The sequence below is a fragment of the Marmota monax genome, unplaced genomic scaffold (genome assembly GCF_021218885.2).
Source record: "Marmota monax isolate L192 unplaced genomic scaffold, Marmota_monax_Labrador192_F-V1.1 WCK01_AAM20220418_F8-fsc00100, whole genome shotgun sequence".
NCBI lineage: Eukaryota > Metazoa > Chordata > Mammalia > Rodentia > Sciuridae > Marmota > Marmota monax.
In genome coordinates, this window is record NW_026693872.1 from 3,236,354 (window position 1) to 3,358,249 (window position 121,896).

General features: G+C 43.0%; 2 protein-coding genes, 2 long non-coding RNA genes and 1 pseudogene across 7 annotated transcripts; 3 read left to right on the plus strand and 2 right to left on the minus strand.

The window, feature by feature from the left end:
* Nucleotides 1-7,817: 7,817 nt before the first annotated feature.
* On the minus strand, nt 7,818-15,268 carry LOC124105381 (uncharacterized). Its single transcript, XR_006855712.2, has 2 exons — nt 14,267-15,268; nt 7,818-13,663 (listed from the first exon to the last, which is right to left on the minus strand). It is a non-coding gene; the product is annotated as an uncharacterized LOC124105381 (long non-coding RNA).
* Masp1 (MBL associated serine protease 1) lies at nt 13,837-75,326 on the plus strand. 4 transcript variants are annotated; one of them, XM_046462517.2, is made up of 17 exons: nt 13,838-14,174; nt 18,118-18,313; nt 19,513-19,744; nt 35,760-35,937; nt 37,483-37,614; nt 40,409-40,605; nt 43,322-43,469; nt 44,828-44,946; nt 45,978-46,056; nt 52,154-52,291; nt 53,961-54,035; nt 64,514-64,651; nt 67,235-67,348; nt 67,867-68,052; nt 69,839-69,906; nt 71,758-71,857; nt 72,191-75,326. In XM_046462517.2, the coding sequence occupies exons 2-17, from the start codon at nt 18,285-18,287 to the stop codon at nt 72,379-72,381; spliced, it is 2,124 nt and encodes a 707-aa protein (XP_046318473.1). In that variant the 5' UTR covers nt 13,838-14,174; nt 18,118-18,284; the 3' UTR covers nt 72,382-75,326. The 4 variants fall into 4 exon arrangements, with proteins under 4 accessions (XP_046318471.1, XP_046318473.1, XP_046318472.1 ...); XM_046462515.2 differs by lacking the exons at nt 64,514-64,651; nt 67,235-67,348; nt 67,867-68,052; ... (1 more) ...; nt 71,758-71,857; nt 72,191-75,326 and adding an exon at nt 58,612-61,075 and having other exon boundaries at nt 13,837-14,174; XM_046462516.2 differs by lacking the exons at nt 18,118-18,313; nt 64,514-64,651; nt 67,235-67,348; ... (2 more) ...; nt 71,758-71,857; nt 72,191-75,326 and adding an exon at nt 58,612-61,075.
* On the plus strand, nt 37,630-40,401 carry LOC124105380 (adapter SH3BGRL-like; annotated as a pseudogene).
* Nucleotides 75,327-89,759: 14,433 nt separating the features above from the next.
* Rtp1 (receptor transporter protein 1) lies at nt 89,760-92,329 on the minus strand. Its single transcript, XM_046462581.1, has 2 exons — nt 92,058-92,329; nt 89,760-90,279 (listed from the first exon to the last, which is right to left on the minus strand). The coding sequence occupies exons 1-2, from the start codon at nt 92,327-92,329 to the stop codon at nt 89,760-89,762; spliced, it is 792 nt and encodes a 263-aa protein (XP_046318537.1).
* Nucleotides 92,330-105,985: 13,656 nt separating this feature from the next.
* On the plus strand, nt 105,986-117,281 carry LOC124105390 (uncharacterized). Its single transcript, XR_006855715.1, has 3 exons — nt 105,986-106,091; nt 107,400-107,533; nt 117,030-117,281. It is a non-coding gene; the product is annotated as an uncharacterized LOC124105390 (long non-coding RNA).
* The last annotated feature ends 4,615 nt before the right edge of the window (nt 117,282-121,896 follow it).

The following is a 121,896-nucleotide window of genomic DNA, read 5'->3' on the forward strand; positions in this document are numbered from 1 at the left end:
TGACTTGCTCAAAGTCAAATACACTTGATTGTGACAAAGACATTATTAATAATATTTCAGTAATAAACCATGCACCAAGTATAGTGGTAAGAGAATCTCATATGATTCTCCCAACAAATGAGGAGCAGGGCTGAGTGAAGGGAGACTTCCCCTAGGTCAAACATCTAGGATACATAGAGTCTCCCTTCACCACTAGATATGTTAGGCTTCAAGCTCATGCTTCTGGCTCCATCCATTATTGCTTCTCAGTCTGTGTTTAAGAAGGATTGCTGGTGCACACAGTAAAAGATGAATTTGAAAAAGGGTCTTAGAAAAAGGAAAACCAGTTCAGTAGTGCTCAGAAATTTCCAAAAAGCACAGCTATAGCTTCAACTAGAACAGTAGCAGAGGGATGATAGGTAGAGCCATTTTAGCATTTGACCCATCCACTGCTGAGACCTGGCATGGCTATTAATAAGAAGATAAATGACACCACCCCCAGGAAAGTTCGCATGACGCATAATATACATTCTGCAGGAAGTCATACCAACTGTGAACAAAATGGTTAAGGGTGTTTTTTAACCCTTCTCTGACCATGATACATCAGACCTGGAGTACATTTCAGATACAGCTTTGAGCCAGACACACAGGAGCATGTCAATGTAAGTGGGCAACATTTTTTTAAATATCTCAAACCAATGAGGATGAAAATGATATAAATGTATCAGGGACATTTTCATAGAGATCTTCACCTAGTTTCAGCAGGCTCTTTCTGGAATGTCCAGTTCAATATCATTTCTGATTTTATTCATTTGGATACTCTTTTATCGATTCAACACATATTTATGGACTATAAAGCACTCCTAAACATGTGAAGCATTGTGCAAGTCACCTTGGGGGATTCAGCAAGGAGGTAGTTATAGGTACATTCTTCAAGGAGCTGAAAGTTTGATAGGAAATATAAGATACAGATATAAATAACCATAACACAAGTGGACAGAGATAGATAACTGAAATGGTACTTCTAGTTGGAGACATGTAAGAGAGAAAGCAGTTCAGAAGACTTCCTAGAGGAGATGCCAGATAAAAAAAAGTGATTTTGAAATTTTTCCAGAATGTTTACAGAATTTCTCTGCAGTTCTCGGGGAAACACTGGAGGATAGATTGAGAAGGTATTGGGATCATTATATCACAGAAGAGGGAGCTCCAGGAAGTGAGCTTATTTGTAAACATTCATACTACCAGAAAGAAAGGAGAAAGTAGTACTAAATCCCAGATCTTCTGTTCTCCATCCTATTACCATTTAAGTTATGTTTCAGGAGTATTTAGAGAAATCTCTTTCATATAGCATAGGTCCCCTTCCTAATTCCCAATGGGCTGCTTTGCTTTTCTCAGATGCTGGGAAATGACTGAACTGACTTGACCAATTAGCTATTTGATGGAACTTTTGCTGAACCTGTTCTCTGGGCAGCTGGGTGGATTCACAGAGCCCCAGGAGTTTCCTGTTGGAACTATTGTCTCAGAAAGAGTCTGGAATGACTATCAGAGTACTTGATTGTTTTTTTATCAGAAATACAAGCATGAGACATATTCTGGAGTGTCTGTTGACATATTCTCTATCTTTTTTATTTAATTGTTTTATTTTTTAAATGCATGAACAGCAGAATGAATCACAATTCTTATTACACATATAGAACACAATTTTTCATATCTCTGTTTGTATATGAAGTATGTTCACATCAATTCATGTCTTCATACATGTACTTTGGATAATGATGTCCCCCACCATCATTGCTAACACCCTGCTCCCTCCCTTCTTAATAGGCAATAGAACATTGTGGTTAAGATTACAGATTCTAATACCACACAAACATTGCCACTTGCTAGGTGTATGATATTAGACAACTTACTTAACCTAAGTCTCGGTCTTCAAGTCTGTGCATTGCAAATAATACTAAGGCTGAATCCGGAGTACTTTTAGCTTACACTAAGCACTTGGTATGTGTAAAACTCTTGTTTTAATTATGTCTTTCCTAACCTTCAAAATAACATACACTCTTCTGCTTCTAGTGAAAATAACTTTTAAAAATAGGAACAAATGAAAGACTTCTACATATTTACAAAATTTTGAAAATTCATCACCATCAGACCCACATTAAATGAAACATTCAAGGAAGTCCTTCAGACAAAAGAAAATAATACCCAATGGAAATATGCAACACAAAGGAATGAAGAGCACTAGAAATCATAACTACATGGGCAAATACATGAGGCTTTCTTAATTATCATTTAAATCTTTAAAAATTAATTTCCTTCTTAAATTAAATAATTCCAATGCATGTGAAGCTCATAACACTTAAAAAATTATTGTTACATTGGTATAATGATGCAGGGCAGGAAAATGAAAATATGTTATTGTAAGGTTCTTAGGGTACACATGAATTAGTGTACTATCATTCAAATTATACAGTGATAGTTAATTCACAAAGCAAACAAAATAAAGAATTATAATTCATAAACTAACAAAGGAAATTTAAAAAAAATAGTAAGTACATTATTTCTAATGTGCGTTAATATAAAAGAAGTCAAAAAATAAAAGTAAGAACAAAAGAACCAAGAGCAGATGGAACAAATAGAATACAAAAAGCAATATTATAGACTCAAACCCAACAATATTAATAATCACAATAAAGGTCATTTGTCTGGGTCAGCAAGATGGTAGAATAGGAAATCCACTGACTGTTTCCCCCACAACAACAGGAATTTGGTCTTCATACATGGACAAAAATGTCTTTATGGGAGCTTTGGGACCCAGGGTTCTAAAGGGAGAAATGACTCCATGTGCCCTAGAAGGTAGGTTTTCCAACCTTAGTCCCTCAGAAAATCCTGAAACTCACCTCTCAACCCTCTCATCTGGGTCTGAGAGCAGTCCTGCTTCAGATGAAGCACACTCATCCCAGCCCTCCAGAGCTCAGTCTCAACTGAAGGCCTTTAAGTCACTCTCTGACTTGGTCCCTCTCTCAGCCATAGTCCAAGAGCAGTTCTGATTGACTGGGGCCAACTCAGTGGCCCAGTGAGAAACTTCCCAGGGACCCAGAGAAACTCACAGCTGGTAACAGACCCACCATCTGTGGACCCAAAAGGCAAACCTGAAATAGAACCTTATTTCAATGCCAGTTCTATTGACCAAGATCCTAGAGGCTGTTCAGTCTTCCCAGGGACTAGATGATCCATGCCCACTCAGCCCCCTGGTAACAGGCCCAACAACTGCAGACACCTCTATAGTCTCAGAAAAAGCTATGTGACCCAACTTCACTCAATTAGAAGCCATCAGTCCAGAGACCCAATAGGAGAAGGTCTTTTATCTGCTGAAAGCAGTCTTTAAAAATGAGAAGAAATGTTAGCTCGTTTGTAAAATGACAGGAATAATGAAGAACAGGAGAACATGGCACCACCAAAGGAAACTCCAGCAATCATTCCTATAGAAATGTAGACCTATTTGTTGCCAATTAAAATACACAAAGATATCTCTTAAGCCAAATGAGATGAAAGAGAACATAGTCAAACAATTGAAATCAGGAAAATAATGCACAAACAAAACTAGAAGTTAAATAAGGGAACAGAAATCATAAAAAAGAATCAAATAGAAATCATAGAGTTGAAGAATACAATAGTAGGACTAAAAGTACAGAGTAAAGCTTAAACAATAGAATCAGACATATAGAAGAAAGAAACAGCAAACTTGAAGAGACAACATTTGTAATTAGTCAATTAGAGGCACACAAAATATAACAACTAACAAGAGTGAAAAAACTATAAGGAAACTATCAAGCAAATAAGTATATGAATAATTGGAGTTCAGGGAGAGAAAAGAGGGAGAGAAAGAAGCAGTAGGCTTATTTAAGGAAATAATGACTAAAAGCTTCTCATGTGTTGGGAGAAATATATTGAAATCCAGAGTCCTGAAACTTAAAGGACTCTCAGCAAGATCAAACCAAATCAGAACATCTCAAGACACATTACAATCAAATTGTAGAAAGGCAAAGGCAAAGGCAAAAAAAAAAAAGAAGAAGAAGAAGAAGAAGAAGAAAATTTGAAAGCAGAATGAAAAAAAAAAAAAAGAGAGACACATTAACATCAAGGAAAACTCACAAGGCACTGCAATTCCCATGGGGGGAAAATGCTAGATACGAAGGGTAGAAGACTACATTCTGGAGAAGGAATGAAGGCATTTTGGGTTGCACCAGGAAAGTTTCCAAACTATCCAATCTCTGCCCCTTTACACATAATCAGAGAATAAAGAGAATTTGACAAGCTCAGTAACCTTCCACCCCCAAAATACTTGGTGATGTGGAGGTTCCTCTAGTGTTACAAAACGTATTAAATGGTGAACTGGTTTGGTTAGGGATTTGTCTGTTGAAGAAGACAGACTTACACTATATCTAACATTAAAAAACCCTAGTGCCTTTTCATTTGGCTAAGTGATGGCACATTCAAAACTATCTCTTGCTATTTTTTAATCAAATATATATGAATTATGTCCTTTTCGGACCTGAAAACTCTAAAACTTATTCACTTGTTTCCATGTTAATGACTACAAAAAGTGAAGCACTTTATAGATGCTTATTTGAAGATTTTAAGAACTTTGAATCATTTTAATTGAATACCCAAATTGTAATGACACAGTTGGAATTGAATATGATCAAGACCTCCAAAGGTGGATTTCAATGTGTTACCAACAAAGTTTTATTTTTTTCTCTATTCATTCCAATGGATTTGGTAGGAAATTCAGATGAATGGACTGACCATGTGATAGAACAATGACAAAAAATCCTTCGTTTCAAAACGTGTCATTTGTCTGCTTTAGTGTTCCTTCCAGCTGATGAAATTCCAGGAGCTCTTAATGAATTAAAGCCATATTTGCCTGAATAATTCAGCAAAGTAATTGACTAGTTTGAAATTTATTATGTGGAGGGTAAGAAGCCACTTACGCAATGGTATTTGATTACCAGTACTGTTTCCACCAAATTTGCGGTCTCTATGAACAAATGAAGAATAGTTTTCTGTGCAGCCCACACAACTTAGAAATATGGAACAGAAGATGGGAAAATTCAAGAGGGAGTGTTCATGCCAGTGTATATCAAATCACGTCAGAGTTAAGAATGTGAATGTGTTCTCCAAGGTTCCAAGAAAAAAAAATAGCTATTCATCATGATGCAGCATTTCCAAATATAGTTAATGATTGTAAAAGATGACCAGTTCTTATGAATAACCTTTCTGCAGTTGTCCATAATGTATCCTGGTAACATACTTTTGGGGGGAGGGGCACTGGGGATTGAATTCAGGGGCACTCAACCACTGAGCCACATCCCCAGTCCTAGTTTGTATTTTACTTGGAGACAGGGTCTCACTAAGTTACTTAGCACCTCACTTTTGCTGAGACTAGCTTTGAACTTGCAATTCTCCTACTTCAGCCTCCCGAGCCACTAGATTACAGGGATGCACCTTTTTTATATGATAAATTCTCTCTTTGGGTTTTTTGTTTTTTCTTTTTCATTTTTAGCATTTTTCTACTATTTTAAAGTGTTAGCATTAGTTTTATAATTCTCTATGCTATATATTTCATCTCTTCATTTCTAATACCAAAGATAAAAATTGTGTAAAGACTTTTAGTATACTAATTTTTTTATGCATTGTTTTGTGAATTTAACTCCACAAAAGTACATTATTACAAAGTTGGCTTTGTGTGTAAACATTCTACATGGATAGAAAAACATTAAAATTTCTCCAACAAATGAAAAGATGGCTTTTTTGTTGTTAATCTTCGGGTGTGAACACTAAAATTTCTCAAGATTTCTGCATTTGGTCTGATGGTGATCCACAGTGAATTAATGTTGGGGAATAAATGGTTCCTTTTATTGGCTTCAGATAATTTTGTGAAGGGAAAGGATAGAATCAACTGGGAATAGTTGGGCTCAGCCTCATGACCAAAGCATGACTGATGTCTCAAGCATCATCCAAGAGAAGACCAGAGGTCATGCTATCACTGGGAGATGTTGCAAACCTCAACACTATACCAGGTGGAGGCAAGGGGTGCTAGATGGTTGGTGGGGAATAGAAGTCACTGGTTGTAAGCCCTTGCTGGTCCCACCAGCCTTGGAGGATGCTGGTGCCTGTCCAGTCATGGCTTTGATCAGTGCCACTATCTCCTGACCCAACCACCAATTCCTCCAACCTCCAAAGAGGCTGAATCTACACCCTAACCTGGGGAAGGGTCTGAGTGGGGCTCAGTGGCTGCCTCTGCTGTCATCCCTATCTAAACATGTACCCAGCTAGCTCAGGGAGGAGATACCATATGTGTTTGGTACAGGGTCAGCTGTCTTTCTGCTTTTTTGGGGTACCTGGGGTGAATGCCACCTGGTACTGCCATGTGCTTGATCCAGTATCATGGTGTTTGATTGATCCCATCAAAAGATGTAGATTGTCCATTACTGAGTTTCAGATGTTATAAAGCTGGTGGACATGATTACCAACCAGAGTGATATACAGTTATATATCTTACTCTTTTACCTATTTTCTTTATGAATATGATTATTTATTCATAACTATTATAGCTGTGAGGCTACCACTATCATTAATATACTTGAGTGTTTCTGCTTGCAAAAATATTTTATTTTTGCCTATTTTGTTGTGTAAAGTGTTCTTTGAAGTATTGTGTTGTGTTTTTATGTGTTTCTCAAATCTCCTTTATCAAAAAAATTCAAAATGTTTTCTAAGGAATTTTTAAAATTATTTTTTTATGAGTTGTATTTTTGAGAGTTTTACCTTTTCAGATTTTAACATTCAGAATTATGCTGTTCAGAATTGTGTCTTTTGTGATTATGGCCCAAATCCAGATGTAAATGTGTAGTCAAATTCAGAATACTGATAGTCTCAACTTACAATGGTTCAACTTATGGTTTTTAAACTTTCGATAGTGCAAAAGTGACACAAATTCAATATAAAATGTACTTTAAATTATGAATTTTGATCTTCTCACTGGCTAGCAATATGTAATACAATACTCTCATGATGCTGAATAGAGGCACCAAACCCGCTTAGCCATGTGATCACAAGAGTAACTTGGCAGTCTACCATGTTTCTAAGCTGTGATGTCCAGTAGGTTAGGTGTATTAAATATATATTTGACTTATGATATTTTCAATTTACAATGGTTTTATAGAAATATATCTCCATCTTAAATCAAGAAACAGCTGTACTCATATGTAACGGTGGTGCATAAATGACTTTTAACTCCATGGTAAATTTTTTTAATATTTATTTTTTTAGTTGTAGTTAGACTCAATACCTTTATTTTATTTATTTATTTTTATGTGGTGCTGAGGATCGAACCCAGGGCCTCGCACGTGTTAGGCGAACACTCTACCGCTGATCCACAATCCCAGCCCTCTACAATAAAATTTAAAGGACAAAAATATCTTCCAAATTGTAATTATAATGATTTGCTAATAGACACACAAAATAAAAACATGCAAAACGTGGCAACAATATCATAAAACAGAGGCGTGGTGAAAGTGTAGTTTCTGTATGAGATGGCTGCTATGTCATTATCAGGTTAAAATAAAATTTTATAACTATAAGATGCTTTATGTAGGCCCCTTGGTAACCATAAAGTTAAAATCTCTTGGAAGTGCATAAATGGTGAAGACAAAAGAATATAAACCTACCACTCCGCCACAGATAAATCACCAAATCACAAGAGAAGACAGCAAGAGAAGAAAAAGAAACACTCAAACTGCACAACAAAAAACAGTTAACAAAACACAATAACAAAAGCCTTACCGTCAAAACTTTTATTAAATGTAAATAAAATTCTACAGTGGAAAGATAGAATGACAAGACAAGATTTTTTTGTAGAAAACAATATGAAATAATTTGCTGCCTATTAAAAGACTCATGTCACCTTTAAGGATACACATAAGGTGAAAATGAAAAGATAGTGAAAGATATCACACGTAATGGTAAACAGAGAGTAGGGGAGGGTACACTTCTATCACAAAAATAGACTGTCAGTCAAAATTGGTCACAAAAGACAAAGATGGTCACTGTATAATGTTAAAGTGATCAAGAATATATAAGATATATATATATATATATATATATATATATATGCTCCACATTGGAGCATCTAAATATAAAAAGTACATATTAACAAAACTAAATGGGTGAATGGACAGGAACACAATAATAGTAGTGGACTTAAGATATGTACATTACTCAACCTGCCCTTTTCACCCAACAAAAAGGGTTGGAGTCAAATCCATATTGATTCATATAGATCATTTTTGTTCTTTCTAATTAGTGTTTAATATTTCATGGTATGAATACAACATTTTATAACTAGCCACTCTTTGTTGAGGCCCAGTTTTCTCCTTGACAAATAATACTACAACAAAAATGTTTATATATTGTGAGGGTGTTTTTAAAGTAAAATTGCTGATTTTTAAGATAAGCACATTTTTATTTCACTAATAGAACCATATCACCCTTTAGAAAACTGTCACTTTATACACTCACATGCATTGTATGAATACACCCATTGGTGTTAGTTAGCTTCTTTGCTACTGTGATCAAAAGACCTGCCAAGAACAATTTTAGAGGAAGAAAAATTTATTTGGGGTTCATGGTTTCAGAGGTTTCATTTCATAGATTTCTAATTCCACTGCTCTGGACCTGAAATCAGGCAGAATATAATAGCAGAAGAGTGTGGTGGAGGAAAGTGGCTCAGACATGGCCACCAGGAAGCAGAAAGAGACTGTTCCCCTCCACGGGCATGCTCCAACAACTTGCCTCCTCCAGCCACAACCTGCCTTTCTATAGTTACCACCCAATTGATATCTATCAGGGGATTGATGTGCTGATTAGGTTAAGGCTGTCATAATCCAATCATTTTACCTCTAAGCTTTCTTGCAATGTCTCACACACAGACTTTTGGGGGATACCTCATGTCTTCTAAACCATAACACCATTTCTCCACAGTATTGTCAACACTAACAATTTTTGTCCCTCTTGGTGCACATTTTTCAGTAATTCTTTCTGAAAAGGTCTTTAATGGTAAATTTTAAAGTCTGAATATATCCTTGTTCCATCTTCAACTGTACATAGTATCTTTTGACTTGTGTACGATTATAAGTTTAAATGTCTTTTGCACATTAAACGATCCTCTATTTTCCCCTTATTTCTGGATGGCAATTTAGAAATCTGATGTTAATCTGATCTTCATTCTTTTGTAGACAATTTAACTTTTGTTCTCCAGTAATTTTTAAGATATTTTTTCCTTGATATACTGAAAGATTAGTAAATGCTCCTAGATATAACTCTTCTACTACATGTCCCAATTGTGGATTAGTAGATCCTTTCAGACTGAGGCTTAATGACATATTTTTCATTTCTTGAAAAACTGAAACAAATATTTCTTCAAAGATGGAGATGGAACTGGAGACTCTAGTGTCCCCAGGGTTTTTTGGTTGGAATTGGGAAGGAGAGTGAACAACAGTGCCACAAACCTAAGTTCTTCTGGAAAGAGTGAAGTAATGACAGAGGTGAGAAGGGTGTGGAACAGCCAGAGTGGAAAAAGAGCAGGAGAATTTGGAAGGAGGGTGGGAAAGTAATGTTCAGGAAATAGCTGTAGGGAGTTAGGGAAGCCAGGGTCCTAACTCCTCCCAGATCTGAGAGCTGTCCCCCAAAATGGTGGAACTCCCAGCTGATTGTTTGCTTTTTGTGGCTCCTGGCTCCTGGCCCGTGGTTGAGTCTGCTTGTTCCATGTGACCCTAATTCCTGGAGAACTTCCAGGGAGGGGAGACACAGGGAGTAGACAGGACCCTAATGGGTACAGGATGGATTTAGGTGAGAAAATTAGTGAGGTGTGAATGGTATGTTGATGTACTAATAATTATTAATTACTCATCATATTAATTAGTGCAATCACGAGTTAATTAATATATATGAATATATTCTTGCAGAATTCTGGAGGCTTGAAGTCCAGGATCAAGTCCTGCAGGTTTGGTTTCTTCTGAGACTTTTGTCCTGGGTGTGAAGAATGCTGTCTTCTTCCTGTGGTCTTCCCCTGCATAACTGTGTCTTCATCCCTTCAGAAGACACTAGTCATGTTGGACTGGAGCCTACTCCATAGACCCCATTGTAATTAATCACCTCTTTATAAGCCACCAAAGTCATGGTCCGAGGTACTGGGGTTTCGATGTCAACATATGAGTTCAAGGGGGGCTTAATTAGCCCCTATCAGAGCCTAAGAGTTCATCTTTTAAATGTAAGCTATTTTTTTTTCCTTCTCTGAAAAATTGTGTAATCCCATGACAGCATGACTCATGAATATTTAAATTCCACAGGAAGTACCAGAAGTCTGCAGATGAGGGGAAAAAACCTTGGATTTGGGATCAGGAGCCTGAACTCTAGACAATGATCATTCCTTTACAGACACACTCATTTTCTCTGAACAATGTGGTCTTCATCTGTAAAAAGATGTGACTATTACATGCAAAAACATACATGAAAGAGTGTGGTATTACTAGGTATTATCTCATCAAATCTAAGACACCATCAATTATAAGATGTACCATTATGTTACATTACCAAAAATGGCAAAATCACACCAGGGGAGATTCTAAAATTGCAGATTCAGATGCCCTACAAAGATTCATTGAATTTAAATCTCCTGGGACGTAGCTCCAGGATTGGCATTTTTTAAATTACTTTCAACACAGTTAGTCAATATGTTGAACCACCCAAAGTTTAACTCTAGCTACGGTCTTTGGATCTATTTATCAGTTACTTAGCTTGTTCTATAGGGAGCCCTGGATCTCGGGCTTTTCCAAAAAACCTATCACCCAAATTCTTTGCATTGTCGGACACATTCATGGAATTCCAGAAACTTGCACTCAGGAGTTACACAAAATAAATACTTTGGTAGAACATGTAAACCAAAATCCTCCAGTGGTGGGAATGCTGCAGCAGTATTCCACAGGGGTAAGCTCTCTGAAACCCCCCTCTGACCGTAACCCAAGAGCAGCCAGGCCACCTCCAACACCATACACTTGTATGATTCTAAATAAACTATTAGTTCCTCATATTCATTTTTAAACCATTTTTGTCAAACTTAAAAAAAAAAAAACTCATTGAAACCCTTTAAGGGCTATTTCTCCCCCCTCCCCTGAATATCTATGAAGGAATTCTGAGTAACGAATGGTGACCACAGAAAAAGCAAGTGCCAAGATGACGAAGACTACTCTAGATACCTTGAGTACTCAAGATACAAGGTACTCAAGTTACCTTGACTCTTCAGTGGTCTCACGATCCACTGAGCCTCCTTCACACTTGCACGACCTTCAAGTTCACATTAGTGTGCTCCGTAAGTTCAGCCGAGTCCAATGCATGGATTTGATGGCTGAGCAAACTGATGTCCTCCCCCAAGAAAGAAAATGACTCTCCTAAGGTCACACACAGCTCACAGACACTGAGTCCACTTCTCCTAGTCCCGGTCCCTTACATACCTCCCCTGCCCCACCCACAATCTGATAATGACATCCAGGAGTTCACATCAAAAGCACCGGACACTGTCGCAAATGCCGTCTGACTCAATGTGGATCTGCGCTGGTTCTCCCGAGATCCCTCACTGAGCCAGTTACAGTTCTCATGCAGATTTCCTCTGAGTCTTGGCTAAATCCCAGGGAAGCACACATATCAGATCTGCTGTATATTGGCAGAACTTTGGCTTCAAACATATTTCAAATGCCTGCCATTGAACACTGGCAGCCTTGGAAAAACACTGCCAGGAAATTATTCTGGGAGGCCTAATTGTTCTATGACACTTGAGAACAAGAGGGAACGGTGACTTTCTCTTCCAAGCTCTTCCCTCTGTGCCCAGAACCAGAACAGATGATTGCATTTCCCAGTGTGTCCCCTAAAATCGGGGAGGGCGAGCTCAGAGGCAGCATGAATCCAGGGAGTCTTTCCTGGGCAGGGCCCTCTGCGCAGCACTGTGTGCATTTTGCCAAGTTCTTTCTCCTTTGGTTTTAAAACCTTTGTGTATTCCAAAAGAAATGCAGTCCATGTGTTTCTGATTCATTTACACTTAAATCATTAAAATGTTGTCTTGTGAGAGTTATTTGATGTCTGAGGAGCCTGAGAGTCTTTTTTAATGGGAATTTTAAAGGCGATTTCTCTTACCCTGCCTGCAACAGAAAGCAACATTTTGTGAAAACTGTGCCTGAGTTCAAACATATGTTCTCATCTGATATACTTGTACCTGTGTTCTTGACCACAGTCTCCTGATAACGCCAGGCTTGGCAAGACCGACATTCCCGAGTGGAATGAGATTGGAGCGAAAATGGGACATGACTTACAGTGAGAGCTCAAGTCATCCGTCCCCAAAATGTGCCAGAGGAATGGTGTCTTAGAGAGAGAGTGCACGCATTTGCCTCCTGGGTTTGAGTAGCAGGTAGCCCTCTGGACAACTAAGATAGCCCTTTCACAGGCATAATCTCATCTTAAGCCTCATGGCAACCTCCATTTTGCAAATGCAAAAATAAGATCAGAGATATTAAATTATTATGACCAAAGTATGTAATCAGCTTGGGTAAAAAGAAAAGATTATAGCTGAGTTCTGTCTCTGAGTCTAATGCTCTTCTCAAAATGAATCAAATTGGGGTTCTCGGTGAATGCTGTGTGTATGTGTGCTGTGTGTTTGAAATTCCTCATGCATTATAATATATTAGTAAGAAGCAATGATATACAATGCACAAGAGCTCAAATTCTTCCTCAAACACTATCTGTGTGACTCTGGGCAAGTTACTTAGCCTCTCTGGGCAGTTATCTCATATGGAAAATGGGAATAATATTACTATCCACCTTTTTTAAAATATAAAAATAACTGAAGACAATCTGTGTAGTAGTGGTGGGGAGTAATAAATATATTGCTAGGTAAACTTGGCAAATTAGATAATCTCTGAGCCTGTTTCCTCATTTGTTAAAACAAAAAAAGAAAAGAAAGAAAGGAAAAAGAAAGAAATATGTAATAGTAGGACCCTCACAAGTTTGTGAAAAGTAATTTAAGGAACACAGAGAAGATGCTCTAACACAGAAAGGATGCTCAATAAAACCTGTGTTTCACACCCAAACCTGCCTCTCCGTCCTCAATGTTGGTTGATATATTGTGGAGGAAGTTCTTATAGATGGACTTATCAGTGTGAGGGGACCAATACTATAGAGAAGGTGTTTCTTATTATTCAGCTCAGCTCTGATCCAGTGTTACATTTCTCCACAAACCATCGACACAGACACATACATGGGCCCAGGTCTTGCTATACCTCTGGGGCTCCTGGCCTCCTGGCACTGAGGGGTCCTTCCTAGGCTGGACTGGACCTCTGCATACTCTGAGTTGGTAAATGGCACCGAGTTGCTTTTAAGTGGGGAGAGACAAGTAACTAACTGCAGAACTTGGTGCTCCCACATGCTGTCTGCTAGGGGTTCGGCTCACAGGAAAACCTGTAGTCGTTTGCAGATAGTCCGAGGCTTTGGCATTTGCAACATGTTTTCTTCCTAGGGTCGATGCTAGCGTTGCCTTCTTAGTTGGCTCTTTCTGTGTAATTCATGTTCTTTTGCTGATGTCCTGAAGAAGAGCAAAAAAAAATTTAGACATCAGGCATGGGAAGCTGAAAAGAAATTAGACTTTGTCCCTCTCCCGCCCTCTTCCTACACACACACACACACACACACACACACACACACACACACACGGGGTGGGGGGGCGGGAATACCTATCTGAGCTCTGAGTTGTTTTCTCTCCAATGCTGGAGTCCGCCACACAGGATAAAGGAGGGGACTGGCAGAGCAGATCTCTTAAGGAAGAAGACAGATTCCGAGTGTGTAGAAGAGCAGTGAGAGCAAAGAGAGAGAGAGGAGAGAGGAAAAGCCAGAGGGAGAGAGGGGGAGAGGGGATCCGTTGCAGGCAGGGGAAGGCGTGACCTGAATGGAGAATGCCAGCCAATTCCAGAGACACACAGGGACCTCAGAACAAAGATAAGACATCGCTGACACCACACCGGGGACGATCTCACAGACTAGTCCGGCAGAGGGGACCCAGGCCAGGCAGTCAGGAGCGTGCAAGGCAGGAGAATGAGGTGAGTACCAGGGCAGGAGAGGGCTCCGTGCCCTTTGGGGAACCAAGTGTCAAGTGGCCCAGAGGGTCCGTCCTCTCTCTGGGCAGGCTCACCTGCATGTCCTGTGGGTGGCCGGGGTGGAGGTTCTCTTCCACTGAAGGGGAGGCTGGATGCACGGGAGACATGCCCCTAGGAAGCTGGAGTTTGTGCAAAGCCTGCTCTGGCGGGCACAGCTGAAGCTCGAATTTCTCCCTCTGCCAGCGCAGGGTGCTGCCTACTGGTCAATGTGACCTCCTCCCGTTGCCCACAAGGCTGATTTTTCCTTTTCCTCTTCTGCAAAGACCATTGAGTCCTCTCTCCCAACACTTTGAGAGTTAGATATGTATTTGTGTGTTTATTTGTTCTGACCGGAAAAGAAACCGGCTTCCCACAGCCCAGCTCTGTGGTTTCAGAAGTTTTCCTGTGAAACCCCAATTTAGAAAACTCAAAACCTGTCCCCATTTTACAGTTCCCTATAAATTTCTGCATTTCTCACTGAAATCAGAGGCAGCTGGTGACATGAATCAGGCTATGAATTGCACCAAATGGCTCTTAAAGGGATACCACAATTTCTTTAAGGATCATTTGGAGTTCCAAAGCCCAGGACTTTAAACTTTAAATTCCAATTGATTTGAAGCTCTTCAACCTTTCTTATTCCTCATCTTACTTAATGTTCCTTATCAGACATTCCTTACAAGTTTTTTTCTGCAGGTCTGGAAACTCAACCACTCTAATTAGTTTTGCTATTTATAAACGTTATTGCTGCTAGAAATATACAAAAAAGTGAAAAATATATATTAAAAAAAAAACCTCTCTCTCTATAAGTCCCTATGTAGCTCTTTTCCCTTTGATTTTTCTCTAAATCGGGGGGATGTTTCTGTCTGTTTCTCTTCTGCAAAGTCACCCAGCAACTTTGCTGAGTCCAGGCCAATGAAGGGCTTCGGCTGCATAACTCTGAATTCCAATTACTTGTAGTGCAGAGAGATACTCGAGTCCTTAATGTTAATTCAATCATTTCATTCTTTTTAAATCCATTGTAATTTTGAACTTGCCATCAAACTTCATTTTCCATTCTTTCCCCTAAAAACAAAATTGTATTTATGCCCATCTACTTTGAACCATATCTGATTCACCTGCCAAGGAAATGAACCCACCCTACCTACCACTAATGCCTCAGCTACACCAAAATACAGGACTCAGTGATAATCCTGTGTCTTTGCATATGCTTGTCCCTTAACCTAGAGCAATCCTCCTCCTTATTTTCCACCTAAAAGATCTGTTGGGTTTGATCCCTTTCAAATATCACTTGCTTTTCTCCGATTTCCATCCCCCAGAGCAAGCATCTCCTCCTTTGTTCTGTTCTGTGCTTTGGAGCGATGTCTCCTATTGTCTTTGGAGTACCTCCTTATTTAAATGCCGACTTCTGTGACAAGCAGGGAGATCAGTGTTTTCATCTCTGTAGGACCAGCACCTAACATAATGTCTGTTTCCTGCTAGGCATTCAATAAATATTTGTTGAATTGAACTCAATTGCTGAATAGCAAAGCAGCAACTAGAAAAGGGTTTCACTAGAAAAGTCTGTAAAGGGTCTTGCCTCACATGCTCGTAGCACTTCAGAGGTTGCAAGGCAGTTTCATGTGCATTGTGTCACCTAGTCTACAGATTGGGGATGACAAAGGGTTTATGGATAAGGGAGAATAAAAGCAGTTGAGCAAGTTTCTCAAAGCCACACTGATGATCTGGAAAAGGCCCAGTCTCAAACTTGGATCTTCTTTGGGCCCCGAGGACAGCATTTTTTTCCTACTATGTTCCTCTAGACTCTCAGTCCTGTGCACACTAGAATGACCTGTGGTGCTTTTAAATGCTCATGCCCAGGCTCCAGCCCAGGCCAATTAAACCAGAAGCTCCTGGGAGGAAGGCTCAGGCATTAGTAGTTTTTAAATTTCCCCAAAGCCATGGATTTTAAAATTATTTTTCACAGGGTTAATTGCTTTGGCCAGCTGCCTGGGCATGATATGGGCATGGACCCAACTTCTTCTGTGAGCCTTTGTTATTCCCTTCTTCGATGAAGCAAATTCACCATATGGTCTTGGGCATGATGTGACATCTCTTGGGGTATTCTTTTCATCACCTGTCAAATGAGGGTGGAGCGTAAGGAGCTCAACAGTCCCTTCCAACTCTTCAACTTAAAAAGGGAGGCCTGGTGTTGTGTACGTTGAAGTGAGATGAGTGAGTGGCAAGGCTAGAAAGTGCCACCTATTGCTCCGTCATATCCCCAAGGGGCATCTTCACACATCCCCAAGAGCTTGCACCCACAGAGGAGCCCATGAAATCCCAGCTCTGTATTACTTTTGACATTTCAAGCAAACGTAGCTCAACTCTTTGATGAGCCACAGGATAGATAACAGGTGTCAGGAATTGTACAGCTGGTGCCTGGTATATGAGAAGCCAAAACCATTCAGAAGGTGTGATGGGGAATGAAATCTGCCACTTAGATTCTTCGATTTATAGCCCCTAAAGCAAGCAAGCATATGCTCAGGCCCATTATGTGAAAGGAGATATTTGCTTTGTATGTTTGAAACTGTGTTAGATGCCAACAGGCCTTCCTCCCACACTGACCAATTGCCCACCATACATGGCACGGGGCTTCTAGGATAGATGGACCAGTCATCCACCAGCCCTTGACATATTTCGGCCTGAGGAATCTGAGACACTCCTCTATGTGGTCTGGAAAAAGCAGACATAGAGAAAGTTGACCTTTCAGCCTTACGTAATCAGTTGTCGCTATTGCAGGGAAGTCCAGTTTGGGAGCCAAAGCTTATGCCTAACACCTGCTTTTTGGGAAGCAGCATGATGGAGTAATCAGCAATAATGTTTGCCTAGGGCTGGACACTTAACCAAGTATGTTCCAAAGCTCCTGAGGACAGCAGGCCTGTGGGAAACCATTATTATCACCAGATAATAGACAAGAAAACAAATTCAGACGCTCCACCATTTCCTTAAAATGGGTAGGATAAATAAAAGCAGGGCCTCAAGTTGATCTACTCTCCCCTCCTTGGGATGGATGAGCAGAAACTCCCAACCCTGTTAATGACAGTACGTTTCCTCACTTGAAATCTCGAGTCCTAGGCCCTGCAAGTTGGAGTTTCTGGAATGGGCCTTCCTAATTCACTGTAGAACTTGGACCTGTGCCTTCCCTGATCACTGCCTCTGAGGTCCTTCCTTCACAGATTGGTGTAAAAAAAAAAAATATTGACAGTGGCAATTGGATTAAAATATTTTGTTTTCTTAATAGCATCCCACATGCTGCTATTGTAAGAGCCTTGGGAAAAAATATACTACTTTATTTTCTTTTTATTGAAAAAATAGCACATGGTTCTTCTAGACCAATGTGAATATTCTGCATACACAAAACTAAAAACACTCCTATTTCTATTCCACCGACAACCACTAATAATACCTTGGTGTCTATCCTTGCAGACCTTTTTATATTTATCTATTTATCTTTTATGTAAATAATACATGAAATAGCCAGATAATCTATGAATGTACTTCTCTTGCTGTGTGTATACACTCAAAAATTCATCTGTATGCATATATACAAATATACATCTGAATGCATGACTGGGAGTCCTGGCCGGGAAGCAACTTCCTGATTAGCAAAGATAAAACTACTAATCCAAAAATGCTGTCACAGTTTCCCAACGTTGACTTTTGTAATTCTTAGACTGGTCTGTCAGTCTCAGACTCTCTTTCCTCCCTTCCTTCTTTCATTTATAATCTACAATATAGCAGACTCTACACTGGATCCTTGACATATGTTATTGCTAATGTCCATACGAATCCTGTCAAGTAGGGATGATGATCCTCATTTACATATGTGGAAACTAGGACTCAGAGAAACTAGTTGCCCATGTTTTCACAGCCGTAAGTGGGAGAATTGGGAACTGAACCCAAGTACACTCAACTTCAAAGGCTGGGCCTGAAGCACTGCAGTGTGGCAGTCACTCCAATAGGGGGCTGTGGAATCTGGAGCGATGAAGAGATAATTCACAGCCCAGGAAGAAAAAATGGGACATCAGCAGATGAGCAATGAGCAAAGCATGTGCCATCGGGCTGAGGTATGGAAGGGGATGGCCTGACTGGCACTGAGAGAGGGCTGGACGGGCAGATCATCACCAGACCCAAAAGGGACTTTTCAGCCATTCCGAGGCAGGGGTTGTACCTGCAGACATAGTGCAGCACGATGGTGGCATCTATGTCATAGGAAACCAGCTTCAGCAGAAGATTGCTGAATGGTATAAGGGGGCCAAAAGACCAGTTAGGATGCTATAGAAATAGTCCAGATAAGAGGGTTTAAATTAAGGAATTGACTAGAGAGGAAGAGAGATGGGTCTCCAAAACAGGCAGAAGAGTCAAAAAGATTTGGTAATGATTATATGTGGTGTAAAAGGCAGGAGGAATGGCAGCCTTTCAGGCTGAGGGAGCTGGTGGATGAGATCACCACTAAAAGAAATCAGAAACGAGAGCAGGAATCTGTGAGAAGACACACTGTCCAGCCATGTTTGGATGTTTGAGTTCAAAGTCCCTGGGCGTTGGTGGGAAGCGACCATTTGTCAGCTGCTGAGGTGCAAGTGCTGACCATTTAGGCTTCGACCAGCCTTGGTTACTCTGCCTCTTTATTGCGCCATCCACGCTTGGCATGTTCTGAGAGTTTTACTGAATTTCCCTTCCTGCTTTTTGCAACAGTTATCCTGGATTCTTACAGAAATGAATTAGAGGCTTTTAACCCTTGTATTAGAACCTTACCAAGGAAACTCCTTTGCTCATTCCAATTTTATTCAAGATTTTGCATGCCATGACTGATTTGGTAATGCAACACTTCTTTCAAAATATTAAATTGGTTTAAAGTCTCCAGATTCCACCACAGGGTGTAAATCTCATCCCAATATTACCATGCTATTATTACTTACATTTTAGAAAAATGCATAAAGAGTTTATGATTCCTAAAGGAAGCCAAACTGAAGAAATGAGACCAACTTTTATGTAATTATTAAGTTACCTTTTCAATAGTAAAATAATATGGTACTTTCTGGAAAAGTTTAATACTCTATTCGAACTTTTAAAGGAGCAAAACTAGAAGCAGCTTCAGAAATCACCTAGTTCCTTCCTCCCATATTACAGACGAGGTAAGCAAGGCCCAGATGGGGGGATCTACAGTAGGGATATGCTGAGGAGTTGGTCTCCAGGCCGCTGACTCAGTTTAATGCTGGGGCCCTGCGTCCAGGAATGTAAGTGGAACCACATTCGTGTCTTTCAGGTGGCTCCTTCTCTGTCATGCTCTGTGCTTCTCCCTGTTGAAGGCTTCGTCCCACACCGTGGAGTTGAATGACATGTTTGGCCAGATCCAGTCACCTGGCTATCCGGACTCCTATCCCAGTGACTCAGAGGTGACTTGGAATATCACTGTCCCAGAGGGGTTTCGGATCAAGCTTTACTTCATGCACTTCAACTTGGAATCTTCCTACCTTTGTGAATATGACTACGTGAAGGTGAGACCACCAATGTGTTCTCTCATGAGGCCAGGCTCTCCTCTAGGAGTTAAAGAAGTCTAGGTGGGTTAGACACTGTCTCTTCCTTCACAGGGCTGCATCTAGTGAGGGAGCCACACAGGGTCACAATGTGATGAATGAAGGTGGTAGGGGGTGACAAGTTCAAGCTGAGTAGGAAGAACTAGAAAAGACCATGAGGAAAACTTGGGCTAGTGATGTGTGAGCCAGCCAAACACAACATTTTTGTTTTCTTTCTATTCTCAGGGTTGAGAGTGAAGTTCAGTGGTAGAGCGATTGTCTAGCAAACCCAAGGCCCTAGTTTTGATCCCCTACACACACACACACACACACACTCGCACACTTACACACAATTCTGTTCTCCATCTGAAATGTCTTCACTAGTTCCCACTCCAAGGTTCAAGGCAAGAGGAACAGAGACCCCCGAGGAAGCAGCAGTCAGACAGACACATAGCCATAATTGTACCCAAAGATGAAGTATTAGAAAGCATTGCCCAATTCCCCCAAATAATTTATCAAGTGATTGAAAAGTGCAGGGTATGCTGGAGCCTGCAGGAGGAGGCAGTGCTGGAAGGGAGGGTCAGGGTGCAATTCTGAAGGGCCTTGAATGCCAGGCTAAGGAGTTGGCAATTCACCAGCAAAGGGCATGGGTAGCAAGGGAAGTCGCTATCAGAAGGGTATTTTAAAAATGTCTTAGGGGAGAGCTGAAGAGGATATAACATCCAACAATATTTCCTAGAATCTAGAGAGTACTCATAAAAAATTGCCATGAGTGAGATGTTCTCACTTTAAAGTGGGGCAGAGAAGGATCAGAGTATTCTGAGAGATCAAGTTTATTAAAGTTGTACCTACTTTTAAAAGGTACGTAGACCCAGGAACCTATTTTCTAAGCTCTCTCTGGCTTCCTGGGAGAGGTTCTCATCAAATAACTTCAGAGTGGATGGTATGTGTTTTTAGTGTTCTTGTAGTCTTATTTTCCCACAGTCATTCAGCAAAGGGGAGCCTTGTATTAGCTAAAATGTTTTATCCACAACAAAGTAGTGAGTTTGTAAGGTGCTTTTGAACTTATCTCATTTAAACCTTTTAACAAACCTATGAGATAGTAACTACTCTCCCATTTCACAACAAAGAAACAAACTCAGGAAGTTTTATTTACTCACATAACATTGCACAGCTGGTGAATGGCAGATGCAAGTCCCAATCCCCTTCTATGGCCTTGAATCTTATGCTCTTTTGGCCACACCAAAGAGCCCACAAGCCATGCTCCACCGAGCCTCAGGAAACTACAGGTATTTCCAAGGGCACAGGATGGGGAAGACCTACTAAGAGACATTGTGGCCCCACCCTTCTTCAATTCATTTTATACGTGGGGTGCTGTAACTAAATATTCTGAGTTCACGGGAAATAGCCCTTGATGCTGCACATCGGGGTTTCTCGATCTCAGCACTATTGACATTTTGAGCCAGAAAATTCTGCAGTTATGACAACCCAAACTGTCTCCAGACATTGTCAGTGTCCTAGAACACTGCCAGGTGGGATGCTGCAGTTTTTTGGGTGCCTTGTGCAAGGAACTATCACCTTACCAGGATGCAGAAGATCTGGTCCCTTATAAAGAGAGAAGAGCCTAGAAAACATGATCTCTTGGCATTGCAAAGAAGCAATCTATTTGAGGCAACTCATGGACTAATCTGCTACCTGTAGTGCCCTACAGACCTTGCATCTCTGAATCAGATGCATTTGTCTAATTCCTTTGGAGAAATTGGGAAGGGGGCTTGTATAGTGACTCTACTGGAATGCCCTCCCTGCATGGAACTAGCCTCCCTACAGCCATGTCCCTGGCAGCCAGGGAACATGAGCAGATCTCACTTTTGTAGGAAGCTGCATCCTCATCAGTTGATAACCGGTGCTCACAGGGAGACAGGACCCTGCATCCTTGTTCACACACTCCTGAACAATTTCCCTCAAGAATCAAGAGCCCACAGAATGTCAGGCTGCAGAGGCCCTCTGAAGGCACATCGACTCCCAGGTTGTTGATGTTTTAAAATTTTTTCTCCCTAGTGAACATGTTTTTCCAATGACCCTTCAATTAGGCCCAATATAGAAAAGAGACAGAAGTGGAGTTGCCCAGGTTGAAGGTGACCCCAAAGCTCACTCTGCCTGCTCTTCCTCCTTGGTCACTACTCTGCAGCACCTTGATAACTTATGGCTCTAGTTTTTTTTTTTGTTTTTTTTTTTTTTTTGCTCTTATCAAGTTCTCATTGAATGGAAGAGACTGTAGTACTCCACCTCTAAATTCTGGATTAATCCAGAAATCTTATACACATAGTGAAACCTGTTCATTTTTTCAAATTTCCTTCCCATCCCCAGGCTCTAGCTCTTTTTCTGGCTTTGAATGAGAGAGAAGGTGGTCTCTTTCCATTTGAATAAAAAGCATGTGCCATGTAACTCGGGATAAGTCAACACCACTCTCCAAAACTCTGTTATATCACCTGTCAATGAGAAGGTGCATTAGATGATCCCTAAGGTACCTTAAATTCCAGAATTCTAATTTTAATTCTTTTTGCCAGAATTTCTCAGATGAATCCACTAAGCCCTCATTATCCTAGATAGGATAATCCCAGAAAACAGGAATACCATGTTTACTGCAGCCAATTCTCAAAGTACCATGGCTATTAACACTCTGGTTAAAGCTTAGAGTCTGCTGAAGATGTCTTAGTGGCACATTATTTGAGTAGAACATGTAAATATATCCTACCACGACTGTCCTTTAAAAGGCATTTTAAATATGACTGATTTTCCTTTGGTGGATTAGATCCCCTGTTTTAAGGCTTTTTACTCCCTGACTGAATTCCCCTGCAGCTGAGGAGTGGACTTTAAAGGACCTTCCAGCTCATAGGTATCCTTTCCAGCCCAATCCAAGCCCTCCATCTGCCCTTCCCACCCAGGCCCATCCCAGGGGCCATGGCAGAATTGCTGACTGCACAACAGTAGCTTGAATAAGAACAGGATCCCAGTCCAGGGCTGATGAAATTTTTTTTTTTCCACATTTATGAAAATTCCCTCCCAGCCTGGTTTCCCGCGGTCCTTGGTCTTCGAGGCACGTGCACAACTGCACAGAATTATCTGCTTCCTTGGAATGAGACTGCTGCTGTGGATTTCTGAAGTGCACTGATGAGGCCTATGAATCGCAGCTGGCTGATGCTACAGGCAAAGGGCAGAGCACAGGCACTGGACTGGGGGAAGGGAGGACTAGGTCCTGCTAGACATTCTGTACTAACTGACCGTGGACACATAACTACTACTGGAGGGGACTCTTTCCTACTCTGTCAAATGCAAGGAGTTGGGCTAGATGGTATCTAAGGTCTTCCTAACACTGATATTCTATGCATCTAAGACCTTAGAAATCAAGGTCTACCTCCATCATTGTCATGTCCAAAACCTGGGGAAGGGCAATGCACTGGCCAGCATCATTTCTGGATCAGAATTTACATCTTAAGATACTCAGTCTTTTCTAAAAAAAATTAATGGATTTATTAGTGGATTCCCATCTTGTGAATGATTAGGATTTAAAGTTGTAATATAAGGCAAATACCGCCTATGGTCAAATGTATGCTTAAAAATCCCCTAAGTATAAAAGAATATTATCTTTTAACTTGTCAAGAAGGGACATTATTTTCTGTAATGGAACAAACTACTGGTCCTTTGGTTGACCACCAGATGAAAGTTGACTTAGAAAGGAGCCGCAGGGCACTAGTTACAGAAAGAGGCATAATTATTTAGAAACCAGAAGTCCCAAGAGAACAGAAGATTCACACGTGTCATCTTCAAGTTCACTTCATTGCATCTGTTTATTGAAAAAAGGGGCATGGATCACCTAATTTGGTTTGGTCTCTCTCTCTCCTCTCTCTCTCTCTCTCTCTCATTGTGCATAAATTCGGTTGATATCTGTCAAATGCTCCTTCGATGCAATACCACTATTCTCCTATTACGCTGTCCTTGATGAAATCAACATTTCTCCCATCCTTTCCACTTGTTAGCCTTAGTTCCAATTTTTTTTTATTCTTCTTATCTAGTCTATTGCAATACCTCCCAAAGTTTATCAGGTATCTGCTTTAGTCCACGCTTCACATATATCCAGAGGATTCTTAAACATTGCTGTGATTGCACCACTCTGAAAACCTTTCATTTTCTATCATGAAATCCAAGCATTCTATTGAAAACTTATTCCACACTGCACACTGTACCCAAACTGGCCCCACAAGGATAATTAAGGTAGCCCTGCCCTCCAGGAATTTGGTTTCATAGTATGTAATGAGATAATCACATAATTGATAAATTAAAGTCAAACAAAGCAGCATAAAGGGCATAAGAAAACATATATATTTGGGAGTGGTCATTTCTGTGTGATCAGGAAAGCCTTCAGAAACAATTGATCCTCCTTTAAGTCCTGAAGGATACGTAGGAATTCAACAGTGTGCTTCCTTACATGGGGTATCTTAGCAGAGCCACCATGGTATGGAGGATGGAATGGGGCAGTTTTGATGTGTTTTAGGGAGGTACAAGAGAAAAGCCCAGAAAGATCACCTAGGGAGAGACTAAGAAATGGTTGGTAAATGTGGGCCTCAGCACACACACCCAAAGCCACAAACACATGATCAACAGGTTGAATTAATCCTACAGATGTATGTTATTGACCAATCTAGAATTGTCTGGCTCTATGTTAAAAAAAAAAAAGAATAACAACAACAGCAACAAGATGAATAATGTCAACATAAAATTTCTGATCCAAACAAAATTTTGCATCTCTACATCTGGCAATTTTGATGGTGTGCTGTATGACAACACAGCTGGACCCGGTAGACGCAGTCCTGTAGGTGAGTCCCCCAATCTGGACAGCTCCCGCAGGCCAAAGCTTCCTCACCTCTCTCCTGCTTCTCATACCGTGAAGAACACTAAATATTTTCCCCCAGTGCTCTACAAAAAGCAGAAGAGGTGAAAGCGATTGAGGACAGGAAAATCCGTGAAGATATTGTTTGAGAAGAATATCACTGTGCATTTCCTGTGCTGTATGTTTCTGTCTGAAGAGCACAAAGCAGCCCGTTTCCCTCACCTGCTCTCTATGCCTGGCATTTTTTGGCATTTCAGTCTAGGGGATCCAATTAGAAGTTATGAAATGTTTGGGGGCAAGAGACAGAATGCAGGTGACACAATTAGAGGTATGTTTGAGGAATTTTGATCTGGAAAGATAGGTAAGGAGCGTTAAAAGAGTAAAGCCAAAGAAACTGGAGTCGTTGAAAAGGCCATGTTGGGTTGTGTATTGAATAGATTGAATGAGGCGCCAGTTGAACCTAACATACGTTTCAAGGAACCCCAGGAGATCCAGGAGCACGGTGGAAGCCCAGGCAGAGATCCATGCAGGTAAATGCCACAGGGACTGGCTGTGCACAGGAGAGGGAGAAGGAGGAATCAGAGGTTTCACAGTCAGGTTAGGACAACAGAGTGCTACTCTCCCAGCAATGGAGATCAGGAACACTAATGAAGCCAGAATCAAAGACAGGCAGTCAGTATGGATAGGTGAATCGGGTTGGATCAAAGAAATGAGGTCAATTTGGGTCCAGGAAAGTTGGAGACTGCCCCTGAGGGATTGAAATGCTAATGCTTCACAGCCCTTCCTCCACCCTTATCAAGATAACCTGCCCCTGCTCCAACCTGTTGCTAAGGTAACCTGTCCCAGGGATTGTCCCTCCCTACAGAGAGTTGTAAACCTTGTTCATTAATGTACCCTGGACCCCCTTCCTGCCATGATCACTCCACCTTACCCCTCCAGCCCATCTGTTTCTCACTTTTGGGGCATTCCACCAGAGCATCTCCTGGGCCTCCATTACCTCCTCAGGAAGAAGAGAGATTAATAAGGGGGGAAAGAACAGGAGAACAAAGAAACTCTATGATGTTAAAAAGGTAGAACACCCTCACTTCTTGGGAGACCAGGATACCAACCATGGCCCCCTTCTTCCTCCTGAAAAGTTTATATTACCCCTTTTAAAATAAACCCTGCTTTACATGCTTGCCTCCTCATGCTTCTCTAGCGTTATACTTCAACATGTGAGGGAGCTGAACTCATCACCAGTAACCAGCAGTATCACAAAGAGGACAAGCAGATTTAGAGAGCTATGAAAGTGTGCGGAAGCGCACTGAGTTTGGAATCCAGCTGTCTGGGAAATGCTGGCACAGATTTTGAGACAGGGTTTAAAGACCCATAAGGGCAAAATTCTGCCTCTGCCACTAAGGAGTGAAGTTCCCTTTGGCCAAACTTCTCCATCTCCCTGAGCATGAGCTTTGTCATCAGTAGAAAAAAAAATTCACAGTGGATACAGCATGTTTCTCACAGATTATGAGAGGGCGTAAATAAAAATAATGGCTGTAGGTGGAATCAATACCGCGAAAGACAGTGGCGCTCCACGGTTTGGGCCCAGGATTTAGAGACAGTCAGAACCAGGGACAGGTCCTACATCTGCCTGGGGCTGATGCTTCACCTCCCACTGGTTCCCTTTCCCCATCTGTAAAATGGGGATAATCATGATTCCCCTCTTGTGGGCTAATTGTGAATGCTTAATGAGTTAAGAGCTTAAATCACATATGCCTGACACATATGCTGTTAGCTCAATAAATGTGATTGAACTGGCAGTGATGGTGGTGGTGTGAGCAATGAAGTGCTTGCCTGGCATCCCTAGGTGCTTGACGAACGTCATCTTTCTCCTCTGTTCCAACTCCCCCACCAACTAGCAGTACACGACAGTGATCTCGCCATTCAGTGCTTCCAATCAATTCATGGAAGTGCCCTTTGAAAGAATTGCTGGAACACAGGAGGCTGTTCATTTGTCCTGTGTGTTTACCTTGTGGCCTCACAAGTTTTATGGCAGTTTCTAGTCAGTCATCTCATTCGATTCTCATGGGATTGGGAGACCAGAGATTATCATGCTTAACGTCCAGAAATGGAAACAGAGGTACAAATGGATTTGTCCGAGTTTCTATAGAAAAGTCAGATCTCCATCCCTGGTGCTCATACTCCCAAGTCATGGTTCTGTCTCTCTAAGGGCCCTTCTCGGGCAGGTTGTATTCTGGAAAGGATCTTGCTAGGTTTCCTGGCCAGGCATTATGTCTAAGACAACAGTGTCTGCCATAGTGATTTAGTAATGTTTAAAAGGACCATGAGGGTTCTTAAGGGTCCCAATGATGTCTACATTTTGTTAGAGGACTTTCTTTTATTCTGACTTTAAGAGAAAATACATTTTACAAAAAATAATAAGGAATGGAGTCTGAGCTACAAAGAATGGGAAAGTGGTCTATTTATCTGGGCTCAAGGTCAACCCCACTGGACTGCAGCCCCATGAGTTCAAGGGCCATGTCTATGTTTTCTCCAATAGCAAGCACAACCCTGGAGAAGGACAGGAAAAGACATACTGTGTGTGAAGCAAAGGACTCTGGCCTGGAAATCAGTCACTGTCTCCTGTGGAGACCTTAGGAAAGTCCCAGGTCCATTCTGGGCCTCAGTTTCCCCAGTGAGAGAATTGGATTAAGTGACCTCTCTAAGCCCTTCCAATTCTGCTGGCCAGGGACCCCCAGTGCATTGCCCCTTCCCGGGGCCATATCCGTCAGTCTGCAATCTGCTGTGTAGTTGAGAGATAAATCCTCTGAACGGGATCCTAATTCTGTGCAGTCCTCTGTTTACTTAGTACTGCACTGACCCCAGCCACAGCAGCAGCTCTGTTAATTCTCTGGGAGTGGACAGGAGGCCTTGGCCCCAGAAGGAAATGAGAAATAGATGAAAGTTTCTCATGAATTTCAATTGTACTCCCCAGCAGGATTCTCCCCTCCAATGACACCAGGTCCCAAACACCAATTCCAGCTGATTCAGAAGAATCAGGAAGTGAAGATGAGCTTCCTGAAAGTGTGAAAAAAAGCACTTTTTATGCAGGAAGTGTGAACAGCAGGAGATCTTGGGTGCTGCAAAACAGAGGGAAGGGGCCCAAGCTGGGACAGGGAATGCAGTGAGTGTGGAGAGCCAGTATGGGAAGAGTGCTCTCTGGGGAGGGGGGCACAGAGGCACACCTGCGTGTGCTTGTGCTCACAAAGAACACTCCTGGAAACATCTCGGTAAAAAACAGAGCCTGGATTTACCTTTTGGAGTCAAAAGGTAGGGAAAGAGAGGTTTTATTGAGTAACCTACAATTTATTAGGACACAGAATGCAACAGCAATTAGGACAGAGATCCCTGCCAGGGAGGGGTTGCACACTAAACAAACTCACAAGCTAATCATGCAGTGATGACTAAGTTGATAGGCAAAGAAATTAAATCGAGCAGATAAAGGGGTCTGCATAGGCTTAGGAGGGTTTTATGATTTTAATATTGTAGGCAGACTAGGCCTCAAGGAGGTGACCTTTAAGTCAAGACTTGAAGAAGGGGAGGAAGTCAGCCATGTGCTTTCTGGAGAAAAAGCATTCCAACAAGAGGGGATAGGCCTGATGTGTTTGAAGAACACCAGGATGGTAGTATGGCTGGAGGGTAGAGTGAGGGTTGAAGACCAACAGGAACAGGTGGGAGATAGGGAAGAGGCCGGAGATAGGGAAGAGGCCGGAGATGGGGTCCTGCAAAATGCTGCCAGGTAATGATGGAATTCATAAGTTGCTTCCATCCCTGAGTCTCCTTTGACCTCCTGACTCTTAGAGGACAGCATTAATGCCTACCTTTTATATCTGAGAAAACCCATGCCTGGAGATGGTGATGTGTCTACCTATAAATGATTAGCAGCCACACTGGGGCAGGGGAGAAGGGGAGGAGAAAAGTGTACCTTGTACCTTGCCACACCATTTGCCATCCTGATACAATACACATTAATTACCTCAGGATGACAGAGCAACAGTAAAATAATCAGGAAGTCATGAATTTCCATATAATTTATTTGTTTCTAATACAGTTGATTTAAGTATAAGTTTTAAGGGTAGCAAAATCCCCCAAAAGTTGACAGTCGGCTCTTCTAATTGAGGAGCTCCCAGCTCTCACTTACTACTGTCTGGGGAGATGGAAGTGACATCCCAGTGGCAGAGCTGCTACCAGAACCCAGGGTCCTTTGGTCCCTATTGCAGTGCCCTTGAAGAATTTCTGTGCAATGAAACTGCTGCAGGACGCTGCTCCACCTGTGGCAGGTCCCTTCTGTGCCCAGCACTGGCCTTATCACTGCCTCCACCGAGTCCTGACTGTGACATACCTTGAGCCCGGCAGCCTCCACCGCAGAGGAACACAGCAACCCTTTGTTCAGAGCTATTTTCCTGTCAGCCTCAGAGTTGCCCAAGAGATTTGCATGTGAATGAGCCAGTGGCTCTGAAGTCCCCAAAGGGGTGGGATGGAGGAGTCTGAGCCATTCACCAGCTGAAGAGAGTGTAAATCCTCCTTGGCCCTCCTACCCAGTCACAGTTCCCAGACTCTTCCCCGCCCAGCCCCTATGTATCCCTATTCCCGCTGAGACGGTGGGCACCACTGGTTTCCCACCTGCGGGATGCCCGCTTCCCAGGCTCTGGGCAGGACCCCTCCCTGCCAACTCTTTCTTCTCTCGTGCCCTTTTCTGTCCAGCCCTCCCTGAGAGTGGGCCATTTTTCCTGGCAGCAGTGGGAATCCTGGACTCTCAGGACCTGCGCGAACTCTTTCTCAGGCCCCCTCATTCTTTATGGTGTCTCGCTTGTGCATGTACACAATACCTTCTTAGGGGCTCACCCAGCTCTATTGGGTTTGTTTTACTCTGATTAACAAATACCAAATAAGAACAATGTCCTGGAAAGAGCAGTACAACTGGGCCTTCATCTTGGCTCTGCCATGTGACTATGAATGAGTCTTAGTTTCTCCACCAAGAAAGGAATGGTATAGATTTGAAGGCCTTGAGTGTCCTTTGCAGCTCTGACCTTCTATAGTTTGATTCCAACTATTGAACCAGATCTGGGAGTCAAGATATGTGGATTTTTTTCTCCTAGGCTCTGTGGCCTTGGAGAAGTCACATCACCTCTCTGAGCTCAGAATTACAATGTTTGCTTGAAGTACATTTACTATATGATTGTTATTAGGAGCAAATAAAATAGTGAAGGTGAAAATGTTCCATTAACTAGAAAGAAGGAGGCATTATGATATTATGAGTATCCATCATCATTATTATTATTTATTCATTTTTTTTTGTGGCTACAACAAGCGTTCTACTCCTGACACCAATAACTCTATCAGTCCATATTTAATCACAAAAGCAAAGCCTCTATGTGTATTTTGAGACACTTGTGAGCATTACAGCTCATGTAATCATAGAAAGAACTGTGGTACTAATCATTGGTGATGAGAAGTTAGAGAACCACAGAAAAGGTCACCCACTGGTTCTTGTAGACTTTTCCAGGGGTGAAAGTGTTGGCATCTGCAAAGGAATCTAGTAAGTCAAGTCGGGGACCAAAGTGGGACTGTGACTGTAAAGCTCATGAAAACAGGTGCCTGAAAGCTTTGAGCTCCAAAAAGCCTCGGTGGAATGACAAGCAAGCACCTGGTGATAGACATGGGCCACTCTTGGTCATCAGAGCCAATGGTTGAAAGGAAGCATGGGATGCAGAGTAGAGGAATGTGAAGAAGTTAAAACTTATTGGCACAACTGCATCTGTCCAAACAACCTTCACAGAATAATGGCTTTTGCTTTCCAAACTTGCACAAATTCCTCTTTATGCCAGCTGTAACCTGAAAACATACAGGTAAGGAAATTCTAGAGCATGTAATTCCAAGATTAACTAAATTGTTAATAAAATAATTCAGCATTCTTTCTAAAATAACTTTGAAATGTTCTTCAAGAGCCAATAGTAGATTTCAGAAGGGTTCTAAGATACACCTTGCAAACACTGATGAGCCAAACCAAGAGGCATCCGAACTGTAAGGGCGCTTGTTTGTCTAAGGAGTTCCAGGGAATCTGCATGCTTCCATTGAAGACCTGGATCTACTGCTCAAAGAGGTTCATTCACCACTAGAGCATTCATCGCTCACTGGATTCACACTCATTTTGCCCAATTCATTTAAATTATCTGGGCTTCAATTTCCTTATCTATGAAATAAAAACAATAATTCCTGAGCTGCTTTCTCTGTACATTGGAGGTGTTGATTGGTAGATGGCAACGTAGCTGTGAACTGATGTGAACTCTAGAGAGCAGCTGCAGCTGGCTTCCCGTAGATGCTTGACCTGCTTTCTGCTGCCTTGCCTCAGTTTTGCATGGGAGCTCTGTGTTTGAGAAAACTCATGGAAAACAAAGACTCTGCCTTCTCATCCTGAGATCTGCTTCCCAGCTCTCTACCTTCAATAGAGCCCCTCTCCTATACCAGGTGTTTGGAGCAGGGGACAATGGAGCTTTGTGGAGACTCTGGATACCCCAAGACTTCACTATTCCCTCTGTTCTCCCCACCACTCCATCCTCCACCTACTCTTCCTACCTGATAAATCCTACTCACCTGCTATTCCTTAGCTCAGAGGACTTTTTTTTCCCAAAAATGTGTGTGTGTGTGTGTGTGTGTGTGTGTGTATGTTTTGTTTTGTTTGATTTTGGTTTTGGTGGTGCTGGGGATCAAACCCAGGGCTTTGCATGTGCTGGAAAAACACAACAATCACTAAGCTACATCCTCAGCCTCTATGTGTTTTCTGATCCCCTTCATCTGGATGCAGTTTTTCCCTTTAAGCCCCTGAGCCTTCCCATCTATCATTGTAGTTACAATTTACCAATAATACTCTAATATACACATTTGAGTACTTATCTTATTTTCCTACTAAATGTCACATTCCCAGAGGCAGGGGATATGCTTATAAAACTAATGCTTTATAAGTGATTTTTTTATAAAAAGTAATTTTTTACATCCTCCACATGATAGTTCAGAAAGAACTTGGTACCTAAATATTTGTCAAATGGAGCTAAAAGAAAACAAATTCACTACATACAACCACATACTGGTGCCCTTAATAATTATAGTCTGCAAGGATGCAGTTGCCCACAAAAAGAAATAGAAAGGGTGTCTGTGATCCTCAGCCACATGGTTCTCTATTGTTATAAATTTACATCTTCAATAGGTATGTTCCCTCCATGTTGATATGATAACCTCAGAGATGGGAGAATTCAAACAGAAGTCAGGGCTCAATCCTTAATCCCTACTCAGAGACAAATGATCTTTGTAGAATTTTATAATTCATAGCAGGACATGCAAATATTAACCAGGCCAGTGACCCTTCTGTTTAGGTTAAGGCTGTCACTGAGCCACATCCTCTTTGGGAGACAATCCATGCACCCAAGATAAGGTTTCAAGAGGCTCTTGAGCCAGGAAAATTGTTTGGTCAAGTGTCTATGCCTTTTGTCATGTACTCTTTGGGTTTGTGGCTCCTTTCCCCAGTCTAAAAACAGTTCCAAAAGCAAAATTGACATCAGAAAATGCTCAGATAATCTGTTTACCTTTGTGTAAGTCACTCTGCCATTTCTGAACTTCGGTTTCCTCTAGAAGAAGGGAGATTGAAATAACTCTTCAAGGTCCCTGCCAGCCCTGATATCCCAGCACTCTATTCTGGGCTTCAGATTGAATTCCTATGGCCCTAGGCTACTGTCTTTCTCCTCTGCTTCTCAAGTTTGTATGATTCAGTTTTGTCATGGCTCTCAGCAGGGACATGCTTCCTTGTCCTCTGGAATAGTTTGGCTCTGCAGGCAGTGTGTTTATCTGTCATCATGAAAAAGTCCTTAATCCCAGAAGTTATGAGGAGGACAGATATTTATCACAGACCCTCAGTAGGTCTCTATTTAATTTAAATAACCTCTGGTAGGTTTCATTTGAAAGTGTCCATGCTCTAGGCACTACTTGGGGATGCCAAGTTAGAGGAAAGAAGTTGCTGTGGCTGGAATTATTAATGCTCAAGGCATGACTATTCTTTGATAATCAATTTTATATTACATTGTATATTAGTCAGCTGTTTCACTGCTGTGACTAAAAGACTTGATAAGAACAATTAGAGGAATAATAATTTATTTGAGGAGCTCACGGTTTCAGAGGTCTTGGCTCATAGACAGCCACCTCCATTCCTTGGGGCTCAAGATGAGGCAGAACATCATGGTGAAAGAGTGAAGGGAATGGGCTCACATGATGATCAGAAAGCAGAGAGAGAGAGAGAGAGAGAGAGGGAGAGATTCCACTCTCCAGTTACAAAATGTATACCCCAAAAGCAAGCCCCCAGTGACCCTCCTCCAGCCACACCTTACCTGCCTACAGTTATACCCAGTAATCTCTATCAGAGGATTAATGCACTGATTAGGTTAAGGCTCTCATAAACCAATCAATTCTCCTCTAAACCTTCTTGCCTTGTATCACACATGAGCTTTGGGGGGACACCTATTATCTAAACCATAACACATAGATATAAATCATAAATAAGCTTAAATTCATTCATAAGCAGCAGCGATCTGTGTTGAAACTCTTGCTCTTTGTTGGTTGATTTAATAAAAAACAAAGACGATTTATAAGAATGCTAATATATCCAACTTGGAAGGGAATCTAGAGTTTAGCAAGTTCCAACTCCTGACTTACAGGTGGATAACTAGAGCTAGGGATGGGATGATCATAGAGTAGTCTAAGGTAGAATTAGGAATAGGACATAAGACCTCCATCTACCAGGTTCATGAAACTTACATTACTCCAAAACTGAGGTCACCAAGATAGAAGCACATGATTCATGCAGTTATGCACAGAAGAATCCCTTTCCCAAGCCCTCACTCTCTATTTATTTAGTCTCCTTTTAATGAAGTTCCAAGAAGAGCAACTCAAGTGGTTTCTAACTCATAACATGTTAAAAATAAAAAGACAGGAAATGGAATAATACATAAAGAAGATATAAGATTGTAAAGGCGTGTTGTTCGGCAGTAATTTCATGCACGGAAAGAATTACATAATTCAGCATCCCCAACGGTCTTCTTTGAATGTGATAGTTAAAGTACATAACAATGTCCATGGATTATTAAGAAAGGGTTTGAAGCAGGCTTCACTTCAAACAGGGCTTTGTATAAAGCACTTTTGTTTTTTAGGGGGCTGGGTACTGGGGATTGAACTCAGGGGCACTTGACCACTGAGCCACATCCCCAGCCCTATTTTATATTTTATTTAGAGACAGGGTCTCACTGAGTTGCTTAGCGCCTTGCTATTGCTGAGGCTGGCTTTGAACTCCTGATCCTCCTGTCTCAGCCTCCTGAGCCTCTGGGATTACAGGCATGTGCTACCGCACCCAGATAAAGCACTGTTTAAAAAGAAATATTGTATCTAAAAGAAAATCGTTTTAAAAAATTAGTTAGGCGAACTTTTAACCAGTTAACCAAAATAATACAGCAGCTGGGACAGTCGAGGAAGTGAATTTTCAGCTGTGTGCAGAAGGGCACATTCTGCATAAGAAGACTGGTGTGAGTTCACTGGTATCAGCAGAGAAAAAACAGCAAAGCCATAATCTCATTTTCTGTTTACATTTCAATTCCCAGCGTTAGTGATTAATTGTCCTTGTGTTTTGTTGCCAGGGCAAATTGTTTTTCTTTAAAACTCCTTCTTATTTTAAATAAATAAGCCATTAGTTTCAAAACAGAAGTGTCAAGTGTCAAGATACTTCTGGCATACTAAGCTAATGAACAAAACAACAAATTTATTGGAAGCTAGCAGAGATGGACAGCCTTTGTGAACTTTCTTTCAGTGACTTTGAAAGACAGAAACAATCATTCCTGGGAAGATTTTTGCCTGTATCGTGTCTAAAACATCGGCCCAGAGATCCCAAACACAAATGCAAGCTTTAAAAAATTGAGTTAGGTGTAAGATGATAGAGTAGGTCAAGTATTCATAGTCAAATAACTCTACCAACCAGCTTCTACACTGTGCTTCCCAAACCAGACACACAAAATCAGCTTTAGGCAACCATGTAGAATTCCTGCTTCACTTTCTGAGCTCAAGCAGAACCTTTAGCTCTTCCAAAGCCGGGAATTTTATCAGCAAGTATGCAAAGTTTCCATCTATCTTACACACACACACACACACACACACACACACATTTTCTGTATGATACCAATAAGCAGTTTTTATATTTTTAAGATTATCTATTATATCACACGACTTCCTGTTCAAAAGTTTTCCATGTCTTCCACTTACAGAATTAATGGCATTCAACATCAGCCATAATCTACTTTGTACATTTCCTTCCCAGTACATCTCTTCCTACAGTCTTCACAGGCACCCTGACTTCTCATAGCTCTCAGAATAGGTCTGCTCTTTTAGTTCTTGTGAACAAATATTCGTTGGACAACTGCTATGTGCCACATGCTATTGCATGCTTTGAGGAAACAACTATAAAGAGCAGTCCTAATCTCCTGTAGCCGGGGTCCTGGTGGGGATCTTTCACCTCCTCCTGCTGCTCCTATCGGAGCACTTACCAGGCTGCACATTAGCTCTGTCTGGGTCCGTTCCTCACTCTGAACACTGCTCTCCTGTGCATGGCTCTCAGTCTTCCTCTTCTCTCATCATCCCCATCTCATGCTCTGCTCAGCAGCAGGCACACTGGATGCCCAATGATTGATTTATATTGTACATACAGTCTTTTTTCTTTGGAAATGTGATAAGTTCCTGTTGTACAGAGAACCCATCTGCAGGGTTATCTAACTCTTTGGAATTTTAACATTGAGTTATTTTCAGTAACTAAGCCACTTGACTGGCAACAAGAATGACAAATATCAAGCTACCCCTGTGGAACTAAACAATGTGAATGCAACTGATCAGACGGCCACATTGACTTAAGCTGTAGTCTCTCTCTCCTCAAGTCTAAGAATCTCTCATCCCCCTTCCCAGGCTGCCTAGTCTCTTTCTTCCACGAGATCAGGAAAGAAGCTAAATGTGAAGCTGCTCATCTTGTCCCCTTTCACTTTGACCTCAAAGGTAGAAACTGAAGACCAGGTGCTGGCAACCTTTTGTGGCAGGGAGACCACGGACACAGAGCAGACCCCCGGCCAAGAAGTGGTTCTCTCCCCTGGTTCCTTCATGTCCGTCACTTTCCGGTCAGATTTTTCCAATGAGGAGCGGTTCACGGGCTTTGATGCCCACTACGTGGCTGTGGGTAAGTGGGGGGACTGGGTGGCTCATCCTCCAGTCTCTTGTTCTTGGTAAAGGTGCAAGCTGTCCGTGTCCTCTCCTAGACAGCAAACACCTGTTTACTCACGACACAGATTCTACCATTCATGTCTTACAGCATTAGCAAATGTCATCACCTGTCTACCCATCTATCTTCTGTTCATCCATCAATTCATCTTTTTTGATACATCAAAGTAATTGCAGACATCAGGAAACATCTTCCTAAATACTCCTTCATGGGTATAATTTTGCTAGAGTTTTATATCTGTTCAGTTTTTTTCTTTAGTGCAAAATTTGCATGCAATGAAATCAAAATCTTAGTATATATTTGTTGAATTTTTAAAGTTTATATTTGTGTGTAACCCAAACCCCCAATAAGATATTGAATTTAAGCATCAACCCAGAAAGTTGGCTCATGTTCCTGCCAAGTCAATCCGTGTTCCCAATTCCCTTAGTGGAAATAATTCTGTTTTTTTTTTTTTCTGCCATATATTAATTTTGTTTCTTTTTAAAATTTCACATAAATGAACACACAGAAAATATATCTTGGGGTGAATGCTTTTACTCAGCATTATGCTTTTGAGATTCACTTATGTTGCTGCATGCATTAGTAATTTATTCCTTTTCCTATCAGAATAGTGTTCCATGGTATGAATATACTATAATTATTTTTTATCCATTCTCCCTTTGAGAGACAACTGGGCTCTACCCATTTTTTGGCTCCCATTAATAAAATTTCTATGAATCTTCTTGTACAAGTCTTTTTGTGAGCATATACTTTCACTTTTATTGGGTAAATATTTAGGAATAGAATTGCTGAGTGATAGGGCCGCTATGCTCAGTTTTGTAATAAATCGCCAGATCTTTTCCAAAGTCATCACATCGTTTTATAAAAGTCCACAAATGCCTGGGAGTTCTGGCTGCTCTATATCTTCACCAACATCAGATGTTGTCAATTTTTTAATATTAACCACTCTGCTGGCTCTATAGTGTATCTCATTATGATTAAATCACATTTCCCTGACAACTAATGATAATAAGCATCTTTTCATGAGCTTATTGGCTATTCATATGTCCCTTTAGGAGAAATGTATACTCAATGCCTAGGACAGGATTGGACCCATACTAGGGGCTTAGAAAGAAAGAAAGAGACAACATGAAGTAGAAGTTAAGAACTCAAGCTCTGCAGCCAGCCCACCCCAGATCTCTATGGCTTTACTTCATCATCTATAAAACAGGGGTAGTAAGAGCCCTGAGCTTGCTGCTGTTAAAGGATAGTTCTTCTACCAGGAGTCAAGTTGCCTAGGTTTGAATCCGAGTCTCTGAGGTCTGGGATCAGCTGATCCACTTTTCTGAGTTTCCTCATCGGTAAAACGAAGATAATGACTCTCTCTGGGCTTTATGTAATGATTAAATGAGACAACTCCTGAACCCCCAGTGGCCAGGGAGCAGGCCACACTAAGTGCTGTATATGTTGGGGGTCATCTTCATCATCACGCATGCCCTGATTGAGGCTCTATCTTCCTTGCAGATGTGGACGAGTGTAAGGAGAGGGAGGACGAGGAGCTGTCCTGTGACCACTACTGCCACAACTACATTGGCGGCTACTACTGCTCCTGCCGCTTTGGCTACATCCTCCACACGGACAACAGGACCTGCCGAGGTAGGGCCTGGGGGTGATTCTATACATTGCCATGACATGCCACACCTTCCAGTACAATTAGAAGAGGCTCAGAGGAAAGATAGATACACAGTATAGACAATTAACAATGAAGTTAGAGGTGTGCTTCAGATACCATGTGAACAGAGATACTGAAATAACGCTCCCTCAGCCTGGAAGCCTGGGTTCCTGTTCTCAGTGAAATACAAGAGAAAATATTTGGCTACTAGGCCATCTTCCTGGGCAGAATGTGTGCTGAATAGGTTCTGTCTCTTTTCCTACAGAGGGTGAACTAATGACCAAGGTAGGGAGAAACCTGGGGTCCCCAGTCCTTTCTCTCTGAGCCATGAACTAAGCCTCTCCCAGCAGTTCTTTTTTCTCTTTGCTTTTGATAGCCTCTAAGTTTCTCTATGACAGAGAGAAACTCAGTCAAAAGGAAGAAGCATAGAGGCAAAAACAGAGGAAGCAGAAAAACTTTCCACCCCTTCTCTCTGTTTTCATCCCCCATCAACATGGTAGCCATGCTGTGGTGATTGGACTGAGGCAGAGATGGAGAGATGGAAGGGCTCAGCCACTCTGCAGCAGTAGTCCCTAGACTACTGGGGCAATAGTCCTATAAGCAAATGGTTAGATGCCGAAAGTGCAACATTTGCTACATTTATGTGAAGGAAGTGTAGACAGCTCAATCAGACCTGAGCTGGCCTGGAGAAGTGGACAAATACTCCCCCAAGATGATGACCCTTGGCAGATGTGAAAGAATAAGGAGAGGGAGGGCATTCTATGCAGGGAGAACAGCTTCTGCAAATATTCACAGGTGTGACAGAACTTGAGGCACTTGGGGAATTGCCAGCAGATTTGTGTGACCCAGGGATCTCACTCGGAACTTGAGTGAGGCAAGATCGGAGGGAGGTGAGACTGTAGACAGGAGCTCTTTTTCTTTCTCCTTCAAAAACTGCTCATTTCTGAATAAAGCCCAAATACTTACTCATCAGAATAAAGCAGTATAAGACAAAAACAGCAGGTTCATTTTCTTGGGGAGGGTTATGTTTTCTATTCTTATTCAGTAAGTATTTATTAGCTATCTACTCTATACTGAGGCTAGGGAGGGCTGAAGGTAGAGCAAGTTTTCTCAGTCTGTCTTTATTTCCGCACCCAGGAGCCCTTTTCTTTTTCTTTTTTTTTTCTCTTTGATACCACAGACATGCTGTATATCTGCTTATGCACTATATGTCTATGCATTATGCATAAGAACAGCAAGTCTTCCTACCAAGAACCAATTTTAGTCCCCTTTGGGGTGAGATTACCCCTATGAGAATGCTTGTGTAGAAAATGAAAACAGATGGGACTTTAAGAGACCTCAATCTAAACCTTGATCTGCAAGTTCTGTGGGACTTCAAGTTAGTCACGCCCCAGCCTTTCTGGGCTACAGTTTTTTTTCATTTGCAAATGAGTAGGATGAACAAAGGCTTAGCAAGCAAGGACATCCCAGCTCTAGGATGGGTCAGCCAAGGGCAAAAGTTTAGCAGTAAACAAAGGTGCCTGGGCAGGGTTAACTCAGGGCCAGGCCAGGACGGAGGTCCCTGGTTGCAATAACTCTAGTGCAGAACAAAGTCAAATCCCTGAGCTCATGGAACTCACAGTCTAGTGGGCCAAAGAAACCAACAAATGAATATGTGACATAATGTCAGGCAATGAGAAGCACCGAAGGAAAAAAATAAGAAGGACAGGGCTGGGGTTCAGCCTCTAGCTGGATCCCAGCCACCGCTGCAGCTGCTCCACAGCCCTCTTTCCAGGGCCCAGACAACTGCCAGCCGCTGGTCCCAGGATGGTGATTCGTGTATATATTGCATCTTCCTCCAGCTCTACAGTGATTAAGAAGAAACAGCAAGATGTGCTTGGTGCCAACAAAATAGGCTATATAGAAAAAGATACTGTAGCCAATGAAGAGAATCAGAAGCAGATGAGAGAAAATGCACCTGAGAATAGTGGACCCGCCACAGGGTCCTCCCTGCCACCTCAGATTTTCAATGACAGCCAGTACTGTGGGGACTAGGATGACTTTTTGGAAGCCCAAGAAAAGAACACAGTGTATGCCTTTTTAGGCCTGATGGCACCACCTGGTTTAAAGGAAGCAGAAGGCCAGGCACAGCAGCAAGCAGGAACCTTAAGCGTTCTGCCTTAAGCATCTTGAAAAATGCGTCTCCATTGCTTTCATAAAATAACAAAATCTTCTTGGCTTCAAAAGAAATAGGCGTAATGTTGAAATAAATAGATTAGTTGGTGTTCTTGCATGCAAACAATCAAAATGAATATGTCCTTAAAATGTGAATATAATGGTGAAGGGAAAAAAATAAAAGAAGGACAGGGCTGGGAGAGAGGAGGGTATGTGTGAGGTCTATATTACGATAGGACCAAGAAAGGGTTTGAGCAGAGACCTAAATGAAGTCTGGGCAAGGGGGCGAGTAGGGTCAAAGAGGTCCAGATAACCCCATGACTGCCCCATCCCAAGCCCCTTCCATTATCTGAGTCCTTCCTGCTTCTCACAAGTAGCAGAGAATCTGCTGAGAGGTGCCATCACACAGGGTAAATAACTCTGGACAGAGATGTCTGCATTTGAATTTTGACTGCAAATTGCTAGGTATCTAACTTTGGGTAAATCACTTCCCTTCATGGAGTTTCCCCCCCATCAGTGAAATGGGGATACTGGTTCCTTCCTGGCACTAGAAGGATCACAGTGACATAGGCAAGGGTCTGCTGTGGTGTTGGTGTGCCATGTTCTCTGCTATGTTTCCCACAGTGGAGTGCAGTGACAACCTCTTTACCCAGAGGACAGGCCTGATCACCAGCCCTGACTACCCCAACCCTTACCCCAAGAGCTCTGAATGCCTCTACAACATTGAGCTGGAGGAGGGTTTCATGGTCAGCTTGCAATTCGAGGACATTTTTGACATTGAGGACCATCCTGAGGTGCCCTGCCCTTATGACTATATCAAGGTAAGCCTGCAGAAGTTGTTTGTCCAGGGAATGCTGGAAAATCTTGGCTGAATTGGGAAAATTGATATTCTGCTGTTTTCATCTTATCTCAGGACAGAAGGCCAGGCAGCTAGTTTATCAAAGTCATTATTAAGATAACATCTACCAGCTTAATTAGATCTAATATAAGAATCTTCCATGATCCAAAGCAAGCTCCCTGGCCATCAGTATGGTTTGAGATAGACAGTCCAAGAGTCAAGTCTGCATTAGCAAAAGTCCCTGGGGGTACACTCAGTTTCATTGACCTGCAATCTGTCCATGTCTCACAAGGCTCTATACTCAAAAAGAACCCATAGTTGATTTACTGTTCTGCTGTTGCTATCTTGAACTTCTTAATGTATTTTGAACAAAGAATCCACATTTTATCTTGCACTGTATGTACCCATAAGTTATGCTGCTGGTCCTGCTTGGGAGAAGAGACTATGCAAAAGGCAAACAAAGAGGAAAGAGAATGTCACAGGCCAATAACCACTGAATTTGTGGTGTTTCTACTAGAATAGATAAGATGCAAAGGTAGCCTAAATTTATGCTATTGGCTGGGATAGTAGAAGAGATATTGTTTAGACATGTAGGAAGAAAATCAGCTATTCTTAGAGAGGGACCAGCCAAAACATCCAGGTGGACCTGCATATTGGAGTCTGACCTCAGGAGAAATACTGAGCTGGGGAGAAAAAGGGGTGCTACTCAAGTGTACAAATAGGTGCAGTGAGCTGGCCTAAGACAGATGGAAGGCAGAACAGAGGCACCCTCGATGAAAGGGCCATAAAATGAGACAGTCAAAAATGGAGCTGTCAATTGGGCAGGGTGGCATACGCCTGTAATCCCAGTGGCTTGGGAGGCTACAAGTTCAAAGCCAGCCTCAGCAACAGCGAGGCACTAAACAACTCAGTGAGACCCTGTCTCTAAATAAAATACAAAATAGGGTTGGGGATGTGGCTCAGTGGTTAAGTGCCCCTGAGTTCAATCACCAGTACAAAAAAATAAATGAAGTTTTCTACAGTGGGAGAAGTTTGAGAGTCTATGAAAGAAAACTTGAGAACTTAGAGGCTGTCCTGTCCCCTACTTGAATTCAGAGGCTAAGAAGCAGCTTGGCCACAGGTGGACTAGCAGGAAACACAGGACAGGAGTATTCGTTGCTGTGTAATAAACTGCCTCGCACATAACAGCTTACAGCAATTCTTTTTACATTGTTTTGTAGACAGAAAACCCAGAAGATTCACTTAGGTTCTTTGATTAGGGTTTCCCTAGATGGAAATCAAAGTGTCAACTGGATGGGATTCGAACCTTGAGGCTCTGGGGCAGAATCCCATTTTCAGGGTCATTTTAAATTGTTAACAGATCCTTGTAGTTGTAGGAATAAAGTTCATTGCTGCTGTAGGACTGAAATCCCATCTTCTTTCTGATGGCCCAGAGTTCCTCTCAGCATCTAGAAGCTGCTCTCAGGTCCCTTTCTACTGTCCCCTAGGGGATAAAAAAACAACCTCTTTTTCCATGTAAGAAAACATAATCACAAAGTAAAGCCAGGGGTGAAGGTTATGGTACTGTCTTAGAATTCTGGCTACCACACAGAGTTCCCAGAGCTATGCACGGGAACCTCAGCTAGTCACTTTTCTTTCTGGGGCTTCGCTTTTGCCCCCTCTCCATGATAAGATGAAGATGCTACCCAGGATTGTGGAAGTCACCAAATGCCACCTAATGGGTCCTGGTCCTGGTCCTCAGAGATGGAAGGAAAAATGCACAGGAAGAACCCAGGACTGGGAATGGGGGACTCTGGATCAGCCCATACTTCCTGCTGCCCTCTCTCCTTCTCCACTGTCTCTGTCCCAGTCAAGCCCCATCACCTCTCCTGTGCTCAACTGCAAAACTCCCCAGCTGGTTTTCTTGCTTTCACCCTCACTCTATATAGTCTATTTACCCATAGTCTTGAGAGTTAAAAAAAAAAAAAAAGCAGATTGGATCAAGATTTCACTTGGAATTACACATAAATTCCTCAACACAATGTGGCCCTTGCCTGCTCTTCCAACCTCAGGTCGTGCCACTCCCTCTGTCCCAGCCTCATGGCTTCCTTCCTGTGCTCCACACTTGCCAAGCTCATTCCCACCTTTGGCCTTGGCCTTTTCATAGCTATTTTCTCTGCCTGGAAAATGCTCCTCCCTCCTCCTCTTCAAACAACAGGCTCCTACTCACCCTACACATCAGATTCAATGTTACTTCACCACGAGGCCTTCTTTGAGTACCCATTTAAAGTTACTAGCTATTATACTACTGTCTGTTATATAAATGGTGGCAAAGATACCTGTGTTATGTTGCTTATTGTTTTTTTTTTTTTTTTTTATCAGTCTCTCTTTACTCGACTGCAAATTCTTTGACAACAGAGAGCTCATCTGTTTTGTGTACTGGACAAGGCTATGTCCTCTGAGCCACAATAAGTTTGTCTTTGAGCAGAGGATTATTAACCTACCTTGTCCACTTCCTAGGCCATTGTAAATTACAAAATGAGAGAGTGGAGATGAACTGTTGGGTGACTGGAAAGGCCCATTCAAACCATAAGTGAAAATCATGGATTCACCCGGAGGCTTCCAGAAGACTCCAGAGAGCAGTGCAGAAGAGTTGCCTGCAGCAGTGCTCTCAGCTGCTCAGATTTGACTCTTCTCTTTCTCTGTATTGCCTTTCTTAGATTAAAGCTGGTTCAAAAGTTTTGGGACCCTTCTGTGGAGAGAAAGCCCCAGAACCCATCAGTACCCAGAGCCACAGTGTCCAGATCCTGTTCCGCAGTGATAACTCAGGGGAGAACCGGGGCTGGAGGCTCTCGTACAGAGCTGCAGGTAACTTCTCCCCTCTCACCTGAGTGAGCCTCTGTGCTCAACATTCACAGAGAGGGTGGTTGGGAGGGGATGCAGGCCTGGAACTTCTCTGGTGACCTGATGGGACTCTTAGCTGAGAAATTTGGGACCAAGACATATGCTCTCTGCTGACTCAGTTTCCTATCTGTAAAAGGGGCCCCAGCGCATCAATGATGTTGAGTTTGAGCTAGACTGGAAGTTTTCAAAACTGGCTGTATTTCAGCATCGTGTGGGGAGACTTAAAAAAAATAGAAATCTTATTTCCTGAACCCCACCCCTCACACAGTGATTCACTAGACCTGGAAAGGGCCCTTTCAGCTCCAGCCTTCTCTAAGTCTGGGGCTGGAATTTGAGCATGGGCCTGTAGTTTCCAATGTTTCATTGTGGGCCCCTTGACTGGCAAAGCGTACAGGTCCCATTCCTCAGCTCCCCAAGGCAGCCAGTCCTGGCTCAATCCTAATAGAGGCATTTGACCCAAGAGGTCTGTAATAACTCAAGAAGAAAGAGGTGGACATCAGCCAGGTGTGACTTCATAGACCCTGAAACCCTGGCTCTGCCTGCACTAGCCTATCCAGTGCCCAGTCTGGGGAGAGGAGTGAGCAGGAAATTAACAAAAGAGAGTTTGTCCAGGAAAAAGTGTCAGGGATAAGCTCCAGCATGAGGATCTTGTCAGATTTAACCTTTTGAAAAGATGTCTCAGAAGTATATGATTCATAGTCTCTAAATGCTTTGAAGAAGGGTCTTGGGGAAAAAAGGGGTAATTGGGGTCCTCTGCGTGGTCCAGTGAGTAAGACTTACAATGGAAGAGATTTCAGCTAAATAGGAAAACTCTGTTGATTTAATCCGAGGATTCCACATGTAGAAGTTATAGGTTTGGGAGGAATTGAGTTCCCTGTCTTATAGAAATGCAAAAAGATGTTGGGTGTCTACTGTGGAGAATGTTGTAAAGAAAACATCAGGACAGTGTTGGAGTCAATGACACTTAATATTCCACCCAACCCTGAGTTAGCTCTTCGCTGACACTTGGGATCCAGAGTTATTGCAGTGGCTCGACTTGACAATAAAGAATTTGAACTAGCAGAATTTATGCAGTGATTCTAAAAAAATATAGTCCATGTAAATCATGAAGTCATCTGGCCAACCATCTAATTTTAATAATAAGCAATCGTGGGTGGGGGCTTGCAATTTGGAAAGTGACTTGCTTCTGGTTTCGGAGTAAGTCTGCGTGCAGTTCTGTCATTTCCCTCCTCCCGCAGGCCTTGCTCTGTGGGTCTGGCCCTCTACTGCCAGACTTTTCCTCTGTTTTCTTACCTGCTGTCCTTTCATTTGCTTCCTGCCAGGAAACGAGTGCCCTGAGCTACAACCTCCTGTCCATGGGAAAATTGAGCCCTTGCAAGCCACATATTCCTTCAAAGATCAAGTGCTCGTCAGCTGTGACACAGGCTACAAAGTGCTGAAGGTGCAGCGCCTGCCTGGGTGAAGGCCAGAGAAAATCTCAAGAGTTCCCCAGGGCAGATGGGCTGCTGGAACTTGGCAGAGTGCCAGCACAGTATTTCCTAGCTGCCACAAAAGCCTCCCAAATGTTCCAGAAATTCTAAAGCATGTGTCCCAGATTGTCTCTCGCTTCTGGAAGTGACACAAAAGTCTTTTATCAGAGAATGGGCTGGCTTGGATTTAAAAAGCAAGTGGTGGGGGTGCTGTACAGCTCTCTAATCAGGGCTAACAACCTTAATAAAGTTCATCAGGCTTATGGGGGTAGGGTGGGGCCTGGAAAGGGAAATAATGGTTTTAAAGGTGACAGGTACTCCTTATTTTTCCACCGTCTGAGACAATGATTCTCTTACTTAGCTTTAAAAATTTATTTAAAAAAAAAAAAGTCATCTCCTACATCTTAGTTGAGATTAATTAAAGCAGTATCTTTGGGGTTGAAACTGAGGCTTGACTTCTTCTTTTTTTTCTTTCTTTCTTTTTTTTTTTTTTTTTAATGTTCTCTATATGAGCCTAAAGTGCAGCCAAGCTAGAGGACCACTGTTCTCAAGGAATAGTTCTCAATGAAACGTCCCTGGACCAGTAGTATCAGCATCACTTGGGAACTTACTAGAAATGCTAATTCTTGGTTAGATCAGACCCACTAAATCAAAAAATTCTGAAGACACCGGCCAGCAATCTGTTTTAACAAGTCCCCAGGTGGTGCTGACCTCTTGCTCAAGTTTTAGAACCAGTCTCTGAAAAAGGAGACAAGGCTACAGTTATTCTTTCAGAGACAATTGCCCAAGGCCACTTGTGCACAGCCCTTGCCTCTCCATGGTACGAATGCAGAATATGAGTTCAATATCTATGTTTTCCTTATCTTCAAACTTGGCCTTGGAGACTTGGGTGGAAAATCCCATTGAGGACAGTGAGGCTTGGAACTTGAGTTCGTTTTTCTGGGAAGCAAACACTGACTCCACCCCTTCCTTCTTCCCACTCCCTTCTTTGGTTTCTTTCCAGGATAATGTGGAGATAGACACATTTCAGATCGAGTGCCTGAAGGATGGGACATGGAGTAACAAGATTCCCACCTGTAAAAGTAAGAAAAACAAATGGCTTGATTATAAGGATAATGAGTTCCCTCCTGCTGTTGGGATCAGGCCAAAGATCACACAGGGGTGACAGCCTGGCAGCAAGTCTCTGAGAGGGATGGGTGGAAACTCAACAAACAAAAACAGTATTAATGCTCCTTTTAGCAGTAAGACTTTAGCATCCCCAAACAAATGTTTTTTTTGTTTTTTTTTTTTGGTGTGTGTTGGGGGGCAATTTATTTTCTAAACACTAATTTTACCTCAGCCTGCAAACAGGTTGCCAGATTTGCTAGAGGAATACATGTCTCCAGGTCTAAAGCCAGCTCTGGCAATTGCTAATTCAGGAGACCAGTGTGGCACAGGTTCCCAGAGCTGAGTAAGCATGTTAGTATCTACATGGCCACCACACCCATGGCCACTAACTCTTCTGAGTTGATTTGGAACTTTGGAAAAATGACTGTGGGGTAAGCATAGTAGACCTAGTTGAAGCATGGAACACAACTCTTCACTGACTGTTGGGGTCCGAGTTCTTGCAGTGACTCTGACCCTGACCTATTCTGTGATCATGAACCAGATCCTTTAACTCAACTTGACAATAACTAATTTGGACTAGCAGAATTTATGCAGTGATTCTAAAATAACATAGTCCATGTAAATCATCTATTGAGTTTTGTAAGAATACAGATTTCCAAACACTAGCCCCTCTCCCTCCACATCCAGGGCATTTCAACACAAGAGTAATAAGGACAGCGATTTTAGAAACTTATGTATGGCAACAGTGATGAGAAGAGGCACAGTGACAGAAAGGGTCAGGAAGGAAGGAAGGAGGGCAGGGGTTTGCTTTAGAATGCAGAAATGAGAAGTCAAGAATTGGGGTTGGCCCCATTCATCCACATTTCAGGAGTGCTGTCCTATTCCTTTGTCTTAAATGGCTCCCATCCATCATGGAAGACAGATCTCTTCCCACTGCCCTTAGGAGGTGCTCTCAAGCAGCAGGGTTCCTGGAGGCAAAAGCCAGGCAGAACTGGAAGCAGAATGTGTTTGTTTCCTTTTTTATATGGTTATGTTGCTGCAGTCAGGTCCCAGTATGGGAAGAGAGGAGCATCGCATGACTTCAACAACTTTTCAGCAAACACTTACTGGAAGCCTGTGCAGACTTAAATCCAGAACTCCGAAAGAAAAGTTCAGGTCTAGATAGGAGGGACTCGACAGCTCTTCTTAGTAGTGGTATGACTGGATGCTGAGCAAGGCACTCACCAAGAGAGAGCAAGGGTCATTTTGAAAAAGGGAAAGGAGGATTTGAGATATTTAGGACAGACTCTGACAATTCTATCAGATGAGTGTCCCTATGCAATTTACTCATTTTCTGTTGGCCTCAGACTCTTTCCCTCAAGATTGCTATGAGAACTAACTGGTTTAATATATGTACCATGCCTGTAGAGTGCAGGAATAAGCAAAAGCTTAATAAAAGCTTATTTCTTTTTCAGCCCCCAGCATCACCCTTCACTACCAAAAGGTTTATTTTCTCTCAGACACACTTTTGGAAAGTAGGAAACATTATTAATAGTTTTCCCTGATGAAACACACACATACTTTGTGTTGTAATGAGAGCATTGATAGAGTAAGGCACTACGGTATTAGCACTATTTTGTGTGACTTATGCAACAGAATGCCTTGCCATGTTGTACTCAAGAAAACAGGCTGGATTAGGATGATGACAGCTCCCATGCAGACATATCCAGCATCTTTGCCTAATCAATACTTACTATGGCATTTCTCTATACCATGTACTATGCTAGATCCTATGGAAGATGCAAAGATAAGAGTGAGGAATTAAGAGGCATAAGGGGCTGGGAACAAACAATAAGTGTGCAGTATATGGTAAAGAAAGATGCACCAGAACAGGAAGTGGGAATTATGGATGATTGTCCCAGCCCTGCCTTCACTTTGCTGTGATGACAAGTCCTGGTATTCTCTGAATTCTAACTGTCAAGTGAGGGTTTAGAATAGATAAATGCAAATCTCCCTGCAGGGAAAGAATCTATAATCCTTAGGAGCCAGCGAGTATGAGTGCAAATTCTCAGAATGGTACAAATTCAACAGTCCCAAACTGTCCTTCACACTGGCTGTTCCTAACCTGCATTCTTAATGGATTCTGATGGAATGGTTTCTGTATTTCCTGCAAGAACTGTTTCTGCTTTGCTTGCTAACTTTTCTCTCTCTCTCTTTTCTTTCTCTCTTTTTCTCTTCCTCTCTCTGCTTCCTTTCTCTGCGTCTCCTGGTCCCACTTTGACTTCACCATGGTGACAGAAAGCGAGATCGATTTGGAGAGCGAACCCGAGTCAGAGCAAGTGACAGAGTGAATGACAAGAACCCCACACAGTGCAGACATCCAGGAATGGATCACTCACAAAGACCCCGGGGTCCCAGAGCTGCTCCACCCCTCCCCACCCACCAACACTCCATTGCCCGCTTCAGTGTGGATTAGGATGGAGGCTGAGCCCCGCCACACAGCCCCAGCAGCGGGAGCCGCTGTGCTATGAGAATAAATTATCCCCTTGAGGGTTTGGTCACCACTCAAAATTACTCCAGAAAATGATAAAAAGACAGTGGGAAAATTTTTTTTAAGGATCTGTAAGTGGATTGTACTCTTCTCAAAGGAAAAATGCCTTCAGTTCTAGAAACACAAGATTTAATGCCCAGTCATGTGGCCTTGTGGCCAACCAGATCGAAGTGGGCACTGGTTTCTGATCTGGTTCACATTTCAAGTTCAAATAGGCCAGAATGCTAGTCACTTGATGACATTAAACTTTTTATTTGTTGTTACCTTTTTAACCATGAGTAGCTAAAATGAGTAATAACCCAGTGTGCATTTTTGAGAATCTGGGTATTTTCTCATTCACACAAGTATTCCTTCCACCCATACATCACACAGAGCTAAAATTCCATCATTACAGGTGCGTTCCCCTGGGGATTACAAGTGTTGTGTTTCCTAAAATTCACTGACAACTTTAAAAGGATAGGAAATGCTCGTGAAAGCGATGGTCCTCAGCTCTGGGACCACAGACATCACTAGGTTATAAACAATGATGAAGAAAGGGCTGAGATCAGCAGCCTGGACAAGGTCTGGACACAAATATTAAAGAAGCCCTGAATTGGAGGGTGGCTACCTATCGATTTTAAGATTAACTGGCCACTTGGTGAAGACAGAACCCTGCAAGTATAGACAATGAGCAGTCTGGAGTCTGAGGTGCCATCCTAGGGTAGAGACAACTCTGAGAGGAGATGGGCTAGCTACTAAAGACAAGTGCCAGCTGAATACATGTTTGTAAGCCCACAAAGTATTAACAGACTTCATACTTAGTGTAATAGAATCACAATGTAAGAGGAGAGTTGATACGTGCTCAAATAATTGCAATATCAGAGAACATAAGATCATGCCACCAAAGAGATATGAATAAAGAATTCCAGAACAAGGTAGCTCCCCTGTCCAGTTAGAAAGATTAAAAAAAGGCTTTCAAGAAGAACTAGTTTTCTGACCAAGGCCTCTGGGGTAGCCACATGGACACAGAGTGTCCCAAGCAGCAGTATGGCATGGAAGTGGAGGCAGAAGTGACACAATGATGGGTCTGGTGACATTGGAAGATGGGCACACTGAGCGGGGGAAGAAATTGAGGCTGGAAAGGGGACTGGGACCTCATCTCTGGACTGAGTGCCAGGGTGAGCAAATTGTGTAGAGTTCCCTAGGAAGTCCCCAGATTATGGTAAAGAGACTCAGAAGCATCTGCAGACCAACGAAGGTGTATCTGGAGGAGAATAAACAGCAGACAGAGAGGAGAGTGGAGACGGGGTATAGGGTGGTGTCCGCCATGCCCCAGAATGGTGAGCAAGGAAATGGGAGAGAGAAGTGTGTTTGGATTCCAGGGTGTGGAAGTGGCCAGAGAAAATTCAGGAGGACCCTTTCTAAAGCAAAGATGGCCTCGCTGAGGATGCAGGATCTACACCCACTGGTTGTGCCAGGCAGAGTTGCTCAGGGCTCTTGTGAGGAGAAGTTGCCTCAAGGTCCCTGAGATACATGGGTTTTAACCTCATTGTACACTTGGGAAGAAAAGTGTGCCCTTTCCTCACTCACTAGCTGACCAGACTCTTTCTTTTCCAATGGACATGGCCCCCCTCTCTGTGGTTGTAGGACCAGTTGTATCAGTGGGCAGAGTTGCTTCTCTGGAGTGCAGTGAAAATAGCCCCTCTATCCAGAAAATATCTCCCCACCAGCACCAGCCACACAAGTCCAAGGACTGCCCTAGAATTCTTCTACTAGAAGCCAGGTAGTTAGATCTTGATGATGCTTTAAGACAAAGGAATTGCTAAAAAGTTAAGGGAGACAAGAATGATCTTAATATGTAGGTACCAGTCAATGGCATTTCCTAAAGAGGCGGGAAAGTCCACTTGGCGTCTCAGAAAAAAAAAATAAAACTATTTGTAATTTTAAATAATAAATATTATTACTTCTTATTATCTTGGCATTAACCTTTGCACATTTATCTCACAAACTATAAGAGTGTTTCCAGTTTGGGGTGATCAAAAGAAAGTGGAAACGATTTGCCCAAGGGGACTGGAGCCCAGTTTTTTTTTGTATTTTGCCTTCGTTGTGGATAAGAAGGACACACATTTATTCCCTTCCTTCATCCCTTTCCTCAAACCTGGAATCATACATGTTTTAAGTTAGTTGACTCCATAGTCAATTTAAAAAGATGAATTTGAAGCCCTAAAATTAAAATCACAAAGTCTGATTAGCACTTGGGGTAAGTCTCTCCTCTCTATTCCCCAAGGTGAACAAGTGATATTCAGGAGGGGGAGGAACTTTGCAAATTTCATCAGGTTTCTGGAAATATTGACAAGAAATGTTCACCACTAGCCAGCTAATATGTAACGTAGGCCATTTAACATAGGGCAGTTAAACAATCCTGAGAAAGTATCACTGAGTTTAAGATCTCGTTCTCACTCTGACATTCACTCACTGGGTGACTTTAGAATAAATAGCCAAGTCTCCTCTCCAGGCTTATGGGCAAAACAAAGAAGATATTCTAGATGGCTACCACCAAACTCCTGCTACACCAGTCTCCTTTCCATCTGTCAAACTCTATGATTCCTCTAGGATTCTTCAACTTTGGCATGGGTTGTTATGTCAAATATGAAGATTTCCTAAGAAATGAGCAGCATTGTTTAAAGGATCCCCTAAGAAGACGTTGATGAATTGGGCCCTTAGCCTCTGATGTGGCCATGAAGAGGTGCCCTGAATCTGAGCTGACTCATGCTGAGATCCCTCAGGGCCAGCAATTCCCCTAAGACCTGGCAGGACTGAGGAGCTCCCCAAAGACCATCTCTGAGGAGCAGGCATCTTTGGTCATGTCTTATGCTGTGACTACAACCAGCCCCAATATCTAGCTACCAAAAACTGGAGAAAATTGGAGACTAAGACTTGATTCACCCATGACCCTCTTCTGCCTTCTGTGGTGGAGCAAGCTGCCTGTAGAGAGCCAGCAGGGTGGGGCCGTGTACTCATGCAGGAACTGGGTTTTTTATTTGTTTGGATTTGTTTCTTTTTTTTGGTGTGTGCGTGTGTGCCAAGCTCTAATATGAGCAAATTAACTGATCTTAGTCAGCCTGTGGTTGGGACTGGAAGAATGGAAGATTCTTTGGTTCAGATCAGCCAGAATTTTCAAACTGAGCATGGGCTTCATGCTTGGGCAGAAGTAGCAGAAAGGATTTCACAATAGAACTAGAAGTCGGGGAAAGAGGTTATGGTAGGGAAGAGACTTGGATCTCCTTAAATCTCAGCAGAGTTGTCTCTACTCTGAAATTGACACTGGGCCAGGTGAGTTGATCATAGAGTAATGTCATGATGGAAAGACCCCAAAAGCAAGGGCACTGGGAGCTGCAGAGGCTGGACCCTGTACAATTCCAGGGGCATCCTTGACTTATAACTTTGCTTTCTGGAGTTGTGCTCATTGCATAACCTGCACATCTGTAGAAGAAAAAATCCAACAGATGGTAACAAGAGGAAGAGCAAAAGATAGTTAAGAGGTCTCACTGCTTCTCTCTTAGTTGTAGACTGTGGAGCCCCAGCTGAGCTGGAACATGGACTGGTCACCTTCTTCACAAGGAACAACCTCACCACATACAAATCTGAGATCAGATACTCCTGCCATCAGCCCTATTACAAGATGCTTCACAACATCACAGGTGAGCGCTCCATACTCTCCCCCTCCCACCTCACCCTCTCTGGGCCTCTGGATAGGCTGGGAGCTGAAATCACTCTGTAAGGAACAACTGCTCATAGGTATGGGGTGCTCAATAATGCAAAAATTGTCCTCTCACACATCACCTCATCTGATACTCATGCATGAACTCATATTATTTTGTCCATTTTAAGATGCAGAGACTGAGTCTCAGGACCAATACCCTGTCCTTTTCTTTCTTTTTTTTTTATCCTCTCATTTTAATCTAGCCCAGATTCTACCAATGAGCATAGATCTTTTAGGAGCATAAAGGAGTCAGATAGAACACAGCAAAGGGAAGATTTGAGAACCTAACGAAAGCCTGGAATGTCCCAAAATGAATTGCTACATGTTGCCTGAGGCTGAGTTGAGGTTTCCAGAAAATGCCCTGTGTCTCCACTTCAGCCAGTCTCTGCCTTGGTTTCTGGCTGATAACATATGACCAAACTAGAGCCATTTGGCAAGCCTACTAGGAATCTTCCTTCAAAGACCCGTTCTTATTTTATGCACAGGGTCCAGGTGGAGTGGGGAATGGGGAGCAGATCCATCTGTCTCCCAAGGTAGCCCAGTGTATGCCCTGACCAAGACTCCAACACAGTTGGAGCTGTTCCAGTCCAGGTCTCATCCATACCACCTGCCAGGCTCCTGGCTACCCCAGAGGTCAGACAGAAGCTCACAGGCCAAAGGGTGAAGGACCACCAGTGGCCAGTACACTGGTCACAGTGAAGGTTTGGGAAGAGACATATGTGGTGATATGTCCCACCTTACCCTAGAATGAGTCTTTGAAGCATACCAACACCCTCATGCATAGTCACAGTCCTAGCAGAAAAGAGAACCTCTCAGAGATGGAAAGGCCCATCTCTGCCTCTATGGAAAATGAGCACTAAGAAAACTCTCGCTGGTCATGGTGGCACATGCCTCTAATCCCAGTGGCTCAGGAGGCTGAGACAGGAGGATCATGAGTTCAAAGCCAGCCTCAGCAAAAGTGAGACACTGAGCAACTCAGTGAGACCCTGTCTCTAAATAAAATACATAAAAAGGCTGGGGATGTGGCTCAGGGGTAGAGTACTCTCTGAATTCAATCCCCAGTACCAAGAATAAAGAAAAGAAAACTCTCCTAATTTCTCTAAGTCTCCAAGAACTCACTTTTCAACAAGGAACAGTGATACAGCTCACAGAGCTATTGTGAGACTCAAATGAGAAGGTGGACAGAAATGTGGCTTATTAAAGGGTTTAAGTACTGAGAGGCATGTGTGCTGTAGAGAGCTGTGTGAACCAAAGTCTCTGTGATTAATGAGAGGGAGAAAACTGCCAAGGGATGGACAGCCCAGGGCAAGCAGCCTCAAACCAGCAGGAGTCAGATTGCACAGAGCGCTGGACACCACGAAGAGTGTGGTATTTATTTTTGAGGACAGTGAGGATCCACTGGTAATTGAACTGTGGTTAGATTCCCATTTTAGAAAGATCCTGCAAGTTGCAAAGAGGATGGGCTCATGGAAAATGATATCAGAGAGGCCATTTGAAAGAATTTTTACAATAATCCACATTAAAGGAATTAAAAATCCAAACCTATTTTCCATGTGCTACACATCAATCATTTTCTTTCTCTTCTCCACCCTTTTTCACTCATGTAGGAATGTATACCTGCTCTGCCCAAGGGGTCTGGACAAATGAATTACTGGGAAGAAGCCTGCCCACCTGCCTTCCAGGTACCTTACCCTCCAAGTCTTCTGTCTCGAAGTCTCCCGTTCAAGGCCCTAGAGCCCCAGGTGCTCTGGCTGTTAGCAGATGCTGAAAGGGAAGATGCTTTGATTTTTTTTTTAAGAGATGTCTTCAGAAGGTTGAAGGTCAGAGAAGCCTAGTCTCACACCTTCTCAAACTAACTAGACTCTATATTCAGCCTGTTCTGCTGTGCAGGAACCCCCTGTTGCCTTTCTGTCCAATTCCACTCCCTTTCCACCAGATTTTTTCATCCAACACAATTTGTGTATGTGCCCCTCTTGTTGTGCCAGAGAAATCAAGAGAGCATGCACCCTGTCCTCGAGCACTCACCAGGCTCCAATAAGAAACAACTGTAGGACAGAGGAAGATGTTCTTACAAAGAATAATGCATGCAAGTCTTTTTGATCTCTGCCTTCCCTGTGTTTTATCTGCAGACCCCACTTTAAAATGGAAAGAGAAGTTGGTGGTAGCAGGAAGTGTCACTGTGCATATAGTTTGGGGGGATATTTTCTTTAGCGCTAAAAGTATGGATGATTTACATTTTAAGCAATGTTCATATTTAAATAAACTTTAGAAATCATAGCCCCAAAATACACACAGGAGGGTTAAACAAATAACTCACAAAAATTAAATTTAATATTTACAACACAGTAATTTATACATATTTAATTTTTTTAAAAAATCAAGTATAGCACTAATTAAATGATACATCATTCCAGGTAGCATTAAAAAATTGAAAATTAATTATCCTTCTCTGATTCCATATGCACATTTGCATGAACAGCAGGAGCTATTGTGAGACTCAAATGAAAAGGTGGACAGAAATGTGGCTTATTTTATCCGTAGTATGCTGAAGCTGAGTAGCCTTTGTATTTCACTGAATTACAGCTTTGGGTAAACTAAGAGTATAAGGGAAATGGCACACATTCACTCGGTGGGCTTCTAGATGTTAGGTTAGATGTTAAATGGAAGGCCCAGGAGTTCTCTACCATTGATTCTTATGAAGTGAAGAACATATTTACATTTGAGAGTCAGTTTTCAGCCATCACAGGTGCCATGGGATCCCAGAGAAAGAGGAATTGACTACACTTTATAATGAGAGGTGAGCACCAGGAAGGAAGACTTCACATAAGAGGTCTCATGCCTAAGAAAGAACCTGTGAAGAGGGAAAGAAAGAAAGGTCATCTTGGTCCCATTATGCTCTCCCACTCACCTCAGTTTGGCTTGGCCATGAACATACTCAAGGACTCCAGGTGGTGAAGCTTCAGAGAAGAGGAGAATAGTGGAGATGTGGTAAACTAGAGGTTCAGTTTTCTCTTTTGCTAAAAAACTAATGTCAGACAAAGGAAACCAGGGGTGATTTCATCCTGGGAGGCCATGTTGCAACACTCAGAAGGGAAATGCACTGGGCTAGGAGTCACAGGCCTGGGTGGTACGCCGGTGCTGCTGCTTCCTAACTATCATCCTTAGTAAGTAATCTCGCCTCTCTAGGAATGGATTCCACACCTCAGAAGTAAGGGAGCCACACATTCTTTGAGATACACCACATTCTATGGCTCGTAATGGTTATTACTCTTTATGTTTATACAAAGGATCTGGGATACGATGAGTCATGAAATTCTCTTAACACCTAGAGTTGGCCAAACTACCATGTACCATTGGATCAGGCTGGAAATTTCCAAATTCTTTCGTCTCAAAATACTGAGACATGGAACTGAGATGCAAACCAGGAGGGAAAGAAAGCCATTTTATCTAGCACCATAACCTTTCAGGGGGGCCTACTAAGCAAATACGAGCTGCCCCTTTGCTTTTCAGATAAAACTTAGAAAAGTGAGGATCATAGTGGTATAATGATTTGTGCAAGGTTTCCTCCAGAGACTTAGGAGCAGAACTGGAGGATGATCCTGAAATTTTTTATGTCAACACAAGTATTTTAGTTGGCTTTTTTGCTGCTCTGACTGAAAGACCCAACCAGAACAACTGTAGAGGAGGAAAAGTTTATTTGAGGTCTCACAGGTTCAGAGGTCTTAGTCCATAGAAAGCTGGTTCCATTCCTTGGGGCTTGAGGTGAGGCAGGACATCATGGTGGAAGAGTGTGGCAGAGGGAAGCAGCTCATCTGATGATCAGAAAGCAGAGACTTCACTCACCAGATATAAATATATACCTCAAAGCCATAACCCCAATGCCCCACATCCTCCAGCCACATCCCACTTGCCTCCAGGTACCACTAAGTTAATTCCATCAGGGATTAATTCACTGATTAGGTTAAGGCTGTCATAACCCAATCAATTCTCCTTCAAACCTTCTTGCATGGTCTCATACATGAGCTTTACAGGGACACCTCACATCTAAACCATAACAATCAACAATGTTGAGCTCTTTTTGAGTTAGTCATTTTTTATGCCATCCTCATGCACTCAGAGTCCTGGAATGTCACCTTTTTATTCTAAGGGTCCTTCTTCAGTGCTTACCATCCTGTAGCCCAAACCTGGCTTTAGCACACCAAAGCTATACCATTTCAAGAATAGTCCTTTGTCTCAGAAAAGTCTGGGAGGAGAAGGGCAACAGCCAGTAATGACTGCATTTCAGCTGGGTGCAGCGGCATGCCCTATAGTTCCAGTGACTCACAGGTTTTTAAGGCAGGAGTATTGCTTAAGCCCAGGAGTCTGGGGCCAGCCTGGGCAATATGGCAAGGCCCCATCTTAAAAAAAAAATCAAGAATGACCCCATTTCAATGAGCTCTTTCAAAGACTTGTTGTATCATTCAACCTCATGAAAAGACAAGGGCATATCAAGGAGGAAAAAGAAGCTGGAGTCAGGAGTAATGGGTTCTACTTCTTTCTCTACCACCAATGATTTTGAGTATATTATTGGCCTTTTCTAACCCTCTATTTTTCCATCTGTAAATTAGCTACCCTCAGAGGTTGCTCTGTTCTGACCTTCTATGACCTGGGGTTTGCCTCTTTGGAGGAAGGTACCATTCAGTGCTGGCCAGGGGCTTTGTAGTGACCATGAATTGAGCTACAGAGGTGTGCCTTACCAGATGAGGATCTTTCAGTGCTAAGAGAATTGTTACACAGGCCAGGCGTAGACCTGCCTTGAGATATCACCTTGTAGGCTGCAGCTTCCAATGGGAGGCTAACCTTGAAAGGCCAGGTCACAGAGAGTTACAAAGCCCCATCCACATCTGACCTGGGGTGAATGTCAGAGTGCTCCAGCATCAAACAAGAAGCATTTGTTGTCAGCATCCAAATAACATTAGGCTGTTGAAAACCCTCCCTCCCAAAGTCACCAAGATACAAGAAAACTCAAATGTCCCTTGGTCTCTGAAGGATTGTTGAGAATATCCAGGGCCAAGGAGTATAGTCTGGCCATTTACAACCATAAGGGGACCTTCACACACCAGACCTACCTCCCAGACAAAAGCACCCTGTCCTTGTGTGCTTGTTCTTAGCCAGTGGGAGGGCTAGTTCTGAAGACCCACTGCTCATGAGCCAGAGGCATTTGGCTGCAGGAGTCCGGTGGTGCATGTGCATGCTCGGGGTACAACTCAGTGGAATGAAGTTTGCTCAGACCTTTCTCCTTCCCTTGAAGGTACTACAGGGCTCCTGGGTGCAATGATGTGTGGTCCAAATAGGGCCCATGCATCATTGTTTGTGGATTATGCCACCTTTCCCCTACATACTATGTTCTGAGACTTAATACACAGGCATCAATGAGTCCTTTAGCCAGATGAGAAAAGGTTTGAGGGTCTACAACTAGGGTCTTAATATGTAAACTGTCTTAAGAATCCATTTAAGACCCTACTATCCAACTTGATAACTATGTCCTCTTGGGATAGTCTCTTAACTGTCTTCATCCATAAACTGGGGGTAGACAGGGAAAATGAAATAAAAATCAAAGGAATTTGGAATTTGAAAATTCTTGAAGATCATCTTGACCAACTGTTTCATTTGGCGAGTCAAAAACTGAAATTAAGAGAGAAAACGTTCTGATTCAAAGTAGCATGGAAATAGAAAGGCCAGGTAAAGGCTCCAAGCATCTTGGTACCCAGTCCAATAACTGTTAGAGCTTGCTAGATTGTCTTTTATAATACTTCCATTTCTCTGTGCCCATGAAGATGGAGAGAAAACTTGTAGAAGTTCTTCAAGTGCCCACAGTATGAACAACTTCTGGGATATGAAATACCTTTTTAGGGAAGAAAGGGGATAAGTGGATACTGCTAGGGATAGTCCTGGCTAAAGATGGTCCAGGCCAAAAGTAGTCATAGCCAGAGGTGGTAATTCAAGAGAGAGATGGCCCAAGCATGAAATGATCTGGTCCAGAGAAGGTTCCAACTTCTGGGTTGTCATCTCTATGGGAGATGGGCCATCCTATAGAGACCTAGATACAAACTGTCCCAGGACAGAGCTCTCCCAGGTTAACATGACTCAGGCAGGTTAGGGTGCCACGGTGGCATAATCCACAATGGGTAAGATATGAATTTTTCTTAGTGGCTCTTTTCAAATGGTAGTCCTAACCAGTCTTTGTCTCTTGTCCCCACTCCCTCCTTCTCCTTATAGTGTGTGGCCAGCCCTCCCGCTCCCTGCCAAATCTGGTCAAGCGGATCATTGGAGGCCGGAATGCTGAGCCTGGCCTCTTTCCATGGCAGGCTCTGATAGTGGTAGAGGACACCTCAAGGGTACCAAATGACAAGTGGTTCGGGAGTGGAGCACTACTCTCTGAGTCTTGGATTCTCACGGCCGCTCACGTGCTGCGTTCACAGCGCAGAGACAACACAGTGATACCGGTCTCTAAGGAGCATGTCACTGTCTACTTGGGCCTGCATGACGTTCGGGACAAATCAGGAGCTGTCAATAGCTCAGCTTCCAGAGTGGTGCTCCACCCAGACTTCAACATCCAGAACTACAATCATGACATAGCTCTGGTGCAGCTGCAGGAGCCTGTACCCCTGGGACCCCACGTCATGCCTATCTGCTTGCCAAGGCCTGAGCCTGAAGGCCCAGTCCCCCACATGCTTGGCCTGGTGGCCGGCTGGGGCATTTCCAATCCCAATGTGACAGTGGATGAGATCATCAGCAGTGGCACGCGAACCTTGTCCGATGTCCTTCAGTACGTCAAGTTACCCGTGGTGCCGCATGCTGAGTGCAAAGCCAGCTATGAGTCCCGCTCAGGCAACTACAGCGTCACAGAGAACATGTTCTGTGCTGGCTACTATGAAGGTGGCAAGGACACATGCCTTGGAGATAGTGGCGGGGCCTTTGTTATCCTTGATGACTTGAGCCAGCACTGGGTGGCCCAAGGCCTTGTATCCTGGGGAGGCCCTGAAGAATGTGGTAGCAAGCAGGTATATGGAGTCTACACAAAGGTCTCCAACTATGTGGACTGGCTGTGGGAGCAGATGGGCTCCTCACAAGGTTTGGGAGAGCTCCAGGTGGAGCGGTGAGCTGACTTACTTCCTCAGGGTCTGTCTACCCTGCCCCAGCTCAAGTGAGACTACACCACACACCTCCAACAGCACACTCCATGTTACTTAACAGACCAAATAGAATGGAACACAGTGACCTACTGGGGCACTCATCCTCCTAAGATGGACCCCAGGACCCTGAGAGGCAGCAGTGTTGTATAAGGAAAAGGTTCTAGGCAAGAGACCAGGGTCCACGACCATGGTCAATTCCATTCCCCTCACTGGCCTTCACTCTTTCCAGCAATACAATGGGAAAGCTGGACCAGAAGACCTCTAGGCCAATCTAGCACTCCTCTCTGGCAAGCTTTATACCATGGCCTTTATTCACTCCTAACTATATATCAAACCTATTGGGCCCACTGTTGGTATATTTGAGCTTGATTATTAGGAAATGATTCCTTGCATTGAACTTAACTCTGCATTCATATTTTGACCCAGCTCTGCACTCTGGGCCTATATCAAATCCACTCCCTCCTCTAGGAGAAAACCATTCAGGTTTGGGGGATAGAGATCATAAACCTGGGGGCCTTCCTCTCTAGTAAAATAACTTGGAGCACTTTTGCTCCTAGGATTCCTCTTCAACCTTCTTCCAGTCCAAGCTTCATCCTTTATATTCCCTATTAAAGAAATGTCAAGGACAAAGAGAAAACCTGTGACTGAGGAAGACAATAGCAGTAGGAGGGTCCCCAAGCCCCTTGAATTCCTACTTTCAGCTCAGAACATCACTTGGGCCCACATGCCACTCCTGAATGGCTGACATCCCAGGCTGTCAATATGTACCACTCCAGACAAGTGAGAAGCAACCTTTCATCCCTGAAATGAGTCATCTGAAAAGACTACCTGAGCCCTGAGAGCAAATGTGGAGACTTGGCTGTTACCTGGGGAAAAGATAAGGTGCACACTGTATCCCACTGTGCTTCTGGACAGGAAAATGGAAGAAAGGGTGAACTCAGGACTCTAAGATTCACCTATGTCCTGCTCTATAGCCATGGGACCTAGCTCAACAGAGAATTACCCAGCAGGATATTCAGAGAGATCCAGTCCTGTGCTTTCTGGGAACCAGAGATCAAGGGAAGCAGAGACTCATTGGTGACAGTGAAAAGAGGGGAGAGCCATGAATGCTGGTTTCTAGCCCTGTCTCTGTCTCCAACTGGCACTGGCTATAAATCCTTTGACAAATCATTTTCCCGTTGAGCCTCAGTTCCCCTATCTGCAAGGGAAGTCATAAGAGCCCCTTAGGGTTTTTCCATCTCTTGCATTCAGCACTTCTCTGATTGCCAGAAGCCTGTCTCTGGCTGTCACAGGCTGATTGTGCCCCCTCAGAGCTCTTTTCCCTGGGAATCTTCATCAGACAAATGCAGCCAGAGAACAATTGGGAAATGTTCACTTTCCTAGTCAGTTCATAAAAACACACTCCTATACCTATGAATGGTGCATGTAGAGAATGCTGTATTTTGTATATTTAATATCACATGCTTTGCTACTCTGTAAGGGGCCTCTGCACTCTGTCTCAGCTGTCAGGGGTCCAAAGTGGAAATAAACCCTCTGTGGATAACCAATAGCCTTAGTTTGGGAGTTTTGTTAATGTTGTTGAAGTGTGACCATTTGTTTTGATTTTTTAAATTGGCCCCCTCATTAAACCAAAATTTCCCCTGTTACAGGAAAAACAAAACAAAACAAAACACTTATGGCATCTGGGCATCACCCAAGAAGAAGTGTCAAAGAGAGGACTTTGTTATTGATATGTTCCCTTCTCAGAGGGTGCACGCTCCTCCATTTAAGTGCCTGTCATTTGAGTCCTTGGCTTCAAAGAGCTCACACTAGCGCGGGAGACAAAGTTGTGTTTATCTAAGTATTAAACAGGCAAAAGGAGGTGGACATATAAGAGAAATTGCTATTTAAATATCATGGGAACTTAATTAAAGGAAGATGTGATTTCATACAGCTAGAGGGGATCAGAATGGCTTTGCAGAAACTTCAAAGATGTACTTGGTGATGGGCAGGAAGAGGCAGAGTCGGCAATGTTATTAACCCAGGAAAGTGAGCCACATTTGGAGTGGAAGCAGTGTGCATCGAAGGAGTTGAAAGAATCTAAAAGCTGTACTCTGCACTCTGTCCTGTGACAAGGGATTTTCTAAGTTTGAAGTCTATCAATCAGAATCATGGGGTAGGGGTGCTTGTTATGAATGTAGATTGCTGGGTCTCACCCACTGAAAATTGAGAATTTGGCAGGTCTGAGAGCAGGTGGTGTGATGTGGAAAGTGGAGGGAAAGGGACTGAGCTAGGGAGAGTGGCTGGGAAACTACTGAGACTATCCTGGCAAGAGATGGGGAGAACCCACCAAACCAAGGAGCTGTGGCAGTGCAAACATGAGGTCAGAAGTTTAAATCCATTTAGGTTGTAATCCCAGTAAAGGTTGGCCTTAGGCATCTCTTGAGATTGTGCAAGCTTTAGGGTGCAGGGGTTGATATGAGTCAACCTGAGAGTGAGGGCTCTCCAGGGGACACACACGTCTTGCCTTTGTTTGGGGTTTGTATCATTTATTTTTGTGTCATGCTTTTTACACTATTGAGAACTAAAAGAATCCTAAATTAGACTTCATGCTTCGTATGTTGCTGGTTTCAAGGACTATCATATCCGGTGTTCTATTACATTTCAGATTCTTGTTTTCTTCTAGATGTTTGGAATTTATATTGTGACATACCGAGATGCTGAGGTTCTATGGAGAATATTGGGACATGGATGGGGACGAGGCATTGGGCTGCTTCTCCTAGTGATTCAACACCAACTTAGGGACTGACTTGATATGGGGGTAGAAGAAAAGGGAGGCAACAGAAATGTGGTTGTTGCAGACATTCACAGAGGTCTGGCTAACAAGAGGAGAAAGTTCATGAAAGCTGGTGAACAGGGCTTAGCATCTTTAACTTTGAAGAGTTTAAGTAGGCAGTAAAGAATAGTGAGTTCCAGAGAAAGAGGGCAGATTTAAAGACACTGAGATGAAATTCATTAGCATTTAGGTAGAATATGGCAGAGGGGTGGATTTTCATCTATTGGAAATGTGCAGAAAACAAAAAGGAGCCTAAGGGCTCAACAAGGCAAATACCAGCAGAGAGATCATGAAGAGACGCCCCTAGAAAGAAACAGAGCAAAAGAAAGGACCAAAAAAAAAGTAGGGAGGGAGAAAAGAGAAAAGAAAAAAGAAAGAGGGGGGAAACAAAACAAGAAGAAAAGTATTCAGAAGCCAGGGACAGGAAATCGTCAAGAAGGGTGAAGAGCTCAAGGGCATGCATTACAGCTGAGGGTCCAGGAGAAGGCCCTGGGGTGGATGTTCCCCAGCACAGGCCCAAGTCTCAGTGGCCATCTCAGGGAGGACAGAGAACAGGACCCCCAGTTGCATTATGTCTTTCTCTCATTGTCCCTCCACCCAGGGTGTTTCCCTCCTCCGTTCCTCTAGACTCTTCACTGGCTCTAAGAAGAGCTTCTACGTACAGTAAAAATTATGCACTCAGTCCCCCAGGTTTTGATTCCCTATAGCCTACACGTTTTTGTGTGTTTGTTTGCTTTTGTTTTTGTTTTTATTCTTACCACAATCCCTACCTCTGCAAATGAAAAGTCTCTTTCTTAGACATTGGTTTAGGCTTTGCTCTTTCAAAAGCCAAAGCCTATCCATTCTTCCCCTAATGTGATGGGTATCCCAGCTTCAGTGGTTGGGGAATCACAGGACAAGGAGAATTAATGCCTAGTAGGAAGAATACATCAGATAAAATTTAAGTCTGTGTAGTATGGGGCACTTCCTTCTTCTGAATCCAACTCCAAAGGAGAGGGAAGACTGAGCATCCACCCCTCTGTGCAGAAGCTTGACTATGGAAGGGAAAAGAAGAGGCTGTGGCACGAGAGAGAAGCAGGGAAATGGAAGTTGGTTTTTAGGATGAAAATGCTTGACCATGTTTTAGAGGCAGAGGAGAAGCAGAGATGGAAAATACAGGAGCTGGGCCAGGTCCCTGAGAGTTAAGTGAGGAGATCCAGAGCACAGGATTGGTTATGAAGAGAAGAAAAGTTGACAGGAGGAGGATGTGGGGAGGAGGACAACCGAGGAGCTCCCACCCAATGGACTCCTGAGCATCCGGTAGGAAGGGGGACAGGACTTCCATTGAGGTGGCTGAACCTAGGCACAGAGAATGACACTGGGAGATGCTGGAGATTCAGTCAAGGTTGCAGCATATTGATCTGTGATTTTTGTCAGGCTGTGATGTACATGGATGTTTGGGAATTCAGGTTAGTGGAAGACAGGGGATGGAGCAGGCAGACACTTCTTGTAGGGCTTCTCTGAGAATAGGCCTCTGCAGTTAGAGCATGAAGTTCCTTTATTAGTCAGAACTTTCATTTCTAAATGACAGAAATGCAATATAAACAGCATAAGAAGAAAAAGAAAGAGTGTATAGGTTCCCATAATGAAGAGGTTCTACCAAACGGTCTCAATATAGTTAGTTCAAAGGGCTCAAAAAATCGGAAGACAGTCTCTCTCTTCTCCCCTAGTCTTCCAGTTCTGCTGTCCTCCAGGTGAATAGCATTACTCAGCGAACTCTTCATGAGAGTATCACCCGAAGGTGTGGGCTTATGGCCAACAGCCAAGCAACCCCTGTAGAAAATGACTTTCTCTTTTTCTAGTATGTTTAGCAAAATTTTCAAGCTAGGCTTTCATTGGCTTGGCCAAGGTCACATCCCATCTCTAAGCAATTGCTGTGATCAAGAGATCCAGGGTTTTGATCAGTCACAATTCTCTTCCCTGAAACCAGAGGTGAAGTCAGTCCAACTTAGGCTACATAGACCAAAAAATGGACCCTGAAGAAAACTCATGGTACCATTATCAGAGTGGGCCACAGATGTTGGTTCATCAAAACTAACAGGTGTTCCTAAAAGGGTGATAAACTGGTAACCCTGGAAATGGGCAAGATGGAGCCCAGAGTATGATCTGTCCCTTCCTCCCTTGGCTGCAGTGTGTGGTCTTCCCAAGTTCTCCCAGACGCTGATGGCCAGGATCTTCAATGGACGCCCAGCCCAGAAGGGCACCGCTCCCTGGATTGCCATGCTGTCTCACCCAAATGGGCAGCCCTTCTGTGGGGGCACCCTTGTAGGTAAGGAGGAGGTGGAAGGGGTGAAGGACTCAGGACTGGTGGCAGAGTGAGGGCTACCTGATCCTGTTCCTGAAGGCAGACCAAGGTCTCTTTGTTCAGAATCGCTGTCTGTAGCAGTATACTGTGGTAGAAGGAACTCTTAACTGGAACCAGGAGACATGTGTTCCAATTCTTTGAGATGCCAAACACCTCCTAAATCCTCATCAGTCTCTGGCCTCAAGAAGGACCACATCAGGGAATCAGACTCTCAAACATAAATTACAATACAAGGCAATTACCTTGGATCAAAGGGAGGCTGTGACAGGGTTGTACGATTAGGAAGAACCAGGAAACTTACCCTCAGACAGTCAGGGAAGGTAGATTTGCAAAGTCCTCGAATGCCACATTTAGAGATTTACATCAGATCCTGGGCACTACTGCAAATTCATAAGCATGTTCTGGAAAGTTCTGTCTAGGGGCAATCTAGACCAAAAGGAGGGAATCTAAAAGCAAGAAATTCAGTGTGGTAACTATTTGCAATAGTGGGGAGAGAAGTTATAAGCCTCAAAGTAAGAAGTAAGGGCACAAGGGATGGAAATGAGGGGGGCTGGTTAAAAAGCATTGGAAGAGAAGATTGACAGCTTTGTAAAGAGTTAAATGTGGGTGGGAGTGGGGGCAAGGTGGGGAAGGAACAGCTGATGGCTCTCCCTGCTGCATTTTTGCCTGGATGTAGATGATTTCAAGTATTTCAAGTTCATTCATGTTCTTACCTCCAGGAATGGGTGAATTGGCAAATGGGATATGTGAAGTCCCCACTCTAATTCCCATGAGAGCAAAGATGAAGGATCCCACTCAGTGGAGCCTCAATGGGACAGGAAGAATGAGCAAAGGTGTCAAAGAAAGGAAGAAATAAAGCCAGCTGTGGCTGAGGGCCATCCAGTGGGGAGCAGGGCTGGGGAGAAGACCAAGAAAGATGAAGAAAGGGAGATAAACAGAGGGAGCCGGTCAGCAGCAGAAAGGACTAAGAGACAGAAAGAGACCAATAAGAGAGACCTAGGAAATAAGAGAAAGGAGACTGAGGGGTGAAAAGAGAAATTAAAAGGCACGATACAACAAGAAGACAGACTGGTAAGATGTGCGATATCTGAGGAAGAGGAGAAATCATGGAAGAAGATAGGAAGGGTGGACCCTCACGTGCAGAGACAGAAGAGAGGAGAGGTGGTGAGGAAGAGTGACAGGCGAGCTGAAGCCAGGCCAGGTGGCTTGTCAGGCAAGTGAAAGAGATGGATGGAGGTGCCCACTGTTTTAAGACTTAAATTCATTGTTTTAAACCTTGAGTTTTAAAATCAACAACGTTCCTGCCTTATTCCCTACAGCTCGTGTTTGAGAGTTGTTTGAAGTTCACTTCTCTACCCTCACCCAAGCCAAGAGCTCCCTCACACCTCACCCTCCCAGAGCTCTCACAAACTAGAATCTCTTTCCTCTGTGCCTAGGTCTTATGGAGTGAAGGAGAGGTAGAAGAGGGCGGGAGAGCCCAGAGGGAGCTAAGGGATGAAGGAAGTGGCAAAGCACAGTCTTGATGCCCACAGGGAGGCTGGGCAGAGGGATTGACAGAGCTGGAGGGTGAGGCCATGCAGACGGGCCAGTGCACAGTGCTGGGCTCATCTAAATAGCCCAGATCCCCTTTCTGAGGCAGGCTCCCCTAAACTGGGTATTTTAGCCAACCTTACCTACCTGCAAAGTCAACCCAACAGCTCCTGACCATGGGTGGGGTCAAGATCAATTAGAGGTGAAAGAGGGTAGCCTTGTGATGGTCTATGTAGAGCCAGGGGCCAGAGCACACAGCTACTTCTGAGAGGGCCAGAGGAGTTTGGGATTTGCTCCAGAAAAGCACCTCTCCCTTGACTTTGAACCCTAACCTAATATCCCTGACTCTTACCCCCTAAGACTCAGAGCCTTTTTTTTTTCTTGGCTCATCCAGGATATACCTCAGAGTTCAGCTACTTATGTACTTGTCATCTGTCCCACCTAAAGGATAGCCTGGCCCTATATTAAACAAAGTTGAGGAATATATCTGCCCAGGAGAAGAAGATAGCCAAGACATAAGACATATACTTGGCTGCTAGCTACTGATCATTCTACTCAAACTGTAATGAGCCCATGAATTATTTGGGGATCATGCTCAAGTGCAGGCTTTGATTTGGTTTTCATTTCAAAGGAGTTTCCAGGTGAGGCTGATGCTGCTGGTCCAGGGACCACACTTTGAGAAGTAAGGCCAGAGAGGTAGCCAGTGAGCACAAGTTGTTGTGGGCCCACCTTCGGCTGTTTTTCACCCCCATCATAGGTTTCAGGGAACCCTGAAACTCTCTTTAAAACATTCAGTCCTGGTGTGATTTGAGACAGGCCGTTGAAATCAAGTTTTACACCTCATCTTCCACTTAGTATCAAGTAAGTGTCTGAGACCGAGAGATGCAACAAAGAGGGGTTTGGCCTTTGTAAGGTCTGAAGGGGTGCCCTGGAACAGTCTCAAGTCCCTTAACTCAAGACACTGGGAGGCAGGACAGGGTGGTGAAGGACATGGTGTTTGTGTGTTCTGTTCTCCAGGCTCCAACTGGATTGTGACTGCTGCTCACTGCCTCCACCAATACCTCGATTCAGACGACTTGACCCTGGATGACTCATACTTGCTGAGCCCTTCTGACTTTATGATCATTATGGGTGAGTGAGGTGCAAATGAGAAGTGGTTCTTGGAACAGGGTTCTGCTCTTGCCATTTTTCAAGGCTTTCCTGTATAAGATCAATAGCTGATTCAATTCAGGTATACACTCTGCCAGGATTGAATGACACATTGTCATGAATACCTAGCTCCTGCCCACAAGGAGCTACCGTATAACAGAGGAACAAGATACAAATGCAGGGCCATCTGACCCAAGGTAGGAAGCAGCTCATTTGGTAGTAGAGGGACAGGTGAAGGGCCACGGGAGTTCATAAGGGAAAGATTTCTAACTGAAGTGTCTGAGAGGCTTCATGGAGGAGGCAACGTGTGACCGAGGCACTGGGAGGAGAGGATATTGGACTGTGGCAAGAGGCATAAGAAAAGTTCACTAAGGCAATGGGTGGGTGAAGGGCAAGGAAAAGGTTAAGTCTGGAAGCAGGCCCTGGATGGCACCAGACGTGACAAGGTGGGACCTTATCCTCCATTATCCTCATGCCTCGCATGTCTTCCTCTTGCACAGGCAAGCACTGGAGGCTCCGGTCTGATGAAAACGAACAGCATCTCGGTGTCAAACATTTCATCCTCCATCCGCTGTATCAACCCCACACTTTTGAGAACGATGTGGCTCTGGTGGAGCTGCTGGAAAGCCCAATACTGAATGACTTCGTGATGCCCATATGTCTGCCTGAGGAGCCCCCGAAGGAAGGTACCTTCCCCAAACCCCGATCCCACCTCCGCAGCGCAGCTGGGATCTGAGCAGGGAGTTCTCCAGTCTTGAGGAGGCTCTGGTGCCAATTGAGTCAGCCAATGGTGGCTACATAATCCCCTGGATGCCTGCCCTAAAGCTGCAAAGTCAGAACTAGTTTGGAGGTAGTGGTAGGCACATAGTGAACAGGCAGGCCCACTGATCCAGACAGGAAAACAAAATCCAGACTAGTGATGGCTACAGAGAGAATTTATGATAGGGTATTAGCAGAATAAATAAGTAAAAGGGAAAAGCTGACTATCAACAGGAAGAAACCTCTACCTCTAGGTCTTGGGGAACAAAAGGAAGAGGCTGGAATTATAGAACCAAGAGGCTTGGAAAGGGGCCCTTTGGAGCTAGAACTTAGACTTCCACAGAAGAGGCTGATGTGTTAAGGAAAATAGTTGAAACCAATTGCCACCAGTAGAGTGAGAAGCCATTAAGGAAATCCTCCAATCTCCCTGAAAATGCCTCCTATGTTCAGGACGCCAGCCAGACAAGCAGAACTGCCATTTCAGAGTCTCACTCCTAGTACCACAAAGCAGAGCATAGACAGGTAAGGCTGAAGCCAAGGCACAATAGCTTAATAGCCAGCACAGAGTCAAATCCCATTGCTTGCATTCCCAGTTAGGTGATCAAAGGAAAGTACTTGGTCTCATTAAACCCCGTCCACTTACTTCTAAACTGGAGACAATACCCCTTGGGGTGATTGTGATATTTAAATAGGTAATATAAGTGAGATAATATAAATCCAACATAGAATAAGAGACCAGCTCATGCCGGTTGACTTCCTTTTCATTCTAAATTCAGTGGTACCATATCATAATTCACTCCTTTTCACTCCTTTAGCTCAAAGCTGCTAAAAATTTTGCTAAGATAGAATCTGAGAAGTACTTATGGGAAGTGAGCTGACAGAAAAGACACAGAGTCCGCTGACTTTAACTATTTGGGTGCTGTGTACTCACCACATGCCAGCTGGTTTGTATCTCTTCACTTACTACTCATGAAAGCCTTGCACGCTGGTATGATAGCCCCATATTATAGATTAGAAAATGGAGGCTCGGCAAAGTAAAGTAATTCATCCAACATACAGTCTATAAAAAGCAGATCTGAAGCTAGTGTCCAGGTTTTCTGACTTTAAGCCCAGTGCTATTTTCATTATCCAGGCTCTTTCTCAAGTAAGATTACAGTTGCTCTGTTAGCATTCAATCCATTTTCACATTGTCCCCAGATTTGCCAACTTCATAGCTTCAGAGCTAGAAAATATTTAGAGAATGCCAAGTCTAGCTTCATCATTTTATGGATAAGGAGACTGAGGCTTAGAAGGAGAGAAGAACACGTAAGTCTTCCTAAAGGTAGCATAGCCTATTGTTGGCTAGGCTGGGCTTTTTATTTATTTATAATAATTTCTTGAGCATCTACTACATGCTGACATTCTTAGAGGCCAGGGGACAAGATGAATGAGATTACTGCTCTTGTAGAGCCTATGTTCCATGCTAGTTGCGGGAAGAAGAAAATAGACAAATAAATCAGGTGACATATCATAGAAACAAGTGTCCCCTGTTCTGTCACAGATCACCTCCAACTCAGCAGCCTTTCCCATCTTCCTCTCCATCTTGCTGCCTTTCTCTGAAGTAGCAAACTCAGCCCTTCCTCTACAGGCAGAGGGTGACAGAACTACAAGATGCAGCATTCTGAACACCTCACAGACAGCCCCTGTGTCCTTACAGTGTCTCCTCTCCTCCAGGAACCGTGGTCATCGTCAGCGGCTGGGGGAAGCAGTTCTTGCAGAGGTTCCCAGACACCCTGATGGAGGTGAAGTTCAATCTATATCCTACAAACAGTGACACCTTGGCCCTTGCTGGCCTTCACGCTTCACATTGCTTTCTCAGGAATTGGAGGCTTGGGCAGGCTGGTGAAAGAGAGGCCAGAAACCCAGTCTTCCCTCCAAAGTTCAGTGGGACTTTGGAGCCCAGAAACCTTGACTTGTTTATTCTGCCGATGGTGGACTCTAGCCTCCAAACGCTGTTCAATGTCCTTGGTAGTTATTAGAGCCCTAGATTATAGAAATTCTCCAAGAAAACAACAGGTTTGGACACCACAAAGAACTACATAGCCAAGAACGGGACAGGCTCTTGTGAACCCCAGTCCTTGCAAACATAAACTCACCATTGCATTCAGAAGGTCACATTCCTGTCATTTTAGAAAAGAACTCCAAACTAGACATAAAGAGCAAAGCCCTGGCTCCACATCCTGGCTTCTTCATTTATTAGATTATCTGAAAAAGTCATTTTGCCTCTTTAGGTCATAGCCTACCATCTCCAACTGCCAAGTTCAAGGGCAACACTAGATGACCTCTAAGAAATGCCTGGCTCTAACATCACTAATTCTGTGACACAGCTAGCTTCTAAATCCTTCAATATACATTATTTTAACACACTTTGAAATTGTACATCTGCAACATCCCTTCATCCCTTCATTCATGAACTCCCAGTTGTTTATTTAGTGTCTCCTCTATAGTAGCTGTTAAGTGTGCTGGGGTGGAGGGCAGGTAAAAGGACAGATCTGGTTCCCAGCCTCTTTGGGCTTATAATCAAGTAGGTGCCTCAGAAAGTACTTATGGGTGTGATAAAGGTGACGATGGATAAGTTCAGGGCACTCTGGAATGTGGGGGAATCAGATCTTATCTTGGGGGTTGAGGAAGACTTCCCCAGGACATGACACTTAGGTGATATACTGAATGATCAGAGGAAGTTAATTGGGTACTCAACAGTTTAGTGCAGACATGTCTCACAATGTGGCTTCCTCTTCCCACTTATCTAGGCAAGGCCCTGGCCCAAAAAGAATCTGAATGGCCTCTGGTTCCCTCTTAACAAGGACCAACAGAAAGTGTATGTTGGAGCATCTGGTCCATTCAATTCTTGGCCAGGTTGAATGAGATTCATGTTTCCCCTTTTTATTTCAGATAGTTAGTCCAACATTTACCCCATGCTGAATCCAAAATGATGATGATCACAATATCTTGTTTTTATGTATCCATTCACACCTTAATTTTTAAAAAATATTGATTATTTACTCTTTTCCCAGTTATGTAACATAGAAATGGACAACATACAGACTCAGTGTCCAGAGCACATCCTGTAGTGAGGGAGAGAAACACAAGTGAATGTTTGCTGTAAAGCAAGCCAGGATGACCCCTAAAGTACTAATAGTTATAGCTTTTGTACTTTTCAAAGCTCTTGTTCATTCCTTTCCTCTGCAAATAACTCCACATGATTAGTATGTCAAACACGATGGCTCCCACATTTTGGATGAGGAAATAGCCTTGGAAGTCTGAAAACCACTGATTAACTCATAAGCCTCATCCCACGGTAAGAGCAAGGGAAAGAAACAGACCATGGTTCTTGTATATAATGTCATATTTGAACTAATGCATATGCTAGGCAAATAGTAGTATCTCCATTTTATAGATATAAGAACTGAATTCCAGGGAGGCCAAGTTACTTGTCCAAGGTCACATATAGCAACTGAGATGGGACCAGAACATGAGCCCTGGGTTCTCCATTCAATTGTTTCTTCACCGGCACCAAATCTAAGGTGGATCTAGATGCTCCAGGGGTGTCAGAATGGCAAGGAGTGGGAACCAACAATAGCCTTGTGTTCCAGATTGAAATCCCCATTGTTAACCACCATACCTGCCAGGAGAACTATGCTCGGCGGAAGAAGATCATAACCAAGGACATGCTCTGTGCTGGGGAGAAGGAAGGTAGGTTATGCGGACATACAACATGGGCACCAGCGCCCAGCAGTGAAAGGCCAGAGCCCTCCCAACCTGTGGGGAGAGCTTCCATTGCATCCGAGAGAAACATGCTAAGGATTTCCATCACTCCTTTCTTGAACCAGCACTTTCTAAAATCATTTTGAGCTCTGAGGCCTGAGGGAAACGACTCAGAGCTCAGGTTTGGGTCACACGGTCTGCTGCGCCCTCTAGTGCCAAATTCTCTAAACTACAAGTCAGGCTTGGAGAGAAGGATGCTTCCTCTGGATTTGGGCTGGGAAGGGGCACCCTAATTTTAATCTGCATCTCCTTTACATCTAGGGGGGAAGGATGCCTGTGCGGGAGACTCTGGAGGCCCCATGGTGACTCTGGATATGAAGAGAGGCCAATGGTACCTGGTGGGCACAGTGTCCTGGGGTGAGGGCTGTGGAAAGAAGGATCTCTATGGAGTGTATTCGGACATCTACCACAACAAGGGCTGGATCCAGAGGGTCACCGGGGTGAGAAATTGAGTTCAGCTTTCAGTCAGCACTGCCTTCGGCGGTCAGTCAGCGGCTGAAGATAATTATCTCATGCTGGCAGTCACTTCTCCCTGGCCCCTCAGCCTTCTCCCCTTCATTCAGCCCACCTGTCAAAGAGCAAGCGCGGGAGCATGCTGTCTCCTTCCCCCTCTCTTTAAGAGGCAAAGTAGTAGAGTGGGCAGAACTCAAGGCCAAATCCAGGTCCCGTCACTTATAAGCGTCAGGATGCCAGACAGCTGATTTGTCCTCTGACTCTGTTTCTTCATCCATAACATTGCAAGTGACACACCTTACCTACCTCATAAAAGTCTGATGATGATCAAATTAATTAACATATACATAGTACTTAACCAGTGCATAGCCTAAACTAAGTGTCCCATAGATGTGACTTAGATCAACTCTAGGCAAATGAAGTCCCCTTGCAAAACCCCTGGGTTTTGCTGGGTCTTAGGCCTGATTAGTGACACACCTGTCCTCCCCCATTGACCATCTCCTCCATTTGCCCTCTATATGCTTCTTTGCCACATACAACTCTCCCCACCCAACCCTCCCCCATTAAGAGGTAAAATAGACAAGGGTCTTAGTCCTGTGGCATGCCCCACAGCAAGGTGGTTATGCCCTTGAGCTAGGTACCAAGTTGTGACAGTAACAGAGAAGCAACTTCCAGGAGACAGACTAGGGATGGGGTTCTGGGAAGTCAGATATCTGATGCTAGAACCAGTTTTGTCCCCCTCCCAGCTCATCCTGTGATCCTATGCAAGTCCTTTCCCCTCATCTCAAAGGGCCCTTACAGCTCTGACAATCCAGGATCCAATGAAGTCCTATTTTCCCTGATGAGATGAGTTAAAGCCAAAGTAACCCAAAGGCCAAAATTTCATTAACTTCAAAGAGCTTAGATGGAGACAAAATGCTGCTGCTGCTCCTGCCATCTCCACCACTGCCCACCACACCCTGTTTCCCAAAGACATAAACCAGGCAAAGTGCAGCCAAAAGATCTTTCCATATTCCTAAGAAAAGCAGCTGTTCTGGACCCTGGGCTCCTTGCCTTCCCTAGTCCCAGGCTGCTGCGGGTAGGCACTGGCAAGCTAGACCTCAGGCCCCTGAGCTCTCTATGTCCACAGATGGCCCCACGCAGCCGTTCCCCTGATTCCTCACCCCTGTGCCGCACCCTGAGCTCCCTTGCCTTGCAAGGTCATGAATGTTCTCAAGCAGTAATCCTCCCTCATCCAAGAACCACTTCCTCCTTGCTCAGGGAGCTTATAGAGAACTCCTCAACTCCAGAGCTCCAAGATACAAACTCTCCAGGGATCAGAAGTCCCGAGTCTCTGTCTTCTGTTCTGCCAGAATGTCTCTTGATGGAAAATTTGAGCTCTTGACCTGCACAGCAGCTGCTGTGGTCATTCTGGGTCTCTTGCTAAATGAGGAAGTGAGCAAGTACTCGTAGGCATTAAGCCCTCAGCTGAACACTCAGGGACAGCCATGCAAAACCTGCCTCGACTTCTGTGTGTCCTGCCTTTTCTTCTGCAAAGGGAAGAGGACAAGGAGAACTATGCTCAGCGGAAGAAGATAGTAACCAAGGACATGCTCTGTGCTGGGGAAAAGGAAGGTAGGTTATGCTGACATACAACATGGGCACCATCAGATGCTAATCAGACAAGCTGGAGTTCTGTGTAAAACACCAAAGAAGAATTGTGACACCAAATTTTGAAATCACCCCAACAGTCATCCCAAGACACTGTACCTTCCCATGTCACAGCACTGCCTGGGAGTTCCACAGGCTTGAGGCTGTGCTGTCTGCTGCACGGGTAGTGGGATGAGAAGAGTATGAGTCACGCCTTCCAGGAGCTCCTACTGAGAGACGTGACGCCTAGATAAGTGACTGCAGTGTACAGGAATGTACCCCACAAAGTGCTAAGTTTGAGAGAGGCACAGAGGTCAAAGAAAAGTCATTCTGGTATGGAGGTATTGGGGAAGGAAATGCCAGAAAAATCTTCCAGGAGGAGATGGTCTTGAGGAGGGTGGGCATCTCAATGGGTAAGACAGAGGGAAGCCTTCCAGATGGTGAGAGAACAGGAGTAAATATTCACTCAAGCTTCTCTAGGTTACCAAAGCTTCTCCCATGAAATGGCACATCCTAGAGACCAGTGTCTGTGATGAGAACCAATATCTAAAGGAGCCTTTATCCTTAGAGTCAGAATATTAAACAGGGCTTAGCCTGAGGATTTATGCACAGATATTGATTTCTGACCCAGTTTATCCTCTTTATTCTAAGTGCAACTTCATTATTATTCAGAGAAAATATGTAAAAGGGCAGTGGAATCTTGGCTTCCCCTTGATCTATAAGAATCTATTAAATGTGCAACTCCTGCACTACTGCTAAGGTCCAACAAACCCAAATACCTCACAGAGCCACAGCAGCAGAGAATAGGGGTGTCAGGACCATCTTAACTCTATGACCTCATTCCTGAACCTTTCTAATGATGACAAACTCACTACCTCCAAATACAGCCCATTCCAACTTTAAAATATGCTGCTCTTAAAAACGTTTCTCTTGGGGTACAGGGGTGCATGATGTAATCTCAGTGACTTGGGAGGCTGAGGCAGGAGGATCACAAGTTCAAAGCTAGTCTCGGCAACTTAGCGAAGCCCTTAAGAAACTTAACAAGAACCTGTCTCAAAATAAAAGATAAAAACGATGCAGTTCAGTGGTAAAGCACCCCTGGGTTCAATCCCCGGTACCAAAACCAAAACAAAAAAGTTCTCTCTTCTATGCAACCAAAATCCACCTCCCTAGAATGTAGTATGGATAACTAAAGCTATAATTTCATACCTTAAATGCTGTTTTAACACTAGTGTATTTCATTAGCAACAAAAGCTGCTGTTCTTATGGGAAAATACATATTTGTTCCAATAAACATCTGCATTGAGTCAAAAAATCTCTGTTTGGCTTGTATGTTTTTTCATGCACTGATGATTCTAGTGAGTTGTTTCCATGTTTCAAAATTGTACTCTATTTGACTAGAATCATTGTTCCATGAAAACAGTGAGAGAGAAAAAGAGAGACTCTGATGGGAAAGTCATGTCATAAACACTAAAGCATATTCTAGGTTTTTCGGGTACCTTGTTTTACTATTCCTGTGAATTTCAAAATATCATATAATGCAAATGTTTCAGCACCCAAATTCTATTTTTTGAATGCCACCCAGACTCTATTTTTTTGGGGGGAGCTTTTCAGGTCATGTTTGATTCAGAAATTTTTTTTTGTGGCACTGGGGCACTGTGTCTAGATTGACCTGCTCTGGGTTGGAGTATATTCTTTCCTTCTGCCATGAGCTAATCTCATTCACAGAGAGCATGAAGCAAAGAAATACCAGCACTGAGAAAGAGATAACTCTTCAAATAAGAGGCAGGCAAGAGTCAGGGAGGGAAATCTAGATCACTCATATGGCATAGGTGCAGACAATCTTGGTCTAGAATGGCTATTTAAATCAAGAGACTTAGGTTGACTCCCTTATCCATCTCATTTTTCCATCTATAAAACTTGCAGAAAAATCTCCCCTGAGAGTTTTCAGTCAAATAAATTCACAGATAGGAAAAAGTAATTTCTGAGACACTATAAACTTAGCTAAAACATAAACATATTCTATAGGAAATAATAATCACTAACATTTTTTGAGCTTGTCACAACTGCACTAAGCTCTTACACCCATTCTATAATTTAACCCTGAAAACAACCTCTGATGAAAGAGCTATTATTATCCCCATTTTACAGCTGGGCAAACTGAAGCACAGTTAAAAAATGTGGACCAACCGAAGAGCAATGACTTCCTAGAAGCAATGAGCACACGTAGTGCTCTCGTCTTGGTTTCTAATGCCATTCTCCAATTATAACAATGGCCCCTTAAAGAAATGCTTGACTCTAGAACAGGGGCAAGAAATATTCAAGATGAACACGGAGCATCATTAAAAAGTGCTCAAAGAGCTCCTCAGTGGCAGGATATGTCAAACGGACCCAGGAGCCCGTGGAAAGAGCCTGAACAGCCAAAGCTGAAACAATTCAAGCAACAAAACAGATGAAATAGTGTCGTATAATAACCCAAAATATAAATACAAATACAAACCCATAAATTGTAAGAATAGACAAGTTTCCCACGGAGAAGAATGGCATAGAATCCACGTAAATGCCCTTGAGGACACGGAGCAGAAGTGTGCCTCCCTTAAGTGCCGGCAGCACATAGTGACTTCCTTCCAAAGAGTCCAGGATGGACAGGAGGAAAGCAGAAACTCTACAGAGGAGAAATATAGCAGTGATACATCAAAACGGGTTCCTTCTGACCTATCTACCCGACAAATGTAAGATGATAATAATAGATAAAACTGGTGCAGGGGGAATGGAATTTTCTATAGCATTCTCACTACTTTTTGTAAATCTAAAACTCTCCTAAGTATGAAAATGTCTTTACAAAAAACATCACCCAAGATCTCTGAACTAGGAGACAAAGGAAACCAAATTCAAAACTGGTTTCTGATGAACTCCGGAGTCCAAGGCCTGAACTCCTTCGCCAGTATTCAGACAAGGCCACCCTCAGAAATCCCCTGGGGAGTTTAAAAAAGGACCCATAACTAGGTCCCTCCTTATAGAGCTTGAGGTATAAGGGTTCTGATGTAAGACCTGAGCCTCGGGGTTTTTTTAAGGATCCCAGGGTGATTCTGATCTGCATCTTGTTTGAAAGTCATTGTTCCAGTGTATCCTACCAGAAAGTGTCCTCTGAAGAAAGGCGAGACTCTCTAGTTCCCAGGCTTGGGGTCTTTGACTGACATAACTCATCTGGCAAGAGACAGAGATGGGCTAGGTTTTCCGATGTTCTGGCCCATGATCCTAAACTGTTTTGTGACTCTCAGTAGCAACACCACTGCTAAGACATTTCTGTAAAGAGCAGGGTTATTTTACTTTTCAGTAATAAACTAAAGAAGGGAGAATGCATTCCAGGAACTGGGGAATAGCATACAAGAAAACAGGGATATGAAAGGACTATGGATATACGAGGGAAACTGAGTGACATGGAACCCTGGAGAGAAAGACAGGTTGGGGGAAAGAATGTGATGCCTTCTGGGGAGATCTGTAAGTGTGGTGTCAAGAAAGGCCCTGGATGCTCAGCTTGGTTTGGGGAATGGGGAGACACTGAAGGTTCTGGAACCAAATAGAGATGTGATCACTTTACCTTTCAAATGAGGTATTAATATGGAAAGTGAACTCAGGGAGACTCCAGACGGCTGCAGAAGATCTGGCAACAGACAAAATGATCCTAAACAAGGGCAGGTCCATGCCAAGCAGGGAGAGGAGCCTGCCCTGGAGGCTCTGAGAACCTAGGACTAAACCTAAAGAATCTTTTATGGATTCTCCACCTCTGTTAATCCTTGAGAGTGAATTTGTGGAAGAGAGGGGAAACAGGGAAGAGACCAACCCCCAAAGAAATCATGGTTTTCCAGATCCCTGATCTTTCTGTGATCTACTGGCATCAGTGCTTGCCTTTAAAAAGGAAGATGGGGCTCTCTGAACCTGAAAGTAGGAGACAAATAGGGCCTTTGCAATGCTTCCCTACATCTGGTATGCATTGGCCTGTTTTGCTTTTTTTTTTTTTTTCAAAAAAGATCAAGAAAATGTTACTTGGATGCAAAAACACAGGCTCAATTCCCAGCATTGAGCTTCTGATCACAGGGAGAAAGAGCCAGGACAATTGCAACATCAAGGCAGATCACAAAGGCTTCAAGGGAGTCCCTGCTGAGGCATGGGTATTAAGACAAAGCAGTGTTACAGACAAAGGGAAGGTGTGTCAAGCCTGGGTGGTGCCCAGGGCATGCATGCTGAACCAATCAACATGGGCAGGAAGTGTCTCTCCCACCAACATCTGCTAGCCTCTGTAGGGACTCTGCAAAGTAAGATGTTGCTGTGGTATGAATGTGGGTAGTGTCCCCTATAAGACCACATGTTAAGGGTGTGGTCCCAAGGGTAGCACTATTGGGAGGTCGTTTCTCCAGGAAGGCGGGCCAAATAGGAGGTCCTTCGATCACTGGGGACTTCCCTCAAAAGGAAGGAGGTTCCCTATCCTTTCTATGTCTTTGTTTCTTGGCTCAAGATACAGAGCTAAATCTAGTACCTGTTCCTCACCACTGCCATCCACTGCCCTTACTGGAACTGGATCAATGCAGGCACCATGCCCTTGAACCTCCAGAACAGTGAGCCAGCATAAACCTCTCTTTACTTCCTAAGTAGCTTGTGTCAGGTATTTTGTTGTATTAATGTGAAGCTGACTGCTATAGAGGTTATAAAACCCTGATCCATGACAACCGGCCAGCACCAACCAGAGAAAACTCGAGGGATCTTAAGGTACAGTGTACATGCAATCTAGACCCAACAGCTCTGAAGATGCTGACATACTTTAAAAGTGAAAACTCTCATCTTCCCTCGGGCTAACTGTCCTGTGACATTACTCCATCTTGTCTTTTCTCCTGGGGCCATGTGGTTTATTTAATCCGTGATCATCAATGCCCACAGCGACCAAGGCCTGCCAATGGGATCCAAGACGACAGAATCCTTCCTCTAAACAACTCTGACAACACCTCCCTTTGGTTGGAGTTTGTGTTTCCACTTCACAAATCCGTGTTGGCAGCCTGGGCCTCCCACCATGTCTTTTTATTTTAGTGCATATTTAAATTATGAAATACTTCAAACACTTAAAAAAAAAAAAAAGACAAAAATCCATGTCCTGCTCAGACTTGTTGAAAACAACATGTCCCACACAAGGAACATCAGCAGGATTCCAATCCAAGAAATGTGAGGAGAAAGGTGCCCTGGGCCAAGGCAAAGAGCTCTCAGTCCTGCCGGTGAAGACCCAGGCTCCCAGCCCAGCTCCACTTCCAAGGCTCAACCAAATATGTTCTCTGCGCCTGAGTTTCCAGTCTCCCCATTGCTTTCTCCTCATCTTTTCAACCCCTAAGCCTGGAGAGCCCCAAGATCCAGTCCTTGAGCCTCTTGACCATCTGCCCTCAATCCTGGGACGTTCTCACCCTAGACTCGTGACATCTAACGTCCCCTACATGCCGATGCCTCTGATGTTCTCTCAACACCATCTTGGCGTTTCTTGTGTTGTTGTGAAACAGAATGTCTGAAAAGCATCCAATACTCCAAAACCAAGCTCCTGATATTGTCTCCGAATTTGTTCCTCACAGTCTTCCTCATCTCAGAAAGTGGTAACTCCATTTTTCCAGTTGCCTCAGCCAAAACTCCTAGGGCCTCTTTCTCCTTTCCTTCACTCATGTCGCACATCACATCTGAGTTATCAGAACATGCTTCCCTCTGAACCTGGAAATTATGGCCAGGCTCAACCACAGTTGCTCCCATCAAGGTACAAAGCCACCACCCTTGAACAGGCCACTGTTTTCTCCTGCCTGAATGACAGTGGGAACTTCCGGCCAACTTTCCCTCTTCTCATTCTTGTCCTCTTGACATCCTATTAACATAGTGACAATAACTTAGATAACACTACCTTCTGTTCAACTCCTGTAATGGCTTCCTGTCTAACTCAGGAATGTCCTGTCAATGACCTTGGTCTATGACCTATGGTATATATGCTCTTATCCCCAATTTTAGTACTACTGTACTCCAGCTACATTGGCCTCCTCACAGTTAATAATTTCAGGCTGCTAATACCTCAGGGCCTTTGCACATCTTATTGCTCTTAGCTCCTTCATCTTTTTTCAAATGTCACCTTCCTATGGAAACCTTCCCTGGCTACCCAATCTAAAATTTGTAACTCTATCACTTGCTCTTTCTATACCCCTTGACACTTTTATTTTTCTCCCTGTACTTAGCACTACCTGATATACCACACAACTTACATGGTTTATTGTCTAGTTACTCTAGTAACCACAAAGGTAGCAATTTTGTCTCTTTGTTCTCTGTAATATCCCAGTGCCTGGTACATAACATGCACTCAGTCAACATTTGTTGACTGAATGAATCTTGAAAATAGGAATGTTTTATCACTCCTCAAAATATCACTTTGACCCTATTAAGATAGGAGTGAAGAATTACTGGGCTTGTTTTAGAAATGAGGGGATAAGACAAAGAATGAAATTCCATCACTACCACCCAAGTCCTTATTTTTTTTTCCACCCAAGTCCTTATATAACTGCCTCTAAAAACTCAAGTATCTTTAGAGGAAAAGTGAAAGAGTAAGATTGATAAAGGTTTGTTTCTGGATAGCAAAGGAAAGGAAGATGTTACAAATGTTTTAAATTAGAAGGACAAACTCCAGCCAGGCCCAGTGATGTATACCTGGAAACCCAGCTATTATGGAGGCTGAAGCAGGAAGATCACAAGTGTGAGGCCAGCCTGGGCAACTTAGTGAGAGAGCCTGTCTCAAAATAAAATTTAAGAAAAGAGCTCAGGACTTGGCTCAGAGAGAGAATGTTCCTAGATTCAACCCCCAGTACAAACAGAGGAGGAGAAAGAGGAGAAGGAAAAGGAGTGTCTCCAAACAAACCTAGGCAGACTAAAATACTAGGTTAACAATTAGATGACCCATTGGAAGGATCCATGTGAGAGTACCATCAGAAATGTCCAAGGTCAGGAAAGGTTAAGCAGCAGTCTGTGAGCAAAGTCAAAGCTGTCAGGGACCCTCTGATTATCCTACCTTACATTTTCACAGACAGGGAAACTTAGGGGAGGGGAAGGATTAAGTCACCTAAGACCAGCCTAGATGAAAACTCAGCCAGGACTGACCCACGGGCTGCCTGACTCCTTCCCCTCCTCCACCCACCCTCACAAGACCCCAGTCACTCAACTGTCCTAAGACAGGCGGATTTCATTTCCCTCCTGCATGTGGCAGTACCCATGCAATGCCAAAAATGACTCCAGAGGAAATTCCTTAGCCAGAAGTCTTGCAGAGAACCAGAATGGGTCTTGGAAACGAATTAAATTCCTTCTGGAGTATTCCAGCCCATAGGAAAGGAGCCCAGAGTTCACTGATGCTTTCTGTTTGAGGAAATTTTTTAAATAGCTACCTTTGAAGAATGGAGAATGGCCACTATGCTTCTAGAAAAACCAAGTCATGGCTTTGAAATACATTGAACAGGAAGAAAAAGAAATGACTCTGCATGTATTAAAATTAAAATAAACTGGTTCTAAACCTTGGGCTGGGAAATTTATTGTTGCCTTTTTTTCCCCTCCCTAAAGTGTTTACCAACAAGAGTTTGACTGAAATCACAGAGAGGAAGAGTCTGTCAGGCTTCGAAGGGGAGTCTGCAAACGAAAAGGGAAAGAGGAAGAAAGAAGAACATAAATACGCTGTAAGCATATTCTCTGAAGCAGGCATTGCCCAGACAGTTAGGTCTATTGCTCATTCCTTATAATAGCTCTCCAGGGCAGGAAGTATTATCTCCAATTGATGAGGAGGTAAATGAGATTTTAAGAGGCTCAGCTGACTTGCCTAAGGTAAGAGGGCTGATAAGAAGCAGAACCAGCATTCAAGCATCCACTTACTCCAAATGTCATGATCCTCCCTTACCCCGTGCTGCACGGCGCTGATTGAGTTCTCAATATCTCTTCCGTTCCTTATCTGTGAGATAAGCTCCTAGTCTCTAATTTGACTTACAGCCTTGGTGGCCTGTGGACTTACTATATTACAAGTTTTCCTTATTTAGCAGACTGCTCGGTTCCCAGAGTTCATGATTCCAGGAAGAGTTCTGAATGTTTTGAGGAAACAATGGAGAAAGCACTTCTTGTGGACCCTATATGAAGAATTCCAGTCTCTGGAATTCGGTGCCTATAGGTCTTTGGTTGGTGTGAATCTCAAGGCCAGTATGCAAACACTCTAAAGGCCGAGGGCTGCAATCCTGGAATGTCCCCAAGGAATTTATTTATAACACATAGGGTACATCTAACAAGTTCATCGTGTGGCATGTGGCAATATGTATGAAGAAAGAACCATCCCAGGAGAGTCTCTGCACAAACAAGGGGCTGAGCCCACAAACAAGACAAAAGTATCCTCACATGAGGGTCCATAAGGGAGACAGGCAGGACTCTCTTAAATTGTCAATATCTTCTCAACACAGTAGGAGGAGTCCTGGGAAAGAGTTATAGACTAAAGCCAGCCAGGGGTAGGCTTCTTATTCCACACTGCTTGGTGTGTTTTGGGATAAGTCATTCCCACGTTCTAGTTGCATTTTGTCATATATGAAATAAAGTAATTGAGTCTCTAATCATTCTTCCAACTCTAACATCCCAAGACTATAAATATCCGCTTCCCCTAAATAGACTTTCAGAATCATGAAGCCTTAACCTTAGCGTGGGAAGCAGGGAGGGAGCTATGGAAAGAGAAGCAGAGGGAGGGACACAAGGTCTTAGCAGAAGCACCAATTCTATTCTTGCATGAATGAAATGAAGAGGAAATAGTGTAGGCTGGCAACTGAAGAATCAGTTGGAATTAGCCTGGCAAAGAGAAAAGAGGAACAGATGGGACCGCGTTCAGGAAAAAGCATTGCTATGGCGCTGGGTAGAGGCTGGCTTGTGGGAGGCAAGAACAGGGAGAGCCGTTAAATCCACTACAACAAAATGGCAGGCTAGCAAGCTCCAAGTCCATGTCCCCCATAGAAATGTTCAAAAACAACCATAGAGTGGCTAAAATAACCTTATGGAAGCTCAGGAAAACAAAGGTCCAAAGTGACCAAGTGGGTGTCCAATCAAGAAAAAACCCACATTTGAAATCAGAAATTTCATGGTCTTTTGCTCACCCTTGACCCTCTCACTCCTCAGTAAAGCACAGTCATGGTCTGGAAAAGGCAGCAGCCCAGTTCCTACTTCCCTGCCTTGGAACAGAGGTAGTAGAATAAACCTTATTTACCTAGTCTCACCTGTCCAGGGGCTGCTTGGTCTCTGTCTTACCTAGGGTCTTCTGTAGGAACGCAATTCTGGAAAACTACAGAAAGACTACAGACCCACAGAGCGGGCAAGATATTACAGGGGGAGAAACACAATAGACCATCTAAGACCCAGAGGAGAAGTGGGTGAGACTCTGGGAAGTGAGAATATTCAAAAGTAACTCTGCAAATGGGGAGATTTAAAAAGCCACAGGCCCAGGAAAAATGCATGCTCAGAAAAGACCCAAGAAGACCAAATGCATGATCAGAAAAGACCAAGTTAGGCTTTTACCTCCAGCATACCCAACTAGCTAGTGAAAAACTTCTCTGGCACAAAGCCAGTCTGCAAAGACTGGGAGATGTGGTTATTTTTTTCCCAGATGCCCCATTTTTAACAAACAGAATCACACACACACACACACACACACACACAATGTAAGCATGGATTCAAATAGATAATCGTACACCAATTTTCATAGCAGCGTTATTCACACCAGTCAAAAGTTAGAAACAACTTGACATCCTTCAATAAATGAGTAGATAAATAAAATGTGGAATATACATACAATAGAATCCTAATCAAACTTTAAAAGAAATTCTTTTAACGATGATGAGCCTTGAAAATATCATCCTAAGTTTAATAGGTCAAACACAGAGGAACAAAGATTGTGGCTACCATGCCACTGGAAAAATGAAATAATTGCTTTGAAATAAATGGGAGGGGAATAAAAGAAATGACTTTGCATATATTAAAATAAACTAGTTCAAACAGTGAAATTAATAGAGACAGAAAAATGGATTGGTGGTAAAATTGATAAAGATAGAAAAAAATGGCTGCTAGCAGGTAAGAGGGGATGGGGAATGTATCAGTCTTTTCTCTGTGACTATAACACAATACTTGAGGCTGAATAACTTCATAAATATGAGGTTTATTTATATCACCATTCTAGAGGCTCAAGTGTTGGTATCCACTCCCATGAGGACCTCATGACAGATGCATGTGCACATGTGAGAGCAAAAGATCATATCACCAGACAGGAAGCCAAACAGAGCAACTCAGGGGGTCAGGCTCACTCTCATAACAACTCCCTTGGAAAATAACACAAAATTCCAAAGGAAATACTTCATTCCTTCTGAGGGCAGTGCTCCCAATGACTTGTGGACTTCCCACCACTAAGCTCCACCTCTTAAAGGTTCTACCGCTTCCCAGCAGTGACACATCCAGGACCAAGATTCCAACACATGAAACCTTAGGAGACAAAGTCAAACCTTAGCCAGAAGATAGCAAGGAGCAAGTTTTGATGGGAACAGCTTCAGTTTAGGATGAATAAAAAGTCCTAAAGAGAGGTACACAATCACATAAATATACTTAATGTCACTGCATTGTACAATTAAAAAATGGTTAAAATGACACATTTGAGGGCTCAGAAGATAGCTCAGTTGGTAGAATGCTTGCCTCACATGCACAAGGTCCTGGGTTCAATCCCCAACACCACACACACACACACACACACACACACACAGATACATTTTATGGACCACCAGAGAGGAAAACAAATTTTGCAATCCATTTGGACATGGGGACTCTGAAACAGTCTCCAAAAAATGGAGATGTTAAGTAAGAAGGAAGACCACAGGGCCAGAAGCCCAGGAAAGTTCAGGCCTCAAGGCAGAGATTTCAGTCATCATCAGCATATACGTAATGAATAAACCCCCAGACTAGATGAGATCACATGGACAAACTAGAGGAGCAAACAGAAGGCACATGATAGGACCCTAAAGATAGCAGCAGGCAGGAGTCAGGCTGGGGCCGTGAAATCTATAAAGAAGATTGAGAGGGAGCCAGAAGACCAAGGCACATCGGGAGCAGGGTGTCCCTGGAACCAAGCACACAGTGTTTGCAGTTGGTCAATATTGTTGTCCTTTGAGAGGTCAAGAAGAAAACAAGGTTTACAAGTATATATTGAGGTTGGGGATGCAGCCCAGCAGGAGAGCGCTTGCCCAGCATGCAATAGGCCCTGGGAGCCATCCTCGGCACTGAAAGAAAGAAAGTAAGAAAGAAAAGTACATTATATGCAGCCATAGCCTGCTGGTAACCTGAGTGGGGTCAGTTTCTGTAAAGTCATGGGGGTGGGAATCAGCCTGTAGCATCAATGGGAGGTGACAATGTGGAGACAGAGGATGTGGACAGTGTTTGAAATACTTGGTTTTGAAAGGAAGGAGGAAAGGCAGGATCTGGAGGAGAACGTGGGGTGGAGGGAGGAAAGGGAAGTTGAAAACTGAGGGAGAGGGCAGATGGGCACAGGTCTGGGGTCCATCGTCTGAACTGACCACATGGACTGTGTCCAGAGGGGAACAGCCTGGTGGACCCATCTGGATAGGCTGAAACACACAAACACCATCTAATCTAAGCATGAAAGGGAATGTACTAGGAAAGTATGGGCGGATTCGCTGAATGAATTAGTATTAACATATTAATATATATTGGAGAATAAGACTCAGTAAAGGAAAAATTTGACCCTGCTGGGAATGTGAATAGCAGGAAGTGTTTTACAGCCGAGCCAGGGGGCCACCACTGGAATTAATATGCTCCATCTGTTCTCAGGGTTTTTATCACTTTGCTCCTCATTGAAATTCCAGTTGCCTCTCTTGGGCCATGTGTCCTTGGTTGGGAGCTGGGGAGAGGAGCCAGCTCCTTAAAACCCTCCAGACTACCATCCACAGGGAGAGGTCAGGGTGCTGGGCCCCCACAAAGAAATACAAAGAGAATAGAACTGAAGCGGGGAAGCTTTTTCTTTTCCCTGAGAAAGTCAGAGCAAGGACACAAACCTTGTTTTCAGACCCCATTCAGAATTTATCTACTTAGTTAAGGCAACTCATGGCCCAGTCATGAGTCTTACAGGGGCAAACCCTCAACTACAGGGGTGAAAGAACCAGAGAAGAGAACCACCCCACCCCCACCACCCTGAAACACGTTTCCCTGGCGTCTCAGACGGTTCGGTGGGACCCAACTGCCAGTCACCAGCTGAGGCAGCCAACTTAAGACTTCTATTGGCTTTCTCAGCTGCTCGGCCTCCTTCCTGAGGTCCTGAGGTCCTGAGTTCACAGGCCTCCAGAAAGTACTTCTGCTTCTGCTTCCTGGGAACCCAGCCCAAGGCAAAGGCCAGGGGATCAGGAGCCTGGAGGTGGATGGGGACTCAGGGTACAGCATAAAACAGTGTGGCAGAGTAGCCTGGCTGAGAGGATGAGAACTGAGCAAAGGTTTGAGGGAGGTCAGAGAGTAGGTCCAGTAAAAACCACTCAAGACAAAGAGGGCCAAATAGAGGGTCAAATAGGGCCCTGGGCAGGAGCATGCCTGCTATGTTGGGGAACAGCAAGGGAGCCAGGGTAGCGGGGGAAGCATGCTGAAAAGTGTCACTAAGATGGCTGGAGCCACATCCTATCTGGCCTCGAGGGACCTGGATTTTGCAGAACAGCAAAGAGAGCAGCAGAATGGCAGGAACTGACTTTGGATTAAAGGATGACAGTGTTGAGGATACGGGAAGAACACTCCCCCCGTGGGATCCTGCTTGTAAGAGCTCAACCTGGCAGATGAAAAAAGACAAATCCTTCAGAGAGAGGCCTAAAAGGAAAAAGCCTTCTTTAAAAGGTCGATCTATCCAACAGTGGCCTGAGCTGTCTTGGGTGGTAATGATCTCCCTGACCCTGAGGGTGCTCAAAAAAAGCCTGCATAACCTGTCATCAGAGAGGATGTAAAAACAATGCTTTATATGGGTTGGAACAGGATGGTACAAAGAAAGACCTTGAGATGTTCCAAACCCTAAGACAGTACCTGATATCCAGAGAGAATGATGATCAGCTGAAAGTCCCAGGGAAATCTATCTAAAATTAAACCAGGACCCATATAGCTCCCTGTGCTTTCAGGGTTCAGAGCCTCATATACAAGCCCATGACACCTTCTGGGAAAAAATCAAAACAAACTGTCTTCTTCCAAATGCTTTGATTTAAATAGTTTATTTGGGATATATGAATATAGAATCTAGGAAAAATAAGAGGTGAAGAGATAAGGAGACTCCAAATATTGTTATAAAAAAGATGTGCTAGGGAGATAAGGATCTGATTGAGTATGACCTAGCTCATTTGTTCATTTAGTTGTTCAAAACAATTTATTGTGTACTTGTTATGTGCTCAATATAGGTGAATAAAATGCATGAAATCTGTGCTTCTTAGAGCTTACATTCTAGAAGGGAATACAGCCATAGATGAGTAATAACCATAACTCTTGATGTGTCCCAATAAAGGTGAAAGAACTCAGTAGGGGAAACTCTCAGGAGGATTAAGTCACTGCAGCAACACATCTGCAAGAGCAGAGGGGGAATCCCGCACAGGGTGGAGAGTGAGTAGGGAAGCTGAGTCCTAGTCCTAGAAAGTTCAGGGAAGATCATCAAGAAGAATATCAAGGCATAATTTTTATAAAACTAAATGCAAATGAAAGCATATTTCTCAATTGGAAAGTATTATACCAGGAAGCACAGGTAGATCACCTGGGAGTTCTATTATTATTCGGATGCTTAGGGCCCCCTCCTAGAAATTCTGATTCCAGTGGTCCAGAGTAGAGGCGGAGCAATGATGTTTCTTTAAAAATTCCCAAGATTTCTCAAGTGAAGCCGGGGCTGAGAACCTCTGTGGAAGGCAGAGCCCTCTGAGAGACAGGGCCTGCCCACTAAGTGCCCTCTGTATCTAGCTCCTAAATCAGGACTTGCTGCAGAGTAGATGCTCAGGATATGTGAACTGGGTAAAGAAATGAATACTTTGAGAATGAAGTGAAGAAAATCACAGCTAGTTACTGAAATCAGAGCAAGAATCAAACTGATTTCCAGCATCCCATCTTAACTATGGACTGAATTGGCCCAGAGTTGGAGCTAGTTGCAACCTCACACGGGGGTCCCAGAAAGGGGAGAGGGAAAGGTTATGGGGAAGGATGCAGAAAACCAATGGCCCAGTATATCAGGAACAGTATGGAGAATTCAAACATGCATTAATGACCTCTAAGCCCAACTGAAGACATTCTGTCTTTATTTAAGTATCCCATCTTTATGTAAATGGCCCTTTTCTCTTCACCACAACAGATGATAGTGACTTGTTATTAAAGAGGAAAGTTGTAGGGGAAGGAGGACAGGGAGTCAGGTTATTAACAGAGGTGGATGAATAAGGGCTCTTCAACATCCAGGGTGGTATCCCATCTCCTGCCCTCTGCCTCTCCCCCATCCCAACCCCTACTGCCAGTCTCCTCTCCTGCCACTCCAAACAATATTACATCCTATTTTAAAGGAATGTGAGATCCTAGGTACTTCTCTATGGACAAATCACTTGGCATCCTTAGTGTCCCCTCCTCTTGTTGAGGACACTCCATCCCCATGGTGTGGGTAGGCAGCCAATCTTTGACAAGATGGCCCATGTATAGCTGATGTGGGGAAGCTACTCAACTATAGTTGCAGCAAAAAAAAAAAAAAAAAAAAAAAAGAGACCAGGCTTCAACTCCAGTGTTCTGGCTATCAGCACTGCTAAGAATCTGAACTTTGAAAACCCTTCATTAAATGGAAAATCCGTTATATGTGTTTCCTAGAGATTTTGTGCTTTGCTTCTAAAATGCTATCTTCTAAACCTCCCCCAAAATTCTGTGCCAGTTCATTCGTACCAAGTGGGAAGCGTTGCTCTATGGGACTCTACCCCACCACCATCTTTCAGCCAGTCAGGCTCCAGGATCCTTCCGAGTGGAGAGAAGCTGGAAGGTGGGAAACAGAGTCAAGGAACCCTGTGGACCCAGCAGCAAAGCAGCAGCCTAATGCCCTCAACCTCTCTTCCTTAGAGGGAAACCTCTGCTGTGTGCATGAGGCAGAGCTGTGGGTGAGGCTTCTGTAATAGGCAGAGGTGAATTTAAGCCTGCATCTAGAGGATATGGAGATAATGAGGAACAGGAGTGGAAACCTAACAAGAGAGCCAGGTCAAACTCATTGTTGTGGAAAGGCCTTTTGATATCACCTAGTCCTGGAATTTTCAAACATTTTTAAGGCAGTTAACCTTTTTTCATACAAATAACTAAAGTAGAATTCCACCTAAGATGCAGCTGTTCTGATAGAAACAAGAGGAGAAAGTAAGAATTGGGGGTGGGTTGTTGGAGCAGGAGTAGGAAACCCACCCACTCAGTCTACCTTCCAAATCCAAAAGTCCCTAAGGCACCTGCACAGAATTTTGGGATACTTGATCTTCCTTTGAAACACCGCCGATCTATCCCAGATGGGGAACATGGGTAAACTGTCCAGAGTCCCCACTGAGACAAGGACAGCATTAGAGCTAGAACTTGATCCCATTCCCAGGCTAGGCCTCTTCTTGCCCGCTCCCACCAGCCAGCAGACCCCACCCCAAGCCTCTGGCCCACCGAGGAGGGCTTAAAAAGAACTGCCGAAGGAGAACTGTAGGTAGATGATCAACAGGAGAACGGTGGCCCAAAACAAGCACCAGGGAATAGAGCAGAAGTTGCAGCCCGAGCCCTCCTCAGCCTGAGGCTTGGTGGGACTGGGCGCCCTGGAGAAGGTGTAGGTGGTCGCCTCCTCCTCCAGCAGCTTCTCGCTGGGCTTCCAGTGCACGATGCCCTCCTGGCAGGCCTCGCAGAACTCTCCCCGGTGTCGTCGGTGGTCCTGGCGGCTGGCCACGTGGATGCGGTACTGGCCGCCGCGCTCCCCGTAGCACTGCTCGCGCAGACTGGTGATGAGGTTGTCCACCAGGCTCTCGATGTTCTCCTCCAGCATGCTGGACTCGTCCAGTCGCGCGGTGCCACACTCGTAGCACAGCTGCTTGAAGACCCGCATGCGCACCGAGCCTGCGCGCTGGGCTCTGTCCAGGTACATGTGGAAGAGGATAACCACGTGGGGCGATTGCCAGGTGTGCCAGCACCAGGAGCAGTGGAACCTGCAGAGAGGGGAAAGGAAAAGAAGACCGTACTGTGTGGAGGCAGAAGAAACAGGCCCAAGAAGTGGGTGAAGGGACGTAGAGGGTCAGCAGGACCTGGAGGTGGGGGCGGTGTGTTGACAGCCCCTTGGGTTTATCAGCCCCTTGGGTTCCCCAAGAGGCTGCCCAGCCGGCCCCATTGTTAGCACCCCTGGGGCTAGAACAGGTTCCTTGGGAGTGGCATCCCACTGTGCTGTGTCTCCTGGGTGCTTTACAGAAGCCTCTGCCCCCTCCATCCCAGTTTCTTCAGGACTTGCTCCCAGATCTTTCTCTCTGGGCATCATTTCTCATCTGTAAAATGAGTGCACTAGGTGAGTCCTTCCTGCCCAAACTGCCTAGTAGTCTGATACCATAGGTACAGCCCTCATCAGATAGGAAATGCACAATCTATCTGCACATTCCTGTGTCAATGCTGTCTGAGGTCCAAAATCAGGGGAAAAAAATCACATTATCACCTATCAGTCTCCAAGTCAGTGCCAGAGTTAATGCATGCCAAGACCTAGAAGTAGAGGCAGTCTGCGCCCAGAGGTCTATAATTTCCCAGGCTAACTGGGTCCAGCTGGGGATCACAGGTCACAGGCCAGGGCTGGGAAAGCCATAAACCCTCCCTACTCAGTCCCCCAAGTCTTTCATGTCTTCAAGAAGCTTCTGAGTCCTTCAGGCAAGTGGCATCCTTCCCATCTGTTGATTTGGGAGATTGATGTTTTCATGTTCATTTCTTCTTATTTACTCATATCATTTTGGGACTATTTTTTCCTCTCATCACAGACTACTAAACTTGAATTTTAAAATGTCCAAAATCTCAGAAATCTCCCAAATAATTCTTCATTTTTCTCTGAGATACAGAACCTAAGAGAGCCATTCATGTACATACAGCCAGTGGGGCGCTGAGCCATTGCCCAGTAATGCTTCTTGAATTGAATTGAATGGACCAAGCAAAGCAGGAAGCCTTGCTTCACACTCCAAGCTGAACCACTCAACCTCCCCATCTTATGTCCCAGAGGTAAGTCTTGACCCTATGGACAAGACCCACAGACAAGAGTAGTAGAAGGTTGTCTCAGATATTATTGCATATACAAAGCACTTAGGGAATCTTATTAAAATGCAGATCCTGATTCAGGTCTAGAATGGAGCCCAAGATTCTGCATCTCTAGCAAGTTCTAGATGATGCTCCCTGGACCACAAAGCAAAGAACTAGAACTAACCCTTCATTTTGCAAATGAAGTCCAAGAAAAATATTGAATTGCTCAAGAGCCATGGAATCAATAGTAGAGCTACTTCTAGAACACCATGTTGTTGATATTTTAAATCAAACCAAGCTGAGTTAAATAGATTAAAATTGAACTGGCCCAGGAGCAAAGCACAAACCACACCATGGACCTCAAGCCTCCCATCTCTCAGTTTTCAACTATTTGTTTTTAAATATTAAAATCTGAAAATGTGCAAGGATGTCAGAGTTTAGGACTAATAATCTATCCTACCTCTTGATTCTCTGGATGAGGAAACTGTGAGAAAAAAAAAAATTACGCAGGAGATGGATCAGTAGAAGACCTGGAATCAAAGCCAGGCATCCAAGCTCCCTTTGGGGGACTCACTCTGCTTCCCAATCTACACTAGTCTAACAGTGAGATTGAAGCTAAGCACTTGGGTTCTGCAAATCCTTATCTTTCCTTGCAAGGTACCCCAGGGCTAGGGACTTGGGGACTGCCTACGTGGCCCCTACTTTCTGAGCTACTCACCTGCCTGAGGCGTGCAGTTCCAGGTACTGCTTCCAGCCAGGGGCCAGCACATTATGCTTGAGGTTGGGGTCAATGATGAGGTCCCAGCTGTCAGCTGGCTTAGCTTCCTCCATCTTCTCATAGAAGACTTTCTTCCACTCACCTGTGGTCACACTTTTACACATATCCTCGTCAGTGTTAAGGGAGGGCAAGCTCCACTTTAGTGAGAATGTGGAGAATGAGGGCAAGTGCAGGGCAGGGCAGCGCAGTCTCCACGGTCTAAAAATCCTCATCGACAGGACCAGAAGGAAGCAGGACCCAGCTCCCTCCTTTGTCCGCAGAGGAACCTGTTTCCAAGGCAACCAGGCAGGGCGCCAAGAGACAGAGCTTGGAGAGGAGGGAGTCTCCAAAGAGGTGTTTCAGGGCCCAAACTGAGACTGCAGAGGCAGGATTTGCAGGTCTCAGTGATCCAAGACAGCACAGGGGCCTGACGAGGCTCTGAGCTTCAGACCATTCTTACCTTGGCCTGCAAAGGGCATGGAGAAGTGAGGACTTGAGAGGTGGCTCAGTTTCACGTTGTTGCTCCTGGAGGCATCATCAGTATCTGGCTGCTATGGTAACCATGATACCTTAGGGAGTCAAGGAGAAATAAGATGTGGGAAGATGTAGACTGCTAGTAGGTAGAGCAATAATAATAAACTTTTTCTCTGCACACTTACCCATCCCATGACTGATACACTGCCATTTAAAAAAACATAATTGGAGATCTCTTAAACCACAGTGACTATTAACATTGTACAGATCAGCAGCCTGGGGCTCATCTGGCCCATAAATAGAGCTTCTATTGAAATCAAAGATGTAGACCCCATATCGATTCATTCATTTATTTAGTTCACATATACTTATGTACCAGCTCTTATGCCAGATGCTTGTTCCCGAGTATATACCCAATAACCATAATGTGATGGGATTCCTGCTGTCAGGGCCACGCAAAAGAGCAGCCATCTGTGCACTAAGGTAGAAGCCATTGCATCAGCCAGGGAGGAGTAGACAAGATGATTTCCAGGGTGATTTTAGAGGGGCATTACACACACAGAAAAACTGCCTTTATTATAGGTAACTGCTACTTTTTAATAAATTATTTTTCCTTAAAAATTCATATGGAGTTATTATAGAAAAATTATAAAAATAGATAATATTAAACAAAGGTAAGACTCTTCCATCATACTCCAGCCAAAATGATTATAATTAATATGATGCAATTTTTCCACACATGTATGTATGTGTATATATAAAATCTACATACACATTGTGACATATTAAATAATAATATATCATGAATATTTTTCCAGGTAATTAATATTATTCCAAAGCAGTATCATGTAGGGTGCCTACATTCTGTTGTATGGATAGGCACAATTTATTTAGCCAATCTAGTATTTTGAGGCATTAAAGTCTTATGTCAGTCCCTTACAAGTGAACCATGTATCTGTATAGTTTGATCAAGAAGTTCATGAACCTAGATTCCAAGCACCAGAGACAATGCTTCATGCAATCAGAAAACATGCCTCAACTCCATTCTTCAAAAGTTTGGTGTAGCTAGCAGAATCTGAGCAGGATCTCCAAACAGTGTGAATTATGGACAGCCTGCAGATTCTGAAGTTTGGGGGTTTAAAAAAAAAAGAATAGCCTAAAAATCCAATCTCCCCTCTGAGGAGAGAGACCAAAGACCACCTTCCAAGTGCTCCAATGCCTCTGCATGAACCCTTGTTACCTTGATTTATATTATTTTAATCTGCATTGATTTATCTTAGCAATAAGATAATGAGGACGCAATGTACAGATCTTGCATCGCTTACTGAGGTTTTTTTTGTTGTTGTTATTTTTGGGGTTTTTGGGGGGTTTTTAATTACCTTATGTCTTCATAAGTATCCATTCTGATACACTTAATGTGCATCTTTTCATTTTGGTAAAATATGTGTGGATGTTATATGTAGATATCTTTTTAATTTGCATAGTAACAGTAATCACTATATAGTACTTACTAGGTACCAGCCATTGTCCTAAGTGCTTTATATATATATTAATATATTTCTCCTTAATAACAGCCTTTATTTAGGTAAAATATTTTTCTTTTTTTAGTTGTCAATGGACCTTTATTGAATTAATTAACTTATTTATATACAGTGCTGAGAATTGAACCTAGTACTTCACACATGCTAGGCTAGTGCTCTACTACTGACCTATGACCCCAACCCCCAAAAAATTATTCCTTACCTATGGTAAGAAATAGCAGCAGCAGCTCCATTTTATAGGTAGGTAAGCAAAAGCAGAGAGGTTGCCCAAGATTCAGTAGCTAATAATTAGTTGAACTGGGACTTGAACCTATATGACTATCTCCAAAGCCTCAGCTTTAAATATTATGTTGTCCAGCATGACATCTAGAACATAACAATTGCTAATTAAATATATATCCCTGCCTTATTTTCACTGAATATGGACATTCTGGACTCTAAGAATCCATATCGTTTCAGCAAAAGGTTCACTAGGCCTCTTGGCGATAGTCCCCTATAAGAGGCAAGAGTAGAATTCTACCTTCCCGGCTCCCTGCTACCACTGAGGATGCTGCACACTTCTGGATTTCATGATGCAATAGCGTCCATAGACCCTGATGCTCCAGGTAGATATTTTAGAACTAAAAGAGAAGTTTAGCTTAAAATCTTGTCCAAAAAATATGGTACAGAAAGTCATCTCTACAGATGCACACCAGCCCTGTGAAATCATCATCATCTGAGGCCAAGCACCCTGCATAGTGGAAAAAACACTGAACCAGGAGTCAGGAGATAAAAATTCATACTCCTGCTCTGCCAGGGTTCTGTGACCTTGGGCAAATCTCTGTCTTCTCTGCCTTCAATTATCTGCTCAACAAAGAATTAGAGTAGATGACAAATCTAAGATCCACCTGATGGTAGCCATAGATAGTTGCAGAAAGATTTATACTTAGAAACCAGGCTCCTTGGAGAATAGGAGGTAGGATGGAGGAGGAAAGCTTCCAGGGCAGTGGGCCAAGTTGTGCCTGGAGCCAGGCTCTCTCTCCTTGGGGCCTATGACATAGTTGGAGAACACTGGGGAAAGTGTCACTCTGATAGATTTGTACTGAAAAAAGTGAGAAGGATAGAAATCAAATCTAGAAACACTGAACATTAACACTGGGAAGAACTTCTAAGTTCTTTGGATACTTCCTTAAACAGTTAATTCTTTGGGTTGGCCTTTTTGTCTCTGAATTAAGGCAGTCAACCCCAAGATAAGTAACTTAACCCCCAGATAACAGACTTAACCAGCCTCAGAGTTGTGAACAGGAGCTACCTCAGGTGGCAGGCAGCCACAGGCCAAGGTAAGAAGGCTGGTGACTCTCCAGAAAATATGTGAAGCTGAAAGGAACTTTCAAGAAAAAGCATTACCCACATCCAGAACAAATCCTCTAAAAGTATTTTGCAGTTGGTTGCTACAATAAACAGTATGATGAAAAACAAGACAGAGAGTAAGAATCACCAGAGTTGTGTGTGGGTGTGTATGTGTGTGTGTGTGTGCATGTGTGTGTAGCCAGCTGATGCAATCCCCATTGGCACAAATTAAGTTTAATTTAGGACCTGAGCTTGCGATGCAGAGGCCGGTGCAATACATCCTACTGTATAGCAGTGTTTTCTCTAATAAAAATAGTTCTAACAAGATAAAAAACATGTGCTGTTGCAACTTGCTCTTTATTAAGAGAGCTCTGATGCTGCGGAATCCACAATTTAGAGATTGCCAATCTAGCCATCTTTAAAGCTATGGGCCTCACTCTGATCATAGTTTAAATGCCTAAAATGATTTAAACCAAAACCCCCTACCAGAAAATAGAGCAATTATAAGAAAAGAAAGAAACCTTGTCTCTACTTTGTTATTTGGCTCAATAGAAAATATTTTATAAATGGTATTATTTTATAAAAATGAAAACTGTCACTTAAAGATGATACATTAATAAAAAGTGATTTTCAACCAAAGACAATTCCCTGTGGTGTCTAAGTGGCATTTTGAGAGTTGGAGGGATATGTTTGGGGGCTAGGCCAATGACGAGAAGAGTCTAGTAACACTCAGTGACCAGGAACCAAGAATCTAAATGTGCCTAACTGTCCCACAACAAAGAATCTTCCTTCCCAGAATGTCCCACCTATGCTGAGCCAGCACAGTAAGCCTCTCCATGATCCATCGATTGAAAATGTCCAGAGAGTAGTGTCAACTTTCAGTTCAAAGGAACCATGATTTTCTCCCCTGGTGGAAACCTTTTTTCTTTGTGAACCAAGATCTCAACAACAGCAGAGTTCAAAGCTATTGGGATGGGAAGGGACAAAGAATCACTAGTATACCATTAGGGATAATATTGAGATTGTCATTTCTTTTTCTATCTATCCCTTAATCCTTGGAACTGGGAAAAAGCAGCCTTCTATCTTGGCTGCAATTCAGAACATGTGTCACATTCAAGAGAACATTATCCCAGCCCTGGAAGGTGCTGTCACCCAGTAGCTTCTGTAATTGAGTCTTCCAAAGATTATCCCACTATTATACCAGGCCAGCTACTTCAGGGTGATGGACCATATGACAAAATTAATGAATTCTATGATATTTAAAATGAGTCCTGGTCAGAAGCAATGCTGGGTGGAGCACCACAAGGGTAAACCAGGCATTCTCCAACTCCACTGCTAATGCCCAAATGCCTATAGCAGAGATGGACATTGGACCCTTGATCAGGGCATGAGTCTGTGGATAACCAGCCCAGCCAACTACCAGGTGTCCAGATGATTACGCAGACCATTTCCATTAAAACAGTGATCTATTTTGATGGGATAGACCATGACTCTGGATATGAACCGTCTTTCTTTCTCTACATTGCCTCTACCCTTGGTGAACTTCCATGATGCCCTTCTCACTATTCTGGTTTTCCTGTCTGGCCACTGCACTTAGCTGCTTAAGCTCCCTTGCTATATGTTGGTTGGTTTCCAAGAAGGCGCATTGCAAAAGGAAGGAAACGGAAGTTTCTGGTTGTCTTAAGATTAGAATAAGAAATCCAGAACATCTCTCCTGTCATACTCTATTGGTGAAAGCAGTCACAGGGCCAGCTTTATTCAAGCAATGGGAAATAAGCTCTCTCTTGATGAAGAATTGGCTTGTGCCAAAAGGGAAGGAAGGAACTGGTGGTGACCATCTTTGGAAACTCTTCCACAGTGCCTACTTGTTTCCTCATCTTAAAATAAACCTAGTGCCTTCATAAAGCTATGTCAAATTTTATCATGGAAGTAGAGGCTGACACTATCTTTCAAAAAATAAAGCAAGTAAGGATCAGAAGGCAAAATAGCCAGAGTAAACCAATCCCCCAAACCCATTTCCAAAACATAGCCACAAAGGGACAACGCATGGGCTCCCTATGGAGCACAGCAAAAGTAAGTATCACAGGCTCTCAGCCCACTCTACCACCAACCCCTGCATGTGCAGTCATGATGTATAGGAATCCCTTTCCCTCCTTCCCTCCTTTCCTCGCTACAGCCATGAGCTTCTTTTTAAAGCTACTGCTCAATTTTGTGAGGCCTGTGTGCCTGCCATGGACCAGGACACTGTCCAGACTATATCTATGGCCTTATAGCCCATTTGTCTGTCACAGTCCAAAAGCTAAATTCCTATAATCTTCTCACTTATGAACACTTATCCTTATAAAACTCTGTGCTTATTTTTGAGTATGTGACTTGGTCTTTGGGACAAATATCTCAGGAAAGTTTCTATATCTACTACCAAGGTTTTGATATCTACTGTCAAAGAGATGGCAATGAAATCAAGATCCAGGTAGTTAAAGAAGAGCATATATGAGAAAAATTAGAAAGTCCTCTAAAACTATTTTCCCCATGTTCAGAATATTTGATCCAGGATAAAACATAGCTTACTTTCCATTATTTAAAGAGGCAAGGCTCAGCAATGTTACTGTGGGAAAGGACAATTCTATTCATTTATTTCATTCAAAACAACAAAACAAACCTCTGAATTCTCAGCTACTATATGCCATGCCCTGCTCTGTAAAGGTGAATTATTGTCCCATGGCCCATGTCCAGTGAATATCCATCAGCCAGGTGACCAGTCTAATTCAGAGCCTTCTATGACCTATGCCAGGAAGACTGAGTCTTAACAATGTTCCTGGTGGCAGTCACTACTGTGGACATGTATCCTACTCAATATCAGATTAGCTTCCCAAGGTGGTTTTAGAAACATATGCAACTGCTCAGCTGGGCAGCTTGGTTTGGGAGGTCTAGGAGGAATGAAGGCCCTGTGCATTCTCAGGAAACCTTACTGTGGTTGATGTCAGACTTACAGAATTCAGAGGACAGAGCAAAGCTCTCCTGCACTGTCCCATCAAGTCTCACATCAGTCCACCGAGAGGCCACCTAGGATGCATGTCCATAATTTTTCCTTCTTTTTCCTGTTCTCCTTTTTGTCGTCTCCTCTGTGATCTCTTCTGCCCTATTGTTCTGTCTTCAGGGCTCTGATTCAACTTTCCAAGTGGAGCATCTACAAGCAAACAAACTTTCCTCTTGCTAACACTGACCACTTCCCATTGCATATCCGTCATCTCCAATATTACTCTAACAAAGTTTATGTCTTTGCATCCTATTATATCAAAGGCCTTCTACTCACTAAGGTAAAAGGAAGAAGGAAAGTAGAGAAAGGAGAAAATTCTGTCTTGACGTACACTGCCTTCCCTCTGACTAGGATCTTTTCAAGTAAAGCAAATGAGAATGAGAAAATGAGAAAATAAAATGAGAAAGCTTGGTTCTCTTCTTTGGAAATTAGAGAAAACTCTGTGGATACCAAATGTGCATTTCATGGTAGACACAAAATAATTATGGATCACATTTGAATTAATTACTTTGGCTACTTCTCTATCACATGACCAACAAATATAAAGATGTACAGAACAGAGTCAAGGAGAACAAGGGGATCTTAGAGATGTCTCAGAATCATCTGAACTCCTGTGTCTTGTAGCCATGGACCACTAGTTTAATCATTTGTGGTCAGAAATTTTCCATGTATTTTCATTTCCATTGTAATGACAACTTTATACATAAAAATTAGTTCAGGGGCTGGGGTTGTGGCTCAGTGGTAGAGCACTTGCCTAGCACATGTGAGGGACTGGGTTTGCTCCTCAGCACTACGTAAGAATAAAAATAAAGATATTGTGTCCACACACAATTTAAAAAAATTTTAAATAGTTCAAATATGTTCCCCTTATGGCCTCATATACTTACCAGTAAATGTATATATTTAGAATATATAGTGTAAAAAACATGTGTGATTGGCTTAGAATGGTTTATCCAGGACTCTAACTTTACAAGGCAAAAGAATTTTCTATTAAAGGAATTTGACAATCCTGGGGAGCTATAGGAGTTAAATAAAATTCCATTTATTCAACATCTATCCATTGGTTAACTCCTGCATGCTAGACACTTACAGACTGTGAGAACACAAAGACACAATATGCTTCACTCTAATCTCTCAACCTCGTTTTCAGGGAAATATATGGTGTTGATAAAAAATAAAAGACCACAGGGATTCCCCAACATCTGGAATGTTGCATGATGTATAGGAGATGCTCAAGAAATGTTTCTTGAATGAATGAGTAAGAGTATTACTGGATATCACATTCTAATGCCCAGCTTCTCAAAAATGAATTAATTATTCAGAGGTGTCTTTTGAACTTAGTGGAAAAAATAAATAACATTTACTCCCTTCCCATTTTCATCTTTCTAAGGATACATAGTACTCATTTATGGAGTATAGTGAAGCATTTCAATACAAGTATACAATGTGCAAAAATCGGATCAAGGTAACCTCAGTCATTTATCATTCCTTTGGGTTAGAAACATCCAAAACCTTCTCCGATAACTATTTTGAAATCTAAAATAAATTGTGGTCAACCATGTCATCCTATTGAACTACAGAATATTTGAAGTTATTTTTTACATCCAAATGCACCCCTTATATTTTAGCCATCCTCTCTCCAGCCCCCTTACCAAGGCTTCAACTTTTGATTCACTGTGGTTTGGAGGTTCATTTGGAGCTTTGAACATAATTTTGGAGTTGCAGCATTTGACACAGGTGAAGGAATTTGGAGGGTCGTGTGCAGTGCAAACCAGACAAAAGACAGTGAAACAACTAGGTGCAGCCTTCCCTGCTGGTCGCATTAGTTGTCCAATCAATGACTTCTCCAAACACTACTCTCACTTTTCTCTTAGAAGCCACTGTTCATCTTTCAAGGACCTAAGTTGATTCCTTTTAGATCTGATTCAGGAGAAGAGAGCTAAAGGAGTCCTCACTTGTTAGCCACTCAGGAGCCAGGAGTCCTCTGAGATCAGATTCTCCCAGAGCAGATAGTTTCTTCCCTGGAAATGAGGAAAAGAAGTCTTGGGAAGAGAGAGGCCTCATTTACACACTTCCTGGAGTAAAGGCCCTTCCCTTCAGGTGGGTACAGGCCAGACCTGCTTTAAGGTTAAGAATGACAAGTTTGTGACAGGCATGGCACTGAAGAGGAGGAAAGTGAGCTGAGACTGGAGCAGGTCACATCCAGGATTAGGGACTGGCCAGCAGACATGTGTGTGAAGTGGGTCTTGTTGAAGACTGCCTGGGCCCCAGCATCAGGAGCTCCATGTCAGTTTCCAAGAGTCCCTGCCCAAGGAACCTGGCAAGCACCGCAGGAAGGTGGTGTGGCTTTCACACCAGGTAGAAGGGCAAGGGATCTTAAGGTCCTTATTTGAGTACCTGAAAGGAGCATGTCCAGAAAGCCCAATCAAAGAAAGACTCCAGCAGGAACTGGTCAAGTCTGCACCAGAGTCAACTCCTGAGTCACAAAATCTGGTGTCTCCTTACATAGCAGCTTGTCCAAGGCTAACTAAAGGCTAACTAAGGGCTTTGGCCCATAAACTTTTCCACTGAGACAGTACCTTTATTATTTTCTTTGGACTTTTTCCATTGTTTGACCCACATTTCTGAAAGCAAAGACATCTGGCATGACTGAGTGACACTACATACCCTTACATGTATACCCAGGGCTATCTTAGGTATAAATATGAAACTTAATTAATACATATCTACATTAGAAACCACAGAAGAGAGAGAGTGAATTCATAAGACGTGGGAAAAACAAGTGAGAGAAAGGAGATCTTCGTTCTGTCACTGCTTTGTCACTTTGCTATGTGACCCAGAGGATGTGGCCTGTCTGCTCTTACGTTCACATGTCCCTATACTCAGTAGAACTATGAGAACTGCATGGTATTAGAGTTTCCTCTCTACTCCAACAAGTTGTTGGTCACAGTTAGCATTGGAGGGGGCCGGATCCCCTCTCCAAAAGACCCCAAGATAGAGAAACCTGTTTATGAAGCTGCTTTCTATCTTCCCAAAAAGGGAATGTTGTTATGCCCGCAACTTTTTTAGATATTTTCTAAATAAATAAGGACAGCTGGTTATCTAGGAAGCTCCTAAAATTTTTGAATGATTGAAGTTATAAAATACCACCACCTGAAACAGTTCTTGGTAATCTCTTTATCTGAATCAATGTGTTCTCCAGGTTTGTTTTGTTTTGTTTTTCCCTAATTATTTGTAAACTCAACAGAGTCACAAAAGAATGATTCCAAAATATGGGAATCAACACCTGCTCTCACACTTTAGAGCCAACCCACTGGGCTAATTGTTTGGCAAGATACTCAGATTCTCTCATGATCTAGTCTCAATCTAATTTGCCAAACCTAGCCCCCAATCACCTGACCCATTCTCAACCCATCTGGCTATGCTTGTCCTTTCCCAACATAGGACATGAAATCCTGTGTCTATGTCTTCATTCTTGTGCTTTCTTCACCCTGAAATGTCTTGTTCCCCTCTGCACAAAGCCCCCTTTTTTTGCAGACGGACATACCTACTCTCCCATACTGGGGTGCGGTAGAGGTGGGCAAATCCCTCTGCTCTCTGGAGTAGCCCACCCTTTCCATGCCATCCCATTTACAAAGACTGCTAGCACAGACTGAGTGCTTTGTATGTGCCAAGCAAGCACCCTACTAAGAGTTGACATTTTCCCTTGCACTAACTCTGTGAAATAGACTTTTGTTTTTCAACCTTTCATGGGTGACTCAAAAAGTCTAGAAATGTTCCAAAAACTTGCCTTTGATTACTTAACCATCAAAACATAAGAGGAGGGATTTGAACCCATGCAGTCAAGTAGCAGCATCCTTTCTCTAAACTAGTGGGCCTTGCAATGGCAGGTTTAGCTGTATCTTCCCAACAAATGGTAAATTCTCTAAGGCCGGGTTCCATGTCAGCTTACTGACTGATGCAATCCCAAAATCAAGTATAATGTTAAAGAAAGTTGGCATTGAGTGAATGAGTTAAAATCTTGCTCCCATGGGAATATGCTCCCCTACCCAGTCTTTCTTTCTCTTCTAGGCCGACACCCTTACTTTGCCTCTATTCCACTTATTGTATTATTTTATGAATACCTTAGTTGTGATGAGAACTATTTTAAAAACTCACAACCTCCTTGCAGCACTGTCTGCTGCTTAGGCTTTTGCATTTGAACCAAGGTGAACTGCAGGAGGCAAGGGCTAGACCCAAGAAACACAAATACACTTCCTGCCCTCAGGGACCCTGCAGTCCAATGGGAAAACTAGGTCACACATTCACAACGCCCCTCCAGCCTCATAAGAGAAATAAACACATCCGCAAATGCATTCTACCGTGCTTAGTAATCTGCCGCTTGATGACTGATAGTCAAGAACATGGCTATGTATTTGCTCTGAGGTAATAGGCAGTGAAGTGTCCCTTGGGTAATAATATTTGTAGACATTTGATAGATTACTGAGCTAAGTATCTTACCAAATGGAGGGGAAATTTGCTAACACACAGAGTCCTTTACAGTTGTTCCTGGGCTCTTCTGGCTGAGCATCTCAGTGTCACACCTGCTATGCAATGATGTCACAGGTCCACATACCCCAGGCTTACAAGAGATGAAGGTGTGGGTTCTGGAATAAATCTGCCTGCATAACACTCTTGGCTTCACTTCTTACTGACTATGTGACAGCTAAGTGACTTGATCAAATTCCTGCCTTTAAAATGAACAGAATAATAAAGCCCACTTGGTAAACCTATGAGGAATAAATGAGGCAATATATTCAAAGGTCATAAGGTAGCATTTACTAATCATAGCATAGTATTTGGCTAATATGGTAAATGTTAAATAAATGTTAGCCATTATTGTTTCTGATCTGGAATGGACTTTCAAGACCACCTCGGTCAACTACCACTCCAGTGAAAGAATATCCCTGCCTGCATTTCCAGCTTCTGCTTGAGTATTTCATCCTTGTTGGTTCCGATTTTGACCAAGCCCTGCCTTTCATCGGACTCCTTCTTTGGAGGAGGTGAGCCGCTTGCTTTCCTGTTTCTTCCACACAGTGACCTCAGCTTTGCTCTCTGACCTACACTGACTCGATGTTACCTTGCTCCTCAACTTCATGGCATCCTTCAGCTATTTAAAGGCAGCAGCTTGTCTGATCCTTGGAGTTTCCCCAGCCCTCATCTCAAGACACAAGCCTCAGAAAAATGGTTCTGTGGCTTAACTTCCTCTCAATAGAGGATGCTAAAGCCCTGGGGGAAAGGAGAAAGGATCTTCAGAGATCTTCATCCGGCCATCTGTGAGATGCTGACACATGAAAACACCTCCAGGGCAAGGCCCCGGCTTCTCTTCTACCCCATCCGACCCCACACTTTAAGGGACATTAGGCTTTCGGTGTAAGATGTCAGGACTTCATTCACAATGATCTGGTGCTTGATGACCTATACAGACTTTCAGAGTATTTCTTCTGTCTACATTTTTGCTGCCTTACCCCTCAACTTACCTTCAAAAATTGTGGCCTTTTCCTCAGGCCCAGTTCACAGCTACCTCAGGGAGCCTTCCCAGAATCTTCTCTTTCGTAGTCTTTTTCTTACTGCCTTATATTTTAGTCTGTTCTCTCTTTGCATCTTATATGCAGGCCCAATACGTGGCTGATGAACCTGTGTCTCGTTCATTCTTGTGACTGCAGAAGGGAGGAACATGCTGGTGGGTGAAGATGAAACACCCACACTGTATCCACTACTGGACATCCCTCCAGATCCCACCCAGATCCCCTCCTCTCTGCAGATGCTTGCATCCCTCGACTGGAAATACTGGCTGCTGGTGGCTCACTGGCAATTACCCTTTAAAACAGGATCCCAAGGCCGATAACTGGCTACCATGAGAATGCAAAGGTCTGACTTGAGACAAGTCTGCAGTGCTTTCTGAGTTCCAGGACTTTCCACTGGATGGACTCGGGCTTGGTTGCAACTACATTGCATGCCAATTTCTTGTTGCCATTCCTGCTTCCTTCACCTTCATAGAGGCGGAATTCTCAAAAGCACTTTCATGCAATTCTATCCCAGAACCTGTTTCCAGGAAACTCAACTGAGGCCCTGTTTGACAGTGCATAGCACATTGCCACTGCCACACACCTGGTGCATCTTGCTTTTCTTACAAGCTTCAACAAGTGGAAATAGGACCAAGGGGATAATGATGTAAGATGTGAACTCACATGCTGCAAGGAAAGGAGCCACAGGGAGATTTCTGCCCCCACCTGAGGCTCTGGGATTGAGAGGACCTGTAGCTTCAGACCCTGTCACTTTCTTCATGACATGGGATGGAAAATAAGGGGAGGATTTGATAAGGTTTCCAGCATGTAGTCCTCAGCAGGGACTGACTACATAAACTAAAAGGGAAAAAATAGAGAAAATTAGACACACAGGAGGGAGAAAGAGAGAGGAGATGAGGAAGGGAGAAAGAGGAGGAAGAAAGAAAACAAGAAGACTGAAGGGGAGAGACAAGGGAGCCACCGGAAGAAAGGAACAGTTTGACAAAGAAGGCACATTCTTCACAAGCATGCTTTGAAAACCAGTGTTTTCTTATTTTAAGTTTATACTGCCTTTGCTTTCACAGATTCCATTTGGATTGGACTATTTTTATTTCGCTTAATTTGGTTTGTTTCCCTACTTGCTTAAATTTGAAAGATGGTCCTCTGAGGCCCATTGCTTGCCAGCAGACAGGTATAGATTCGTCTCTTTTCTGCCTGCCTCCTTTCCTGGGTTCCCCTCACTCAGATCACACCCTGGAGGGGGTGATCGTCCCATAAATGCGCATCAAGAGTGACCCAGCCAGACCAAGAAGGACTTCTTCCCTTCTTCCAATTCCCTTTTGGATGACTGTAAAGAGAAGATAAGTTTGGACTCACCTCATGATTATACATTACACAGAGCCACAGCAAAAAGAAGCACAGACTAAAAAGGCTTTGAAAAATGATGACTATGACTATTGACATCTCTCTCAGACAGGTACCAGATGGGGAATTCCCTCTTATACCAAAAGCAAAGGGGTCTAAGTTTTCTTCCCACTCCTCCAGTCCCCATTTCCCATAGGCAGCTATCCCTCTGAAAACATTCTGGTCTTTCTCTAAAACTCCATCCAGAACCCATCCCTGTCAATTACCTTCCCGCAACAAAACATATCCACTCACCCTCCCCTTCCTCCCTAGATCTCTTGAGTTCTTTCCTGAGTGGCTCTAGGACCAATGGGAGGTCTCTCTGCTCCTGCCCACTCTCCTCATCTTCCCATCACTCGTTTCTGTGGGCACAACAAAGACAAGCAGGGCAGGAAGGAGCAGGGATTATCTCAAGGAAACAGTCCCCAGACTCACTGCCCCTGGGCTCTAATTTTGCCTAGGCTGTGTTTATATTTTGTGCCAGGAACAAAATTAATGCAAACTCCACCTCCATTGTCCTTTCACCCAAGGAACTGCTGTGTCCAGTAGATGTGGTGAGTTAGAGATGAAGCGTTGGCATGGCCTGGAGAGTGGGGGAGAGGCGTGCCAAGTCCTCTTGCCAGCATCATCATGACCAGCCTTCTGCTCTGCTTCACAGTTCAAAGTGAGTTTTGACCACCAAAAGCTTGTCATTTTTAAGTCCCTCTGTGTTGCACTTAGTGGGAAATTTCCCAGACATGGGCAAATGGTCCATTGTCACCCTTAATTCCCACCTATTAATTGGCCATTGTGTCCTTTGTGTGGTTTCTGCGCATTTTGATAAGAAGTGGGGAGATGGCATATCAAAGATAGTTAGGCTGATGCTGTTTTAGACGGCCATGTTTTGACAAGGACAGTTGGTTGGCAGGCTGAAGGAGGATTCAAATGAGGAGAAACATCATAGTGGCCATCTGAAGGCCACAGCTATCATCTACCCCAGATGGGTAGAAAACGGCTTGGCAGGAAACAGTGATTAAGAGCATGCCCTTGGAGCCAGACAGACAAGGTTGACTCTGCCACTTACCAGGACTGCATCTTTAGAGAAGATTTTGTCTTCTGAAGCCATTCCCTCCCCCATTTGGCTCATGTGGAAGGTGGGGTTGGGGGAGGCAGCAATCATTTCTACCTCACAGGTTCTTATAAAAATAAATAAGACAAATATATGGAAATTTTACATTTAACTTTAAAATCTTAAGAAATCAGAGTGGCGAACAGAAAAGGGGGAAGTTGCTTCCAGGGTAAATGCCAATATTAGCACAAAACATTCAGAGCTAAATTCTGAACAGAGGAAGAACAAAACCAACTCAAGTTCCCGAATTAAGCCTAACAAAGACAGGCAGTTGCAGAACCCTTGGTCTATAACTTCCATGGGCTGCTGCAAAGACAAGGTCAAATCTTCTCTGGAGGAAAGAATCCAGAATCCAGGGACTGGGGTAGTGGCTCAGCAGAAGAACACTTGCCTAGCACGTGCGAGGCCCTGGGTTTGATCCTCAGTACTGCATATAAATAAATAAAATAAAGGTATTGTGTCCAACTATAACTAAAAAATTAAAAGGGGGGGGGGAGGAGGAGAAGGAGAAGGAGAAGGAGAAGGAGAAGGAGAAGGAGAAGGATCCAGCCCCCAGGCTTTCCACAGACTGCTGAACTGAATCAAGGATTACAAAGCACTTCCCTTTAGGGAACAAATTTCCAGTCAGCCTCTAACTCATCAGGGAGCTGGCTCAGAAGGTTCCTTTCTAATGAAAGAATCCTCTGCAAGGCAGGATGTGGCTGCTCCTGTGGCTTTGCTCATGGGAAGCCTGACTTCAGTTTCCCTTTAAATGACAACTACACTTACTAACACTTTGCTCTGGATTATTTTCTTTGGCCAATGCATTGGCTTTGCTCTGATTCAGATTATACTTTCTGTTGCTAGGTTTTTCTTGTTTTTCAGAAAGTTTGCCAGTGATTCCTGTAATTTTACTCCAGAAGACCTGGATTCAAGCATTAGGATGTACAGGAACGTCTGGTGTGACTCAGCCTTGCCTTATAGATCTGCTTATCATTAGAAAGAAGCATGACTCCACTGTAAGTATTTGAACAGGCTTCAGTTAGTACATAAACTAGAACATATACAGTCACATATAATTTATGTAACACTGATAGTCAATTTAAATCTGAATATGCCATTACCAGCAACTTTTGGGTGTTTTCTTCATGAAAACTCTATGCTCTGTTGAAGCCATAGTCCATATAGGTCAATCTCTACATGGCATCATATTCAAAATGCACAGTACAAGGGCCAAAAAAGTACAGAAGAATCTTATGCATTTGCTTTTCCAAAGGAAACAGAGATAGATCAAATTCACAGCTCTAGAACTCTTTCCCATATATCTATTTTTTGTCTACTCCACTTTGGGCCTTCTTTGTCCTTTAGAAAGTCTCACTAGCTGCCTTCACCTCCCTACTACGTGGGCTACCTCCCATCCTCCATGGCCTCAAGTTTTCTCACCTCCATCTCTCCACCTTTCCCTCTCAGTCATTCATTCTTCCATAAAATCATTCTCTTTAAAAATTTTCTTCTATTTTGTATATATGATAGCAGAATGCATTATAATTCATAGTACATATTTAGAGCACAATTTTTCATATCTCTGGTTGTACACAAAGTAGAGTCACACCATTCATGTGTTTATACATGTACTTGGGTAATGATGTTCATCTCATTCCACCAACTTTCCTACCCCAGACCCCTTCCGTCCCCTCTCACCCTTTTGTTCTATCTAGAATTCCTCTATTCTTCCCATGCTCCCCCACACAACCCCATTATGAATCAGCCTCCTTATATCAGAGAAAACATTTGGCATTTGGTTTGGGGGGATTGGTTAACTTCACTTAGCATTATATTCTCCAACTCTATCCATTTACCTGCAAATGCCATGATTTTATTCACACTGCATAGTATACCATTGTGAATATATATCACATTTTCTTTTTTTCAATATTTATTTATTTTTAGTTGTAGTTGGACACAATACCTTTATTTATTTGTTTTTATGTGGTGCTGAGGATCGATCCCAGGGCCTCGCACATGCTAGGTGAGCGTTCTACCACTGAGCCACAACTCCAGCCCACTATCACATTTTCTTTATCCATTTCATCTACTGAAGGGCATCTAGGTTGGTTCCACAGTTTAGCTATTGTGAATTGTGCTGCTATAAACATTGATGTGGCTGTGTCCCTGTAGTATGCTGTTTTTAAGACCTTTGTGTGTAGATCAAGGAGAGGGATAGTTAGGTTAAATGGTGGTTCCATTCCCAGTTTTGCAAGGAATCTCCATACTGCTTTCCATATTGGCTGCACCAATTTGCAGTCCCACCAGCAATGTGCCTTTTCCCCCACATACTCGCCAACACTTGTTGTTGTTTGTGTTCCTAATACATGCCATTCTGACTAGAGTGAGATGAAATCTTAGAGTAATTTTGATTTGCATTTTCTCTAATTGCTAGAGATGTTGAACTTTTTTTTCATACATTTGTTGATTGATTGTATATCATCTTCTGAGAAGTGTCCGTTCAATTCCTTGGCCCATTTATTGATTGGGTTATTTGTTTGTTTGTTTGTTTATGTTAAGATTTTTGAGTTCTTTATATATCGTAGAGATTAGTGCTCTATCTGATGTGTGTGTAGTAAAACTTTGCTCCCAGAATGTAGGTTCTCTATTCACCTCACTGATTGTTTTCTTTTTCTGAGAAGAAGCTTTATAGTTTAAATCCATCCTATTTATTGATTCTTGATTTTAATAAAAAGTAAAAAGTATTGTAGCTCAGTGGTAAAGTCCCCCTGGGTTCAACCCCCAGTACTGCAAGATATCAAAGATTCTTGGGGTTATGACAAAAGAAAAAAGACCAATGAAACCAATTTAGAGGAACTTCCACTGGCCAAAACTGAAACAATTCAATCATCAAAAAGCAAGTGATTGAAATATACCAAATATGCTAAAAATCCATGAATAAGTGAGGTCCTAAGCAACTTAGTGAGGCCCTGTCTCTAAATTAAAAAGGGATGGGAATGTGGCTCAATATTTAAGTGCCCATGGGTTTAATCCCCAGTACCAAAAAAACAAAACAAAACAAAACAAAATCAGAGAATACATAATTGTAATTTAAATAAAAAAGCACCAGCTAAGTATTTCAAAACCAGATAAAGGAAAAATGTCAAATATTTATCCTTGCTTTATTATGTAAACTACACTCATTCATAGTAACCAAATAATAGTTGAAGGAGAATTTTTCTTTATAGAAGAATTCTAGATAATAAAAGAAAAAAGGGATTTGGGTGCAGCAAACTGGTAGTATATGTGTTTAGCATGTAAGAGGCTTGAGTTCCATCCCCAGCACCCCTGTCTCTGCAAGAAAAGAAAAAGGAATAACACAATCCAAATATTTCCTTTATGCAACTCCTAAAGAAATAATGATAGAGACAAAAGCCATCTAAGTCTGCTAAACCTGTTAGTTGAAACATTGTGTGGAACTTTATAGTGGCTGAGACAGGCTGACACCATGTGATCTCAACCAATCAATCATGAAAAGAAGGACCAGCAGACACCAGGGTCTAAGATACAACACTAGCCATGCAATATTTGTGTCAAAAAATAAATTAAGTCAGAATTGATTATGCTAGAGAAAATACAAGTTATGAGGGAAGATCTCAAACACCACCATGATCATGCTGTCAGCAAAGCCCAAAAGGTAAAAATTCCATAAGACATGTGATTTTTTTTCCAAATAATTAAATGATAAAGGAGAAAAAGAGGGAGGAAAGACTATTAAAATTTGAGATATATACTCAAACATGATATGTGGACCTCCTTTGATTCTGATTGAATAAAATCAACTATAAAAAGACATTTGAGATAACATGAGGGATTTGATTTTAGACCAAATTAGATGCTTCTGAGGCATTCTTTTTGAAAAATTATTAGGAATTATGAAGAAGGATCGAGAAAGTATGAAGAAATTTTAGATATGGTTTGAAAAATATGTACTAAAAATTTTTTAAACAGAAAAAAAAGCAGAGGGTGGGGAAAAAAAGAGTAGAACTGTAAATATGATGACTCCATAATGGAGTTTGTTGCACAAATGAATTCCATATTTTCACATGCATGTGTTAGGAAAGTGTTCACAAAATTGGGTCTATGTTTGCAGCCACCAAAGGGAAAAAGAAAATAGGAATAGCAAGGAATTCTAGGTGTCCATACATTTAAAAAAAAAAAAAAAGATTTTCAAGTAGAGCTCCTTTCAGAGGTTGAGAACTGAGAAAAACCTCTCCTGTGGGTCTTCATTAGAGAGCCACAGTGAGGTGCTAGAAGAAGCATCTTCAACAAAACAAACCCAGGGCAGGGTACTGGTGCACACCTGTGATCCCAGGGACTTAGGAGGCTGGGACAGGAGGATCACAAATTTGAGCCGGCCATGTTAACTTAGTAAGAACCTGGCTCAAAATAAAAGGTAAAAAAGGCTTGGAATGTAGCTCAGTGGTAAATTCCCCCCTCGGTTCAATCCCCAGTACTGCAAAATAAATAAAAGGGAGGTGTCTCTTTTTAACTTGATTCACCAAATGTTCACCAAAAGTCTTTACACCATCTTCCAACAAGCAAAACTCTAAGACCCAAAATATTATTTTCTTCATCACTAAAAACACATAGATTGAAGTCTGTATTTCATTATATGTGCCAGTCTCTGCACTTAGATCTCTATTAGGAAATGCTGGTGTTCTATAACCATATGATCATGCAAAAATGATGAGTGTCATGAGCAAAAGAAAGAAAGTCTGTGGAAGTATAGAGAAGAGCTCCAATTCAAATTTTCAGGACAAGTTAGGGTATTTTTCTGAAGAGTGGCATCAGCATAAGAAGGATTTTGCCGTGCCAGGGAATCACTCCACATGAAAGGAGAGGTGAAGACACAGAGGTGGTCTGCACATCCTTCTATGGTACTTAGTGAGTTGCATTAATAGGTGTGTCCAAGTTCCTATCAATTAGAAAAGTTACATATGGACTTGGATAGCTTCCCACAGAGGTAGTGACATTCAGAGGGTTAAAGAACCTTTTATGACTATTCCCTCCCAAGTAAAACTAAGAGATTAATCAAGAAGTCAGTAGCAGGGGCATAAGTTTGTTTGGGACTATTTGTCTCACTCTTGACACTCTGTGTTGACTTTCAGAAATTATATAGACTCCTGAGAGTTGGGTCTGTATAGATTATAGCTAATCAACTTATGATGGTCAACATACAATTTTTCAACTTCACCATGATGTGAAAACAATATGCATTCATAGAAACCATATTTCCAATGTTCAATTTCAATCATTCCTCAGACCAGCAATATGTAGTAGGATGCTCTCTGTCCTAATGCAGCTCCCAGGCAGTCACACCTTCACAAAGGTAGACAACTGATATTCCATAGTGCACAGTGTTGCTAAGCCATGAGGTTAGGTGAGATGTATTAATGCATTTTTAACTTGTGACATCTTCAGTTTATGGTGAACTTCCTGTGATCTAACCCCACTGTAAGTCAAGGAGCATCTGTACTTTGTTTACATGTGTGTTATTTGACTATTTAAATGCCATGTATGTCTCTCCCTCTCTCTCTCTCTCTCTCTCTGTCTGTCTCTGTCTCTTTCTTCATACATACATACATACATACACACACACACACACGTAAATGTGTGTGTGTGTGAAGTATAATATTCATGTAAGCATACAGGTTTATGTATACATCCATAGTGCTATTCCAATAGGACTATTTTCAGTGTTTAGAGAAGGATTTAATATGAGCTCAGCACTAACACATAAATGGTATAATCTACAATGAGAGTATCTCTTCAAGTCAACCTTGGACCTTCTCCAAGTAGCCAGAGACATTTGGCCACTCAATGCTCTGGAGAACTGCTAAAATTAGCTAGAGGAAAAAAAAGACACAAATATCTTAAGGATAGCCAGGAGCTGAGTCCAATAAAGTGAATGTCAGAAAACTGTAAGCTTCAGGCTAAAAAGGGCTTCCAAATCTGTTTAACTTCCAACTGGTGTGTGAATTTCCTGTACAATACTAAATTTGTTAACTATTGCTACATAAAAAATAATTTTAAAATGTGTTGGTTTAATTCAACCAAAAACAAAACCAAAAAGATACCTGTTAGTGTCTCACATAGTTTTGTGGGTCAGGAATTAACAAATGGCTTGGCTGAGTCATTCTGGCTCAGGGACCCCTGTGAGACTGCAGTCAAGATGCTGACCAGAGCCACAATACTCTGAGGGTCGGAGAATCTATTTCCAGCACATTCCTTTCACATAGTTAGCTGTGTGAAAGACCTCAGCTTTTAGTCACATGAACCCATCCTTAAGGGTGCTAGAGAATTATCCTGACATGATGGCTGGTTCTCCCAGAAGCAGTGAGGTAGAAGAGAATGAAGCAGAAGCCACAATGTATTTAGTGACTAGTAATGGAAGTCACACTGTCATTTCCACAGTATCCTATTGGTCATAAAGATCAGCTCTGTTTATAGTGGAGGACTGCACAGGGCTTGAATACCCAAAACAAGGCAAGGATCATGGTGCCATCTTGGAGTCTGGTATACCCACCAGGGGCAGTCCACCTCGATAGCCTGTAGTGATGGATGCTTACTTCACAAGGCAACCTCTGATAGAAACCTCTCTTTCTTCAAATTATAAATACAATCCCTTCTTTTTAGTTTTTCTATTTCAAGGGTCACAAAAATTCTAATCTTTTTTCTGAAAAAAAATTAAAAATCAGTCCTTAATTTTGATCCTTCTAGTTTCAAGAATAGAAGCTTAGAAAGCCCATCCTTACCCCCAGTTCCTTCAGCCCTTTGTAGAGCTTTAGGACAAGATTAATTATTATACTAAAATATTAATTTAAAAACAGGTAGGGGCACTTATCCCCACCCCAGCTGTCCCAGCAATTATCTCAGAATACACTTCTTTCCTTACATAGATCAGCTACCCTGGACATAGTAGCCAGGTGCCATTTCATAGACTACCAAAACCAAGCTTATTTTTTTTTTTTATCAGAAGCCAAGACTTTCTTTTTAAAGACCAAATAAGTCCCATACAAGTGTTACATGGAAGCAAAGGAGGGAAAAGAGAGCCCTTATCCTCCAAGGATTCTTGTCAACTTACTTTCCTTCTTTACTTTTTGAAATTGGCTTTCAGGACAATACACTCTCTTGGTTTTCCTTCTACCTTGCTTTGCTGGACTTACCACTTCTTCCAGCTTATAAATGTTAAGCATCCCAGGGTTACAATATCAGGCTTCTACCACCCCTTACTCCAATCCTTATGTTGTCTCATTCAGTTCTATTGTTTAATACTGGCTTCTACATATAAACCCCCAACCTAACCTTTCTCCCAAGCTTCAGGCTTTTGTACCACCTGTCTGCTGGACATGTGCACTTGGATATGTTAAGAGACATCTCAAAGTTATCACACACACATAAAACTATTCTAAACTCCATCCTCCACTGCCGGCTGAAACCAAACCCTGGAGTCATCTTGAACTTCTGTTTCCCTCATCCCCCACAACCAAACATGACTTCAAAATACACCCTGATAACAAATCCTACTACTTTGTATAACTACAAGGCACCAATTAAAAAAAAAAAATCTGGAGAACAAATTTAATTTTTTTTAATACACTCCGAAGTGGTCAGTTTTCACAATCTCTATCATTTCACCAGTTCAAAGCTATTCTCATTTTGTTTTTGGGGGGTGGGCAGGACTTTCGCAATAGTTTTCTATTTTACCTAGATTTTACCCTAGATTCAACTTTCTACCTGCTACCAGAATGAGAGCTTCAAAACATTCTGTATTTCCATCACCCTCTGAATAAAATCCAACATTCTCACCATATGTATAAATTCCCACTCATCTCTCCATCTCATCTTCTACTCAGCTTTCCTCTCTGTGCTTTTACCATGTGGACCTTCCTGTTCCTCAAATGTGGCAAGCTCCTTCCACCTCAACACTTTCCTCCTGGCAGTTCCTTTTACCTCCTTCCTGTGACTTGCCCTTGTTACTTCATTTGCATATCTGCATGTCACCTCAGACCATCCTGTTACCTTCTATTTCTTTTGTGTGTGTGTGTGTGTGTCTTTTTTTTTTAATGTGAAAACAAAAGCCACTTCCATATTTGTTTAAACTACTGTAAGCTCACAGCTGAATGAATTCCCAACTGATAAAGGCCTCTTGGTGTTTTACAATATTTTTCTTTTTTTTTTTAATTTTTTATTGTTGGTTGTTCAAAACATTACATAGTTCTTGATATATCATATTTCACACTTTGATTCAAGTGGGTTATGAACTCCCATTTTTACCCCATATACAGATCGCAGAATCACATCAGTTACACATCCATTGATTTACATGTTGCCATACTAGTGTCTGTTGTGTTCTGCTGCCTTTCCTATCCTCTACTATCCCCCTCCCCTCCCCCCCCTCCCCTCCCCTCTTCTCTCTCTACCCCCTCTACTGTCATTCATTTGTCCCCCTTGTATTATTTTTCCCTTTCCCCTCACTTCCTCTTGTATGTACTATTGTATAACCCTGAGGGTCTCCTTCCATTTCCATGCAATTTCCCTTCTCTCTCCCTTTCCCTCCCACCTCTCATCCCTGTTTAATGTTAATCTTCTTCTCATGCTCTTCGACCCTACTCTGTTCTTAGTTACTCTCCTTATATCAAAGAAGACATTTGGTACCTTCTATTTCTTTATTCCTTTGCTTTGTAGCCTTCTCACTAATTAGCAGTAGATTGCAGCAGTCATTTGCCTATGTGTTTATTATATTTGTTCAATTTCATGCATTTTTTAACCGGTAACAATGTCCGGCACTCAGTAATATCCGATAAATAAAAGAATGAAGCATCCATGGAAATGAACTTCCCTGTCCTGTTTTCAGAGTAGGACTTGGTATATGAGTTAATGATATTGTCAAAGGTACCTTCTCTGAGAACCATCTGTTAGTCCCCTGAGCACCTCCCAACTGTATAGCAGCAAACTATTCAGCCTGAATTTCTTTCTGTTCGGATTTCTCACCTCAGCAGAGTTAGGCAGAACTGAGTTTCCTGCTGGTAATGAAAGCCCTTTCCGCAGGAGACTTCTTTGTAACTGAGTGGTGTGGCCTCCTAACCCACTCTGTGGAATTTGAGCAGGCTGTCATGGTGAAACTCAAGCTGGTTTGGGGGACATTTATTTGCTTGTAAGGAAGGAGGAAGATTATACACATGATAATGTTTTTTTTATAACTGTTGTGAGACACAAGGGGGCAGCAAAATCAGGTCTTACTTTAAAGGTGAAATGGGAATTTTAATAACTACAATTAGACGTTCAATAGATGGGACAAATTTCAGTACATCCCTACACTGAGTATTAGGAAGTAATGAAAATGAATAACTGTAGCGACAAACAACAACATGGATAAAGTCTCCAAACAAGCTAAGCAAATGTAATGTTGAGTGGAAAAAGCAAGACACGTGGTTTGATTCCATGAACGTAATATTCAAAACAGGAAAAATGAGTATATTGTTTAGATTGTGTTTGTAGATGGTCAGACTATAAAGAAAAACAAGGAAATGGTAGCCCCAAGGTGACCCTTGTGAGGATAAAGCAGCTTGGGGTCAGCAGGGTACACGTGAGGCTTAAGGGGCCCAGCGTATCCTATTCTTTTACATTTACAGAAATTACACAGGTGCTTGGTTTGATATTTATGTGTTAAATTGAACATTAATGGTTTGTGTCCTTTTTGGTACATATATCTATATTTAACAATACAGGGTTTTAAGGAAAGGAAATGGAAAGAAAGAGATGAAGAAAATGGGAAAGAAAGAGATTAGGCATTGAGAAAAATGGGAGGAATAGGTAGAAAAATAGCTTCAGACATAAAGGGGAAAAGAGAAGCTTGGAGTCAGATGAGAAGAGACATCCTGATGAGGGAAGAAAAAGGAAGAGGAGGGGAGAAGAGAAGAAAGAAAGAAGCAGGAAAGACCCAGAGAGCAGGAAGGAGAGGGAAATAAAGAAAAAGAGGAAATGAAAGGTGAAGGGAGAAAGAGGAAAAGGAGTGCAGGGGGAAAAAACAACAGTTATAGACAGTGTCCAAGAGGCATCATCAAACAAACATATAGGACCAAGACGACTTATTTGGCCAGGCTAGACAGGTTGGGCAGAATGGGGACTCAGTCCTGTAGTGGACTACAATTAGAAAATAATGGTGTTAGAGTAAGATTTCCAGGTCGTCTGAGCCTTTCAGTGTCAGCAAAGAGTTCTTCACCTGCAGATCTGTAATAGAGAGACAGGGCTATGAAAGGCAAGGGCAGGGGCAGAGCCACAACAAGAGGATGACCAATTCTTAGCCAGCATCAAAAGGATGAATTCAGGATTACACAACTTTCCACCATGTTTGGAGGTTTTTAGGTGAACTCTACCAGCACACTCATGCATGGTCTGTTTCCAGTTTTAGTGTATAATTTCCTCTCCCTCCTTCCCACTTCTACACCTCTGCTTTCTTTGCAGGAGTCCTGGGCCTACAGGATATGCTGGACACAGTGCTAATGTCCTCGAGACACTAGAAGTATCCCTAATGGAGACAATGAAACTGGTTAGCCCATTCTCCATCTATTTCTCAGAGAAGGAGGTTTATTCAAAACTCTGTTGTGAACAGGTGCATGGACCCATGAAGCAGGAACTTTAGCTGTTCTTCTCAGTACCTTGTTGGTACACACTTTCTCACCAATAACCAGTTCTATGGTTTAGAAAAACCGCAAATGCTACCAGGAGTTTGGGTCCTAAAATAAAGAATAAATATTTTTGAAAATGCTGTTTTTATTTCTTCTCTAACTCCGCCTTCTTCACTTGGTCAAACGGTGCCTTCCCCAGAGGAAGCACAACTCTGGAGACATGAATATGACTTGTTTGGAGAGGCCTTTGTTCTGGAGGAATCCAATAATAATTCTAGGTAAAACTCAAACCTTAGATTGAGTGGTAAGAACAGATGTTATCAGAGAGAGAGCCTTCGTGTGCTCCCTGTGGCCACTAGGAGCCTTGCCAGTGGGTGAGCCAGAGGTGGACACACTTCCTGGGTGGAGAGTAAGGCTTCTATAAAAAGCTTACACTCGGCTTCCATGCCTTTGGGCCTGCGCACTGGAGGCAGGCGCACTGGAGGCAGGCATTCTGCCGAGGCATCTTAGTGAAGATGTGCTTTGGCCTGGGTTTTCGTCTTCTTTCCCCCAACCTTCATGAAAACATTCAAAAAAGAGTACAAATATTGAGAAATCATCTGTAATAACATCTATAAAAGGGAATAGTGTCATGAATGAATCAGAAATGTGAAGGTATCTTTTTGGGGAAAAGATGGGATGATTCTACAAAAAGCCTTAACTGCCCTGTCAAATGTGAAAAGGGCCTGAGAGAAAAATAAGATTAAGACCTAGCCAGAACCTCAGAGCCACTAAACTAGAGCTGGAGGCCTGGAAATCAGTGAAGGCCTTGGGCAGATGGAGGTATCTGGTCTAGAAAGAAAGTCGTGGTAAAAACAACAATCACTGTAAGCACACTTACAAAATGATGTGAGCCTGCAAAATAATTCTTGAAATGTAAGGTACATGATGCAAAAAAAATTTAATAATTTATATCTCTTAATGTTATGAGATGAGCTTTATTGAATAACTGCTATGTACAAGCACTATGTTAAGTGCTTTATATGCATTATCTCACTAAGTACTAATATAGTACCTATATGGTAAATACCATAGCTATATCCGTTTAAAGGATGAAGAAACAAAGACTCAAAGAGAATGTAACTAAAACCACACAGGACCAAAATGTTAGCCAAGCTGCTCTGACTTTGGAATCTATGCTTTCTTCATAATGACAAAATGCTTCCTCTCCTATAATTCCAACAACAACAACAAAAACTTTAGGGAGTCATTGGGAAAGACAGAGAGGTGTAGGCATAGTTTCTAAATGACTCTGAGTTGAATGAACTTGTGATGTTCCCACAGGAAATGGGAAGTGTGGTTGGATTAGGGCTCAGATCCTTTAAAGTCCCTTCTTGCTAGAGTAATCTGTGAAGCTGATGCCCTGGGGACTCTTTCGGGACGGATATTTTTATTTGTATTCATTTGTTTTAAAGTTCACACTTGATGGTGAACAAGAAAGTGGTAACAGATCCTAACAACAACTATTTCAATTCTCACTTTAGTAATTTTCCATTCTGGGTCCTTCAAGGATAGGAAGCAAAAACAGTCGGGACAGTGCCCTTAGAAAGCATTATCCCTGATATCCCATAGTTCCATTCCCTCCCATGGAAACTCCATGTGTGTCAGTCAAACGGAAGGTGGAGGGGAGCGAAGCAAGTGAGGTGACAAAGAGCCCTCACCAGGTCTCCAATGCAGGATGCATATAGTCATTGGATGCTCCAAACCAATCCTGTCGTGCACACGCATGTGCGGGGATTGGAAGCCACTGAAGACTCAGAGCACTTGGGAACAAGCCAAAACTTTTAGAAGCAGCAAGCAACTACAGGCTCCTGCTTTTCAGTCATAAGTCCAGAAAACCCCCTTGTACTTCATCCACACCTCACCTTACACACCTATTAATTCCACAGAGCAGGATTTTTTTCCTACACAAAGACATTTTGAATTCAAAGCCTAGGATCTACCAACCAGATTTAATGTAAGCTCCAAGAGATCTTTGCTGCTCTTCCCTCAGTCTCCACTGTCAAAGCAAACCCATTCTTCGGGGTATAGCTCAAAAGCCACCTTCTCCTAGAAGCTCTCCTGATTCTCCCAGCCATAATTTCTCTCTTATTTCTGACCCCAAGGGTCACATCATGGTTTTCTCTTGCCACCTTTATTGACAGGGGTAGCCATGCAGCACAACACAATGCCAGAAACAATCACAGAGTCTCTTAGGAAAAGCGCTGGATGCTGGCTAAACCCAACTGTGTTACTCACAGGGCCCCAGACCTCATCACGGTGACCATCCTCATCGACTCACATTAGCAATCCCTGGCTTGTTAATGTGGCCCCAACCACGAATCAGATATCTCAGAAAGACCACCTCTGCTGAGATGTGGGTCACATAGAAGAGTATCCATCCAGAACACAGCTGCCTCTCAGCTCAGCTATGCATGCATTCTGAACAGAGGACTGTCACTGGCCACATGTGAAGCCCATTCTGTAGAAGGAGGTGCAAGCCAGGATATCCAGGGATTATTGCAGAGTGTATGCAGACAGCCTCAACTCTTATTATTGCCTTTATAAAGCCAAGCTAAATGGTTCTTAGAGGCTGCCCTCTCAATACCAGGACCAGGGTGTCTATAGGACCATGGCAACTGCCATCTCATAGAATTCACCATTATCATGACTGCTCAGGGGGATGTCCTTTGCATATGTTCAGAAGAGAGCAGGGCTTCGAGGAAAAGCTCCATATGGACTCTGTCTTCGTGCAGCCCCCACTCTGGATGCTCCTCAACATGACCCTCTCCCTGGGACCAGGGTCTTAAGTATTTTTGTCTTTCTCAGCCTTGTGAGTCTAGTAGCCAAGGTTATGCCCCTCTACACCAGGACCTCTTAACACTGCTCAGAAAGGAGGGTCCATAAGGAAAGCCCCCAGCGCAGGAAAAAGTCCCAGCTTCAATAAACCAAAAACAGGGAGGGAGCAGTGAAATGAGGCTTTCCTGTCCACCAGGGATAGGGAGTGGAGGGGAAGCACAAGAGGGGAGAAAATAAGAAAGAGACAGAGGAGGAAAGTGAATAGAAAGGAAGGAAGGAGCCATAATAGTGATAAAAGGGCAAAAAGAAGGGATGGAGGTAGAGGAAGAGGAGGAGGAAAAAGAGGGAGACTCAATGAAGCGGAGAGGGTGATAAAAAGATGGGGGAGAAAACAAAGAACAGAGTCAGAAACAAGAATTGGAAGAAACAGGGGAGAAAGAACCAAAGGAAGGAAAAAGAAAGTCTGGGCAAGAACCATCAAAGAACAGGCAACACCGAGAAAGAAACTAAGGGAAGCAGAGGTGAGGAAGCTGAGAATCCTAAGGAAAGGAGAGACAGAGGCAAGAGGAAGGGGGAGTGAGATCAGACAGAGAGAGAGAATGAAGAAAGGAGAGAAAGAGAAGAGAGGGTCTCAGAATGCCAGAAAGATCTAAAGGGGAAGAAATGAAGAGAGATAAGAGGGTGGAGAGTGAAACATGGGGGGAGGGAGCTCAGAATGTGGAGGCAAGAGGCCAATAAGACAGACACAGGCACCCAGAGAAGGAATTGAGAGGAAGGAACGGCGCAGCTAAGAGGAAGTGTGTGAGGAAGCAGAAAGCGGAATGGACATTAAAAACCAAAAAGAGAGAAGCCAAGCTGGGTCAGAAGGAGGACACAGGGGCGTTGCCACTGAGAGCATGTCTGAGCCTGAGTTCTTCTCAACTGTAAAACAAACTGCTTTCTTCATTAATTTTTATGACCATTACATACCAGAATGTACATAAAGCACCTGAAATACCATTAGTCACTTAATGATTCTTTTAAGTTTGTGAATTGCAGTTCTGATGCCAACTATGAAGTAATTTTCAGGAAAACAAGGACTCATTTTACTCACCTTTGTATACCCGCCACCTAACACCCACCCCTCTGGGTAGCCTATGTCTGATGTCAAATGAACTGAACAAAGGGAAAGGAAGATACAGAACTCTTAGAAGCAAAGAAGATAAACACGAGAAGAAAAATGGAGATGAGAGAAATAATTTATTATTATTATTATTATGATGATGATGATGATGATGATGAACGACTAGGACCAATGTAGAGAAAAGAGAAAGAGAAGCTAAAAACTTCCCCCGTGGCAACACCAGGCAGCTCAGGTAGGACGCTAGGCTCAGCAGTGTGGACCCACATCCTTGGCTCTCACAGGATGTAGAGCCACCAGACTGACACATCCAGCTGAGACCTGGAGCAGCAATGAATGGTGGGACAGGAGGCAACTCTGAGGAGGATCACAGGAATGTTTAAGGACTGAAGAGCTCGTGACTATCTGTCACCTTCTGGGGTTAAAGAAAAACAAAAGCAAAAAAAAAAAAAAAAAAAAAAACCCTGAGCCCAGCCTGATTTCTTCAAGCTCCATCTAATTTCAGCACATCATTCCTGGATGATGAGCTTAGCCTGGAGCAGCCAGCCCATCATGCTGCTGAGGCACTAGACCTCAGAACTTCATCAGACGGTGAAATTACAAAGCTAGGGAGGTTTTGGAAATCATCTCACTGGTAACAAAGGTTTGCCTAAAGGGGCACTACAAGTAGAATTGACTAATGAATGAATCAACCAAGCAGTTCTCTTACCTGTCTGCCCCCACACAGGGACATCATCTTTTCTCAAGAGATCTCTAATGAATTAAA

Coding starts and splice junctions, on each gene's coding strand:
- Masp1 (XM_046462515.2), top strand. CDS start 18,285: ATGAGCAAAGCATGTGCCATCGGGCTGAG. Junction 18,314..19,512: donor GCATGTGCCATCGGGCTGAG/GTATGGAAGGGG, acceptor CGTGTCTTTCAG/GTGGCTCCTTCTCTGTCATG. Junction 52,292..53,960: donor GATGCTTCACAACATCACAG/GTGAGCGCTCCA, acceptor TCACTCATGTAG/GAATGTATACCTGCTCTGCC.
- Rtp1 (XM_046462581.1), bottom strand. CDS start 92,329: ATGAGGATTTTTAGACCGTGGAGACTGCGCTGCCCTGCCCTGCACTTG. Junction 90,280..92,057: donor GAACTGCACGCCTCAGGCAG/GTGAGTAGCTCA, acceptor CCCTCTCTGCAG/GTTCCACTGCTCCTGGTGCT.